This window comes from Vitis vinifera, chromosome 1, assembly GCF_030704535.1.
Source record: "Vitis vinifera cultivar Pinot Noir 40024 chromosome 1, ASM3070453v1".
In the NCBI taxonomy this organism is placed as follows: Eukaryota; Viridiplantae; Streptophyta; class Magnoliopsida; order Vitales; family Vitaceae; genus Vitis; species Vitis vinifera.
The window spans coordinates 24677888-24789161 of record NC_081805.1 but is presented as its reverse complement, the minus strand read 5'-3'; the positions used below and the strand labels follow the sequence as shown (position 1 = coordinate 24789161).

At 34.7% G+C, this 111274-nt stretch overlaps 13 protein-coding genes and 4 pseudogenes across 16 annotated transcripts; all 17 read right to left on the bottom strand.

Moving 5' to 3' along the window:
• Positions 1-9144: 9144 nt before the first annotated feature.
• On the bottom strand, positions 9145-9861 carry LOC100240864 (probable calcium-binding protein CML31). The gene has a single exon (XM_002264423.5). The coding sequence runs from the start codon at positions 9673-9675 to the stop codon at positions 9253-9255; it is 423 nt and encodes a 140-aa protein (XP_002264459.1). The 5' UTR covers positions 9676-9861; the 3' UTR covers positions 9145-9252.
• A 2742-nt stretch (positions 9862-12603) lies between these two features.
• LOC100263123 (probable calcium-binding protein CML31) lies at positions 12604-13263 on the bottom strand. Its single transcript, XM_002264465.5, has one exon. It carries the CDS (start codon positions 13128-13130, stop codon positions 12708-12710), a length of 423 nt encoding a protein of 140 aa, XP_002264501.1. The 5' UTR covers positions 13131-13263; the 3' UTR covers positions 12604-12707.
• A 1534-nt stretch (positions 13264-14797) lies between these two features.
• LOC100249487 (probable calcium-binding protein CML31) lies at positions 14798-15489 on the bottom strand. Its single transcript, XM_019221947.2, has one exon. It carries the CDS (start codon positions 15295-15297, stop codon positions 14875-14877), a length of 423 nt encoding a protein of 140 aa, XP_019077492.2. The 5' UTR covers positions 15298-15489; the 3' UTR covers positions 14798-14874.
• Positions 15490-20017: 4528 nt separating this feature from the next.
• Positions 20018-20610, bottom strand: LOC100252847 (probable calcium-binding protein CML31; annotated as a pseudogene).
• Positions 20611-21721: 1111 nt separating this feature from the next.
• LOC100247735 (probable calcium-binding protein CML31) lies at positions 21722-22295 on the bottom strand. Its single transcript, XM_002264604.4, has one exon. It carries the CDS (start codon positions 22176-22178, stop codon positions 21756-21758), a length of 423 nt encoding a protein of 140 aa, XP_002264640.1. The 5' UTR covers positions 22179-22295; the 3' UTR covers positions 21722-21755.
• A 4997-nt stretch (positions 22296-27292) lies between these two features.
• Positions 27293-27872, bottom strand: LOC132252671 (probable calcium-binding protein CML31). The gene has a single exon (XM_059733571.1). It carries the CDS (start codon positions 27781-27783, stop codon positions 27361-27363), a length of 423 nt encoding a protein of 140 aa, XP_059589554.1. The 5' UTR covers positions 27784-27872; the 3' UTR covers positions 27293-27360.
• A 1846-nt stretch (positions 27873-29718) lies between these two features.
• LOC100264879 (putative calcium-binding protein CML23) lies at positions 29719-30324 on the bottom strand. Its single transcript, XM_002264680.5, has one exon. It carries the CDS (start codon positions 30235-30237, stop codon positions 29815-29817), a length of 423 nt encoding a protein of 140 aa, XP_002264716.3. The 5' UTR covers positions 30238-30324; the 3' UTR covers positions 29719-29814.
• A 2443-nt stretch (positions 30325-32767) lies between these two features.
• LOC132253707 (probable calcium-binding protein CML31) lies at positions 32768-33330 on the bottom strand (annotated as a pseudogene).
• A 2255-nt stretch (positions 33331-35585) lies between these two features.
• LOC100254585 (probable calcium-binding protein CML31) lies at positions 35586-36378 on the bottom strand. The gene has a single exon (XM_002264749.4). It carries the CDS (start codon positions 36288-36290, stop codon positions 35868-35870), a length of 423 nt encoding a protein of 140 aa, XP_002264785.1. The 5' UTR covers positions 36291-36378; the 3' UTR covers positions 35586-35867.
• A 2264-nt stretch (positions 36379-38642) lies between these two features.
• Positions 38643-39582, bottom strand: LOC100249476 (probable calcium-binding protein CML31; annotated as a pseudogene).
• A 1595-nt stretch (positions 39583-41177) lies between these two features.
• LOC100244331 (probable calcium-binding protein CML31) lies at positions 41178-41909 on the bottom strand (annotated as a pseudogene).
• A 3754-nt stretch (positions 41910-45663) lies between these two features.
• On the bottom strand, positions 45664-46381 carry LOC100244321 (probable calcium-binding protein CML31). The gene has a single exon (XM_002264841.4). The coding sequence runs from the start codon at positions 46187-46189 to the stop codon at positions 45767-45769; it is 423 nt and encodes a 140-aa protein (XP_002264877.1). The 5' UTR covers positions 46190-46381; the 3' UTR covers positions 45664-45766.
• A 2371-nt stretch (positions 46382-48752) lies between these two features.
• LOC100266664 (probable calcium-binding protein CML31) lies at positions 48753-49385 on the bottom strand. The gene has a single exon (XM_002264141.4). It carries the CDS (start codon positions 49294-49296, stop codon positions 48874-48876), a length of 423 nt encoding a protein of 140 aa, XP_002264177.1. The 5' UTR covers positions 49297-49385; the 3' UTR covers positions 48753-48873.
• Positions 49386-51721: 2336 nt separating this feature from the next.
• On the bottom strand, positions 51722-52447 carry LOC100266653 (probable calcium-binding protein CML31). The gene has a single exon (XM_002264883.4). It carries the CDS (start codon positions 52286-52288, stop codon positions 51866-51868), a length of 423 nt encoding a protein of 140 aa, XP_002264919.1. The 5' UTR covers positions 52289-52447; the 3' UTR covers positions 51722-51865.
• Positions 52448-55275: 2828 nt separating this feature from the next.
• Positions 55276-89850, bottom strand: LOC100261447 (pre-mRNA-splicing factor ATP-dependent RNA helicase DEAH7). Of its 3 annotated transcripts, none has more exons than XM_010657213.2 (19): positions 89677-89850; positions 89349-89427; positions 87867-88147; positions 87624-87765; positions 86232-86453; positions 74389-74465; positions 73870-74125; positions 68583-68756; positions 68324-68469; positions 67836-67924; positions 66245-66353; positions 60162-60339; positions 59809-60038; positions 59527-59703; positions 58073-58144; positions 57808-57984; positions 57440-57501; positions 57160-57312; positions 55276-57071 (listed from the first exon to the last, which is right to left on the bottom strand). In XM_010657213.2, the coding sequence occupies exons 3-19, from the start codon at positions 87870-87872 to the stop codon at positions 55472-55474; spliced, it is 3870 nt and encodes a 1289-aa protein (XP_010655515.1). In that variant the 5' UTR covers positions 87873-88147; positions 89349-89427; positions 89677-89850; the 3' UTR covers positions 55276-55471. The 3 variants fall into 3 exon arrangements, with proteins under 3 accessions (XP_010655515.1, XP_010655522.1, XP_002264955.2); XM_010657220.2 differs by having other exon boundaries at positions 87867-88035; positions 89677-89847; XM_002264919.4 differs by lacking the exon at positions 89349-89427 and having other exon boundaries at positions 89677-89847.
• Positions 89851-91901: 2051 nt separating this feature from the next.
• On the bottom strand, positions 91902-97434 carry LOC100263011 (receptor protein kinase-like protein ZAR1). Its single transcript, XM_002265115.5, has 2 exons — positions 94318-97434; positions 91902-92883 (listed from the first exon to the last, which is right to left on the bottom strand). The coding sequence occupies exons 1-2, from the start codon at positions 95804-95806 to the stop codon at positions 92243-92245; spliced, it is 2130 nt and encodes a 709-aa protein (XP_002265151.2). The 5' UTR covers positions 95807-97434; the 3' UTR covers positions 91902-92242.
• A 2464-nt stretch (positions 97435-99898) lies between these two features.
• On the bottom strand, positions 99899-106912 carry LOC100261458 (proteasome subunit beta type-5). 2 transcript variants are annotated; one of them, XM_002264792.5, is made up of 8 exons: positions 106780-106912; positions 105754-105876; positions 105493-105622; positions 102661-102767; positions 101531-101665; positions 101343-101446; positions 100368-100468; positions 99899-100266 (listed from the first exon to the last, which is right to left on the bottom strand). In XM_002264792.5, exons 2-8 carry the CDS (start codon positions 105865-105867, stop codon positions 100139-100141), a joined length of 819 nt encoding a protein of 272 aa, XP_002264828.1. In that variant the 5' UTR covers positions 105868-105876; positions 106780-106912; the 3' UTR covers positions 99899-100138. The 2 variants fall into 2 exon arrangements, with proteins under 2 accessions (XP_002264828.1, XP_010655500.1); XM_010657198.2 differs by having other exon boundaries at positions 105754-105897; positions 106780-106890.
• Positions 106913-111274: the final 4362 nt, after the last annotated feature.

The following is a 111274-nucleotide window of genomic DNA, read 5'->3' as shown; positions in this document are numbered from 1 at the left end:
ATCCATATATGAGTGTTTTACCACACGTGCATGCATACTCCTGTAAGTTGACGCGATATGTTCGACCACCAGTTGAACTACTCTTAGTACCCCTATTACTCTTCACATGGAATTGTCCTTGGATGTGATCATATAAAACAATCTCATGAGATCCCGCCTTAACCACATTTGCCTTCATCTTAGCATCAACATATGGAGTGTATTCCTCACTTGAAGCAAGTCGATTAGCACCTTGTTCCCTTCTCACAACAAAGTAACTATTTAGCCGAAAAAATGTCAATTGAACCAAAGCAGTTACGGGTAAGCTACGAGCCCCTTTAAGCACACTATTGAACACCTCCGACATGTTTGTAGTCATGATGCCATACCTTCGACCTCCGTCATGAGAGAGTGCCCATTTCTCAAAAGGAATTGCTTCCAACCATTGTTGTGCGGCTGCATTAATCCTCCCAATTGTGTTCATATGTTTATTGAATTTTTCAATCTTGGTTGCTAAGGCTGCTCTGCACATCAGATTTTTCAATATTTTATCCTTGAATCGAGTCATAAAATTGCTAGCAAGATGACGCATACAAACCCTATGATATGCGTATGGCTCAGACCAACCAAGATGAACATTGCTCATTGCAGCCATAATGCCTGGATGTCGATCTGATATAACACAAAGTTTCCTCCTATTAGTGACTCTTGTTCTAATACATGCCAAAAACCATCCCCAACTATCAACATTCTCACCCTCTGTTAGGGCAAAAGCCAATGGGAATAACTTATTATTTCCATCACAACCCATAGCAATCATTAAAGTGCCTTTATACTTCCCATACAAATGTGTACCATCAATACTGAGTACAGGCCGACAATGCTTGAATCCTTCAATAGATGGCTGAAATGTCCAAAAAACTCGTTGAAATATTTCTGTATTCTCCATAATACCAGGAAATGTTTTTGAAACTACAACACATCCTGGATTTGCCTGCTCTAAGGCAATGAAAAAATGTGGCAGCTCTGCATATGACTTATAAAAATCACCAAATAAGTTTGTAAGAGCTTTAAGCTTCGCTTTAGATGCCTTCTTGTATGATATTTGGTATCCGAATTTCTCCACAATACTTGCTTGAATAGCAGCCACTGACAATGTGAATTGTGCCTTAATCATTCCTTGGATATGAGCAGCAATCAAGTTGGAATCTAATTGTTGATGATCCCGATTCAAGCAAGGATTTACACATTTGTGAGGACCATTGTATTTATTGATTGCAAATGAAGTTGTACCTTTTACAACCATAGCACGAAGTTTCCATGGACATTGTGATTGCTCAGCCTTCTTGCATCTTAGAACCAACAACTTTGTAGTTGACGAAACAACAACGTACTCTTGGTGTTGACTTAAAGAGTACAACTTCGCAGCATGTTGTAAATCTGCTTTTGAATTAAAAACTTGGCCAACCATGAACTCTCCACCTGAGTTTCCAATATTAGTGTTCCCCCATGGGGTCCAGTCACTTGAAACGGCGTTACCAATGTTTTCTACATTTTCAAACTGCAATGATGGTGCCGAGTGATACTGAACAGGGGAATACTCTACCGGAGACATATCTCCCTTGTTCACTTTCCATTGCTTCGTGAAGAGCTAAGAAAGATGAAACAACATTAACATTATTGTTTTCCTCATCAATAAATTCGAACACCCCATCGCCATCATGTTGAACATCTTCTGCTCTCTCACTTTGATCATCACCTTCTTGGGATTCACATTCTTCTTCATTTTCATCTGCTCTACACTCATAAGTCATTGCAACTGGGGCACTACTAGGTCCACAACCATACTCAAATTCCTCAACATTATCATTTTGTCCGAGTAATAATTGTGTGAAGTTACCCAAAAATTGCCCCCTCTCCCGTGGTTGTACTGGCACTTGTTCAATATACAATTCAATTTCGTCCATTCCAAATGTGTTAACCAATTTCAACATTTGAGATAAACTATTATCATCCCATATTGGACAAGGTTGAAACCTATTTTCCCTTTTCAAAGGATATCTACAGTTGAGGACTAATTGAAATTGTTTTTTGTCAATGCCAGTTCTCGAGTATATCATAGATAACAACTGTTCATAGGTTGAACCAACAGGCACATACAAAGGCACAATTACAGCTAGATCCCCAATATACTTTACATCTGTTTCTGTCCTCAACATTTTTCCTTTACAAAAGCAAATCACAGGAATAATAGATTCAGACATGATTTACCTACAAAAAATACAATATCAAATGGTTTAATAATCAATGAAAATAATAGCAAGAGAAATTGCATATAATATTTTAACATGTGAATACACAATTATATAATAAAACACATTTTTAGACATTAGGAGGAAAAATATAAATCACTTCATAATAATAATTTTTTTATTTAAATAGTTATCTATGATACAAATATAATCATAGATAAATGTTTTATAGAATTTTAATTTAAAACTTAGGTAGTGGGCTATAAATCAATAAATGTTGAGTTAAAAAATTACAATAACCTTAAAATTAAATAAAAAATAATCCACCAAAATTTTTTTATTATAAAATATCATATATTAAAATAAAATTGAATGTTATGAACTATTAAATAATATATAATTTAAAGAATTATGTTATTATTCATGAATCAATTGATATTTGATTAAAGCTAAAAGTCGAAAAAAAAAAATCAAAATCAAAATCAAATAAAAGTAACTGACCAAAAAAATATATATTAATAAAATATCAATTACACAATTATAAAAATTTGATATGTGTTTATTCTGTTTTTGGAAAGCTAGGTTCCTTCTTTTGACTAGTTTCATTGATCAGGAGCTGTCTAGATGAGAAATTGTGTGTGAAGATGAATCAATAACCTAGGATAAATCAACAATTTCATATGAATTACCAAATTGCAGATCTAAAACAGGGGACAACATGGGATATGGGAAGCATGACCTCAAAAAGATAGTAGAACCAAGGATGAGACATCAGTTTTCATGGATATATTGGCAGTTGGATTTTACGAATATACTAGGATATATCGGGAAATATCAGTGGAAATTTTGACAAATAAATCGAAGGAAGAAATTTTGAGGGAAAAAAAAAAGAAAAAACAAGAAATAATACGCATATTCAAGTTATTACTTTTATATTATATATATATATATATATATATTATTTCTAATATTTGATAATAAATTAATAATATATAGAACTTGAAAACACATTTTACATTGATATATCTAAAAGATACAAAAGAAATGATGATATATGTATGATTTTTAAAATATTTGTAATTTTTTTTTCTATTAAGTTTAATTAATAAAAAAAAATATGAACAAAGACTCATTAAAAAATTTATAATAATCATTTTTATATTTTTAATACTTAAATCAAATTTGGAAATAAGATAATTAAAATTAAATTATTTATTAGATGTTTATTTTAATATCTTATGTATGATAAAAATGTATTAAAAATATATTTGTCTCCAAAATTCCTTTATTTTTTTTATTAAAATGAGAAAAATAAAAATTTGTCTGTGTGTATATATATTTATTAACAATTGTAAAACCAAAAATCACATTAGTCCCACTGGTCATGAACTCTTTTGCCATGTATAAGAACAAGGGGGTATGAATCCCAATATGGTTTTCCCAAAATTTAAATTATTTATGTTGTCTACCATATGAAGTAACAACCATCTAGAGTGGCAACAAAAAGGTCAAGATCAGATTCTGATGGCTAGGATAAAGGCCTTGAACCCACTTTAATAATAGCAACCATTACTTTGTTTTCGTGTACACACTTTCCTCTCTAAATACAAGGCAAAAAAAAAAATTATGTAAATGAAGGGCTCTCATTTTTTCTTCTTCAAACTTGGCAACTTCCATACATATCAAGAAGAGAACTATTAGGCAAATCATAAGTGGAAGGAAATTAACAAAAGTTGAACTGTTACAAACTTATACTAGAGGCCTTCTACTCCAAGTGTACTTTTTCTCTTTTTCACATTAATTACTTTTCTGCATGGAAAATGAAAGCAAAAGAGAAAAACATGTCCCTTGACACTTTCCATACCAAACAATCCATGGTCAGCGTTTTTGTCTATTTTACTTGTAACTTTTATGCATTGCACCTCATTCACCATTTTTGTATTTCTCAAAAACTAGCTAGCTAGGTTCTGTTTGACAATCTTTAATTGGTAGGAATAAACTTCTTTTTGAGAACCCAAATATAGAAGTTTTTTTTTTTTTTTTTGCTCGAGATACTGTACACTTATGAAATAATACAAAATTTTCCAACTTATTCTCATTATTTTTAGATTAATTTTCAAAACACTCTACAAAAAAAATATGTGAAAATCCTTAAACTTATTCAAACAAACCACTCTATGTTTAGGATAAATTTTCAAAAGCTATTTCCAGTCTACAACTTACCAAACATTGAAAAACTATTGTTTGTTCTAAAAACAAAAACTTTTTTAGAAAATAGGCCCCCTAAAGGATCCATAAGCACAAGATGAATAGGGCAAAGATCAGGGAGATCAATAAAAAAGGATCACACAGTAAGATCTATTAACATAGTGCTCAATCTAAACAACCTTGTTCACAAAAAAAAAAAAAAAAAAAACAATGGGTCTAGTTTTTTCATGAGTTTTACAGTGGTATGTATTCAAATTTCCATGGAATGTTTTTGACAGTGAGAAACGTAAGATTCAACCCATAAGAAGGGAGAAAAACCAAGCTTTGAAGCTTACCTATCCACAAATACAGGAGAGCAACCTCAGAAGAAGAAGAAGAAGAAGAAGAAGAAGAAGAAGAAGAATATGCTTGTACTAAAGCTTTTGATTAAGGTTTAATTTGGAAGAGAAGGGCAAAGAGATTCTTGAGGTAAACCAAAACAGCAGCAGGAGAAGAAGAAGAAGCTGAAAGAATAACTAAAAAGGAAGTTGATCATGAGCCCTGCCCTTCATTCAATTCATCTGTTTCCCATGCAAATATATATGATGTAAGTCCGAATATTGGCTAAAAATCCAGAAACACAGATAATAAATTTAAAAATTATTTTTTACATTAAGGGTTTCAAGTAAAATTTTGAAAATAATTGACAGATAGTTTAAAAAATTATCCTCAAAAATTGTTTTTTATAACAATTTTAAAAAACAGTACTAGACAAGTTCTAATAATTTCTTATTGAGTGGGAGAATGAGAGAAAATACAAATAAAATAATTAAAAATCTCATATATACCAACTGATGAAGGATTGAATGTTCTAGTTTTGAACTTTTCATTAGTTCAATAAAATTACAATCAAAGGAATGAGAATTTCTGTAGATGCAAAGAAGAGAATAGATTTAACAATAAAAAATCCTTAAATTATGTTCAATCAGAATCTCACAGGAAGCTGAATGGAAAAAAAATCAAGTATCACCAAACTAAAGAACTATAAAAACAAATCTCAAGGTTCTAGGAAAAAACATTTGCGTAAATTTTGAGAATGGGTTTAAGATTCTTGCTCAAATATTTGAAGATATACCATCTGAGTGGTCCCCTCACTCTTGGTAACAAATATTTGAAGATATTTTCTATTTCTATAACAAAAATCACCGGAGTTTTTTTACAGTGGTCCCCTCCATTTTTGGCATCTTTAACAAAAAGAAATCCATACTGGTCCCCCATTCCATATCCGTTTTGTTTACCAAAAAAACCATTTTCTTTCTGCTAAGCTCAAATTCAAAATAAAATCAAACATGTCTTTACCAAACAGAAACCAAACAAATCTACAACAACAAACCAAACAGATTTACAAAAAAAAAAAAACATTAAAATTTACGATTAACTAAAAAATTCATAAATCTTACCTGACAACGACTTCCAAAATTTGAATTTGAACTATGGATGCAATGGGAAGGATGAAACCCTAAAGGGAAGAACGAAACCCTAAAGGGAAGAACAAAGCCCTAAAGAGAAGAAAGCCAATCGGGGAAATGGAGAAACCTAATGGGAAAGGGACAGAAAAGGAATTCAAAACCGTAGTTACCAACTACGGTTTTGACCAATTTAAAAAAATTCAAAACCGTAGTTACCAACTACGGTTTTATGATGTGGCGTTCCACGTGGCCCAGACGCACTAGATTGGGCATTATTTTCATATTCGGTTTAGTTTATGCATTTTTTTTTTTAAATACAGCATTTTGGGTCAAAGCAAAGCGAAGTTGCTATGCAGCGCTTGTCACATCAGCCCTACTTCTCAAATTGCGTAGGTTGACTCACATCATAGTAGCCTAGTAAACTATATATCCCCACAAATGCTAAGAGCTACTGCCAGCCATTGGAAAGGTGCTCTTAAGAGCTGAGAGCTGCAACTGCATCTACACTTCATGGACAGACGACAACGGTATGCCCTCGTTATTGAGAAGGCTTTTGTGTATTTTTTTTATTTTATTATTGAATTTCATTAATTACTTGTTGATTAGACACTCAAAAGTAATTTTATTTTCTTGACAGGAGCAAGAGCAAGGATTAAATTCCTTCATAGAGTAAGATCAAGGATCAAGTAAACCCCTTGAGATCTAAGTTTTTTTCGGCTACCTTTCAATATTAGGTGTCCTCCTTGCAGTGAAATATCAAGGCGTCAGCATTTCCCTATTTGAGGAACATAAAGGGATTATATATTTTTTTGTTATTGTTATTTCCATTTATGTTGGAACAATTATTGTTGGTAAAAAGCTCGGGCCCATTCGACTCCTCTCTGCCACAATTGCCCCAATCTTACTTTCTTCATTTTAGTTCCAGAATTAGGATGGCCGGCACTTGGTTTATGGGTCATCCTTGCAGCAAAAATGGCATGGGACTACTTACGGCAACTATATCATTATCTTCTTCACCAAGCAAGTCATGTATTCTCATTTGCCACACTCATAACTCGTAATTCCACATCTGAAGAGGAATCACAAGAGCCTCCGGTTTAGACTCCATTTCTCCTATTTGAATACCAGGTCTGATGCTCAAAACACTCCAAGAGATACTGATCAACAGCCTTGAGGAGATCTCTGGCGTTTTTTAAATCCATTAAAACAAAAATAGAAGATCAGTAAATAAAAAATGGTCACTGAGCAGAAAATTTTTTTGAAAGAGGAATTAGAAATCATCTGAGCTCATCATCAACTCCAACCGCTCTTCTTTCTCCTCAACAGAAACTATCCGTCTCAAAGATTTTTAACTTTATACTAAACAAAATAAAGGTAAGACAGATTTGCACATGAACACTAAACAACAGATGTGTCTTCAAATTAACAACTAAGCAGCAGAAATTTTCAAGCCTCTAAAAAGAGCATTATCAGCCTAAAACCCCCCCAAAAAACCATTGCAATATTCCAAAGAAACACAAGAACGTTTTTCATCACGCCTCCTACATTAGCAGCAGCTCCTCCCCCTATCGTCCCCACGCAGCGCCATACCTCCAAATGAGAGAGTTTTCCATCACCATCTTCTTGAAAATGCATCCAAAGACACTGCAGTTAACCATGGCTTGCGCAACACAAGAACGTTAGTGCAAATTAATGTGGATAACTCTTTGCAATAGGAAGTGAAGATGTGAAGATCCACTCTTTGTGAGTGAGCATATAATACGTACATAGCTTTTGTGGGGACGCGTAAAATGACTAGAGCTGTTGGATATGGTCATTTTTTAGAGTGAAGAATGAAGACTTGGACTAGGAAACGCGAGTGTTGGGAAAGTCAGGGAGTGCGTGTTTGAAAGGTTTGGTGGAATTTCAGTCTGTAACGGTCAAAACCCCCGTAAATGTACAGCGTTTGACTTTTACTTTCTCAATCCACGTGGACATGAGGTCGTTAAGTCACTGCTACGTGTGCAATGAGATCAAATGTATTCAATAATACATTCAGAAAACACCCACAGGAAGAGAAATTGTAGGCGCTCAACTCAGCCGCCTTGTCTTTTCTTTTCTTTATAGATGAAGCGATTCATTGAGTCATAGGTCTCAGTTGAAAACTAATGAACAAAATAACATGCTAACTCCATAACTACTTCTACACGCTTTCATTAACTCCTTAGCATCAATGAGAAAGATGCTTTAATTCCCTTGGTTGGCATATTAGACAAATATAGAATTGTTTAATAAATTAATTTAATATATGATTTAATCACTTAATTTAAGTTATTAAGACGTTAAAGCATCAACTTCCATTCAGAGTTAGTTGAGTTCTTTCTTAGAATCCTAGTCCCTTAATCAATAAAACTTGTCATCATCGTAGTATATAACAAAATTATTGCAGGTCCAAACATCCTTCAAGGTTTGTCCCAAACAATCATGTACAGAACATATATATATATATATATATATAAATGTTATTGTAGGTATAAAATGTCATGCAAAATTAGTAAAACAAATGGAAAAATAATACAAACAAAATATTTGTTGAAATTAAAAATATTGTGGGTACAATCTCAAATATAATATTCTTTACAAAATAATATTTTCCTTCGATTTTTTCGCTTTAACCATAACTTGAAGAATGACGATGACGTTTTCTTAATTTTGAAGATCAATCGAAGGTCACAAATGACTTATTCTCGAATGAATTTGTTGAATGAGGAAAAACCTATGTAGCAATTCTTTTGTCATTTATCAAACTTGTAGGAAGATTTGACAAAACTCTTTTTTTTTATGTAAATCCTCTTTTCTTGTACAAAGTTGCTTTTAGATTTTCTCCCTAAAATTTTCTTTTTAATTTTTCTTTATTTTTGAATTTTTCCCTCTTTTTCTTGAAATAAGTCACCACTATTTATACATGAAGATAGGGAATTTGAATTTTGAATTCTCCTATTTTAATTTTTTAATTCAAATGATTTAATTTCTTAATTTTAGCAACTTCTCCTCTTTGAAAGGTTTTACCAAAAAGATAATAATAATAATATATTTATTATTATTCTTATTATTATCCTTTTATAGTTGGTGATTATTATTATTATTATTATTTTTTATGAAACTTGTCCATAGGAGAATATCTATTTTGTTTTTGCTTATCCATTTATTTATCAATTTTTGAAGACTAAATTTGTGGTAATTTAATTTACTAAAATTTTTATATCATAGGCCGAAAAGAAGAAAAAAATCATATTCCTCTTACATGTAGAAAGAATCTTTAGTACAAATCACTCTTTATAAACCTAAAAAGGATACAAATTTCACATGGAAGGTATCAAACAAGATTAAAGCAACATGAGCTTGAACTCATCAAAGCTCAGAACCCCATCCCCATTTACATCAAACTGTGCGATCATAACACTGCACTCTTCCACACTTCTTGACTCTCCCAATCTACTCAGCATCCTCTTCAAGCTCTTTGGAGTAATATACCCACTCCCTTCCATCTCATACATCCTAAAGGCCTCTCTCAAATCCTCCATCTTTCTCTCTTCACCCTCTCTCTCCATCCACCCCACAAATTCCTCCAATCCCAGCAACCCATCTCCGTCCGAGTCCATCGACTCCACCACCTCCTGCGCCTCCTCCATCATCAGTTCCTCCCCTATCGTCCCCAAGCAGCGTCGGAGCTCCGAAGGAGAGAGTTTCCCATCACCATCTTCATCGAAGCGCTTGAAAATGTGTTCATACACATTGCAGTTGATCATGGCTGTCGCAACACAAGGATATTAATGAAAATTGATGTGAATAACACTTAATATGTGGTAAGATGTGAAGATGTGAGGATGAACACTTTGTGTGTGCATATATATAGCTGTTGTGAGGACGCGTAAAAGGAGTAGATGGAGCTGTTGGGTATAGAGATTTTGGGAGTGAAGAATTGATACTTTACTAGGAAGTTCCGGAGAATGAAGCGAAGCGAGTGTTGGAGACGTCACGGAGTGCGTATTGGCAGGTTTCGGAGGCAGAAAGTGAGAAATTGCTAGGCTTTGTGCTGGAATTCCACTGTACGAGGGTCAAACCCTCCTCGTAAATGAATACTTTTCTTCTGGCTTGTTTGCTTTTTCAATCCACTTGGACATGATGTGGAAATGATGCGACAGACGAGTAACACGATAGACTTCATGTTACAAAATTAAAAATAAAATAATAATAATAATAATAATTTGTTTTTTTTTTTTAAAATAGTGGTCTTCCGACAAGCAAACTTCTGAACTACTTCAAAGTTCAAACAACCTATCTACTTCTACACTATTCCAATAACTCGTCACCGTGGATGAACATATATATATATATATATATATATATATAACAAATATTTTTTTCATTTTGATTAAAAGATTTAGAAATATTTGATAAATTAATTATTTAATAATTTAATATGATTTAATTACTTAATTTAAATTATTAAACATGTTAAAATCCTCTTAAAAGAGTTTTCCATCAAAATTAGTATTGTTTGAAAAGAATTTTTAAATGTGGCCCACAACTTTCAATCTTATCCAAGTGTGCGTTCATACTACAAAAATAAAAAATATCAAAAAATAATTTTCTTATATTTGATTCTACTATAAAAAAAAATCAAATATAATTAAATTTAATTAAAAATTTATTATTTTAAAATTATTTAATCCTTATATAAAATAGTTAAATAAGTAAAATAAGTTTAAAGTAATATATAAAAATAATTTATTGATTTTAAATTTATTATCTATTTTTTTCTTCTAATTTTTCTATCTATTTTATTTCCCTCAAATTTTTCGAGAATTAAATATTACCTTAATAAAAATATTTCTTATTTTATGATAATCATGGTTTTAAAAACCGGACTAAACAGGCAGGTCCAATCGTCGGTTGGTCATGATTCTGGTCCGATCCGATCAATTAGACCGGAAATAGGTTGAACCAGGATCGGACCGACTGAATTGGTGATTCGATTGATGAACCGAACGAACGGGCCATTTCCCTTCAAACTAGACAGTTCGATTAAATTTTTTTTTTTAGCATCAAAACAACGTTGTTTTGGAAGATATAAAACCTCCTTCCAAACCCTCTCTCTCCAAACCATAGCAGTTGTCGCCCGCCCCTCACCCACCGCGACAAGCTCCCACTGTCGGTCATTTCACCATGCAAAATCTCCCTCCATCGGTCGTAAGACCGTTGCTTGAGTCACCTTTTCCCCATCGTGCCGTTGCAAGCCGGTAAGCCACCCCTTGCCGCTATAAACCTCCTTCGGCATGCTATAACCCCCCAATCCCCCTTCCCCTATTGTAAGCCCCCACTCCAGCGGCTATAAATCTCCCCCACCCTGGCGACACCCGTTGTAGATCACACACCCCCCTCCTCGGCCTGTGCAGTAGCTGCTCCAATGTTTGATTTTTATTTTTTAAATTTATTTTTTTGTTTTATTACTTTTATATTTATTATTTAATGTGTTATTTTTATTTGTTGATCAGAATTTTGATAGATATTGTAAAAATTTAGATAAAATATATTATTTTTTTGTAATTTTTAAAATTTTAATAATATATAAAATAATAAAATATAAATTTATGACGGTACCGGTTCGACCGCGGTTAGATCGTTGGTCCAACCAGTAAACTGTGAATCAATAACTTTTCCGGTTTAATGACTGATCCAATTCTAAAAACATTGATGATAATATAGATATAAAAAATTTGGTGCATGAAATTACCACTAAACTATTCTTCAAAATTGTAACTCCTTAATTCAAATGTGACACCTCATGAAATTTAAAAGTATTACAAAATAAAATTAAATCAAATCATTAAAGTTTAGGAGAGAATTAAAAATATATATTTTTTATTAACAAATTTCCTCAATAAAAAAAGACAAAATCAAAAGAAAATTGAAAATAAATATTCTCTTATTAACTAATTTCCTAAATAAATTAGACAAGTTGTTAACTTTAAGAAACCAAACTTCTTGAATTAAATAATCAAATCTTCAGTATTCCAAATTTAATTCTCTAATTTCACTTACAAATACTGATAACTTCAATGATAAAATTATGAAAAACAACTTCCCACTTAAAAAAAAAAAATAAGGTCCTTAATTGATCTTCAACTCCAATTCATTATCGTCCTATGGATTGTGCACCCCGATAATTATTTTAATGCAAAAATTTTATTCTAATATTTTTTCAACAGTTTTACTTTTTTTATAAGACTGCCAAAATTTGCGGGGATAGATATCATTCCAAAATATAAAATTCAATTACACCAATAATACTTATACTTCTACTTATTTATTATTAGGGCAAAAGTTAAACTCTATTTCAAATGGGGTCTAGGCATATTGGTAAATTAATTCTATATAATTTAAAGTTAAAATAATGCAAAACAATAACTTAGACTAAATAACTTTTTAAAAATATAAAATAATTTAATACTTCATTTTTTCCATGATATATATTTCATTATTATTTTATGTAATAATATTATGTATTTTTATAATATTTTTAATATGAATATTTTACAAACAGAGAGAGAAAATGATTTGAATTAACAATTTAATTTAAAAATCAACTTAAATTTTATCACACTTGCTCTTTGCCGTAAAAGGAATTTTTTTGCAAAATCAAATATAGAATAGGGAGTATTTTCTTCACCATGTGCACGAGGAAAGCAATGAGGAGTATCTTAATTTTTGAATACAAACCACTCTTCTTAAATCTAAAAAAAAAATACAACATTCAGATGAAAGATGTTAAACAAGATTAAAGCATCATGAGCTTGAACTCATCAAAGCTCAGAACCCCATCCCCATTTACATCAAACTGTCCGATCATAACACTGCACTCTTCCACACTTCTTGACTCCCCCAATCTACTCAGCATCCTCTTCAAGCTCTTTGCAGTTATACACCCACTCCCTTCCATCTCATACATCCTAAAGGCCTCTCTCAAATCCTCCATCTTTCTCTCTTCACCCTCTCTCTCCATCCACCCCACAAATTCCTCCAATCCCAGCAACCCATCTCCGTCCGAGTCCATCGACTCCACCAACTCTTGCGCCTCCTCCATCAGCAGCTCCTCCCCTATCGTCCCCAAGCAGCGTCGGAGCTCCGAAGGAGAGAGTTTCCCATCACCATCTTCATCGAAGCGCTTGAAAATGCGTTCATACACATTGCAGTTAATCATGGCTGTCGCAACACAAGAATGTTAATGAAAATTAATGTGAATAACACTTAATCTGTAGTAAGATGTGAAGATGTGAGGATGAACACTTTGTGTGTGCATATATATAGCTGTTGTGGGAACGCGTAAAAGGAGTAGATGGAGCTGTTGGGTATGGAGATTTTGAGAGTGAAGAATGGAGACTTTACTAGGAAGTTCTGGAGGAGACGTCACGGAGTGCGTATTGACTTTACTAAGAATCGAATACTTTTCTTCTAGCCTTTTGCTTTTTCAATCCACTCGGACATGAGGTGGACATGATGCGACAAACGAGAAACATGATTAGACTTGGTGTTTACAAAATTAAAACATTAAAAAAAAAAAAAAAAAAAAAAAAAAAACAAACAAACAAACAAAATAGTGGTCTTCTGTAGAACAAGCAGCTAACGTCAAAAGACTCAGAACTGGTCTTTCAGACTACCTATTAACTTCTTCACACTGCCACTGACTCCTCAGCGTGGATGAATGACACGACGTACAAGCTTTTTCCCAATTACATTTATTTTTAATACATTAGCAAATATTTTTTTTACATAAGATGGAAAAATAAATTGTTTATCATACTTAAAATATTAGAAAATTTTATAAGTGTTTGACAAATTAATTTATGTTATTAGGCATATTAAAGTTCCATCCTTTTTAAAATTAGTTTTTAAAAGTACAAAGATAGAATTTTCAAACATCAACCTCGCAACTTTCAACCTGATTTATGGATATTTTCAAACATCAAATATCATATTTTTCATTTTTTTAGATAAGTAAAATCGATTGATTCAAATGGAGTAATTAAATTTAAAAGGATTTTGTTAAAATGATCTCACATTTAATAAAAAAAATTCAATTAAATAAAAATAAATTCACCATTACTATCGGATGCAATTCATATATACTAACGTAGAGCTAGATTGAAAAGGATTACTATGAAAAATAATTTATTAGGATTCATTAAAATATTTTTTTTTATATAAAATTATAGGTATTGATAAAGTAAAACTATTTTTTTTTTTTTTAATTTTGAGGTAGAAAACCAATATTTTGTTTTGGCATTATTTATTATTAATTTTTTTAGTTTTAATTGTAATTTTTAATATTTTAAAATTTATTTTGTCATTGATAGTAACTAATTGGGTTTTTATTTAGTTTCAGTAATAATAATAGATAAGACGATGAATTGTTTTAATTAGAGGATTAAAGAGGAATCCTTTACTTAAGATGATCCACATTTTTTATAAAATAATTTAATATTATAATTTAAAGTTAATCTTAATTAGTTTTGTTATGTTTTGCTCAAAATGTTGGAGGTGGAGCTCGTTGATAATGTTTTTTAGAAAGTACAATAGCAATTAAGAAGGGTTTTTTTTTAGAGTTTTATCTTTATACTATTTCTCGTTTCTTTTTATAAGTAGTTTTTTAAGTATTGGTACATATCGTAAATATAAGGATTATATTGATAACTGAACCATGTTAAAATATTTTTATTTATTTGTTTTTTTGTGTATGATTTGGTTAGAAAAAAAAAAAATGTAAAACAATAAGTTAAATTAAACAATTTTATCAAAATCTAAGATAATGTCATATTTAATTGTTTTTATGGTAAATATTTTGTTGTTATTTTAAGTAATGATATAATCTGGAAAGAATCTCGAATACAATCCACTCTTTAATTCTAAAAAGAATACAACATTCACATACAAGATATCAAACAATATTAAAGCATCATGAGCTTGAACTCATCAAAGCTCAGAACCCCATCCCCGTTTACATCAAACTGTCCGATCATAACACCGCATTCTTCCACACTTCTTGACTCCCCCAATCTACTCAGCATCCTCTTCAAGCTCTTTGCAGTAATACACCCACTCCCTTCCATCTCATACATCCTAAAGGCCTCTCTCAACTCCTCCATCTTTCTCTCTTCACCCTCTCTTTCCATCCACCCCACAAACTCCTCCATCCCCAACAGCCCATCCCCGTCCGAGTCCATCGACTCCACCAACTCTTGCGCCTCCTCGATCAGCAGCTCCTCCCCTATCGTCTCCACACAGCGTCGAAGCTCCGAAGGAGAGAGTTTCCCATCTCCATCTTCATCAAAGCGCTTGAATATGCGTTCATATATGCTGCAGTCAATCATGGCTGTCGCAACACACAAGGATTTAATGAAAATTAATGTGAATAAAACTTAATTTGTAGTCAAATGTGAAGATATGTGGATGAACACTTTGTGTGTGCATATATATAGCAGTTGTGGGGATGCGTAAAAGGTGTAGATGGAGCTGTTAGGTATGGCGGTTTTGAGAGTGAAGAATCGAGACTTCACTAGAAAGTTCTGGAGGAGCCGGACATCACGGAGAAATTGCTAGGCATTGTGCTGGAATTTTTACTGTAGAACGGTCAAACCCACCTCGTGAATACATACTTTTCTTCTGGCCTTTGTTTTTTCAATCCGCCTGGACATGAGGTGGAAATGACGTAACAAACGAGTGACATGTTAGACTTAGGTGGTGTTTGTTTTTTTGACTTTTTGCTGAAAATCATTTAGTTTTAGAATTTAGGTTGTTTGGTTTTTTACTTTTTCATGACTTATTATAAACTTTTTACTAAATAGAAAAAGCTAAAATATGTGACTTTTTCTAAATAGAAAAAATAACACAATGGTTTTTTTTACCTTTTAATACTTAATAGAAATAAAATACTATAAAAACAAACAACCTAATATTTAATACTATTAAGTATTAAGGTTCCATTTAGAATTAAGTAAAAAAACAAACATCACCTTAGACTTGATGTTACAAAATTAAAAAAATTAAAAAAATTAAAAAAATAGTGGCCTTGGGTTGGAAACCAGCAGAATGACAAGCTAACTTCTGAACTCCTTCAAAACTCAGTCAACTTATCAACTTCTACGCACTTCCACTACTTTCTACCCACTTCCACACTTCCACACTTCCATGGATGAATAACATATGCAACTTATAAACTTTCCCAATTATATACATATTTTAAATATATTAGTAAATATATATTTTTTCATAACACCTTAGTTAATTTTTATTTAGTTAAATTTTTAATAAATATAATAGTTACATCATTATCTGGATATTGACTTTTTCATGTGTACTTTAATACAAAAGAAAATCAATTAGAATTAAAATAAATTAAAATTTTATATATTTTAAAATTATTTAATAATTTTGTAAAAAAGTTAACATAAATAAGATAATTTAAAATAATATATAAAAATAATTTATAGACTTTAATTTTTTAAAACATTTTTGTTTTTTACTTTTTCTTTCTTTCTAGTTTTTATCTTTATTTTTCTTCTCAAATTTACTAGAGCCAAAGATAGCCTTAATAAAAGCATTTCTTATTCTATGATATTATATACATTAAAAATTTTGATAGATTAAATTATCATTAAATCAGTCTTCAAAATTATGATTTTTTAACTTAAAAAAATTTGAGTTTGACAAGTAATGAGCCCTAGACATTAAAGACTTGACATGAAATTTAAAAGGGTCATTACAAAATAAAATCAAACCAAATAATTGAAATAAAGAGAGAATTAGAAATAAATATTCTTTTATTATAAGCTTCTATTTAAAGAAGCTCTTGTAACTAGTTTCCACAGTGTGAATAATAAGTCCTCTGTTTTTCTTCAATCCAAAATCCACTGTTTTCCTTTGTTTTCTTAAATCCTAATATGGTATCCGAGCTTTGAAATACCAGCAATAGAGAGCTTTTCAATTTCCACCATGGGTGGAGCCTCATCATCTGCTTCAAGGTTCATCCTTGTTTCCTTTAGTCACTTTGTTTCGGTTCGATTGGATAACAACAACTTCTTGCTTTGGCGAAAGCAGGTTCTTGTAGCAATTCGAGGGCACAAATTACAGAATTTTGTGTTTGGAACAAAACCCCCACCATTGAAGTTTCTTACGCTAAGAGATGAAGAAATGGACAATGTTAATCCAGAATTTCTTGATTGGGAACAACAAGATCAATTGTTGTTGTCTTGGCTTCTTTCTTCAATGTCTGAAGGGATTCTTACACATATGGTAAACTGTGAGAACTCTGCTCAGGTATGGCGAACTTAATTTGGAAAGATATTTTGCTGTTCAAATTCGAGCAAAAGTGTTTCAATTTAAAACACAATTGAGAAACACCAGAAAAGAGTTTCTGACTATGAATGAATATTTGTTAAAGATTAGAGGTTGTATTGATTTTCTAGGATTAGTTGGCCATTCAATGTCATATTTGAGGGTTTATCACCAGACTATGACAACTTTATTCTTTCAATTGAGTCACGCATAGACCCTTATATAGTTGATGATATAGAATCCTTGTTGTTGACTCAAGAAGCTAGGATAGAAAAAAAGAATAAGGAGTTAGATTCTGCATAACCTAGCTTAGCAAATATTGTTGTTACTGGTCAAAACTCTCAGCAAAGCATAAAAAGGTATATTAATGGTTTTGCATAAAATTCCAATTCCAACTTTGGTGCTCCAAACACCTTTAGTGGTCAGTTTTTTTTTTGGTAAAAAATGCAATTTTCAGAACAATGCTAGAGGAGGTTTTGGTTTTGCCAATCGAGGAAGAGGTCGTGGAGGCCACTTTAATGGTCAATTTGGTGGGAGAGGTTTTTGGTCTCAAAACAAACCTCAACGTCAACTTTGTGGAAAGATTGGGCATGTGGGGATGAACTATTATTATCATTTTGATAAGAGTTTCTTAGGACCATCTCAATTCTAGAATCAACAATCTTTCATTCAAAGCCAATTACAAGGTGCAGGAGGCCAAATGATAGCCATGTTTGCTACACCAAAAGTTGTTAATGATACCAATTGGTATCCTAACTCAGGAGCTTCCAATCATGTTACTTTTGATGCTACAAATTTGATGACTAAGGCCGAATATTATGGATCAGATCAAGTTCATATTGGAAATGGTATGGATTTATCCATTAAGCATGTTGGTCAATCTATCTTTTCCTCTCCTTATACTTCTAAAATTCTTTCTCTTAAGCAACTCTTACATGTCCCAACTATAACAAAAAATTTACTTAGTGTTTCGAAGTTCGCCCATGATAATGATGTTTTCTTTGAATTTCACTCACATTCCTGTTTTGTGAAAGATCAGACTTCTAAAACTGTGCTACTGGAGGGAAATCTTAAAAATGGATTTTATGTCTTTGACCACACTCAAATTCATCTCAACCAGCAGTTGCAGCCTCTATTGTCTTTCTCAATGGTCCCAATTCTAGCATCATCTGTTCAAATTCATCTTAACCAGCTATTGCAACCTTCATTGTCTTCCTCAAAGGTCCCAATTCCAGCACCATCTATCATTGCCTTTCATGTACCTATTCTCTCTCATTCCTGTTCATTGTATGATTTGTGGCATGATAGATTAGGCCACCCTTCTAAGAAAGTTCTAAAAGTTGTACTCACAAATTGCAAAATACCTCTTCTTGATTCAAATTCTCATTCTTTTTGTTTAGCTTGTTGCTTTGGTAAAATTCATACGTTTCCTTTTAGATTGTCAGATACAACCTACACAAAACCTTTACAATTGGTTCACTTTGACTTATGGGGACCTCTCCAATGTTGTCATCTAGTGGCTATAGATATTACATCAACTTTATAGATGCATTCTCTTGTTTCACTTGGATTTTTTTGTTAAAGCATAAGTCAGATGCTTTTCAAACTTTCTCAAATTTTGAAACACAAGTTGAGTTTTAGCTTGGTTATAAAATAAAGGCTATTCAAACTAATTGGGGAGGACAAGATAGAGCTTTTACTGATCTCTTAATGTCCCATGGTATAATTCATAGAAATTCTTGCCCTCATACTCATGAACAAAATGGGGTTGGGAAGAGAAAACATCGTCACATAGTATAAAATGGTCTCATTTTATTAGCTAAAGCTTCTATGCCTCTAAAATATTGGGATGAGGCCTTTAGAGTTGCTATTTTCCTAAACAACAGACCTTTAGAGTTGTTATTAAGCATATTAACGATATGCGTTAAAGCACCAACTTCCATTCACAGTCAATTGAGTTCTTCTTTCTTAGAATCCTAGTCCCCTGATTAGTAAAACTTGTCATCATCGTTGTATATAACAAGATTAGTGTAGGTCTAAACACCCTTCAGGGTTTGCCCCAAACAATCATGTAAAGTATATATATATATATACATATAAATGTTATTGTATGCTCAAATTTTGTAAAATTAGTAAAACAAATAGGAAAATAATGCAAACAAAATATTTATTGAAATTAAAAATATTGTGGGTACAATCTCAAATATAATATTCTTCACAAAAGAATATTTTCTCTCCGATTCTTTCGCTTTGTCCACAACTTGAAAAACAACGATGGCCTTTTTTTTTTATTTCGAAGATCAATTGAGGGCCACAAGTGGCTTATTCCTAAATGAACTCGTTTAATGGTGAAGAACACATGTAGTAGTCAAGGAGATTTGATGATTCTAAAATCGTCTTTGGATTTTCTCCTTAAGATTTTCCTTTTTAGATTTTTATTTTTTAATTTCTCCCTCTTTTTCTTGAAAGAAATCACTTCTATTTATACGTGAAGATAGAGAATTTGAATTTTGAATTCCCCAATTAATGGATTTAGTTTCTTGATTTTAGCAACTTCTAATAATGTACTAACATGATAATAATAATAATAATAATAATATATTTATTATTATCCTTTTTATAGTTGGAGATTAGTTTCTTTTTTAGAAAAGTTATCCATAAGAGGATATCTATTTTTATTTATCAATTTTTTAAGACCAAATTAGTGATAATTTAATCCACTAAAATTTTTATGTCTAGAGTTATAAACCGAAAGAAGAAAAAAATCATATTCCTCTTGTATGTAGAAAGAATCTTGAATACAAATCACTCTTATAAACCTAAAAATAATACAAAATTCACATGGAAGGTATCAAACAAGATTAAAGCAACATGAGCTTGAACTCATCAAAGCTCAGAACCCCATCCCCATTTACATCAAACTGTCCGATCGTAACACTGCACTCTTCCACACTTCTTGACTCCCCCAATCTACTCAGCATCCTCTTCAAGCTCTTTGCAGTAATACACCCACTCCCTTCCATCTCATACATTCTAAAGGCCTCTCTCAACTCCTTCATCTTTCTGTCTTCACCCTCTCTCTCCATCCACCCCACAAATTCCTCCTATCCCGGCAACCCATCTCCGTCCGAGTCCATCGACTCCACCACCTCCTGCGCCTCCTCCATCAGCAACTCCTCCCCTATCGTCCCCAAGCAGCGTCGGAGCTCCGAAGGAGAGAGTTTCCCATCACCATCCTCATCGAAGCGCTTGAAAATGCGTTCATACACATTGCAGTTAATCATGGCTGTCGCAACACAAGGATGTTAATGAAAATTAATGTGAATAAAACTTAATTTGTAGTAAGATGTGAAGATGTGAGGATGAACACCTTGTGTGTGCATATATATAGCTGTTGTGGGGACGCGTAAAAGGAGTAGATAGAGCTGTTGGGTATGGAGATTTTGAGAGTGAAGAATCGAACTTTACTAGGAAGTTCTGGAGGGGACGTCACGGAGTGCGTATTGACTTTACTAAGAATAGAATACTTTTCTTCTAGCCTTTTGCTTTTTCAATCCACCCGGACATGAGGTGGATATGACGCGACAAACGAGAAACATGTTTACAAAATTAAAACATAAAAAATAAAATAAAAAAAAATAAAAAAAATAGTGTTCTTCTGTAGAACAACAAGCTAACGTCAAAAGACTCAACTGGTTTTTCAGACAACCTATCAACTTCTTCACACTGCTACTGACTCCTCAGCATGGATGAATGACACAACTTACAAGCTTTTTCCCAATTACATTTATTTTTAATACATTAGCAAATATTTTTTACATAAGATTGAAAAATAAATTGTTTATCATACTTAAAATATTAGAAAATTTTATAAGCATTTGATAAATTAATTTATGTTATTAAGCATATTAAAGTTCCATCCTTTTTAAAATTAGATTTTAAAGGTACAAAGATGGAATTTTCAAACATCAAATATCATATTTTTCATTCTTTCAAATAAGTAAAATCGATTTATTCAAATAGAGTAATTAAATTTAAAAGGATTTTGTTATAATGATCTCGCATTTAAGAAAAAAAGATTTAATTAAATAAAAATAAATTCGGTATTATTATGGAAGCAATGCATATATACTAATGACCTAGAGTTAGATTGAAAAGGATCACTATGAAAATATTTAGGATCCATCAAAATATTTTTTTTATAAGAAATTATAGACATTGATAAAGTGACAAACTTTTAATAGAAAACTATTTTTTTTTTTAATTTTTTGGTAGAAAACCAATATTTTGTTTTGGCATTATTTATTATTGATTTTTTTTAGTTTTAATTGTATTTTTAATATTTTAAATTTTATTTTGTCATTGATAGTAACTAATAGGGTTTTTATTTAGTTTCAATAATAATAATAGATAAGACGATGAAGTGTTTTAATTAAGGCATAAATGTTATTCACCGGAAAAGGAAATAAAAATCATATATATAATCATTACAATATCAAAACATCATGAGCTTGAACTCATCAAAGCTCAGAACCCCATCGCCATTAACATCAAACTGCCTGATCATAACACTGCACTCCTCCACGCTTCTCGACTCCCCCAATCTACTCAGCATCCTCTTCAAGCTCTTTGGAGTAATACACCCACTCCCTTCCATCTCATACATCCTAAAAGCCTCTCTCAACTCCTCCATCTTTCTCTCTTCGCCCTCTCTCTTCATCCACCCCACAAATTCCTCCAACCCCACCAACCCATCCCCGTCTGAGTCCATCGACTCCACCACCTCCTGCGCCTCCTCCATCAGTAGCTCCTCCCCTATCGTCCCCACGCAACGTCGAAGCTCCGAAGGAGAGAGTTTCCCATCACCATCTTCATCAAAGCGCTTGAATATGCGTTCATATATGCTGCAGTTAATCATGGCTGCTTACCGCAAGAACTTGGATTCTTGGAGTGTTGTGAATAACAATTTGTGAGTCCATATATAGCTTTATGAGACGCGTAAAAGGATTGGAACTTGGAAGTTTTGAAGTTGAAGATGAGAAGAAGAAAGCATTGATCACGGTGTCAGGGAGTGCGTACGTAATTGATGGATTTTTTGGGGGAAGAAAGTGAGAAGCTGCCTGGATTAAATTGAGATAGAATTACATCTACAACGGTCAAAACACTCAACCGCCACAGAAAGCTAGTTGGTCTTTTTGGTCTCTTTCTCCCTTCTATCTGCCTAGACATGAGGTGGAAAAGATTTATCAGGTGTGGACTTTTTTATATTAGTAAATTAAATGTGGCTTTTTTATTATCTTTTTGAGATATTTACACCCATGGAAAATTATTTATTTATTTATTTTTAAACAGACCCTTGATTTGTTTAATAATAGGATAGATTTTATAAAATTATATGTGATATTTTATATAAAAAATAAAAATACTTTTAAGTTATATTTGGTGCACGAAAAGTATTAAGAAAAGAAAAAAATATCAAGAAAAATAATTTTCTTATATTTGATTGTTCTAGAAAGAATTTTCAAGAAAATTAAATATAATTAAAATTAATTAAGAACTTATATATTTTTAAATTTTAAATTTTTTAATCTTTATAATGATGAGTTAAAATAAATAAAATGAATTTAAAGTAGTAAATAAATATAATTTATCAATTTCAACTCTATTTTTTTTATTTTTCTTCACTTTTTTTTTCTTATTTATTTTCTTATCTATTTTCTTTCTCTCAAATTTTCTACGAACCAAACATAGCCTTAATGTTAATATTCACAAAAGTAAATCTCATCCAACTTTGGCTAGGTGCATATTTTGTGTTCTTTTTCTTTTACTATTGTAATTTACCAAATAAGTTTGTAGTCAACTTCTAGAGAGAGTTTACAATATGAGTCATGTATCGACTTCTCGATATGGTTACAATGAGATCAAATGTAATTTTATTGACAGTTAAGAAGGCACTTCTATGACTACTCAATAATGCATTCAGAAAACATCCACAATAAGAGAAATTGTAGGCTCCCAACTCAACCCCCTTTTCTTTTCTTTATAGATGAAGGGATTCATTGAACATAGTGACAATTAGTTGGAAATTAATTAACAAAATAAGATGTTAGATAACGAACCTCATCCAACTGTGTAGATATTATCAACTCTGAATCCAAAGGGGTCTTCACAATTTTAAAATGCGTTTATAGAATTAAGAGGAACCTCTACATATATAACGTCATAAACTTTCTCTCATATCCAATTTCTAGAGCGAAAAATATCTACATGGTTAGATACATGTCGTTATAAGTGATATTAGAACTAATCATCGATCTTGGTGTGGGGGTATATTTGGCCCTATAAGGATTGTTTATCTGTTTTACCCCATAATATCATGGAATACAACGAGAACGTTATATTTGCATAGAGGGTGTTTATGATACCCCATATTGAATATGAGAGAAAATTTATGATACTATATAAGTATAGATCTCTCTAAATCATGTAGATACATTTTAAAGCTGTAAGGGCCCTTTAGGACTTAGAGAGGATAATATCTATACAGTTAAGCGCGAGTTGTTATATGTTAACTTCACAATCCATACTTTCACTAATTCCTTAGCATGAATGAGAAAAATGCTATAATTCCCTTGGTTGGCATATTAAAAAGATATAGAATTGTTTAATAAATTAATTTAAGTTACTAAACATATTAACGCTATGTGTTAAAGCACCAACTTCCATTTAAAGTCAGTTGAGTTACCGTATATAACAAGACTAGTGCAGGGTTCCACACACCCTTGAGAGTTTAATTGGCCCAAACAATCATGTACAGAACATATATATATATATATATATATATATAAATGTTATAGAGTGGAAAGAAAAAAAAATCATATTCCTCTGTATATGTGGAAATAAGGGTCTCTAAAAAGCCCGCGGCCTGGCCTAGGCCCGGCCCGGCTCGAGCCCATTTTTGGATGGACCGAGCCATGGGCTCCAATTTAGGCCCGGTGGGCTGGCCCGCCCGTAGGCCCGCCACTTAAATATATATATATATATAAATATTCAAGAAATAGAAAATACTACATTAATAAAAATATTCATTGCTAACTATTTTATTCATTGAATGTATACGTTACATTTGAAAATGTGGGAAAAGTTTACATCACTACAAAATAAATACATCCCAACTAGGTTGGCACCTACTTATTTGTCAATCATTTGTACTTTTCAACTACAAAAATAAAAATAAAAATATGACATACATTTAGTAAAATATTTTAATCATTATCTCTTGGCGGTGTTGGCGAACTATCGCAAATCCATGAAGATCTTGATGATTTTAGTTTTTCCATATCGACAAGCATATTTTCTTCTTGAATAGAATCAAATATCCTTTTATCTACTATTGTCCAGTCTTTCACACATATATTTGCTTCAATAGAATCCGGCGCTAAGTTGCATCGTTTATCACTAACTACTCTTCCACCTACACTAAAAGCAGCTTCTGATGCAACTGTACTCACAAGAACTGTTAGTACATCACGAGCAATGATAGAAAGCACAGGATATTTGTGTTGTTGTGATTTCCACCATATTAAAATATCAAAATCTTCATCATCTTCAAATGAAATTAAATCAATATTAAGATATCTATCTAAATCAGTTGTGTTGTTTGGAGAACTATTTGTTATCTTCTTTCAACTTTTTAACATTTCTAGAGCTCCTTTATAAAAAGATGAAGAACTTGTAGATATAGGTGGTAATTTAATAGAACTAATATCATCACCATATTTTTCTTTATAATAGTTATATAAATTATATAATAATGAATTTATTTCATTTTTAATTTCTTCAATTTTTATTTGGTCATTAAAATAAATAATTGTTAACCATTCATCCAAAGTTTCAAATTTCAATCTAGGGTCCACAAAACCAAGATAAAAAATTAAAGGTATTTCTCCCCAATATTTTCTAAATTTTTCTATCATTGCAAATATTGCATCATTAAATATATCCAAATTTAAATATTTTTGAAGTACAATAAAAATATTAGTTATTTGCATGACAACTCGGTTTGAAGATGGATAATATACACCACAAAAATTTTTTGTTGAAGTATCAAATACTTCAAAAAGATCTCTTAAAAGATCTGCAATATGCCAATAATAATCATTTAATACATCAATATTTGTTTCACAATCATTGTTAATTAATTGTATTTCATATAGTTCTACTACTTTTCTATATTTTGTAATAGTTTGTAAAAGTTTATAAGTGGAATTCCATCTAGTGGGCATATCCAAATTTATATTTCTTTTTTTCATATTTAACATTTTGCAACAATAAAAAAATAATTCATGTTTTGCTTGAGAACTATTAAGACCCGCAGCAATGCCTCTAATTTTTTATAATGTATCATCAACGTGTTTTAATCCATCTTTTACAATGAAATTTAAAATATGTGCACAACAACGCACATGAAATATTTTACATTGATCTTCTTTTATTTGCCAATATCGTTTTAATCTAGATACTGCTGCATCATTATTAGAAGCATTATCTAATGTTATTGTAAATATTTTATCACGAATGCCAAAATCTATAATTTCATCATTTATTAAAGATGCTATATTTTTACCATTATATGGAGCATTTATTATTTTAAATGAAATAATTCTTTTATTTAATTTTCATTCATTATCAATATAATGAGCAGTTATATATAAAAAAACCACTATGAGTTAAAGATGTCCAAATATCAGATGTTAAACAAATTCTTTCTTCAAAATTTGCAAAAAAAAATTTTTAATTTTCTTTTTGTGTTTCAAAATTTTTTATAAGAATTCTTTTAACTGTATTTCCAGAGCAACCTTAAAACTGAGGATTAACAGCTCGTTGCATTGTTCCCGTAAAATCATGAGTTTCCATGAAATTGAAAGGTTGTTCTGCTCTTATTATATAACCAATCATTTCTTCACAACAATAAGATTCATCATAAGAAAATGTTTTTAAATTTCCACTTTCATCTTTACCTAATTGCATATAATTTCTAATATCTACATTATTTTTAGTTTTACAATTTTCATGATGCCTTTTTAAATGACTTGTACCTGCATTTGAGCCACCACTAAGAAGTTTGTTACAAATTTTACATTTTGCTTTTATTTCTTTTTTATTATTTTCTAAATTTATTTCTATTCTATCAAAAAAATTCCATATATTTGATGTAAATTTTTTGCTATCACATGTATTAGATGAAGAACAAGAACCACTTGCCATAATTATAATTATTGATAAAATATTATGCTAAAAATAATAAATGTAAAATTAAAATGTAACAAATAAATAAAAGTAAAGGTGAAGTATGTTACTAAATTAGAGAACCGAAGCAGAAATTCCTTCAAATTTGAACTTTTTGAACCACCAATGCTTGTTTTTCACCATCAATAATATTGAATAATTTGAGATAAAATGCAATAATCGGAAATATTGTGGAATGGGAGAGAGCTTAAGAGTTGAGAGAATAGAAAAAAATTGAGGGTATTTAATATTTATAGAGATTTAAATATTAGGATTTATTATTTCTTTTTTTTTTAATCAAGATCGTTCAACGGTCATAATATTGAATTGAGTGGCAGACATGTTCAACGGTCATGTGAGTCATGTGACCGTTGAACAGCCAACTCACTTTTATATTTTTTCAAAAATCATACAACATTTCTAATATATATATATATAACTAATGCAAAATAGTTACACAAAAGAGGACTAGCTCAGTTGGTGGCTAGCTCCCTTATGGATCCATAAGGGAAGGGGATTTCGAACCTCTTCCCTTCAAAACTAAAAACTATTTTAATTTTTTCCCCAGTCGGCCCGCCCAGCTTGAGGGCCCACAGGCTGGGCCACGGGCCTTAGATATACCAAGGGCCCGGCCCGGCCTGGCCCGTTGACTCAGTGGCCCGCCTCGAGCTGGGCCATGGGTCTTACTCCTCCGAGCCGGACGGCCCGGCCCGGCCCGTTGGAGACCCTTATGTAGAAAGAATCTTGAATACAAATCACTCTTTATAAATCTAAAAAGAATATAAAATTCATGTGGAAGGTATCAAACAATATTAAAGCATCATGAGCTTGAACTCATAAAAGCTCATAACCCCATCGCCATTAACATCAAACTGCCTGATCATAACACTGCACTCCTCCACGCTTCTCGACTCCCCCAATCTACTCAGCATCCTCTTCAAGCTCTTTGGAGTAATACACCCACTCCCTTCCATCTCATACATCCTAAAAGCCTCTCTCAACTCCTCCATCTTTCTCTTTTCGCCCTCTCTCTCCATGCACCCCACAAATTCCTCCAAACCCACCAACCCATCCCCGTCTGAGTCCATCGACTCCACCACCTCCTGCGCCTCCTCCATCAGCAGCTCCTCCCCTATCGTCCCCACGCAACTTCGAAGCTCCGAAGGAGAGAGTTTCCCATCACCATCTTCATCAAAGCGCTTGAATATGCGTTCATATATGCTGCAGTTAATCATGGCTGCTTACCGCAAGAACTTGGATGCTTGGAGTGTTGTGAATAACAATTTGTGAGTCTATATATAGCTTTATGAGACGCATAAAAGGATTGGAAACTTGGAAGTTTTGAAGTTGAAGATGAGAAGAAGAAAGCATGGATCACGGTGTCAGGGAGTGCGTAATTGATGGATTTTTTGGGGGAAGAAAGTGAGAAGCTGCCTGGATTAAATTGAGATAGAATTACATCTACAACGGTCAAAACACTCAACCGCCACAGAAAGCTAGTTTGTCTTTTTGGTCTCTTTCTCCCTTCTATCTGCCTAGACATGAGGTGGAAAAGATTTATCAGGTGTGGACTTTTTTATATTAGTAAATTAAATGTGGCTTTTTTATTATCTTTTTGAGATATTTATACCCATGGAAAATAATTTATTTTTAAACAGACCCTTGATTTGTTTAATAATAGGATAGTGATATTTTATATAAAAAATAAAAATACTTTTAAGTTATATTTGGTGCACGAAAAGTATTAAAAAAAATATTTAAAAAAATGATTTTCTTATATTTGATTGTTCTAGAAACAATTTTCAAGAAAATTAAATATAATTAAAATTAATTAAAAATTTATACATTTTTAAAATTTAAATTATTTAATCCTTATACTGATGAGTTAAAATAAATAAAATGAGTTTATAGTAGTAAATAAAAATAATTTATCGACTTCAACTTTATTTTTTATTTTTCTTAACTTTTTCTTTTTTTTTTATTTCGATTCTTACCTATTTTCTTTCTCTCAAATGTTCTATGAACCAAACATAGTGTTAATGTTAATATTCACAAAAGTAAATCTCATCCAACTTTGGGCTAGGTGCATATTTTGTGTTCTTTTTCTTTTACTATTGTAATTTACCAAATAAGTGTGTAGTCAACTTCTAGGGAGAGTTTACAATATGAGTCGTGTATCGACTTCTCGATATGGTTACAATGAGATCAAATGTAATTATATTTACATTTGTGAAGGCACTTCTATGACTATTCAAATGTGACACCTCATGAAATTTAGAAGTATTACAAAATAAAATTAAATCAAATCATTAAAGTTTAGGAGAGAATTAAAAATATATATTTTTTATTAACAAATTTCCTCAATAAAAAAAGACAAAATCAAAAGAAAATTGAAAATAAATATTCTCTTATTGACTAATTTCCTAAATAAATTAGACAAGTTGTTAACTTTAAGAAACCAAACTTCTTGAATTAAATAATCAAATCTTCGGTATTCCAAATTTAATTCTCTAACTTCACTTACAAATACAGATAACTTCCTTCAATGATAAAATTGTGAAAAACAACTTCCCACTTAAAAAAAAAAAAAAAAGGTCCTTAATTGATCTTGAACTCCAATTCATTATCGTCCTATGGATTGTGCACCCCGATAATTATTTTAATGCAAAATTTTTATTCTCATATTTTTTCAATAGTTTTACTTATTTTACAAGACTGCCTAAATTTGCGGGGATAGATATCATTCCAAAATATAAAATTCAATTACACTAATAATACTTATACTTCTACTTATTTATTATTAGGGCAAAAGTTAAACTCTATTTCAAATGGGGTCTAGGCTTATTGGTAAATTAATTCTATATAATTTAAAGTTAAAATAATGCAAAACAATAACTTAGACTAAATAACTTTTTAAAAATATAAAATAATTTAATACTTCATTTTTTCCATGATATATATTTCATTATTATTTTATGTAATAATATTATGTATTTTTATAATATTTTTAATATGAGTATTTTACAAACACAGAGAGAAAATGATTTGAACTAACAATTTAATTTAAAAATCAACTTAAATTTTATCACACTTGCTCTTTGCCGTAAAAGGAATTTTTATGCAAAATCAAATATAGAATAGGGAGTATTTTCTTCACCATGTGCACGAGGAAAGCAATGAGGAGAATCTTAATTTTTGAATACAAACCACTCTTCTTAAATCTAAAAAAAAAAATACAACATTCAGATAAAAGATGTTAAACAAGATTAAAGCATCATGCGCTTGAACTCATCAAAGCTCAGAACCCCATCCCCATTTACATCAAATTGTCCGATCATAACACTGCACTCTTCCACACTTCTTGACTCCCCCAATCTACTCAGCATCCTTTTCAAGCTCTTTGCAGTAATACACCCACTCCCTTCCATCTCATACATCCTAAAGGCCTCTCTCAAATCCTCCATCTTTCTCTCTTCACCCTCTCTCTCCATCCACCCCACAAATTCCTCCAATCCCAGCAACCCATCTCCGTCCGAGTCCATCGACTCCACCACCTCCTGCGCCTCCTCCATCGGCTGCTCCTCCCCTATCGTCCCCAAGCAGCATCGGAGCTCCGAAGGAGAGAGTTTCCCATCACCATCTTCATCGAAGCGCTTGAAAATGCGTTCATACACATCGCAGTTAATCATGGATGTGGCAACACAAGGATGTTAATGAAAATTAATGTAAATAACACTTAATTTGTAGTAAGATGTGAAGATGTGAGGATGAACACTTTGTGTGTGCATATATATAGCTGTTGTGGGGACGCGTAAAAGGAGTAGATGGAGCTGTTGGGTATAGAGATTTTGAGAGTGAAGAATCGAGACTTTACTAGGAAGTTCTGGAGAATGAAGCGAAGCGAGTGCTGGAGACGTCACGTAATGCGTATGTTCTAGATTATTGACTGTACAACGGTCAAAACCGCTTCGTAGACGAATACTTTGTTCTGGCCTTTTGCTTTTTCAATCCACTTGGACATGTGGTGGGAATGGTGCGACAAACGAGAAACATGTTTACAAAATTAAAACATAAAAAATAAAATAAAAAATAGTGGTCTTCTGTAGAACAACAAGCTAACGTCAGAACTAGTTTCAAAGTTCAAACAACCTATCTACTTCTACACACTGCCACCTACACCTCAGCATGGATGAATGACACAACTTCTAAACTTTTTCCCAATTACATTTATTTTTAATATATTATCAAATATTTTTTTTACATAAGATGGAAAAATAATTTCTTTATCATAATTAACACATTAGAAAATTTTAAAAATATTTGATAACTTAATTTAATAATTTAATCACTTAATTTAAATTATTAAACATATTAAAGTTCCATTTCTTTTAACATCAAATATCACGTGGATAGAATTTTCAAACATCAACTTGCTAACTTTTAATCAACCCGCTAACTTTTAACTTGATTTATGGATGTACTAAAAAAAAAAGGTAGGAAGAGTTGTGCATTTTTTTTAAAATACAATATCGGAAGTTAATTTTTATTTAACTATTTTTTTTAAATATCAATATAATTTCAAAATATAAAATTCAATTACACTAATAATATTTCTACTTATTTATTTTATATGGTGTAGATACCTCACGACTTTAAAAGTCACCCCCATGCAGACACAACGTTTTCGTTGTGTCTTACGGGATTATGGGGTTAAACAAACAAATACTCTTATAAGCTCAAACAAACCTCACACCGAGGTCAGGGATCGGTTTTGATATCGTTTGTAATGGTCTGCTCCCAACCGTGTAAATATTATCCGCTTTGGACCTAAAGAGACCCTCACAACTTTAAAACGTGTTTACAGGATTACGATGAGTCCATACCAAGAACTTTCCCCCCATATCTGATGTGGGATGTCACGTAAAGTGTTAGGTAGTGTTCAATTTTTTGACTTTATTCTAAATAGAATTTAAAACTAAAAGGTGTTTAATAGTGTTATGTATTAAATTGTTTGTTTTTTTAATTATTTTTATTAAGCATTAAAAAGTAAAAAAAAAAAAAATTACTTTAATTATGATAATGCACTTTTAGCATTAAAAAAAAGTTAAATATTTTAACTTTTTCATTTCAATAAAAAAAATAGAAATAAATAATAAATTAAAAAAATTATATTAAATCCAAAAACAAATTATTTTCAACAAAAATTTTAAAAAAATATCACCTTAGTCTTTAGTTATGAATTCTTTTGCTTAATTTTATTATCTAAATAATTTTGAAAGCCTAATTCATTATTATTATTATTATTATTATTATTATTATTTTAAGCTTAATTTTTTTAAATTAATACTTTTATTAATTTTCTTTCAATGCTAGGTCTTTTTATTTTTACATATTTTAAAACTTTATTTTGTGAAGTGATTATATGTTCTATAAATCATTTGAATTTTGTATATATATTATATTTACTTTAAATGGAAGAATAGATATCATATTCTCCATATAATTTCATCTCTTATAATTTTATTTTATCAACATTTTTATTTATTTTTACTTATTCATTCTTTCAAATAAGTTAAGTTGATTCATTCAAATAGAGTAATTAAAAATATTTGAAAAATATTTTTAACTTGTTTTAATAATTTTAAAAATAATTTTTACATTTAGTATTTTATTTTTAATCATTTTATATGTTTATATAATTATTTCTTAAAAAAACCTTCAAAAAAAAAAAAAAGCAAATGTAACAATAAAAAACAACTAAAAGATGGTTTTTGAAAACATCTTGATTTTTGTTCGAACAGAGAACAGAAAATAATTTTTGATTGATTTTCTATAATTTTTTTACTCTAGAGAACAGAAAACCATTATTAAAAATAGTTCCAAACCCTAGAGTTTTAGCTGTTCTAACCATGGAAAGGATAACTTTCTAATTTAAATTGATTTTAATTAATGCTCATGCTATATTAAGATTATAATTATTTTGTTATATATTTATTACAAAAAAAATGACCATCCTAGAAATTGAATTTGACTCCTCTTTACTTTGTAAGTAATTTACTTTTAACATTCACATGAAGTTCCATCTGTACTGGATGCAAAGCCAGCTGACCTTTCATATGACTTACAAAATTTGGTTCACAGTTCCAAACATCCTCTTAAAGATTGCCCCCAAACAATCATTCATTCACAAAACATAAACATTATTGACTCAAAAACAAAGAAAAAATCATATATAATCCTATGTATAGAAAGAATCTTGAATACAATCCACTGTTTTTAAATCTAAAAAGAATACAACATTCACATAAAAGATGATCCAACAATATTAAAGCATCATGAGCTTGAACTCATCAAAGCTCAGAACCCCATCCCCATTTACATCAAACTGTCGGATCATAACACTGCAGTCTTCCACACTTCTCGACTCCCCCAATCTACTCAGCATCCTCTTCAAGCTCTTTGGAGTAATACACTCACTCCCTTCCATCTCATACATCCTAAAAGCCTCTCTCAACTCCTCCATCTTTCTCTCTTCGCCCTCTCTCTCCATCCACCCCACAAATTCCTCCAACCCCACCAACCCATCCCCGTCTGAGTCCATCGACTCCACCACCTCCTGCGCCTCCTCCATCAGCAGCTCCTCCCCCTATCGTCTCCACACAGCGTCGAAGCTCCGAAGGAGAGAGTTTCCCATCTCCATCTTCATCAAAGCGCTTGAATATGCGTTCATATATGCTGCAGTTAATCATGGCTGCTTATCGCAAGAAATTGGATTCTTGGAGTGTTGTGAATAACAATTGAGTCTATATATATATAGCTTTATGAGACGCGTAAAAGGATTGGAACTTGGAAGTCTTGAAGTTGAAGATGAGAAGAAGAAAGTATTGATCATGGTGTCAGGGAGTGCGTAATTGATGGATTTTTTGGAGGAAGAAAGTGAGAAGCTGCCTGGATTAAATTGAGATAGAATTACATCTACAACGGTCAAAACACTCAACCGCCACAGAAAGCTAGTTAGTCTTTTTGGTCTCCTACTCCCTTCTATCTGCCTAAGACACGAGGTAGAAAAGATTCATCGTGTGTGGACTTTTTTATATTAGTAAATTAAATGTGGCTTTTTTATTACCATTTTGAGATATTTCCACCCATGGAAAATATATATATATTTTTGGAACAGACCCTTGATTTGTTTAGTAATTGGATAGGTTTTATAAAATTTTACGTGATATTTTATATAAAATAAGAATACTTTTTTAATGTTAATATTCACGAAAATAAATCTCATCCAACTTTCTTGATCACATGGGAAGGGGTTAGGTGCATATTTTTTGTTCTTTTTCTTCTGCTGTTGTAATTTACCAAATAAGTTTGTACTCGACTTCTACCGGGGGTTTACAATATAAGTTCTGTCTCGACTTCTCCATATGGTTATAAAAGGTTAGAGAGTCTCCAATTTTTCCATATGAAGGATCCCATTTATGTCTTTGCAATATGACATTAGAATAAGCTCCTCAAGCATCTTTAACTATCTCTAAGTTGTGCCAAGCAAATCAAAGTTGTTTCAACTCCTCCAAGCATCTCAATGATGCTCCAAATACCTCTGCCTACTTCAAAAGTTGCTCAAAGTACCTCTCTGCACTTCAACTATGTTTGGTTTTCAAAAAATACTAAGAACAGAAGAAAAAAAATTTGAGAAAAATGGTTTTCTTATATTTAATTTCACAATGAAAAATATGAAAATAAAAATTATAATTAGTTAAATATTTATGAATTTTAAAACTATTTAATCTTTGTATAATGTAGGAAAATAGGTCAAATAAATTTGAAGAAATATATAAAAAAATTTATTGACTTTAAATCTATTTTTATTGTTCTTTGATTTTTATTTCCTTCTACTTTTTCCTTCTATTTTCTTTCTCTCATATTTTCCTTCAAATATTTTAAGAACCAAACAAAACATAACCTTCAAGATTATAGATAATAGCAAAATAATAGATACCTCCAATGGAACCTTTGTATTAGTTGTGATGTATTGCCACAATGCTTTCCTCAACTGTCAATAAGCTCTACTCTTTTGGAAGTCTTTTTCATTTGATTAAATATTTTTTCCAAAGAAGAATTTCTAATTTTGAGTGATGTATTGGGCCATTTAGTAATTGGTTTCCCTTTTAGGTGCAAGTAGTTCTACTCATAGAAGACAATTCATCTTTCCAAACTTGCAAGGGTCAATGAACCCAAAAGGGTACATGAATTGTCACAATCCACTGTCAATAAATATAATTATTTTTAAGTCACAATTATTTTTGTTTCAAAATTGTTTAGGGGTGTTTTATACAAGGTTTTATGAGATTTTTTTATCTCTATTGTAGTGATAAGATTTATATTGCATTCTCCTGTAGGGAGATTCATTTAGATTAATCATCTAAAAAATTTGATCCAAAGTTTAGCTTATTAATTATTATTTAGGGATAATGGTAAAATATATGACAAGGTGTGAACACGAATTAATCCACAAGAGACATTAGATTATTTGATGATTGGTTCTTTCTCCGCCCCTACTTTTACCATCACAAAAGGTGATTTCTTTTTTGGCGTTTTGGTTTAGGATCAATCAATATTCTAATTATAATAATCCACACTTAATTATATAGATATCTTCCGCTTTGAACCTTAACTTTAATACTATTTGTAATGATTTGTATCAAATCATATTAATATTATCCGCTTTTGGTCAAAAGCGGATAATATTTATACAGCTGTGAGAAAATCATTACAAAGAGCTGATCTTCGACCTTAGTATGAGGGTTTGTTTACTCTTATAAGGGTGTTTATTTGTTTAACCTCGCAATTCCTTAGGATATAACAAGGATATTGTGTCTACATGAAAAGTGTTTATGACATTCCACATCAGATAGGGGGAAAAGTTCCTAATATTATGTAAATATTGATTCATTATAAACATGTTTTAAAGCTGTAAGGTCCCTTTGGACCCAAAATTGACAATATCTATGTGGTTGAGTGGGGATTGTTAGCCTAATTCATCTCAAATAAAAAATAATATATCATATTGTTGACCGAAAAGAAAGCCTTTAGAGCACGATCCCTTGAAGTAAGAAAATCCAGAATAGAGCAAGGTACGTTCTCCAATCACCCTTCATAGAGAGCCTCCCTAGCAAGCATAGAGACTCGTTAACTTCGCATAAAATGAATAAATGGGCATCGTATTCTATTTGTAGAAAGAATCTTGGTTTACAATATACTTTTGTTGAACTTATAAAGAATATCATATTCACTTTCAGACTCGGGAAGAATCGATCGATCACAGCATCATGAGCTTGAATTCATCAAAGCTAAGAACGCCATCGCCGTTTACATCAAACTGTCTGATCATGACACTGCAGTCTTCCACACTTCTCGACTCCCCCAATCTACTCAGCATCCTCTTCAAGCTCTTTGGAGTAATACACTCACTCCCTTCCATCTCATACATCCTAAAAGCCTCTCTCAACTCCTCCATCTTTCTCTCTTCACCCTCCCTCTCCATCCACCCCACAAATTCCTCCAATCCCAGCAGCCCATCTCCGTTCGAGTCCACCGACTCCACCACCTCCTGCGCCTCCTCCATGAGCAGCTCCTCCCCTATCGTCCCCACGCAGCGTCGAAGCTCTGAAGGAGAGAGTTTGCCGTCACCGTCTTCATCAAAACGCTTGAATATGCGTTCATATATGTTGCAGTTAATCATAGCTGCGCGACACAAGAATCAGAAGGACAGTGGGAATGGGATTGATAACACTTTGCAATAAGATGAGAACATGTGAACAACAATCTGTGAGTGATAGTATATATACAGCTTTTTATGGGACGCGTAAATGGACTGGAGCCTCGAGTATGAGAAGAATGGCGTGTTTGGTGTGATGGAGTGTTTGACAGGTTTATGGAGGAAGAAAGTCAGAAGTTGCGAGGTTCTGAGATGGAAATGCATTAATCTATCACGGTCACGGTCAAAAAGACTGTAGTTCATTTTGCCCTTTTTTTTTTTACTCCTCTTCCCTTATTCCATGTACAGGACCTGTAGTTCAATGTTGGAAAATAATGATAATTAATAACCTTCAATTCATCATTAATATTAATAGAAAATTTTCAAAGTGAGCGTTGGCCTAATAGGGGTTCCCCGCAAGAATTCAAATGAGATACTACTTCTCAGTAGCTTCATAATCAAGCAAGCTAGCCTAATTGGCAGGCACAGTCTAACAAGATTTTTGGTATCAGCAGCATCCTAGGCCATGTTTCTTTCCTGAGAAAATGTGAAGAAAATATGCACCTACATAAAATAAAGAGAAAAAATAAAAATTATTTTAAAAAATTAGGAATAAAAAATTTGTTACTAAGTTAAATTTTCAAATTGTTTATAATAATTTTTAAAGATATAAAATAAATTTATACTTTTATCGGTTAAAAGGTTTTCATTGATATCCATGCTTGTACAAATAACCTTCCTCCTTCTAAAATATGAAAGATGTCTACCTCAAACAAAAATACTCTCAAATAAATAGGATTTAAACCCTTGAAATTTAAAAACAAAAATTAGACGAGGAGAGAAGAAAAACGATTGCTCTCTCTCTCTCTCTCTCTCTCTCTCAAATCCACCATTTGTTCTTCTTCTCCCAACAACCATCACTCTTTTTTGAAACTTTGCATTTATCATTTCCTTCATCAAAAACACTTCTTTGTCTCCTCATAATCACCTATTAACATCTTACTTTGTCTTAAAACTATAACCCTAAACATAAATTCACTACAATTTGAATAGTTTCAATTCTATAGAATCAAGTCTAAGTTTCATTTTGATAAGATTTACATTCTCGCTTCTTTTTTTTCGTTCCTATATGTTTTCTTTTTGGATCAATTGAGAGAGGATGCACTTGATGTTGGGTTAAAAAAAATCATTTATGTTTGTATCTTACAAGATTTTCCTTCGTTTTCTATGATATATTGCATCATTTGTAATATTCTGATGGATTCTAGAATAATCATATGATCAACCTTTCCGTTCCATAATCTCGTGGATATATAGCTCCACATGTGATGTATAGATAGAAGGATCCTCTACTTCTGAGTTGGTTTCAGGCCACCTAGCTAATTGGCTCCTCGGTCATGATTAGCACCAGACGTACCCACAGGTCCCGGGATGGTATGAGACCCATGCTTTTCTAGAAATATATATTTGACTAGACATAAACCCCATAGAACACGATACGTAAAGGCATGTAGAAAAGTTATAAGCCGGTTAATAGGAATCCAAACCTTATAATATATTAAAAGTCAAGTTGGGTCCTTCATCGTACGTTGATCCGTTTGATGATTAGTTCCTCTCTCAGCTAGTTTTTAAAATGGGAGAATTGTGTTTTGGTCAAGTTGGACCCAAAAATTGGCCAAAGGAGAATTATGTTTTGGTCAAGTTGGACCCAAAAATTGACCAAAGATTCGTATAGCATATTATAAATAAGGATAAAAAAATTTCATATAAAATTTAATGGAGAATCAATGAATGAAATTTAAAATTTATTATTATTTTCATATAAAAAATAGTATTAAACAAGGTTTTCAATTTTTATTTTTAAAAATAGTTTTCATTTTTTAATTAAATGTTTTTTCAAAAAGAAAATTTAAAAAATATAAATCATATTACCATTTTTTTAGAAAGTATTTTTTAAAATAGTTTTTGAAAGTAATTTTTTTTATTTATAATTTAAAATAGAAAATAATGTTGATTTTCAATTATTTATAATTTTTTTTTAAAACAATGAAAAATCCAAATGATTAAAATAGAATTATTATGGTTGCATGAACAGTGCAATAAAGACCAATAAAATTTATGTAAAATGTCAACGAGTATTTTGGTTTTTTGATATCTTATATCCTTTCCATCAATTATATAAGTTATATGGACCAAACTTTAATTACATGGACCAAACCTTAATTTTTTGGCCGGCCCAAAACACAATTGTCCCTTTTAAAATTAATGCCATTCATAAGGAAAAGATAATGTTGTTGATTATCATTATGGCAATGTTGGCGCATTAGACTCACTAACTTTGCAAAAAATAAATGAATATATTCCTCTATTTTATACAGAAAGAATCTTGGTTTACAAGTTACTCTTGTTCAACTCTGGAAGCATCAGAGCATCATGAGCTTGAACTCATCAAAGCTAAGAACCCCATCCCCGTTTACATCAAAACTCCTCCACACTTCTTGACTCCCCCAATCTGCTCAGCATCCTCTTCAAGCTCTTTGGAGTAATACACCCACCCCCATCCATCTCGTACATCCCAATGGCCTCTCTAAACTCCTTCATCCTCTCCCTCCATCCACCCCACAAATTCCTCCAACCCCACCAACCCATCTCCGTCTTAGTCAATTGACTCCACCACTTCTCGGGCCTCCTCCATTAGCAGCTCCTCCCCTATCGACCCCACGCAGCGTTGAAGCTCCCAAGGAGAGAGTTTCCCATCACCATCTTCATCAAAACGCTTGACAAGACGTTCATACACATTGCAATTAATCATGACCGGGCCACACAAGAATGTTAGTACCGCAAATGTGGAATTGGATAACACTTGATAATAAGATGAGAAGATGAGAAGATGTGATAGCACTTTGTGTGTACATATAGTTTTGTGGGGACGCGTGAAAGGACTTGAGCTGCTGGGAAGACTCTACTAGGAAGCTCTGGGAGAATAAAGAGAAGAGAGTGTTGGGTTTGTCATGGAGTGCGTGTTTTGCAGGTTTTGTTAAGGAAAGGAAGAAGGAGAGAAGTTGCCAGTTTTAAGGTGGAATTGCAGTCTTCAACGGTCAAAAGATTCAAAAGCCGCCATTCATAGTCTTTTTGTCCTTTGCCCTTTTCCTCTACGTGCACACGTCCATTGGAAACATGGTTTGAAAAATTGGGAAATTTCACAGATATTTCGAGGAAACATAGGACATCCGAGGTCGCCGAAACGATGCCATAAAAATCGTCAAAAAAATTTGACAATAGACAAAATATGGAAAATTTTGCCTTTTTTTTTCTTTATCCTCATTTTTTAATTTATCTTCTATTTTAAATTTATATCATCCTTTTATTTTTAATTATTTTTCATATTTTTCTAATTAATCATATTTTAAACAATTACTATCCTTTAACTTTAATTTTTTTTATATTTATCCTTCTAATATAAAATGTTGGAAGAAGGCACATAGAATAATAATAAAAAACTTTACTATAAGTTATTGCTCAACTTCTAAAGAAAGTTTATTAGCAAGTCATCATGTAATGACATGAGAAAACTTTATTATAGAATTTCATTGTCTACATCTAGAAACACTTTAGAATACAAATCATTTCTCAACTTCTAGAGATGGTTATAAAAGGTTAGAGGTGTAATAACGTACATTAAATAATTTAATTTTAGTAAATAAGTTTGGGCTTGACTTCTAGAGAAAGTATACGGTATAAGTCATGTCTCAATTTCTTAATATGGTTATAAAAGATTAGCTGATCTTTAATTTTTAAATATTAGTGTTGTGACGGAAGCTTTGATGCAAACATATTAAAGAAGATGATGTGAAAGGCTATTGATGAAAGGGTTAAAATCAATATTTTAAAAATCGGACTGGACTGACCGATCCAACCGTTTGCAATTCCAATCCGATTTGCTCTATTGGACCATTTAAGAATTGCACCGATCACAAACAGCCTAAACCAACGGTCGAACCAATGACCCAATGGAACCGAACAGTTCTAATCAAACCAAACAGTTCCAATTGGACCACCATTTTAAAGGATCCTTGTATAAAAAGCTTCAGCAAAAGCCCCTAGGCCTTGTCTCATAATGACAAAGCCCATACCCCACTCAACCATATTATGGGCTAAGTCTTGAGCCCACCAGATGAGGTAAAGCATTGGCCCTCATAGCTTTTATAGGCATCCTTTGCATCATCATTTCTCTTACAATCGATGTGGGATTGCTAACCAACCTAATCAATGAAAAAAAAAATAGCAAGTCTCACCCAAGAAGATTTGAACCATGACCCCAGATTCTATAGTCATCCTAGAACACCACTCAACTACACAATTTTCGTTATCAAATATGCCAAACAAAATAATATATATTGGATTTTAAATTTTTTTGTAATATTAAAAAAATAATATAATATTTTTAAAAATTATAAAATTAGTTTAAATTTTCATTTTTAATATATTCACATTTAAATATTTTATATATTTCATTTAATAAAATTAAAAATATTAATATGATTTAATTTGATAACCGTGAACTGATAACTTTTTCGGTTTGATCACCGGTCCGGTTCTGAAAACATTGATTAAAGTACTTCAACAATAAATTATAAAATTGACCGAAAATTGGAATGGAGTGAAGGCATTGGAAACCAACCGGATATCATGTTAAAAGTGGGATTTCCAGCTCCTCCTGGGGGCGGGATTTGATTTCTCATATTGGGGGAGACCAGGGAGTCAAGTTGGGTCCTTTACATTTGATTATTTGATGATCGGTTTCATTCTCCACCCCAACTTTTATCATTACAAATATAATATTGTTTACTATCATTATTGCATGTTGCCTCATAAGAAAAGAGAGCCTAAACTATTCATATGTTCCTTCAAATAAGAAAATCCAGAATGGGGCAAGCTTCTCCAATCACCCTTCATAGAGAGCCTCCCTAGCAAGCATACAGACTCGTTAACTTCGCAAAAATAAATAAATGGGTATCATATCTATTTATAGAAAGACTCTTTTGTTCAACTTATAAAGAATATCATCTTCACTTTCAGACTCAGGAATTGTAAGCATCATAGCATCATGAGCTTGAATTCATCAAAGCTAAGAACCCCATCGCAATTTACATCAAACTGCCTGATCATAACACAGCACTCTTCCACACTTCTCGACTCCCCCAATCTGCTCAGCATCCTCTTCAAGCTCTTTGCAGTAATACACCCACTCCCTTCCATCTCGTACATCCCAAAAGCCTCTCTCAGCTCCTCCATCTTTCTCTCTTCACCCTCCCTCTCCATCCACCCCACAAATTCCTCCAATCCCAGCAACCCATCTCCGTCCGAGTCCATCGACTCCACCACCTCCTGCGCCTACTCCATGAGCAGCTCCTCCCCTATCGTCCCCACGCAGCGTCGAAGCTCCGAAGGAGAGAGTTTCCCATCACCATCTTCATCAAAACGCTTGAATATGCGTTCATATACGTTGCAGTTAATCATAGCTGCGTGACACAAGAATCAGAAGGACAGTGGGAATGGGATTAATAGCACTTTGCAATAAGATGAGAACATCTGAACAACAATTTGTGAGTGAGTATATATGCAGGCCATGTGGGGACGCGTAAATGGGCTGGAGCTCTTGAGTATGAGAAGAATGGCGTGTTTGGTGTGATGGAGTGCTTGACAGGTTTATGGAGGAAGAAAGTCAGAAGTTGCGAGGTTCTGAGATGGAAATGCATTAAATTAATCCATCACGGTCAAAAATACTGTAGTTCATTTTGCCTTTTTTTTTGGCTCCTCTTTTCTTACTCTTTGTACAGGACATGAAGCGGAAATGACAGGGGGAAAGTGTGGAAAATATTCTTTCTTCTGAATTTGGAATATGTTTGAGTGTGGAATAAATTACGAATTATATCTCAGAGACGTTATTCAAAATTTCTATTATTACATTCCTTTCTGTATACAAAATTATATCTACTCAAATCAGGTAATATCCATCTTGAAAAAACTAAGGGTCTCCAAAAAGCCCGCGACCCGCGGCCCGGCCCGGCTCGAGCCCATTTCTGGATGGGCCAGGCCATGGGCCCCAAATTAGGCCCGGCCCGTAGGCCCGCAACTTTAAAATATATATATATATTAAAAATATATATTCAAGAAATAGAAAATGTTACATTAATAAAAATATTCATTATTAACTATTTTTTCATTGAATGTATACATTACGTTTGAAAATGTGGGAAAAGTTTACATTACTACAAAATAAATACATCTCAACTAGGTTGACACCTACTTATTTGTCAATCATTTGAACTTTTCAACCATAAAAATAAAAATAAAAATATGACATACATTTAGTAAAATATTTTAATCATTATCTCTTGGCGGTGATGGCGAACTAGTGAAATTGAAAGGTTGTTCTGCTCTTATTATATAACTAATCATTTCTTCACGACAATAAAATTCATCATAAGAAAATGTTTTTAAATTTCCACTTTCATCTTTACCTAATTGCATATAATTTTTAATATCTACATTACTTTTAGTTTTACAACTTTCATGATATCTTTTTAAATGACTTGTACCTGTATTTGAGCCACCACTAAAAAGTTTGTTACAAATTTTATATTTTGCTTTTATTTCTTTTTTATTATTTTCTAAATTTATTTTTATTCTATCAAAAAAATTCCATATATTTGAAGTAAATTTTTTGTTATCACATGCATTAGATGAAGAACAAGAACCACTTGCCATAATTATAATTATTGATAAAATATTATGCTAAAAATAATAAATGTAAAATTAAAATGTAACAAATAAATAAAAGAAAAAGTGAAGTATGTTACTAAATTGGAAAACTAAAGCAGAAATTCTTTCAAATTTGAACTCTTTAAACCACCAATGCTTGTTTTTCACCGCCAATAATATTGAATAATTTTAGACAAAATGCAATAATCAGAAATATTGTAGAATGGGAGAGAGCTTAAGAGTTGAGAGAATAGAAAAAAAATTGAGGATATTTAATATTTATAGGGATTTAAATATTAGGATTTAATTTTTTTTTTTTTTTAATTTCAAGACCGTTCAACGGTCATATATTTGAAATTGAATTATGAGTGGCATATTCAATAGTCATGTAACCGTTGAATAGCCAACTCACTTTTATTTTTTTTCAAAAATCATACAACATTTCTAATATATATATAATTAATGCAAAATGGTTACACAAAAGAGGATCAGTTCAATTGGTGGCTAGCTCCCTTATGGTTCTATAAGGGAAGGGGACCCCTTCCCTTCAAAATTAAAAATTATTTTAATTTTTACCCCGGCCCGCCCGCCAGGCCTGCAAGTCCGGCCCGCTAAGCCCGCCCAGCTTGAGGGCCCACGGGCCTTAGATATATTAAGGGTCCGGCCCAGCCCGTTGGAGACCATTAGAAAAAACAAAAATCCAATAAAAAAAAATCAATGTAGGAAAATAATGATAATTAATGACCTACAGTTCATCATTAATATTAATAGAAAATTTCTTTTTAGCCTATTGGGATTGGGAGTTTCCGGCAAGAATCGCAATGAGATACTACTTCTCAGTAGCTTCATAATCAAGCATGCTAGCCTCATTGGCAGGCACAGTCAAATATGATTTTGGTATCAGCAACATCCTAGGCCATGTTTCTTTCCTGAGAAAATGTGAAGAAAATATGCACGCGAGGAAAAATAAAAAAAAAATCGTCACACAAAACTAACCTTCTTCTGAACCATGAAAGATGTCCACCTTACACAAAAATACCCTCAAATAAATAAGATTCAAACCCTTGAAATTTAAGAACAAAGATTAGAGGTGGAGAGAACAAAAGTTATTGCTCTGTCTCTCTCTCAAATCTGCCATTTGTTCTTCATCTACTCCCCACAAACATCACTTTGTTTTGAAACTTTGCATTCATCATTTAACACTTCTTTGTCTCCTCATAATCACCAATTAACGTCTTACTTTGTCTTAGAACTCTAACCCTAAACACAAATCCACTATAATTTGAGTAATTTCATTTTTATATAGTCAAATCTAAGCTCCACTTTGATAAGATTTACATTCTCGTTTTTTCTTTTTCTTTTTTCTAAATATTGTTTCTATATGTTTTCTTTCTGAATCAATTGAGGGAGGGTGCATTTCATATTGGATTAAAAAAGATCATTTATGTTAGATTATAGTGTTGGAAGATATTCTTAATTGGTGGATATATAAGAAGATTTGCTTACTATAATAATTTTTAAAATAAAAAGGCAAAAAATATTAAGGAAATATGAAAAATAAAATAAGTTGTTGGCGTCTTTAAATTTCTTTCCAAGGCCATTAATGAAGAATAGAGAAAAGAATAGTCATAAGTCAACTTTCTTCATCATAGAAGAATAAATGAAGAAAAAATACATAATCAAAAAGGGAAAAAAATGAGATGAAAATAAAAAGAAAAATCGTGCTATGATAGAAACAAAAGTAAAAGAGGTATTTTTGTTCAAGATGGGTTATTTTTCAAGTTCTGAAAATATCAAGTTATTTCCACAAATATGATAATCATTTAGACCCTTTTATTAAAAAAAGAAAAAACTGAATATATTACTACTATCTATTTTTCAAATTAAAAATGTATCCAAGGGACGTTTCTTTTTTTACATTTATATAAATAGTTAATAATTTGAACATATATAAGTTTTTAATTATATATTTTAATCGATTAATTCTTTTTACATTTTCATTTTATTGAAGAATTAAAATAGTTTTAGAAATAATTTTAAAAGTGTCATACTTTACTAAATATTTTTAAAAATTATTGTATCCTTTTCAGTGGTATGATTTATGAGACCAAAGGCCCAGTTAGAAATGTGCGGAGTTTGACTACACATAAAACCTTATAGAACACGAACCGTATAGACCACGAAGACAATGTTGCCTGTGCGTAGGAGGGTGAATAGGACAAGCCCATGTTTACTAGGGTAGAGGGTGCGTAAGATGTTGTGTGGCACTTATGGAGAGCAACTCATGTGGATGTGGTGTATGTAAAGGCATATAGAAAAGTCTTAAGCCAGTTACTAGGAATCCAAACCTGATGATATGTTAAAAGTGGGTTTCCCTGCTCCTCCTGAGGAGGCTGATCAATTTTGTGTCTCATGGAGAGACCAGCAAGTCAAGTTGGGTCCTGTGTCGTACGTTGATCCGTTTGATGAATGGTTCCTGTCTCGGCCAGTTTTTAACATCACTGTTATCATAAGGAAAGGATAATATTGTTGATTATCATTGTGGGATGTTGGCTCGTTAGACTCACTAACTTTGCAAAAATAAATAAATAAATGAATGAATATATTCCTCTATTTTTATAGAAAGAATCTTGGTTTACAAATCAATCTTTTTCTACCTAAAAAGACTTAACGCATTCACTTTTACTTATGAAGCATCACAGCATCATGAGCTTGAACTCATCAAAGCTAAGAACCCCATCCCCATTTACATCAAATTGCCTTAGCATAACACCGCACTCCTCCACACTTCTTGACTCCCCCAGTCTGCTCAGCATCCTCTTCAAGCTTTTGGGAGTAATACACCCACTCCCATCCATCTCGTACATCCCAAAGGCCTCTCTCAACTCCTTCATCTTTCTCTCTTCGTCCTCTCTCTCCATCCACCCCACAAATTCCTCCAACCCCACCAACCCATCTCCGTCTGAGTCCATTGACTCCACCACTTCTCGGGCCTCCTCCATTAGCAGCTCCTCCCCTATCGACCCCACGCAGCGTTGAAGCTCCCAAGGAGAGAGTTTCCCATCACCATCTTCATCAAAACGCTTGAAAATGAGTTCATACACATTGCAATTAATCATGGCCGGGCAACACAAGAATGTTAGTACTGCAAATGTGGAATTGGGTAACACTTGATAATAAGACGAGAAGATGAGAAGATGTGAAGATGTGCTAGCACTTTGTGTGTATAAGTAGTTTTGTGGGGACGCGTGAAAGGACTAGAGCTGTTTGGTATGGTGGCTTTGAGGGTGAAGAAGATCAATGAAGACTCTACTAGGAGGCTCTGGGAGAATAAAGACAAGAGAGTGTTGGGTTTGTCATGGAGTGCGTGTTTTTCAGGTTTTGGTGAAGGAAGGAAAGGAAGAAGGAGAGAAGTTGCCAGGTTTTGAGGTGGAATTGCAGTTTTCAACGGTCAAAAGATTCAAAAGCCGCCATTCATAGTCTTTTTGTCTTTGAAAAATCGGGAAATTTCACCGATATTTCGGCGAAAATGCACCTGACAGCACGAGCACGTGGGTCGCGAGAGGGCAAAAAAATCACTGATTTATTGACGATTTTTTCAAAAATCCCATTTTTTTTAATTTATCCCTGTTTTTTTTTAATTTCTTTTTCAATTTATCTTTCATTTTAAATTTATATCATCCTTTTATTTTATTATTTTTCATATTTATCTCCTTAATCCTATTTTTAAAAATTATTATCATTAAAGGTAATAAAACATGTTTTAATAATATTAGTTTTAATTTTTAAAATAAATTAATATAAATATATTAAAAGAATTTAAGTTTTTTATTTTAAATGAAAAATATTATATTTTATTATACTTATGTCAATCATATTTATAAAATAACGTTAATACGATGTATTCTTTCTTCTTTTATTGTTTTTTGAAGTTTTTCTCTATACATTTCTACGAATTTTTAATAATTTTTGTCCTATTGATATTTTTATCAAAATATCCACTAACATTTTACGGATATTTCCAATATATCCATAAAAATATATTTGTATTTATCGATATTTTCATCCATACATGGAAATGAACTAGCATCAAATTCTAAGAAATAATGCCTTTGATTTGATATTATGAACAATGAATTACAAACTTTCACTCTCATCAAATCTTGACTTGAGCTTTCCCCTTAACTAGTAGCAGTTTAAAAGATAATATTTCATGTTAACCACTTTGAACTAAAAATATTTTAATAGATTATTTTCATTTAATATGTTTCTTATTATTTCTTATAAAGTTTATTTTCCTCTCAACAATATGTTCAGAGAGTTAGAAAATTTTGTTCAATCCATAATCATTAATAATTGTTTCAAAATCATAATTTTCAAATTCTCTTATGATAATTTATAATACAAGTTATGATAAAACCCTTCTCATTTTAAAACAATTTAAAATTTAAAAAAAAAAATAAAAAGAAAAAGAAAAATTATTTTATGATTTAAAAATACAACCCAAATGTTATTATCAATTTTAGAAAAACATCTTACAAGTTAGCCTAACTCAAAGTATTGATGAAGTCACCCTAACTTAAGAGATTGCAAAAAACTTAATTAGGAATCAATAGGAAGAAAATGTTGGAAGCAGACACAGAATGATAATAGGAAACTTTACCATACAAGTTATTCTAAAGAAAGTTTATTATGCAAGTCATCATGTAATGACATGAGAAAACTTTACTATATAATTTCATTGTCAACATCTAGAAATACTTTAGAATACAAGTCATTTCTCACCTTCTAGAGACAGTTATAAAAGGTTAGAGGTGTAATAACCTACATTAAATAATTTAACTTCCGCAAATAAGTTTGTGCACAACTTCTAGAGAAAGTTTACGTTATAAGTCATGTCCCAACTTCTCAATATGGTTATAAAAGGTTAGCGGGTCTCCAATTTTAAGATAGGGCTATTGGATTAAAAAAGTTATTAAAAACCCAATTTTGGAACCTAATTAACTTTTCATCTTTTTTTATCTCATTTTGACAAAAATACATTATTATTTTCTTATAAAATATATTATACATACTTGAAATAGTTAAAAATATTTATGTAAAAAATAAATTATTTTTTAAATAAAAACATGGAAAGTGATAAATTTATAAATATGACGAATATTTCATCTATTTATACCAATTATTTCTTTAAGATATTAGTGTTGTGACAACCGAAGCTCCTATACATACATATTAAAGGAAGATGATGTGAAGGCTATTAGGCATAGAAATATTGGCATGGATTAATGGTCATAAGTTAATGTAATTAAACAATAAATTACAAAATTGACTGAAAATTGGAATGGAGTGAAGGCATTGGAAACCAACCGGATATCATGTTAAAAAGTGGGATTTCCAGCTCCTCCTGGGGGCGGGATCTGGTTTCTCATATTGGGAGACCAGGGGTCAAGTTGGGTCCTTTACATTTGATTATTTGATGATCGGTTTCTTTCTCCACCCCAACTTTTATCATCACAGATATAATATTGTTTACTATCATTATTGCATGTTGGTTCATAAGAAAAGAGAGCCCAAACTATTCATATGTTCCTTCAAATAAGAAAATCCAGAATGGGGCAAGCTTCTCCAATATTCACCCTTCATAGAGAGCCTCCCTAGCAAGCATACAGACTCGTTAACTTTGAAAAATAAATAAATGGGTATCATATTCTATTTATAGAAAGAATCTTGGTTTACAAGTTACTCTTGTTCAACTTATAAAGAATATCATCTTCACTTTCAGACTCAAGAATTATAAGCATCATAGCATCATGAGCTTGAATTCATCAAAGCTAAGAACCCCATCGCAATTTACATCAAACTGCCTGATCATAACACAGCACTCTTCCACACTTCTCGACTCCCCCAATCTGCTCAGCATCCTCTTCAAGCTCTTTGCAGTAATACACCCACTCCCTTCCATCTCGTACATCCCAAAAGCCTCTCTCAGCTCCTCCATCTTTCTTTCTTCACCCTCTCTCTCCATCCACCCCACAAATTCCTCCAATCCCAGCAACCCATCTCCGTCCGAGTCCATCGACTCCACCACCTCCTGCGCCTCCTCCATGAGCAGCTCCTCCCCTATCGTCCCCACGCAGCGTCGAAGCTCCGAAGGAGAGAGTTTGCCATCACCATCTTCATCGAAACGCTTGAATATGCGTTCATATACGTTGCAGTTAATCATAGCTGCGTGACACAAGAATCAGAAGGACAGTGGGAATGGGATTAATAACACTTTGCAATAAGATGAGAACATGTGAACAACAATTTGTGAGTGATGGTACATATATAGGTTTTGTGGGGACGCGTAAATGGACTGGAGCTCTTGAGTATGAGAAGAATGACGTGTTTGGTGTGATAAGTGCTTGACAGGGTTTTTGGAGGAAGAAAGTCAGAAGTTGCCAGGTTTTGAGATGGAAACGCATTAGTCTATAACGGTCAAAAAGACGATAGTTCATATTGCTTTCCTCTTTTCTTATTCCATGTACAGGATATGGAGTGGAAATGACGGGGAAATTGTGGAAAATATTCTGTCTTCTGAATTTGGAATATGTTTATATCTCAGAGACATGATTCAAAATTTCTATAATTACATTCATTCCTGTAGCTTCATAATCAAGCAAGCTAGCATCATTGGCAGGCACAGTCAAATATGATTTTTGGTATCAGCAGCATCCTAGGCCATGTTTCTTTCCTGAGAAAATGTGAAGAAAATATGCACCGATAGAAAATAAAGAGGAAAAATAAATAAATAAAAAATTGTTTGAAAGTAAATTTTTTCACATGTTTTTTTAAACTCGTTTAAGATAGTGTAATATTGAAACTTTGGATACATTCCTATTTATTTTTAAGATTAGAAAATAGTAGAACTTTTATATAAAATATACGAATTTTTACCCACTTAAAATTTAATAATTTTAAAATTATTTAAAAAGTTGAGATATCAAAAAGAAAATTACTAATTCAAATTTTAAAATTGCTTAAGGTGTAAAAATATAAAACAAATTTATAGTTTTTTTTTACAAAATGTTTTATTTTTTATATAGAAATTTTAAAATTGTTTAAAGTATAACAATAAAAGATAAATTTATATTTTTTAACAGAAGGTTCTACTTTTTATATAGAATTTTTTAAGGTTATTTGATTAGAAGGGTCTCAATAATAGCCATAACTATTTGCACAAATAATAACATTTTTCCTTCTAAAACATGAAAGATGATCTACTTGGCACAAAACTGGAACTTAAGTTTATAAAATACAAATTTCAAGCAACTATCTTAAAATACTTAATATTTTATGCGTTTTTTGATCAAATTAAGGTATTACCTTTAATCAGATACTACCTTTTAATGATATAAGTATTATTTTAATCATATTAGATACTATCTTTGATCTGTTAGTACATTAAATTTAAATTATTTTTAGAGAGTGCCTATTTTATAATTATTTTCATATAAGTGTGTTTACAAAATTTGTTACTACTATCTATTTTTTAAATAAAAATGTATCAAAGGGAAACTTATTTTTTACTTTTAGATAAAGATTAAATAATTTGAATGTATATAAATTTGAAATTATTTTTTTTTTTCCATGGTAAACCAAATATGAGAAAATAATTACTTTTTTTTGCAATTTTTTTCCTTCCCTTAATGAGCGCTTTTCAAGACCAAATATAACCTTAATCTTCATGACAAATTGATGAAGTGTAACTCTAAAGTAAGTGAGCAATAAGTAAGAAAACGAAACAAATGGGAAAGCAATCAGGCGAAATCACTTATTATTTCAAGATTGTTGACCAACAGGATTGAATGAGTCTGAGCTAAGTTAAATCCTCAAGATAAGAGTTGTCATAATCCTTGTACAAGTGCAACCTCTTAATGCTATTTGATACTATTGTTAAACATGTTACTGTGAATGGCTAACTTCAGTTTTATTATTCTATTTTTTCCAGCACCCACCATGCTTGAGTGGCACACAGAGGAATTCTTGACGGCTGAGTGACGCATGGTGATGTTTTTTGAGTTCTCTCGCTGTTTCCTTCCTCTTTTTAAGTCATCCACATGAGCCACAATCATGTCAACCTTTCCATTCCATAATCTCATGGATGTATAGCTCTACATCTCGAGATATATACATAGAAGGGCCCTGTGCTTGTTAGTTTCAAGCCACCTAATTGGCTCCTGGGTCATGATTAGTCCTAGACGTACCTACACGTCCCGGGATGGTATATATGAGACCCAATGCCTAGTTAGAAAAATGCGGAGTTTGACTAAGCATAAACCCCATAGAACACGATATGTAGAAAGGCATGTAGAAAAGTTTTAAGCCGGTTGATAGGAATCAAACCTGATGATATATTGAAAAAATCTTAAAATAAATTATAAAACGGAGTGAAGATTGGATTGATTGTACTTAAAAGTAGGTTTTCCTGCTCCTCCTGAGGAGGATGATCAATTTTGTGTCTCATGGAGAAACCAGCAAGTCAAGTTGGGTACTTTATCGTATGTTGATCCGTTTGATGATTAGTTCCTGTCTCAGCCAGTTTTTAACATCACTATCAGCATAAGGAAAAGATAATATTGTTGCTTATCATTGTGGGATGTTGGCTCTTTAGACTCATTAACTTCGCAAATATAAATAAATGAATGAATGAATGAATAGATTCCTCTGTTTTATGTAGAAAGAATCTTGGTTTACAAATCAATCTTTTTCTACCTAAAAAGAATAGCACATTCACTTTTTCTTAAGAAGCATCACAGCATCATGAGCTTGAACTCATCAAAGCCCAGAACCCCATCCCCATTTACATCAAATTGCCTGATCATAACACTGCACTCCTCCACACTTCGTGACTCCCCCAATCTGCTCAGCATCCTCTTCAAGCTCTTGGGAGTGATACACCCACTCCCATCCATCTCGTACATCCCAAAGGCCTCTCTCAACTCCTCCATCTTTCTCTCTTCATCCTCTCTCTCCATCCACCCCACAAATTCCTCCAATCCCAGCAACCCATCCCCGTCCGAATCCATCGACTCCACCACCTCCTGAGCCTCCTCCGTCAGTAGTTCCTCCCCTATCGTCCCCACGCAGCGTCGAAGCTCCGAAGGAGAGAGTTTCCCATCACCATCTTCATCAAAACGCTTGAATATGCGTTCATATACGTTGCAATTAATCATTGACAGGCAACACAAGAATGTTAGTACCGCAAATGTAGAATTGGATAGCACTTGATAATAAGATGATAAGATGTGATAACACTTTGTGTGTATATATAGTTTTGTGGGGACGCGTTAAAGGAGTAGAGTTGTTAGGTATGGTGTCTTTGAGGGTGAAGATCAATGAAGACTCTACTAGGAAGCTCATCGAGAATAAGAGAAGAGATTGTTGGGTTTGTCATGGACTGCGTGTTCTGCAGGTTTGTGAAGGGAAAGGAAGAAGGAGAGAAGTTACCAGGTTATGAGGAGGAATTGCAGTTTTCAACGGTCAAAAGACTCAAAAGCCGCCATGGATAGTCTTTTCGTCCTTTGCCCTTTTTTCCCACGTGCACATCACGTGAAAATGAATTACCATGAATCGGCACTACGTACTCGACAGAGAAAAAACAGATTCAACATAAATTCTAAAGTTTTAAACTAAAGTTTGATTAAAAAAAATACATGTGCTACTAAAATGGAACCAGTGCATGAACTAACATCTATCAGAATCAATCTCTTTTCTTTTATGTAAGATTAGTTTAAAAGATAAATAAGATCAGACAATATTCATTAAAGAATTTCTTGGTTATGATATTTTTCTTTTTTCTTTTTTTAATTTTTCTTTAGTCTTTTATTATTTTTATGCATTTAATAAATTGTATTCTAACTAAACTATTTGAAAATTAATAAGCGTCTAGGCAAGGAACGTTCTTTTTATTATTATTATTATTATTATTATTATTATTATTATTATTATTATTAAGATTTTTTTTCTTTTTTTCTTTTTTCTATTATTTTCATCCATTTAATGAATTTTAGTCTTACTAAATTATTTTAAAATTAATAACTACCTAGACAAGAAATGTTTTTTTTTCTCTTATAACAATATTTTTCACATTGGTTGACCAAAATATTCTATTATTTTCAACTATTTAAAATTTTTGTTTGTATCTTTTTTATATTGATCTTTTTTTGAAGGATGAATAATGCATAGATTTGTAAATAAGGTTTATTTCAATAATTTTATTTATGAATATTTTAGTTTAATTAGGATTTTTTTAATAATAATAAAATTTATACGGGTTATGGAGTCTTTTTTTTTTTCTTAAATAAAAGTTATTTAGGACATGTTTGGTAACAATTCTCAAAAACAGTTTTCAATTTTTTAAAACATAAAACACCTTTTCGTTTAAGTGAAAAAACACATTTGGCTCCAAAGTTTTCTAAAAACTATTTTTAAGAAATTCTTCCTAAAAGGTACCAACTATGAAAAAAAAAAAAAAAAAAGAACCCTTATGCAAAACCCTTTTCCTCTAAGAAAAAAAAAAACAAAAAAACAATCAAACAAACAGCGAAAATAAAAAATAAAGTGGCAGAGCTTGTCCAACTCCAAAACCCTGAGTTTGATGGTGAACAAAAGGTTCGAGACTGTTTTAGGATGCCTCCATTCTTGAACCATTTTGGAGTTGAAGCTACTGAGACGATCATGAAAATGAGTTTTACACACCCACGTGAATTCATCCTTCCCCTTGTGGATTTGCAGTAGATTTTTCAATGTTTTTATAATTGAACCGATCGTTAAATCGAAAAAATTACCGATTCACGGTTTACTAATTGGACTGTCGGTCAAACCGTAGTTGAATCAATGATGTCATTAATATATATTTTTATATATTATTAAAAAATTTTAAAAATTAATAAATAAAAATAATAAATTCTATCTAAATTTTGATAGTATTAATTATGTTTGTTGAATTTTTTCACAAAATTTTTTACCTATAGTTGTCAATCAACCCAATATTGTCAATAATTTCAATAAATTAAAATGTCAATGTACAATAAATAAAACAAAAATAAAAAATTAAATATTAAACATATCACAATAATTATAATCAATAAACATTATATGGATTTTTTTAAATCGTTGAAGAAGAATTTTCCTATCATACTACATAACTAAAACAAGTTTTATTTCTTAAGTTTTAATATTATTTAGAATTATTCTATAATTTATAATTTTTTAAATAATTATTTATATATTTGTTCATAATAGTCATGTTATAAGATATAAAAATATTTTGTAAATATTAAATATTATATTAAACAATACTATATATTGATACTATACTATATTATATCATGCATATAGTTTTTACTATCCAAATTCCTTTTTATTGAAGTAAATGATTATTTATTTATTTGTTGATAATGGTTAGGATATATATATATATATTATATAAAAAAATCTAACTTAAAGGAAAACATTTTATTAAAACAAATATTATTCAACTAAATGTTGGACATCCTGATAGTTTGGTGTCCAACCTAATTGGGCCAAATCATAGGCCCACAAAAAGTGGGTGTTTATTTATTTAAATTTTGAATGTGTAATCAAAATTGATGCAAAAATTTCATATAGATTTTGAATTGTTGAGTTCAAAAAAATAAAATTCTAATTTTTGGATTTTAAATGAGTATCTAAAATTCTTTAATAATATTAAAAAAAAATATTTAGTCAGTTATTTAATAATGAAGTTATAAGGATAAGGATATTAAAAAGATAACTAAATTCTTAAAGGATAAGGATAAATGTTTATACGCAAACATCATATACATTCTGAATTATTGAATAAAAGAAGAGAGTAAAATTTCTAATTTTAAGAGTTAAAATGAATATCTAAAATTCTTTAAAAATATTTAATCGTTGCCATTTTTTCCCTACGTGCACATCTACTCGGCGGAGAAAAGGAAAAAAGAAAGAAAGAAGAGATAAAATCTGATTAATTTTCCATGTTTGTAAAAAACAAACAAACTTTATATGACTTAAACATAATATAAATAAATTCATCTTTTTAAAGGACCGATTCATCATAAATTCTAAAGTTTTACACTCTTGGTGAATAACTAAAGTTTGATTAAAAAATGCATGTGCTACTAAAATGGGAACCGTAAAATTGGACAGGCACCGATGCATCAGAATCAATCTCTTTCTTTTATGTAAGAATCTTCTTTCCAACGAATTCACAGAAACAAGTAGCCGGCATTGCCAATATTTCACCTATGCCGCTTACTGTTCAAGATAAATTATCTCTCTTCAAAGTAACAAGTAACATAGCTATTTTTCTTTCCTAATCAGAAAATGTAGTACAGTTGAATAATGTACATTTACAAACCCATCTTCTTTGGCCTCAAGTAAGTAGATGACCCCTGGCGCAGGCCAGGCATCGAGACCTGTTGCTGCTGCTTCGCCCTCTTCTTCCTCTCCTTCTCCTTGCTTTTTCTCTCTGCCTCTTCTTGCTCCTTCCTCAAATTCTCCATCTCCTCCTCCATGGCAGACTTTTCTTCCTTCTGTCTCTTCTTGTGCTCTAGCATCGAAGTATCCGAGTCCTTCACTGAGAAGAACATGGGTCCAAGCTCGGCCAGCCACTGGGGCTCAACCGCTGTGGCACACTGCATGTACTCTTTGGCTGTCAATATCAGTTCATGATAAACCACATAATCTGGTGTGTAACCCAATCCATACAGTGCACTGCTCGGATGCAAGTGGCAGGGCATCCCATTTCTGCAATTAACATACTCCCCAACCCCCTTTAATCTCGCCGCGTTATGGAAGTATGCTGAACAGATAGCTTTTCTTACAACGTCCCAATCAGGCCCACAAGAGGTCAGAGGGATTTTCAGTGTTTTGAGAATATCCAGAAGCTGGGATCTCACCTCTCTAGCCTTACGTAGCCCTTTAACATGCAAGAAGTGGTCATTACACCAGTCTCCCCTGTACTGATTAGCTTTCCACTGCTGGTAAACATTGAGTAGTGTTAAGTGGTCAGATTCAGGAACAAAGAATTTTTCTCTGGCAGCATCACTCTCCTCTGCCCTATCCTTTGGCCGAAAGAATACCGACGGCACTGAAAGCATTGAGACAATGGTCAGAACCTCGTTTATGCATTCTAGCTGTTCCCCTATCAAGAGCATCTTAGCCAGTGGTGGATCCAATGGGAACTCCACCATTTTCCAGCCAAGTTCAGTTAGGCCCCCAACATTGTTAAGGGCACCTAAGACCCACAACTGGTACATGGAATTCAGGATGTTATCCTGCGGAGGTGGGTCCATGAAGTCGAAATCCAGCAAGTTCTCAATTTTAAGACTCTTGAGCAGCAAAACCACATTTCCAAGGTTGGTCCTTTGGATCTCCGGCACGGGACTGGCCAGCAGTTCATTGAGGTAAGCACTCTCTGTATAAAGCCGATAACAAGTCCCAGGCCCAGTTCTACCAGCACGCCCAGCGCGCTGGTCAGCAGCAGCACGGCTGACAGGGAACACTTGAAGCGCATCCATACCCATCCTGGGGTTGTATACTTTCATTTTACCATAACCCGTATCAATGACATAAAAAATTCCATCCACGGTCAAAGATGTCTCAGCAATATTGGTAGCAACAATGCACTTTCGGGCTCCATCTTCAGCTTTTTGGAATATTTTTGCTTGCAAATCTGCTGGCAGCTGGGAGTATATAGGGAGTATTGAGAGCTTAGGCACCCCTTTCTTGGTCGTGGATACGAGCTGTTCCATGCGCTCTGCAAGCGCATAACAAGTTGCCTCAATCTCATCTTGGCCAGTCATGAAGATGAGAATATCACCTGGAGGGCTGGTGATGTGGACAGTCATTGCCTGCTTCACTGCACCTTCGACATAATCTTCACAAGGAGTTTTGCTGTACAATATATTCACAGGGAAAGTTCTTCCAGGGATGTGGAATATTGGAACACTAGCAAAACCAGAAATTACTTAGGCTCAGATAATGTAATGACGGGAAATATGGCCTAATTTGACTAGAAAAAAACGACAATATTTACCTTCCAAAGAAGTTTGAGAATTTTTGTGCATTTAAAGTTGCAGATGTCACAATGAGCTTGAAATCACGACGCTGAGCAACCACTTTCTTCAGTATTCCAAAGAGCACATCCGTGTTGAGTGATCTCTCATGTGCTTCATCCATCACAACAACACTGCAAAAGTAACAATTTTGACCATCAAAAGCCATTTCAATTACAGGTTAAACAATGATAATGGAGGCTGAGCAGATAAAAAACCGAACTTGGTCCAATTTTAGGAACTAGAATGTGAAGTTCATACCGATACTTGTCAAGCTCAGAATCTTTCAATGTCTCACGCATAAGAACTCCATCAGTCATGTACTGCAGAATTGAAAATACAAATATTCAGTACATAACAATTCCACAAAAGAAAAAATGAGAACTAAGCCCCAAGCAATTAAAACAAGATATATAAGAAGTGGTCCAGCAACAAATCACGAGTGGAAAACGCATGTTGTGACATGATTACCAAATGTACTTATGCATCACTTACAAGAAAACCTCAGCACAAACAAATCTTAGCTTCTCAAGAAACAAAAATAATTCATAGTGCATGAAACTAAAGTGTAAAATATCTAAGGGCTTCCGACAAGTTCTTTTCTTTCACAGACCAAGAAAACTAGTTACCTTAATTTTGGTGTTCGGCCCAGTCACATCCTCAAAACGAATGGCATAGCCAACCTTATCCCCCAACTCAGTTTCCATCTCTTCGCTCACTCTTTTGGCAACACTCATGGCTGCGACACGCCTTGGTTGGGTGCAACCAACAATACCATTTGTAGTGTAGCCATCTTCATGCAGGTACTGTTCAAAATTCACAGATTAGATTCCAGTTGATTAGGGGCTTATCAAATAAAAATTATTGGTTGCATATTGGTTGCAATGAACAAACCTGCGTCAGTTGAGTAGTCTTTCCTGAACCCGTTTCTCCAACGACCACAACAACCTGGTTTTCCCGAATTACCTATTCCATGGAAATTTTAAATATAATTCAATCACAGCAGGAATTGAATAATAATAACAATAACACAGTAGGATCCAAAGAAGATAAACCAAAAATGCCAATAAGAGTATATTATAACTTCAACAAGTAAGCTTTTTGACACTGCCCCAATTTGTTACCATTGAAATGAAGAAAGACAACATGATTGGATGATCATTACTCTTTTGGACACTCCATCAATTTGTTACTATTCAAATAACAAGAATAAACCGATTTGTTTAATTTTTTTTTTTATAGGTAAATAAAGAGAGCATCATATAAAAAGGACCAAAAAGAGCACATCAAAGTACACAGGACATATATACAATGATCACTAAAAGGCGTCAACAGAAAGGAAAAGGGGCAACAAAAAACTACTTCCCTTTATAAGAACCCAACTAATCAACAAAGTAAAATAAGGATAGTGGGTCTTCACCAATATACAACTTGGTCCAAGACAAGAAATTACAAACCAACAAGCTTTTCAATCTTTGATCAGAAAGCTCCTTGTTTTCAAATGATCTTCTATTTCTCTCCTTCCAAATACTCCAAAAGAGGCAAAAAGAATAAATCAATTTATTTCACCCATTAAATTCGTCAAGTTTAGAAAGAGCTCTCCTACAGATAAGAGTAACTGAATGGTGTCTCAGCAAGATGATGAGTATGTTTTCTCCAACTGAATATTTTTTATGAGCTTTTTTTTTTTTTTTTTTTTTTTTGATAGGCATCAATTAATTAAGTATACCTAAAAAACAAGTTTTACAAAACAATCCACTTTGATACAAAAGTTAAAATATATTATAGGACAACATAAAAACTTCTAACAAACATGGAACTAACATAATCATAATTATATATAAACAAAAAAAATTAATATTAATATAATTAAGGTTTTCTATCATGTTTATATTTACCATAAAAGTACATTTTGCTTTATAGTTGATATCATATGCCTCATTTTTATTAAGTCATGCATTGCATGTGATAGAAGTAAAGGTACTATAGAGCTACAATTAGTAAAAATATCAAATATTACAGATAATTTATCACAACTTGCAAATTTTCTTCTTTTTTATTTTTATTTTTTGATAAGTAGTTTTCATATTTTTTATTTTGATTTACAAAAACATTAACATAAGTAAATAAAAAATACCATATTAATATAAAATATGCATAAAACAATAACATCTACATGTTTATCATAGCTTCAGGTCGACCTGAGATCAGGTTAAGAATTCTCAATTCAAACTTGTGCTCTCAAGTTAGGTTTGGACTGGGTCAGCTCAACCCACCCATGTTGCACACTATTTCCAACACAAATTTTAAACCAAAATAAATTGTAGAGTGATGATCAGTCGTCAAACCTGCAATAACTCCTCACGTACAGAATATATGGGTAGATACTGCCGTTGCTCTGCTAATGTTTTTGACTTTGCAAACTCACTCACAGCTTCATCCTTCTTCAAGTGCTGTGCAAACTTTGCATCTTCCTTAAAATCAACTTCTCCCTCTTCACCCACTACAGCAGTATCTGCGTCAATCTAGCATTAAAAATATAAATGAGAGTTTTAGACCCACGCATCCTATTACCAGAAAACAGGCAAGGAAAAATATTTCAGTTTCCTTCAAATTTTAAAGCACCACACCTGTTCTGCTGTCTTCTCAACACCAAGAATATCACCAAGTTTTGAGCCTGCAAGCTCCCAAAATCTTTGGCGTGATTTGTTCATACTTTGCTTTTCATGAACTTCCCTAACCAAAGCAGATCCTTTGCGTGATATTATGGCCATGTCTGATGTCGGATCTTTTAATGGCATTATTGGCTCTGCTTGCTTAGTAAAAACAACCCTACCATCTAAGAAAGGAGGTTTTGTATCTGGGACAAGAGAAAATAATGAAATTTTTGGGTTAACAAAATAGCACTTATTTATGTGGGTGGAATACACAACACCATCATTTCCACCAACTAAGTGAGAGGGCTTATCAAAAAGTTTCTTACCATGGACAAGAAGAATAACCTTGCGCTCTTCCTCGTCATCAAACTCAGTCTGCACCTCAGTACCTCTAACAGCTCCAGATCTCAACAGTTGCCGGTCTTCCCACTGAGCATTGTCGGCTGTTAGCTGCGATAACTTTTTGCTCTGAGCAAGGGTCATTTTAGTTCCATCTCGCCGAACCTGTAAAATAGGTAGCAATGTGTTTAACAGGGTGTTCATGGCAGCATACTATGACCAACTAATCAAGTAAATACCATAAGCAGTTCATAAATTTTTAAGGCTGTCATGAAGATTAATTTATGTCAGAACCAAAACAGGTACCCACAAATGTGCAAACATGTCTATATATATATATATATATAGAGAGAGAGAGAGAGAGAGAGAGAGACTGCTACCTGGGCAAGTTTTTGACATGATGGTTTTTTGATCTTCACATAATATCAAATTCCAGTTTCCATTTCAATACAACATGTATGAAGATTGCAACACAATAGTCAACCTTTTACTGGCCCTCGCTCATTTTAAAAACCAGCATCACTAAAATGAAAAGTGCCTTGGAAAATTCATCTTTATAAGGGAGAGTTCTGAAGTAAATATCAAAACATAGACATTACCTTCTAGGCCAAAGTTTTTTATTGGAGTATGAAGTTTTGACATAGACCACTATCCATTCCCTGCTTCATACAGTTTTATGATGTGGCCATCAGTGAAATCAGGAGTTCACTTGCACAATATTTAGGCTTGGTCATTTCAAGAACACCTTTGGACCCATTGGGAACAGAACTAAACAATATCACAAACAAAAACATATTAATATATATATATATATATATATATATATATATATATATGTATGTATATATATAGAAAAAACAAATCATCTCCAACCCAGTTTTGTTGCAATTTAAAATAAGCCTGCTTCTATAATTGTTTGTTTACATTTTTTTTTGATAAGTAAACAAGATTGCATTAAAAAAGGCTAGACGCCACAAAGCATACAGGGAGTATACAAGATGGATACAGCCTCAAAAAAGAAAAGGACCAGAAAGAACTACCTCCCCTCAAGTGGAAGCTATCCACTCCAAAAAGCCTATAAGGGAGAAAGCCTCCTCACCTAAATACACTTTGGCCCAATTCCATAGATTACAAACAAAAGAATTCTTTAACCTCTGAACATTCACCACACCCCCCCTAAAAGCTAACCTATTTCTCTCCTTCCAAACCGTCCAAAAAATACACAACGGAATGGATTTCCATATCTGTTTCCTTTTCTTCCCAACAAAAGAGCCCCTCCAGGAGGTTAAAGCCTCCTTAACCGTTTCTGGGAAAACCCACTTAATATCTAACAACCCAAAAATAATATCCCAAAGGGCTCTAGCCACTATACAATGTAAAAGAATATGATTTACATTCTCTTCTGCACAACCACACAAAAAACAACAGTTTGGAAGTTGCACCCCTCTTATCTGAAGCTTATCCAGAGTGAGCACCTTCCCCCAAGTAGCCTCCCAAGCAAAAAAACTGACTTTCGTTGGAACCCTATCCACCCATATTCCCCTTGCGGGAAACAAGGAGGCATTAGATTTATCCAACAACCTGTAGGCTTCTTTGACCCTGAAAGAAACATTCCTTCCTTGCCTCCATTTGATTGAGTCATCCTCCAGGGAAGGCCTATGGCCCCTCAAAGTACGGAGCAAATCACCAACCATATTCAGCTCCCAATCATTGAAATCCCTCTCAAAAATCAGATTCCAATCTCCTTGACCCGAATGATGGTCCCACATCTCCTCAATCGAGGCATCTCTATGCACGGCAAGGACAAAGAGATGGTTGAAACATTGGGACAATGGAGTATCAGTGCACCATCTGTCTTTCCAAAATTTGATTTTGGAGCCCTTCCCAACCAGAAAAGACAAATTTTCCCAGCACCAATCAGATTCTTTCATAATCTCCTTCCAGACCCCAACTCCAGCCGCCCCACTAACCTTCTTAGCCCTCCACCCATAATCCTCTTGCCCGTATTTGGTAGAGATCACTTGTTTCCAAAGGTTATCCCTTTCACATGCAAACCTCCAAATCCACTTGCCCAACAAGGCTCTATTCAGAGTGGCTATTCTCCTTAATCCTAGCCCTCCATTGCGTTTTTCTGTACAGACCACATCCCATTTTACTAGATGAGTTTTACCTCCCAAATTTCCACCCCCCCAAAGGAAATCTCTTTGGATTTTCTCCACCCTTCTAGCAACGGACTTAGGCATACGGAAGATAGACATTTGGTAGATTGGCATACTGGCCAGGGCACTTTTTATGAGAGTGATCCGCCCCCCTTTGGAAATGTACTGTCTTTTCCAAAGCGCAAGTCTCCGCCTGACCCTCTCTTCCACTCCATCCCACATAGAAGAAGCCCTATTTGGTACCCCTAGAGGGAGACCCAAATAATGGGAGGGCAAGGACCCCACCCTACACCCTAACTCAGCAGCCAACTCCTGAATCTCCTCCACTTCTCCAACTGGGATTATTTCGCTTTTGGCTAGATTCATACGAAGACCCGAGGCTGCTTCAAACCAAAAGAGAATCCAGCTAAGATGAGAGACTTGATCTTTGTTTGCCTCACAAAACACAATCGTGTCATCAGCAAAAAACAAATGGGAAATATGCAATGAAGTACTACTACCATCCCGAATGTTGCATCCTGAAAGATACCCCCCCTCCACTGCTCTCCTGATGAGGACGTCCAAAATCTCCATTCCCATAACAAAAAGGTAAGGGGATAGAGGATCTCCTTGACGGAGCCCTCTAGAGCTAGGGAAAAACCCAGCTGGCACTCCATTAACAAGAATAGAGAATTTAGCAGAAGATACACAGCTCCACATCCATCCCACCCACTTGTTCCCAAAGCCCATTTTTTGGAGGACCTTCATTAAAAAGTTCCAATTAATGCTATCATAGGCTTTTTCTATATCCAATTTGCAGATAAGGCCCTTTTCTTTTCTCTTCTGCCACGAATCTATCACCTCATTAGCAATTAGAGACGCGTCCAGAATTTGTCTCCCCATTACAAAGGCATTTTGCGCACTAGATACCACCTTACCAATCACCCTTTTGAGCCTGTTAGCTAAGACTTTAGCCAAAAGTTTATATAGGCCCCCCAACAGACTGATGGGTCTAAAGTCTCCCAAATCCTCCGCCCCACTTTTCTTAGGAATCAATACCAGAAAAGTATTATTGAGGCTCCTAACAAAGGTACTATGCTCGTGAAATTCCTTAAACATCTCCATGATCTCCTCTTTGGCAAAGGCCCATGCGTTTTGCCAGAATGCAACAGAAAAACCATCCGGGCCAGGGGCTTTGTCCCCATTCATCTCCATCAACGCCGAGTGAATCTCATTTTCTACAAATGGGACTTCTATACACTCTGCATCTAGCTGGCTGATACACCCCACCTGAATATTACCAATATCTGCCTACCAAGCCATGTCTTCAGTAAGCAACTGCTGAAACGAGTTCACAATGCCTTCTTTCACCTCCTGTTCCTCTACCAGCCACTCCCCATTAACCTTAATACTGCCCATAGCGTTGTTTCTTCGATGCGCACTCGCCATTCTATGAAAAAACCCCGTATTTCTATCCCCCTCCCTTAGCCAAATCTCTCTAGAATGCTGTCTCCAATGGGCTTCCTCCAACAGGACCCATTTCTTAAAGGATTCCTTGGCTGCCTTTTTTGACTCAGCCTCCTCCACAGTCAAAATTCTATCACTTTCCACCCGATCCCAAAAGACAACTTGTTCTAGGGCTGTGGCTTTATTGGTTTCCAACCTCCCAAAAACCTCTTTGTTCCACACTTTCAACCTTTTCTTAATTTCCTTCATTTTAGTAGCCAATCTGTAGCTAGCGCTGCCCCTGACATCAATCCCCTGCCACCATGCTCTCACAACATCTTGAAACCCCTCAGCCTTCAGCCACATATTTTCGAATCTAAACGGTGTTGGACCTCTTCTAATTCCGCCCCCCTCTAACACGATTGGGAAGTGATCTGAGATTGGCCGAGACAATCTGATCTGAGTGGCACCATTAAACATCTCTAGCCAGGTAGGGGAAACTAAAAATCTGTCTAGTCTCGCCCAAACCTGATTGTTGAGCCCCCCATTCCAGGTGAATTCTCCCCCCTGAAGAGGCATATCCACCAACTCTAACTCGTCCACAGTCTCTGCAAATCTCCTCATGGCTGAGGTGATTCTTCTATGACTACTCCTTTCTTGTTGGGACAGGGTAATGTTGAAATCCCCACCAAGACACCAGGGATCGTCCCAAAGCCCTCTTAACGCCCCCAATTCCTCCCACATACCCTCCCTTTCCATTTTAGTAAAGGGCCCATACACTCCCGTGAAAACCCAAGTAGCCCCATTTTCCATAATCTTGAATCTACAAGACAAAGTAAAATGACCCTCCTCCCACTCCAAGATATCCAAAACCCTCTTATCCCAACATATCAGAATGCCACCCGCAGCCCCTTCCGCATTTAGAGCTCTCCAATCTAAAAATCTCCCAGTGCCCAGGCTTCTCACTATACCCTCCGACATCTCCTGAATCTTGGTCTCCTGAATACACATTAGATCCACCCTCTGGCTCCTTATATAGTTCTTAATAATTTTCCTCTTAGAGCTATCATTAGCTCCCCTCACATTCCAACTTATAATCTTCAGCTTCATTGGACAACTATCAATTGGTTCCCTTTGCCCTGTGAGAGAGCTTTCTGCTTATTCCCCCCCTCATAATTGACAGAACATTCCAGCCTCTTCAGTTCCCTTTCAAACTTGGTCTTCTCCAATAATTCTTTACTGTGAATCTTTTCCCTTCTCTTCCTAATTTTAGTCAGGAAGTTCACTATCTCCTTTTCTATCCCCTCCGTAGAAAATCCCAGGACTTGGCTAAATTTCGCCAAGCTACACTCCTCCCATAATTCCCCTTTCACATTTTCCGAGGCTTGAATCCCTGAGGCATCAACACTCCCCTCATAGACTGTTAGCCAAGTTGATTTGTCCCCCCCTAATTCCTCCTCTAATTCCCCTGAACGATCGAAAGACTCCCCCTCCGGAGCCTGATCAAAATTAGAAGAGAGAAGAAAAGACGTCCCCATAGCCTGATTTCCTTTAGTATAGGAAGGCAGGGCGTACCTCTTAGCTTCTTCTTGGAGCGCACAGTCAGTCGTGGAGAGACCATCAACCCTCTGTTCCCTCCTGCTCTCCTCTGGCACCCAGCACGTCAAAACGTCCTCTGGAAAGGGTCTTTTTCTGGAGAGTGAACAGCCCAATAAACCAGCCTTCTCCTGGACATCCTTAGGGCCCTCCCTTTCCAATCCGTCCGTCACAGCAGAGGAGAGGCAGCCCATTCCAGAAGCCCAACAATTGTTTGTTTACATTTCTTAATGCCTGAATTAGTTGCAGCTTAAAAGTAGATCCTTCACCAAGTATAAATTAAAATTTTCTGTTTTCCATCTTATTGGAATGCATACATAAGCAATGTCTCATGAATAACCATGAGAAGATCAAAGCGAACACCTTGATAGAGATAAAGAACAATCAACTAAATCAATTAATTGGGTAGTTAGCCTGGTTGATTCAACAATCAAACAAAAGTTTGCCTGCGGTTCAAATCTCCGATCATCTAGAAGGGAGTGGAAACATTTTGTTGGAATTCAAAAGTAGACCACTGAGTCCAAACATAGTTGCTGTATTAACTCTTGTCACCCTGAGCTGATCATGTTTTGAAAATTGGAAATCCTTTGACCACAGCCACATTAGAGGACCAATATTATTATACTCTTTCCATAGCTAGATGTATGGAAGGTTTTAGAGTTTCCAAAAAAATATCAAAATCTTGATGCTACACCTGATGATGTCAAAACAACATGGTAATTTGACTTGATGACGACAGTTCAATTTGATTAGTGGCAAAGCAATAGGTCAATGCAAGGCAGCATGGCTTATTATCACCAATAATAGTTATGCCAAACTAACACACATCAAGCATAAATATGTAAACTTACTTCAGAAAATAAACAACTTGACAGGCATATTGCACTTACAAGTTTCTTGGCCAACTCTGCCTCTTTTTTTTGGAAAGAAGCCTCATCCCCAAGAAAAAATGATGAGGTGCCCCCATCAAACATGGTGTTGCCTTCTTCTCTATCATACCTATACAATGAGAATCATAGGAGTTAGAATAAGAGATCACAATTATATATTTCATGATACGAAATTGTTGTAAAGGTCATGTACTGATGAAAAGAACAATGCACTAGAAGAGCTAATAAACTAAGGGTATGATCAAGAGGTACTTAAATAACCACTATTTCAGCCAAAAAAAGGGCAAAACATCACATTTCGAGAGGGGCCAACAATATAATACAGGAGTTAAAAAACATCATCAAATAATTGGCCGCTTTCCCATGAAAATTGGAAATTTTATTGACACAATTTTGATTTCAGTAAGAAATCACAAGGTGTTATTTTCTACCAAAATCTCTCCAGAAAAAAAAAATGAAGATTTTTTTTCCCAGTTTTTTTGGTAATAAAAATCGGTTAATAATCCAACCATTGCTTTTCATTCTACACAGTATTTTGTATTCTCTGCTTAATTCACGTCCTGAGATATTAGGAATGCATGGTTTCTAATAAAAAGAAAAAAAAAACTAAAAATTGTAAAGATGCATGCCTAAAACTAAGGAAAATAATCCACTTTATGATGACCTCAACAAGCAATAAAATAAATAACAAATATTTTCATTCTTACAATTTCTATGATAACTTTAAATTTTAATTAAATTATTAAAACAATTTTAATATCTTTTAATAAAATAAATTGCTGAAATTATTAAATTTTCTAATAAAAAATAACATGAGATCTTCTTTAAAAAAAAATTTCCTATTCAATTTTAAAAATAACTGAAATTACTAAGACATTTATCATATTTATTGTGAAATAATTATGATACAATTTAAAATTAGTTGTACTAAAATTGTTCAGTATTTTTATTATTTGTAGTTCATTCCCCTTTGAATTTAATTCCCAACTCAGTTACTGCTTTGAACCACAGTGATCATTATTTTAGTATTAAATGTAATGTAATATATTTTCAAAGATTGACATTCAATTTTTATCTAGACATTAGTATTCGATATTTTTCTTAATTTCATATTTGTTATCAACCCACATTATATTATTGAGCTGTATCACTAATTTTATCATACATATATTACTTTTTTTTTGTTAAAAAACTAGTTTAATATGTGCATTATTGATTGTTTGATCATTGCTCAAAGTTTCATCCAGATTTCCACATTATTTTATCAATTTCCATGATTTTTTTTTTAATTTTTACCAAAATTCCATCAATGTCACCCATATTTCCATAAAATGGACTTAATGATATTTTCATCAATATAGATATTTTGATCATTAGGTAGGAGACACCGAGTTGGATCCAATCATAAAAGGTGTACAACTCCCAACTCCCAATCACACAACGTCCTACAGAACCCCAAACTCAAGTGCCTCTTGTGGAAGCAATACCAACCATCCTTGAAAGGGCATAACATACTAATGCCAAGAATTTTTAGCAAATCAATTATTAACAAGTTTCAGTTTATGTGAACTAAAAGAATTGGATATATTACCATGCTCGGTCAGAATTGTATTCCATCTCTAAACGCATACTTTCTGTAATCTCTTGATTGGCCAAATAACTCTTATCATCTTCCTTATCCTGTTAATGTAAAAAATAAATAAGGGACAAAGACGTGAAGTTAACATTGGCACATAGTTAGAAGGAAAATTTACAACATCAACATTCAAGGTAAGGAGCATAGGGATTGTTTGGTAACAGAATCCATTTCAAAAAAAAAAAAAAACAAAAAAGAAAGAAAAAATGAACTTGTCCAAAAAGTTTTCATTCGTTAAAGTGTTCACATTTTTTAAATGTGGAAAATAATATTTCAACATTTACCCAAAACAACCTATTTTCAGGAAATAGTTCCAAAAACAGTTGTTTGTCTTATTTTTTATGTTTTTAACAGTTCTAATTTTCACTACCAAACTAGTCCATAACTTCAACAAAAAGCATTCAGAAGAAATCTAATTTCAAATACACTGAAACACACAATACCTCAAATGATTGCAAATTTTCCACAGAAAAATTAAGTTGATGGGATCTTCCACTGTGTTTAGAACTTGAAGATCTAACTGAGGCTCCAGAAGCACGTATTGGAACGGGAGAGGGAGAGATAGTGTCCCAGGGAGAAGCGGCAGACCCTGTACCAGGTTGAGTTAAAGTTATTTCGCCCAAACTAATATGAGAATGCTATTAGAGCCAGTTTCAATTTTGCAAGCATGTAATGCAATATTTTGGGAGAGATTAAACATACCAGTGGTGTGAGGTGTCTGGCCACCAAACCATGGAGAAACAAGTCGGGCATCAGGTGAGGACCCAACTAACATTGGGGATGGTGAAGGTTGATGGCGCCTACTGGTATTTGAATGACCATCTCGTTGTGGTGTCTCCTCCCATTCCCATCTGCCATCGTCCCAATCAGATCTGCCTGCAAAATTTGCACTATTAGAATGTTCAGAGTTATTATAATTCTAAAAGATGAAAATAGAACAGTATTACTGAAGACATGACTAGACATGCAGTACAAGGTATGGCCCCAACTAGCTTTACTTTACACCAGGCAAGGCATCTTTAGTCAGAAGCACAGTCAGGAACAAAGGCAGGCACCTTTTGTAGAAGAGCAAAGCAAAAAAAGGCTTGTCTTTTCAATATTTTATATAATTTATCAGTTTAGATTTTTCATGAAACATGGATTGAGGATTATGCCTAAGTTTGTATTTTCCCATTAGATATCACCTCCCGATATCATGCTATATACCACACAGAATCCTTTTTCCTAAAATACTTTGTTCTCTAAGCCTAGGTTTGACAGCGGATAAGAAAGCTCTTGGCAAGTTCTCTAGTCACTTTTTGGTGGGTCCAGCAACACTGCATTTAATAACTTCGATAAGACCTAATCTAGTCACGTAGACTATTAAGTTTACTTCAAATCTGCATATCTCCAGATTTTTTTCTTGAGAAGTTAGATGTCCTTCCAAACTTCATTTGCATATATGAATAACTGGTTACAACTTTTTACATTTTGATATTTTCCTGTTCATAAATGCATACATAAATATTTGAATTCAGTTTGTTGTTTGAACTTGAAAGTTTCACCCCCTTTTTCTCATATGCAAAAGCCAAACTTAGATTACAAAAGCATCAAATGAGACAATCTAGGCACACGATAAGTATACAAGTCGCATCCAAAGAAGAAGCAAGCAAAAAAAAATGAAAAGCATACGGCTATCCACCCTTGGGACAAAAAAAGCCAAACTATCAATCCTCTAAAACCAAATTTATAGCATTTTTGTGTTTTTAATACCTGCCTCTGATTTCTTTTCTTGGTTTTTCTTCCAAGTATATTTATTATATATTCATGTAGACCGTGCACCTTACTCTACTAAGGCATACACCTTACGTCAAGGCTCCAGGAGATTGCAGTGCCTCAATTGCACCTGGAACCTTTAATATTCACATGCATACCTAATTAAAAAGTAGTCCCACCAAAATAAATGAATAAATAACATTCGATTTAAAGGCTTATGTGATTAATTTCAAAAAGCAATTTTGCAGAACATTTGATAGTTTTCAACATTTTAAGAGAAACACAACAAGGAAAATAAAAGAATATACTGTTCCCATGTTTTCATCCAGAAACTTTCAGAATGATGACTTGAGCTACAAATTTATCACCCACTCAAAAATGGATTCTTTTCAGAAAACAAGTCATCTAAAGCTACAGGAACAGACTTTCGACATGTTCTGCATTCCATTTCTTTTTTTCTGTATCCATTAAAAATGAGAGAAAATAAACAATGAAAGAATACTTTGCTCAACAAAACTCTTAGAAGGCAGATTTAGTATGTCTGCAGGAAACTAAAGTCCAGGAAATGACTAACGGGATTGTGCGAAGCTTAGGGATGGGAAGATGTTTAGAATGGGGGGTTGTGAACTCGAGAGGGGCAGCGGGAGGGGTAGTGGTGTTTTGGGACAATAGGGTGCTACAGCTGCTGGAGTTGGAGGAGGGGAACTTTTCAGTTTCTTGTCGTTTTAAGAACTGTGAGGACAGTTTTTGCTGGAGCTTTACAGGGGTTCATGGTCCCACACTGAAAGTGGAGAGGGAAGGTTTCTAGAGTGAGTTGGGGGCTGTTAGAGGATTGTGGAGTGACCCATGGTGCGTGGCAGGCGATTTCAACATGATCAGATTCCTCTCGATGCGTAGCAGAGAATGTAGATTGTCTTCAATCATGAGAAGATTTTCAGAGGTAATTGAGGACTTAGAGTTAAGGGACGCAGCCCCTTCAGGGAAGTCTTTTCACTTGGAGTGGCAGTTTAAATAATCTATACAAATCGCGAATTGATCGTTTCCTCATTTCTGAAGATTGGGAATTTCATTTTTTGAGGATCGTTCAGTCTGTTCTCGTTGGGCCGATGTCAGACCACTTCCCAATTCTTCTTGAGGGGGTAAGGTTGAGGAGAGGTCCCACGTCTTTCAAGTTTGAAAACATGTGACTATAGGAGGAGGGCTTTAAGACTGTCTTGAGATCGTGGTGGGAGGGGCTTAAATTTAGTGGGTCTGCTAGTTTCATCCAAACCAAGAAATTGAAAGCTCTGAAGCCTGTTCTGAGAAGCTGGAACAAGGAAGTTTTGGTAAGGTTAAAGTTCATAAGGAACTAGCTTTGAACCAGGTGGATTTTCGGGATGGAGTTTTCTTGTCATCTATCTTTGGAAGAGGAGGAGTCTAGGAAAGATGCTAGAGAGAATTATAAAAAGTGGGTCCTTTTTGAAGAAATGTCTTGGAAGCAGAAATCGAGAGAAATTTGGTTGAAAGAGGGGGATAGAAACACAAGCTTCTTTCATAAAATGGACAATGCTCATAGGAGGAGAAACCAAATGGCCAAAATCAAAATTAATGGGTCATGGATCACAGAGGACTGTGAAATTAAAGAGGAAGTACATAGAGCTTTTCAACTCCTGCTTTCTACCTCGGGTGACTGGCAACCTAGTAAGGGTTGGAGAAGCCTTTTTCGGAGGAGAAGGTGTTTGGGGCACCATTGGGTTTTAATGGGGATAAGGCTCCAGGCCCAAACAGGTTCTCCATGGCCTTCTAGCAGTTTTGGTAGGAGTTTGTGAAGAGTGAGGTGATGAATTTTTTCAAGGAATTTCACGAGTCGGGTCATTTTGTGCAGAGTTTGAACACTACTTTTCTAGTTCTGATCCCAAAAAAAGGGGAAGCAAAGGACTTGAGGGATTTCAAATCAATAAGCTTGGTGGAGGGGTTGTACAAATGGTTGGCCAAGGTTGGCCAATAGGTTGAAGAGGGTGTTAGCTAAGGTGATCTCTAAGGCCCAAAACACTTTTGTGGAGGGTAGACAAATATTAGATGTAGTGCTCATTGTGAATGAAGTAATAGACTTGATTTTGAAAAACAATGGAAGCGTGATTCTTTGTATGCTGGACATTGAAAAAGCCTATGATTATGTGGAGTGGTTGTTTTTTGCTTACAGTTATGGAGAAAATGGGATTTGGGGAGAAGTGGTTAAAGTGGATCAAGTGGTGTTTATTCACAACTAGTTTTTCGTTTTGGTCAACGAAACACCTTCACGTTTTTTTCAAATCTCTAGGGGTCTAAGGCAAGGAGATCCACTCTCGCCTTACCTTTTTGTGATAGCAATGGAGGCCCTTAGCTATCTTTTAAAGAGAGCAATCTATGGTGGATTTTTATCGGCTTGTCAAGTGCGAGGTAGAGAAAGTGAAGGGGTTGAGGTCTCCCACCTGTTGTTTACTTATGACACACTGATTTTTTGTGAGGCAGGGGAGGAGCAAATGACGTTTTTGTGCTGGTTGTTGATATGATTTGAGGTAATCTCTGGGTTGAAGGTTAATTTGGATAAAAGTAAGCTAATCCTGGTGGGAAGGGTGGAGAACGTGGATGATTTGGCTTGTGAGTTGGGCTGCAAGATGGGAAGTTTACCGTTTACTTACTCAGGGATGCCATTGGGGGCTTCTTTTAACTCCATGGCAGCTTGGGATGGTATTGAGGAAAGATTCCACAAAAGGTTGGCTATGTGGAAGTGGCAATATATCTCTAAGGATGGGAGAATTACGCTGATTCATAGTTCCTTGTCCAGTTTGCCTATTTATTTTATGTCCATCCTCCATTTGCTAAGAGTGGTTAGAATGAAATTGGATATGATTCAAAAGGACTTTTTGTGGGGAGGTGGGGCTCTTGAGCAAAAACCTCATTTAGTGAGGTGGTCGACAATTTGTTTAGATAAAAGAAAAAGGGGACTGGGGGTTCAGAGCCTTGCTACACTCAACAAGGCTCTCCTTGGCAAATTGACATGGGGTTTTGCAAATGAAGGAGAGGCTTTTTAGAAGTAGGTCATTTGGGGGAAATATGGGGGGGATCAAGATGGGTGGTGTTCCTATGAGGTTAGGGAGGGGCATGGAGTAAGGTTGTGGAAAGCAATTAGGAAACTTTGACATCTTGTTAGCTCTAGAATATCTTTTGCGGTAAGTAATGGTCAAAGGGTAAGCTTTTGAAAAGACAAGCGGTGTGGAACCTCATCGTTGTGCGATTCTTTCCCCTTCATATTTGTTTTAGCTGCATTCAAAGAGGCTTGGGTGAGTGATTTATGGACTGGTTCAGCAAGTGGGGAGAAGGGGGGGGGGGGGGGGGGGGGGGGGGGGAGTTGGAACCCTCGTTTCACTAGGCTTTTCAATGCTTGGAAGTTAGATGAGGTGGAGAACCTGCTGGGGCGATTGTGTGGAGAAAGAGTGATGTTGGATGAGGAGGATGGGGTGAGGTGATTGGAGTCCAAAGATGGCAACTTTTGGGTAAAGTCCCTTTACAAAGTCTTAGAGCCGGAATCATCAGTTTGCTTTCCAATGAAGATAATCTGGAATTCTTTGGTGCAGCCAAAAATTAGTTTCTTTGCTTGGGAAGCTTCATAGGGAAAAACTCTAACTATGGACAAAATTCAGAAAAGAGGATGAGCCTTAGCAAATAGATGCTTTTTGTGCCAAGTTCATGAGGAGTTTATTGACCATCTTCTCCTCCATTGCGAAAATACAAGAGAGATGTGGAAACTGTTTTTTACCCTGTTCAGTGCGTGTTGGGTGTTCCCTTCTTCAGTAAGGGTCACCCTTTTGGGCTAGGATGGAGCTTGGGTGGGCAAAAAGCGCAAAACAGTGAGGAAAGTGGGCCTTTTGTGCTTGTTTTGGTCAGTTTGGAAGGCTAGAATTGGAATTGCCTTTGAAGATGGGGTGCTATCCTTGCAAAGGCTAAAAGCTTCTTTTATTTTTTTACTTTAGTCAAAGACCAAACTGTCTATAAAAGATGGCCCTTCGACGTTGATAGATTTTATTGATTGGGTGGGGTTCCCGTTGAGGGAGGGACTGTTCTTGTATATCTTGTTTGGACAGTTTTCTTTTAGGTTACAGTTGTAAGGGGGTGAGTTTCTTGTTCTTGTACATTTTGGCACTATTTTAGTGCCTCTTATTAATACAATACCTTTGCTCACTTATTAAAAAAAAATAAGAAAAATATCACATACCAGGAGTCCTCCTAGAGACTTCATATTTACTTCGTTTTCTTCCATACTGCCCATTATACTCCTGCGCATACCGACCACGTGCTTCCCCTTCACGATTCTGCTCTCTATCATCATAATCATATCTGTGTCTTACCCTCCTGTTTTCACTTCTAGTGTCATCCTTGTAATCTCTCCTCTCACTATTGCGATTATCCCTTTCATACCTAGAACTCCTAGACCAAGAACTGCGGGAACTTCCAGAAGAAGTAGCTGGACTCTTCAGTTGAAAAGCAACATCATGAATACATCAGTGATAATTTATAACTATAAATTACAGCCATATGCAACATATAGAATTACTTCTACTACCATACTACAATTACTAATAATAATAATGATTTTAGTAATAATTATAATGATGATGAAAAACCATTATCAGTATAATTATAACTAAATTATTATTACTACATATCATTATAACTAAAATTGACAATGATAACTATAATAACAATACAAAGAACTATGATAAGGAAAACTTACTTCAGAAGGCATGCGTTCATTTGAGCGATGAGTTTCAAATGTGTCACTGACTGCTCCTTCTTGAGTCACATTACTTTCTGCATTGCAGAGATAAAAGAAAAACAATTACAAAGGAGAAAACTTTGCTTTGGGGAGAAAGATAGAATCGAATAGAAAAATTTTTACCCATATGTAATAAACCCTCAACAAGAAAGTAAAAGGCACATGCAATTGTGTGGAATGCATCAATATAAGAGAACTCATGATAGGGATGAATCTCCAAGATCTACACAAGAATTGAATGAAAGGAAATAAAGGAATCTTAAATTATTCTATCAAAGGCATTTAGGTATTTTGCAGTCTTTTAGGTCCTTATTATTGCTATTTGAGTTACACTTAGAATTTGGGAAGTTTTTTTCTTAGAAATTTCTCCTAAAAAGAAGTCTTGTATTTCTAGACTTTCTATTTTCTATAATAATTTTTTTTAAAGTCTTCATTAGTCTTTCTTAAAATCTTTTTTTGATAGATAAACGCACAAGGATATATTAGATAGAGTGTTTGAAAGGCGACCCAGAGCATACAGGGAGTATACAAGCGTCACCTAAAAACAAAAAGGGACAAGCACTCACCGGCCCTCAACAAGAACCCAACCAGTCCACAAAGGTAAACAAAGTTAAAGGGCCTACAACTATAGAAGATTTAGCCCAGGAAAAGATATTACAAACAAATGAATTTTTCAATCTTTGAATCGACAGGACCTCATTATCAAAAACTATCATATTTCTTTCCTTCCAAACCGTCCAAAATAAGCAAAGAGGAATTGTCCGCCAAACCTTTCTATGCTTCTTGTCCTTAAAGGAAGCATACCAACCTAAAAGAGTGTCTCTAACCGTAAACGGAAGGACCCAATTAATACCAAATAAAGAAAACACGAGATCCCACAAAACCTTCGCCTTAGAACAATGAACAAGAATGTGATTTATCGTCTCCTCTTCAGCACAACACAAGGAACATCTGTTAGCTAAAATCCAGCCCCTCCTCGAGTAAGAACCCTCCCCCATGAAGCTTCCCAAGCAAAAAAACTCACTTTTGTAGGAACATACGGACTTCAAGTAATGTTCCACGGAAACGGGACTGCACAACTATGATCAAGAGAATTATAAAGGGACTTTACAATGAAAATCTCATTTTTTGTCTCTTTCCACACCATCCTATCCTCCACATCAGCATTCAGCCTCTTTCCTTGAATGGTCGAAAGGAATCTCTCCACCTCCTCCACCTCCCAATCATTGAAAGGTCTAAGGAAGCGAGGAGTCCACCCTCCCTCTTCCCCCATTGAATCCCAACAGTCCGCTACCCACGCATCTTTAGAAACCGCTAAATCAAACAAGGAGGGAAAGGCCTCGCAAAGGGAAATGTTCCCGCACCAAATATCTTTCCAAATCCTCACCCTTTTGCTATCCCCCACCGAGAATGAAACATTGTTGAGCAGCAACAAACCTTCCTTATTGATTTCCTTCCAAAGCCCCACCCCATAGCCCTCCCTAACCCCGCGAGTACTCCACCATCCTCTTTCAACCCCAAACTTCTTACTAATTATAAGCTTCCAATAGGAATCCCTTTCAACCGCAAAATGTCAACTCCATTTGCACAAAAGGGCCCTATTGAGAGTAGAAAGATTTCTAATCCCCAATCCACCCTTCTTTTTATGAGAGCAAACAACAACCCACTTTACAAGATGGGGCCTCTTCTCCAACGTTCCCCCTCCCCAAAGAAAATCCCTTTGAATTTTCTCAAGTCTTAATTTAACCACTCTTGGCATACATAATAAGGACATAAGGTAGGTTGGCATGCTCGCCAAAGTGCTTCGAATGAGAGTGATTCTTCCACCCTTAGAAATGAACTGCCTCTTCCACAAGGCAAGTCTCTTCTGCATCCTCTCTTCCACTCCGTCCCAAACCATCATTGACTTATGCGAAGCACCCAAAGGGAGCCCCAAATAAGTGGAAGGGAGAGATCCCACTTTGCAGCCAAGCTCAACAGCCAATAACTCAGCATTCTCCACTCTACCCACTGGCAAAATTTCACTTTTGTTCAAATTAATATGCAGACCAAAAGTGGCTTCAAACCACAGTAATAACCAACTTAAAAAAGCCAATTGCTCTTGGGAATCCTCACAAAAGACCAGCATATCATTAGCGAACAGCAGGTGCGAAACTTGGATCCCAACGCCTTCCCTTCCCCTTATCCTACAGCCTGATAGAAAACCCCCTCTCACTGCTCTGTTAATGAGGCTACTTAAAGCTTCCATTCCTAAAACAAAAAGGTAAGGGGAGAGGGGATCTCCTTGCCTTAACCCCCTAGTGCTCCGGAAAAAACCGGTTGGAGAACCGTTAACCAGAACAGAAAACGAGGCAGTGGATATGCACCATCTAATCCACCTAGCCCATTTCTCCCCAAAACCCATTTTTTGCATCACTGACAAGAAAAAATCTCAATTAATACGATCGTAGGCCTTCTCTAAATCCAATTTACACAATACCCCACTTTCCTTTCTTTTCAGCAAGGAGCCTATGACCTCATTGGCTATTAACGCAGCATCAAGAATTTGCCTACCTTCAATAAAGGCATTTTGGGTTGAAGACACCACCTTTCTCGCTACCTTTTTCAATCTATTGGCTAAGACCTTTGCAAGCAGCTTGTAAAGACCTCCCACCAAACTGATGGGTCTAAAATCGCTCAAATCTTCAGCCTCGCCCTTTTTTGGGATTAAAACTAGGAAGGTGGTGTTCAGGCTTCTGACGAGTTTTCCCCTCTCAAAAAAATCTTTGAAAAAACTCATAATCTCATCTTTGACGAAATCCCAACAAAATTGCCAGAATGCAAGGGAAAACCCATCCGGACCAAGGGCCTTATCCCCATTCAGTTCTGAAAGAGCCGAAGACACCTCTTCCACAGAAAACATCTCCTCCAACCTGGCTGCCTCCTCAACCCCAATACTGTCAAACTCAAGACTGTTCAAACAAGGGCACCAACCACCTGGATCCGATAATAGATTCTGAAAGGCCCTCACCACTCCCCTTTGAATATCATGATCTTCTGACAGCCAAGTGCCATTGACTTTAATTTTTTTCAAGCAATTCCTCCTTCTATTAGAATTTGCCATCTTGTGAAAAAATCCCGTGTTTTTATCGTCTTCCTTCAACCAAGTTTCTCTTGATTTTTGTCTCCACAAAATCTCCTCCATAAGCGCCCATTTCTTGAAATCCTCCCTAGCCTCCTTTCTCGCCTCTAACTCCTGCTCGTTTAAAACTCTTAGTCGCTCCTGATTATCCCAGTAAGACACTTGGTCCAAAGCCCTTTCTTAAAATCTAAAGAATACTTAAACTCTATAAAAACTTCTTGTAATAAGAATTTCTAATAAAGAACACTTTTAGACTTTCTTAAAATCTAAAAGTGTTCTTTATTAGAAATTCTTATTACAAGAAGTTTTTGTAGAGTTTAAGTATTCTTTAGGCTTTCTTAATACAATTGCTTTCACTTATCCAAAAAAAAAGAAGTTTCTAATTCTAAACAAGAAAGTTTCTATTTTCCTTTTTAATTCCATTACTTGGAAGATTTAGGAGTTCTATGAAAAAAAATAAGAGTCCTAATAAGTTACCATATAAGTCAGGTACCATTTTTAGATTTTAGAGTTTTCTAACATCATCAATTGATGTACAATGACATTAATGCTTAATAATGAATGATATTAAATTTTTTACACACCTCGTAATTTTCAATAATGAGACTCCATTACTTTCCCTTTAGAAGTGCCTTAGTAAGACTAAGGTTTCCTTTTTTTTTTTTCTTAATAGGTAAATAAAGGGCTTGCATTAGAAGTGCCAAAAGATGGCGACTAAGGTTTCTTATTTGCCTGTTGCTAGAATTTATTTCTTGTTTCCCTCCTTAAATCCTAAAAAATTGAAGCTCTAGTCCACCTATTTGATTTTTTTTTTTAATAGACAAAGAAAAATATATTCATCAAATGAGACAATGCCTAACAATACATGATGTATACAAGGGTACCAAAAGGCCCCACATAGTCACAGTAAACGGGGAAAAGAAAAGAAAAAGAAAAAAAAAACCAGCTACCACCCACTACCTAGAGGCTAGAGCTCAACCAATCAACAAAGTGTAAGATGGACAAAGGGCAATCTTCTACATACACCTTCACCCATTCCTAAAAATTAAACATAAAATATTGTTTGATAGTTTCCTGCGCTTTTTCAATATTCTTTTTTGATAGATAAAGGAAATTCATTAAAAGCCAAAAGGCTAAAGAGAGTATACACGAAGTATACCAAGATACAAAGGATCAAGAAACAAAAGGTTCTGACCCTTACTTGGTGGCTAACCAGTTTACAAAATCAAACAACGATAAAGTATGATCCTTAATATATACCCTAGCCCAATTCACAAAAGTGTACAAAAAAATGGATTTGATATCTTGATCGTTTCTTTCCACATCATCGAAGGCTCTTCTATTCCTTTCTTTCCAAATAGTCCACATTAGGCAAAGGGGGGCAGTTTTCCATGCTTTCTCCCTTTTCTTGCCCACAAAAGATCCATACCATCCCAGGAGATTCCTTTTCACAGAGGAGTGCATCACCCATTGCACCCCAAAAAGGGAGAAGGTTAGATACCATAACATTCTGGCCTTCTCACAAAACAGGAGAAGGTGATCAATAGACTCCTCCTCATTTTTACACAAGAAGCACCTGTTGGGGATGTTCCAACCAAATCTCTTTAGGCGATCAGTGGTGAGTAGTCTGTTCCAAGCCGCCTCCCAACCAAAGAAACTAGCCCTGGTTGGAGCCCAGGACGTCCAGATAGTACTGACTGGGAAGGGGTGGTTGATGCCCATTGAGAGTGAGCTATAAAAACACTTAACAGAGAAGGTCCCATTCTTATTTGCTTTCCACCTGAGCGAGTCATCCACACCTCTTCTAATAGCCAAAGGATGAAGCTTGCTTAATAAGTTTTTCACTTCTCCCACCTCCCAATCATTGAGGTGTCTGTTGAAACGAGGTCCCCAGCTACCCCCAGCTCCGTCCTCCTCCCAGGCCTCAGCAACCAAGCCTTCTTTGTTGACTGAGAGATTAAATAAGATGGGAAAAGCTTCTTCCAGAGATTGATTTTCACACCACAAGTCCTTCCAAAACTTCACTCTGGTGCCATCCCCTACAAGAAAGCGGGAGTGAGATCGAAAGTCTTCCCAACCGTTTCTGATGGCCTTCCAAACACCCACCCCATAGCGATCTCTACCACCTTTTGAGCACCATCCCCCATCTTGAAGGTCATATTTACTAGAGATAATTTGCTTCCAAAGGGAGTCGTTCTCATTGGCAAATCTCCACAACCACTTACCAAGAAGGGCCTTATTAAAAATAGCTAGGTTGCGTATGCCCAAGCCTCCATCCTTTTTAGCGGCACAAATAACCTTCCAACACACCAAGTGAGGTTTGTTTTCTAAAGCGCCCCCTCCCCATAAGAAATCCCTTTGGATTTTTTCGAGTCTTGCACAAACTCTCTTCGGGATCACAAAGAGAGAGAGAAAGTAGGTTGGGAGGCTAGAGAGGGTGCTTTTTAATAAGGTTAGACGGCCACCTTTGGAAAGGTATTGCCTTTTCCAGAGAGACAATCTTTTCCTGAATCTTTCTTCCACTGCATCCCACGCACTAGTGGATTTGTAGAGGGCTCCAAGGGGAAGACCCAGGTAGGAAGTAGGTAAACATCCAATCTTACATCCCAAAATTGAGACGAGGGACTCCATGGGGGGGCACTCCCCCACTAGGATGGCCTCAGACTTGCTCAAATTGACTTTTAGCCCTGAAATCGCCTCAAACCACATGAAGGTCCAGCTAAGGTATTGCAACTGAACTGCATCGGCGTCGCAGAAGATTAAGGTATCATCGGCGAATAGGAGATGGGAAACGATCAGCCCCTCTCTGCCTCTTCCTCCCACTTTGAAGCCAGAAAAAAAGCCCTCATTTCTTGCACGTGACAGCAGCTGGCTAAGAGCTTCCATGGCAAAAAGAAAGAGGTAGGGGGAGAGAGGGTCGCCTTGCCTCAATCCCCTAGAACTACGGAAGAAGCCCGTGGGGCACCCATTGATGAGGATCGAGAATGAGGCCGTGGACCAACACCATTTCATCCAATTGATCCATTTGTGCCCAAATCCCATTCTAGACATCACATCTATGAGGAAGTTCCAATTTACATGGTCAAAAGCCTTCTCAATGTCCAATTTAAGGAGGAGGCCCGGCACGTTGTCTTTTAATCTAGAATCAAGGGCTTCGTTGGCGATAAGAACAGCGTCTAGAATCTGTCTCCCATGGACGAAAGCTTGCTGCGAATCAGATATCACCTCTCCCATCACTGATTTCAGCCTATTAGCAAGGACTTTGGCTAGTAGTTTGTATACACTCCCTACCAAGCTGATTGGTCTGAATTCTCTTAGGTCTTCAGCCCCTTCCTTTTTGGGAATGAGCAAAAGAAACGTGGAGTTCAAACTTCTCTGGAAGGTCCCATGGAGGTGAAACTCTCTGAAGAGCTCCAAAATTTCTGATTTGACAACATCCCAGCAAAACAACCAAAAGGCCATTGTAAAACCGTCCGGGCCTGGAGCTTTGTTGCCACAGCAGCTGCTTAGGGCTGCATAGATTTCCTCCTCAGAAAACTCAACTTCTAGGCTTCTGGCCAAGCCTTCTCCCAGCTCCTTGAAGTTAAGGCCATTGATATTAGGCCTCCAATCCCCTGGTTCTGAGAGGAGGGATTTATAGGCCCTACAAACGCCTTCTTTTAAGTCATCACTAGAAGAGAGAGTGACCTCATTTATTCTAATTTTAGACATGAAGTTCTTCCTTGCCCTAGCATTGGCCATTTTGTGGAAGTATTTGGTGTTCTTGTCGCCTTCTTTTAGCCAAATTTCTCTTGACTTCTGTCTCCAAGAAGTTTCTTCCAACAGAGCCCATTTCTTGTAGTCCTCAAGAGCTTGATTTTTAGCCTCTACTTCGCTAGCAGTGAGGGGGCCGTCATTCTCCCTGGACTCCCAACGCTGCAGGCGAGAGAAGGCTTCTGCTCTATTGAGAGAGACATTGCCTATCACCTCCTTGTTCCAGTTCTTCAAGTCCTTCTTGAGCGCCTTGAGCTTCTCGGCAATGCAGTGGCTACTAGAACCATCAACAGAATACCCATTCCACCAGCTTCGGACTAGGTCTTGGAAACCATCAATTTTTAGCCACATATTTTCAAACCGGAAAGGGCTTTTGCCTGAGGAGAATCCTCCAGCTTGAAGGACTATAGGACTATGGTCAAAAATCAAACGAGGGAGAGCAGCTTGGGTGATGGCGGAGAAGTGGTCTTCCCACTGGTCCGAAAACAGAAAACGGTCCAGTCTAGAGGCAGCTTGAGAGTTCAAACCCCCTATCCAAGTGTAAGGGCCTCCAGCCAGAGGAAGCTCCTTTAGCCCCAATTCCCCTATAACCTCTGAGAATCTTCTCATTTCAGTTGTGAGCCTAAGGGAGTTCCTTCTTTCCTCTGGGAATCTAACAGCATTGAAGTCCCCTCCTAAGCACCAGGGGTCCTCCCAGAGGCCACGGAAGGCACTAAGTTCCTCCCAAAAATCCTCCTTTTCACTGCTAATCACCGGCCCATATACCCCAGAAAAAATCCAAGTGAAACCATCGACACAGTTTCTGAAACGGATAGAGATAGAGTACCCCCCTCTTTCTACCTCCAAGTTCTCCAATACTCTGTTGTCCCAGAGGAGCAGGAGACCTCCTGCCGCACCCCTAGCATCTACAGAGGCCCAATTAAGAAATCTTCCAATGCCCACACTGTTGACCATTTGCTGAGACATCTCTTTCACCTTCGTCTCCAAAAGGCAAACCAAATCTGGTTTTTGGTTCCTTACCACGCCCTTGATCAACTTTCTTTTCTCTGAGTCATTAAGCCCACGAACATTCCAACAGAGAATTTTAATTCTCATTAGTCAACTGGAACCAAATCCCAGGAATTGTGGCCGGACTTTTTGGCTAACCCTGAAGTCTCCCCATAACTAACAGAGCATTCCAACCTTTTTAACTCTCTTTCGAAACGGGTGGTGCAAGATTTTTTCTTCTTTCGTCGCTTGCAAAGGGTGCTATTTCCCGTCCTCAGCTTCAATTTCTCAAGTAAATTCAGAATTTCAACCTCGTGTCCTTCGACAGGCATTCCCAAGACTTTGCTAAAATGGAAGAGATTGGAAATCTCCTCCTCTGACCAAACTTCTTCGCGCGGGGAGATATCCATGTGGTCCTTCTGCTTCGCCGCAAAATCGGGCCTCAGGACCACTGTCGACCCATCTCTAAGCATCAAGGACAGAGGAATCGGCGTCTCTTCAGTCTCTCTTGACGTCGGATCCGACTGTCCAGAGCATCCCCTTTCCCTCTCGGATCCCGTAACCAAGAATGGAGTAGAAGAAGGAGAAGAAGGCATCCCATTCAAGGGGGGTGGAGGGGGCAAGAGCATACCTTGAAGATTGCGGCCTTCGGCAGTGGGAGGGAGGTCATTTGCCGACGTTACTTCCAAATGGGACGGCGCTTCCAACTGGGGGCTCTCAGCGGAGAGTCCTCTCCTCCGGCGCGGGGAGCGGGAAGGGGTTCCCAGCCCTAAGTCACTGGAAGAAATTGGGCCAAGGGGTATATAAGTGTTTCCCAGAGACTGGGCCTTCCCTAGCCCAGGCCCAATGGGGCAGGCCAGGTTCGGGTGGGCCGAGGAGTCCAGACCAAGGCCCAAATCCAAATCGCAGGCAAGGGCCTGGTGGGCAGTTGACATTGACTTGTCTGAGGCGTCGTCTCTCCCCAAAGCCGGCGGAGACAGCTTTATAGGCTGCGGAGGCAGCTTTTCAGGCTGCGGGGGCGGCTTTTCAGGCTGCGAAGGGGCTGAGGAAGAGGGCGGAAAGCCCACGCTCCCCTCGGCGCGTGAGTGGGACCCTTCGTCATCCTTGCGCTTCCAAACACCAGACCCCTGGGAAGGGAGCACAGTGGAGATGCGGGGTTCTTCTTCCCACCAGAGCTGCAGAGCGAAACAAGAGGAGTCGGCGACCACTTGCAGAGAACTTGGGTGATGCCAGTCTCTGGTTTCGATGAGGATCCTGGCCCACTTGAGATTCCGACGTTCGGCTGTGTTTTCATCCACAGCCACAAATCTTCCACAAGAGTCCCCAAACCTCTTGAATAGGCTTCTTCCCCATAGGTGCAGGGGGAGACCTAAAATTTTGACCCATACAAGGCGCGAATCCCCGTTGTCTTCCTTAAGGCAGCCCACTGAAGGCTTCCATTTTTCAAGGTGGAAGCTTCTTCCTCTAAAGCTTTTCTCCCCTAAATTAAGCACCCTCTCAGCTTCGTCCGCAAACTCAAATTCCAAAAACAATAGGTTTTCCCTCATGTTAGACAGCCAGAGGTTCCCTTCTAGGAGCCAGGTATTTTTCGCCCAAGCCCCGAAGGAAACGGGATCAGGGAGGCGGTCCGAGTCTCCCTTCCAAAGGCCTATCAGACACCTATCCAGCATTTCCTCATTTCTCACGAGAGATTCTTTATCAGCTTCTAACCAGACAGCATCGCGGGGCGCGGGACAAACCCGAAGGGGGATGGAGGCTCTGTCCACTCCTCTGTTAGGCAGAGCTTGAGGTAGAGCACCTTTCCATTGAAAGGGAGAGACACCCAAGCTTTTCAGTTTACTGACGAGCAGATTCCAGCCTCCAACGAGCCCCCCACCTTCTGGAAAAGCCAAGGAGAACCTTTTGTTCTCCACATCCCTTACAACGCAAAACAGGAATCTCCCTGCTTTGTTGCTTCGCAGTTCCAGGCTATAGTTTCTATCCCCTTCCGACCAAAACTTCTTGAAAGGAGTTCTTTCCTGTAGCACACAGCAAGTCTCAACCCCTTCAAGCAACAAAGATAGACTTTTCCCTCCAAATCTTATCCATGAAGAAGACTTAGGGCCTCTCTCACAGATTTTCCCACGCACTCTCCCTTTCTGCTCTTCTATGTTAATCTCAAAAGTTTTCTTCTCAACACCAAACCAGCATCTACCTCCAGGTTTCATGGTTCACTCACTACTTCCCCTATTCTTTCTGTGCGCTTTTTCAATATTCTCAATCGTCCTCCCATTTTTCTCTTTCCATATGGTCCAAAAAAGGCATAAAAGAGCAACTTTCCAACTTTCTACGTCTTTTTCCCCACAAAGGAGCCATGTTTGTCCAACAATGCTTTCCATACAAAGGATTGCATGATCTCTATTCCAAAGAGAGCATAAATCAATTACCACAAAATGACTGCTTTTGAACAGTGAAAGAGAATATAGTTAATTGTTTCTTCTCCTCCTTTGCACATGTAGGCTAGTTGCATCTATTTGGCATCTTCCACCCCCTTCTATTGAATTGATCCAGTGTCAAAATCCTTCACCATACAACTTCCCAAGCAAAAAACCTAACTCTCCATGGGATCTAGCCATCTAGGGGTTCCATACAAGACAAGAGGGGGAAGTCCCCATTCTACCGCTGGACAAAGAAGAGTAATGAGATTTTACTGAAAATACCACCCTTCAAGTTCAACCAAACCATTTTATCCTCTACATCTTTGCAAATTATCTACTCTTGAAGCTTCCAAAAGAGATCCTCCATCCCACCTAGCTCCCAATCACAGAGCCATCTTGAAAAATGAGGGTTCCATAAACCACCATACCTCTCTTACTCCCACACATCAGCTACCCAAGCATCCTTGGCAATAGCTATGGAATACAATGTAGGAGAAACCTCTTCAAGGGGTAAGTCGTTGCACCACTTATCCTCCTAAAATTTCACCCTCCTCCCATTTCCCACCCTGAAACTGATTTTGCTGTTAAAAATCTCTCATCTGCTCCTGATTGCCTTCCACACCCCCACTCCATGTCTTTCCCTAACTGTGAAAAATCATGTCCAGCATTCACATATGAAAAACAAAATCCTGCATATTCTGTTCCATGATATGGAGAATGTCACCCCTCAAATACATCCTTCAGGAATCAAGTTATGTTGATCAGACAACAATTACTATTCCAGAGCATAGCACCCCCAAAGTCCCCGGTTGTGGATAGTTTTACCCCACTATGATTTTCAGTAAGCAAATAATGGGTCAATGGCTTGTAATACCCTTGTGAGAGTGATTTTAGGCATCTCTATATCCCACTTGCAATTTCCAAAGTGTTCTTTTTTTTTTCCGTTTTTTTTTCTTTTTCTTTTTTTGCAGCCATATTTAGTGTATTAGCTTTTTGGTATCCAGTGTATATACTTCTTTAAATCTAAACATAGTTTTTCATAAAATAGAATGTAAACAAAATTCCAGATAAGCCTTCATAAAAAGATAACTACTACTTGTGGATTGGCTAGCATTTAATGATGCTCATAACTGTCCTTTCATTATAAACAGTTTGCAGATGATCTCAGGATGGAGAAATATATTTTAGAAAGACAAAATTTTGGTACATCATGACCACATGGGCATTATCTCCTTAGTCTGTGAGGGCCTAAACTTCCAGAATATGTGAACTTATGCAATTCATTATTTGAATAATATCCATAAGAGTTCTGATCAAAAAATAATATCCATAAGAGTCCAATGAGCATATTGACTTCCAACAGAATGAAAATCATAGTTATTATTTGATTAAAATCTAGCCTTTTAAGGTGACTGATAACATAAACTGAATTGCCAATATGATTAACAATCATCAAGTCAGAATAGCTAACAGCAGTTACCAGAAGCCAAAAATTCTTTTAAAATGTTTTTAAGAAAAGGTACCTAAATGAGATGCCTCGCTTGCAGCTGTTTCACGATATCGCCTGCCAGAACCATTACGCACACCACTAATCACAGTACTTATTTCTTCGTCTATTCCAGAGGACAAGGAACTCTCCTCTTCATCCATAGAAGCCACAACAGAAGCACCTTTTTCTCTTGGAACCTTGAATGCGCCATCAGCCTTAGATCCTCCTCTTTTTGCATCAGCAAGGACATCTAACCCTGTTTCAATAGCCACATACTGATTGTCAAGTAATAAAATAAATATAAAATAATTTTCATACATTATGCTTGTAAGATTTGCAAGCAAAGGGACAGAGGGGCCTTAGTTTACTAACTTTTACAATGAAATCTTAAACAAAGGGGAAAGAATCTCAGGAGGCACACAAGGACAAATTATTCAAAACTGTTGCTCCATTCAATCTGAAGTTCTAAGTCTTGCAACACATTTTGCAAGTCCTTAAAGCACCAGCAGTTGAAGGGGGCAAGTTGACTAAGATGGTTAGAGACTAGGTAAAAGAGACCATTAACTCCAAAATTAACAAGGAACAAGATGCATCAAGTTCCAGACACTGCAATGACTAGAGAGGGAGGCCAAAAGGCATAATCATTAATATAGAGAGAGGACCTGGCAACCTACAATTCACTCTAGAAGCCTATTATTAAATATTAAAAATAAAAATAAATAAAAAACCCATAAAGGGTGGAAATGATTTTCTCCTCAACAAATGCATGAGAAACTTCCTTTCCCAATATTTGGGCTTCCCAAGTGCTTGACCTCTCATTATCAAATGGGCTTGGTTGTTTAGCCAATTAATTTTACATTTCATTTTACATATCAGTAAGCTTACCTATAAAAAAAAATTCAAAAAATATATATCAGGAAGCAAATAATCAAAATACTTATTAATGAAACAACTTCCTATGTATTTCAACTGGAACGGAACCAACCAAGTTTTTTAAACTAGGTTTGGTTTGGCTCAGTTCTACTGTTCAACAAACTGTATGTTTTATGAGGATAAGAAATTATACTTGTATTGATTAAAAGAATAATCTACAAAGAAAGATGAGAGGACCTTTAAAAACAATAAAATGTACAGGAACACAAGAAGAAAGGGAGAAATGAACGAGCACCCACAATCCCTCAGCCTAGTTCCAATCCAATGCATAGATAAAAGTATAAGTTCTCCAACAAAGTCAACAAAAGACATGGGACTAGAAAATAAAGAAACATGGGGAAGCATTTGCCTCTCATGCTGGAAAAAAAAAGATACAATTTTCCAACAAGAAAGCCAACAAGGCAATACTAGGTTTAATTTATTTCTTTTCTCAATTTCAAAAAGAAGGGGGTTTCACTTCCTAAGAGAGAGACATCTCAATTTTATAAAATACCTAATAGTGATTTCCTCTGAGGAGGTCTGAAAACTACTCTATCCTTCCCAGGAACATGTAATCCCCCACCTCCGCCCTGATCCGGTTCAAAGGTCACTGTAGCCTGGTCCAGGTCAATAGGTCCAGCATCAACTCCTCGTTTCTGAATATAGATACCAAACCCAGAGAAAATAAATAAGTAAACAATCTATCATTTTGGACTAAGCAAAAGCAATAGCATAGACTAGGGAATTCAATACTGACCTCCATGTCAATGTAGAGCTTTGGATTCTTCTCTTCCAATCCTTTATTTATAGTGCCTCCACAATCCAGAAACCCAACAACTCTGATTTTTGCTTTTAAAAAAATACAAAAAATTTACCTTTCTTTACTTTTCTTTTCAATTACATGCTAGACATTGGTTGTGTTCTAGCTTCCATGAGACAATGTGGCAATAGCAGCAGCAACAGCATGAGATGAAGAAAGCAGAAGTTCAGGTTAGAGTTAGAGAGGATTAGTCTTGTCAAAGGAGAAAGGCATTCCACCTGAGGCAACAGGCAACAGGCTGAGTGAAAACAAGATTCTAAAAATTAAACTAGTTCTTAAAAATTACTAGTATATTTACCAAAGCTAGAATTATATAAACAACATCATCATCATATAAGATTTTTCAACCAATCACCATAACCATGAGCATGATAATCATACAAATGAAACAAAAAGAATTAATTCTCCTGTTACCGTGTAATAGACTTGCTAAGGTTGATTTTTTAGATCCCAATTCAAAACTTTTCAAATTAACAATAACTCAAATCAAACATAAAAATTCAGAAGATTGAAGAGAACAGCATAAAGAAATCACAATTTTGTCATGTATTATATGCACCTGAATGTTATCTGAAAATCAAAAACTGAGATGCATTATTAAGTTGAACACCTAAAAAAGTTAGGACAGATAGAACCTTATCCTAAAATTCTGAAAACCAAAACAACCAAGACCATACAAACAAGTAAAGAAAATAAACAGAAACTTCATTCAGCAGCATAATCAGAGCAATATGAAACCTCATTCAGCAGCATAGTGCCCTCACTTTATTACCCATTTGAAACCTCACTCAACAGCATAGCCTCCCTCACTTTATTTTTATTTTCCATTGGAACAAAAAAAAAAATGTTAATACGATTTTAAATTTCTAAAACCCCAGAAACAAACCCATTTGAGAAAAGAAAACTATCACACTATGCAACCAAAAAAGACCAAAATCACACTACTGAATTATATTTATTTTTAAAAACCCAAATAAATCCAAGAACTGCGTTGAGCACATAACCAAAAAAAAGATTTCTAGGCCGATGGTTTCTATTTCTCAAAACCCGAAATATAATTCTTGGAAAATTTTCATTACATAACTAGGTAAAAATCAGCACATCCAGATTCGGTGTCAAAGCTAAAAGGATTGAAACCCTTAAAAAATAAAATAAAAAACACACCCTTCAAAAAAGTCTCCTAAAATTAGATCAATTATCTAAGAACCGAATTCCTCAAACTAACATTTTGAGGAAACAAGAAGCAAAAATAAAGGGTTACATCGGTTTCAAGGAAGTTCAATTCTTGAAACTTTTTCACACAATAACTAGTACAAAACCATCTCTATCCATGCTTGATAAGACCAGTTAAAGCGAATCCCAGAAAATTAAAAATAATGACAACAAAATATAACCCCATCCAAAATCGAAATCAAATACCTAGAAATCAAATCCAGCGCCCAATTCGGCCCAACTTCTCCACATCCACGAGACTAATCTCGTTCGGTTCCGAGAAACCCTAGCAGATTCAAGGGAAGGACAGAAAAAAAAAAAAAAAGACAATTACAATAAAGGGATTGTTGGAGGTGATAATGGGTCTAAATTCCGAGAAACCCTAGCAGATTCAAGGGAAGGACAGAAAAAAAAAAAAAAAAAGGACAATTACAATATAGGGTTGTTGGAGGTGATAATGGGTCTAAATTCCTTATATTTTGCATAAAGCTTTATGATTAAAAAAGCTACAAAGGAATTTCGAAGTGTCTGTCACCTGAACTTTCCTTGATGATTGGACCAGTTCTGAAAGATTTTGGTAAAGACCATTAAGCACTAGGAATTGCAAGCATTGCAGGAAGCCATATCGAACAAATCGTATAAGTTTTCTGCCATAACTAGCAAGTTTCTACATCTGCTAAAAGGATAGCATATTTTCTGAGTCAAAAATGCCCAAATACTTTATTAGGGTTTTAAAAGAATTACCCTGGAGATTGATGACGTGGAAATTATTTAATGTGGAAATTATTTAATGGAAAGGAAAGCAAAATATATGAAACATCCGGTTTACACCTCAAAATTTAAAATAATTTTTTTTTACTTCTATAAATTTTAAAAAAATTTAGTATTAAGATTTTTTAAACAAATTTTTTCTTTTTAAAAATGGGAGGTAATAATAATTTTTATAAATTTAAAAATAAAAATTAATATATAAAAAATATAGGGTTGTTTATATCTTTAAAAATTCTTTCAAAAAATTTAAAATATGAGATCAAAAAAAAAAAATTAATACCTAATTTTTTAAATATATTTTAGAATTATTACTTTTTTAATGTAAACCTATGAAAGTTATTATTATTTTCGGTTTTCAAATTAAATATTTTTATTTTTCAATCTATTTTTAAAATATTTTACAAATCAAATGAAAGATAAAAAATTAAATTTATCATTTTTTACTTTTCATTTTAATTTTATCTTTAAAAATAACAATCCATTGTTATATTATATTATTATTGGATTTTTTAAACTATGAAAACAAAATTTAATGGTTGTTTTTTTATTGTCATTTATTAAAATATTTGAAATTTTTTTTACAGGGAAAAAAGCAAGTTATAAAGAAACATTCAAAATGACTCACAAGAGACTATCTTATACACTTTTTGTGCGTTGTATAGTTGGTGTAATTGCTTTGTATACTGTTCAAAATCCACATTATTATTCTTAGATATATACATCAATATGTTAATCATATTTCTAATGGTTTGATATAAAAAATTCCTATATCAATTGCTTTGGAGAGAACCAGTGGGGTTCCTTGTGCATTTAATGGGGATAGGGATTTGAAACTCAAATGTATGGGTGCACACATTATATGATTGTGTGTGATGTATCAATATGTTTCTTGGAAGTGAGCAACTCTTGAACGAGAGAAAGAAGTAAGAAAGTTGATTGGAAATACTCAAATTCCTTTTGAATGAGTTGTTTGGTATGCTCTTGAACAATTAGTTCACTGGCCTTATATAGTTAGTGTAACTGGTCTCTAAAATTATTCAAAATTTATGTTTATATTCTCGGATATGTGCACAAGTATATTAATCATATTTCTAGTGGTTTGATAAGAGGAATCCATAAATTGGTTACTTCTAAAGAAGAATCCCTATACATTTAATTGGGATAAGATTCAAAACAATAATTTATGGGTGCACAACAAGCATGCATTTGATGAATGTGTAACGTGTCAACACGTTTCTTAGAATTGGACAACCCTTATGTGAGGAAAAGAAGTATGAAAGTTGATATTGATAAAAATTTACATAATATAATTAATTATTTTTTAACAACTTTTAAGTTATAAGAATATCCGCAATGCTTTATTTGAGTCGAGAAGTATAATCCACACTAACTTCAACTCCTAATTGTCAACTTATAACATCCGATGTCTATAAGAGATCACTAAAGTCATATTTTGCTTATTAGTTGTTGAAAGGGTAATATTGTCATTTGTTTGTTGTCAAGTGAATGTATATGTTATCCTAAAAATTGTAATCATGAACTTTATAACGCATTTGGTGTTATCCATTAATTTTTATTCGCAATGTTTTATTAAATCGAGTGCTAATATCAATACTTATGATGTTCATTCGTTTTAGTGTTGATTATGTAAACATGTAATTTCTACAATTTGTTTGTGGGTCATTGTTTTGTTATGCTTACCAATTAATTATAATGAATTATGTACATATATTTTTATAGATGAAAATTTTTGTCAAATATTATAAATAGGCAAAATGCTGCTAAAATTTTGATCAGCTTATTGATTGCTTGTTTATGAGGCAAGCCAAATTAAACCAAGATTCCCACCCTATAAGTGTTGTAATTTTGATACAAGTTTGGATTCATCAAAAGTTTCAATACATGGCGAGACAGGAAAAAGACTATACATGGCAACTAGTAAGCCTTGCAAAGTGAGACACAAAACCAAGAGCAAAAGAAGAGAAGAAGAGAAGAAAAAAATATACCAGTTTTATTTGGAGCACATACTTGAGGGCATGAGGCATTGATACAGATATTTAAATTACAAATTTAGCTACTTGACCAACAGAAGGAAAAGAAAGAAAATAAACAATTAATGTGTAATCCATCCAATGATGTTCCCAAAATTTGCTGAAACATGGAGAAAATTTCTGTGTTCTGGGGATGTTGGATTTGAAGGTGAAGGCCAAGGAGGATTCTGCATTGCTGTCATAAAGCTTAAAGCTTACAAAATTCACCATCACTGCAAAATCAGGGAAATTTGATATTCCTTGATAACCATGTTGATTGAAGACCATATGGGTTTTTTCTTATGATCCAATTCTTTCTAGGTTTTCTGAGAGAGTCTTCATCCTAGGCCGAAGTTCTGGGTCTCCCTCAGTGCAGGCAAGGGCCACATGAAACACTGCTAGCACCTCCTTCTTGGCTTGCACTTCTTGGAGCAACAAGGGGTCTACCATATCTGAAAGGGGATTCTCCTCTTCAAATCCTTTCCTCACCCACTTCACTAGATCTGGGACTTCTGTGGATGTTGATGTGGTTGGAGAGGAGAGCTCTGGGGATTTTCCGGTCAGCAGTTCAAGTAATACAACCCCAAATGAGTAGACATCCCATTTTTGTGTAGGGCGGCTGTTGGCAACCCGAGCCTCTGGGGCTTTGTAATTGTTGGGTCGTTCTGGTTGGACTGATTTTAGATAGGGGAGGGCTCCACCAATGAAGCCACCGGATGAGGCAGGGTTGTTGCCTGTGATTGTAATTAGTCTGTTGAGGCCAAAATCAGAGATATAGGGCTGGAATTCGTTGTCAAGGAGGATGTTGGAGGGTTTTATGTCTCCATGGACAAACTTTCTTGGACTGCATTCATGCAGGTAGGCCAAGCCCCGGGCTGTTCCCTTGGCAATTTTCAGCCTGGTTGACCATGAGAGGCTCGATGATGGCTGTCCACTTCTCCCTGTAAAATTAAAAATATTGTATGATCAGTTGCGATGCCTAAGCATATACTAAGTTCCCAATAGATGGATCATAAGGCTACTACTGGATCATCCATGTTAACTGAATAAGATGCAATTAATACTAATAAAATCCTATCAAAATTGACCATCCTTCATTTTTAAAACCTTGAATGCAAATGCCTGAGTGGGAGAGTGGTTGATAAGATAAGGCCAAGATGGCGCATGCATTCACATGAGAGCCATAAAGAACTCCTAGGTCAGTACTGAACTGACCATTGAAAATTAATTCTTATTGAGGTCAATCAAGGCATATGGACTTTCAGAATCTTAAACTCCGTAGATGACCCTTTTAAATCAATATGCACATGTATCTCAACAACTTCTCTCTCTTTTCTCTGTATGTGGTTTCACAGTTACTAATTTTCTTTGAGATCAATTCTGGTCAAAGAAAAAGGAAAGTGAGAGCAACGGTACCAGGTGAGACATAACTATGAGTGCAGTAACAAGAAGGAAAGACCAAGGGACCCACTATACCAAGAAGTCATAAAAGGAGATGAGCTGTGTTGCAAGGGAGAAGGGAGATGATCAACCTGGCTGATATTGAAAGCAAACAGGTGCACTGGAAAGAAAGTCTACCCTTTTTCAGGAAAAAGGAAGAGGAAAAGGAGAAATCCAAAGCTCACTTCTTTCCAGAAAATTTTCTCTCACTAAAGTGGAAGAAAAAGACCAAGAGGAACCTTTAGAGGACGCTTTAATTAGTACTCAAGAAATCCAAATCAGGCACCAGCAAATCTCAAAACATACTCAAAACACCCTCTTGGATCCCAATAATCAACATGATTACAAGGCGGGGAGATTAGCCCATGCGGGGCTGTAGCTTTCGTTACACAAAAAAGCTAACCTACTATTGAAAAATTATGGAATGCCATCCATCTTGGCCCACTGCTGCGTGATTGAGCTATCAAAATTCTAACCCCTTGCATCATGGGCACCCCATCATCCTTGCTGGCATTGGCTTTGATGATGCTCAATCATGGTCAAGGGAACTCCCTTACGTTGGATCTCCTAACTGTGCCAGGACCGATACTCCAAAACCTCGCTATCATTCACCATGTTTCTTAATTGTGTATCCTAAAGTTGACCCTTTAATTCTTGATCCAACATACACACACACCATGCATAAAAGGTAAAAACATAAACTTTAGACATTTCTGGCTTTTGCCAGTTTTGCTTCAAACTTCAATCCAAAAGCTCAACATCCCAAGAAGGGAACAGGATTCATTCAGGATCCAAGGTTGAACAGAGCTCATGTAAGGATAAGTAATTGAAATGATAAATAATATTTAAGGAACTACACATTCTAAAATTGGTAATTAGGAAAACGCAGAAAAAATTGTGAATTCACACGTGAAGGAAAAATTTAGGAAGGTTACCTCGGAGAGCATTAGCCAAGTTGCCATTGGAGATGAAATCCGAAATCAGGAGCTTCTCATCAGGAGCCCAATAGTAAGCTCTCAACTTGACAACGTTGGGGTGCTTCACTCTCCCAATAGCCTGAACCTCAGCCACAAATTCCTTGTACCTCTGCTCCCCACCCTCCCCCAACCGCCTCACCGCCACTGGAACTCCATTTCCGAGCACCACCTTGTACACAATCCCCAAACCACTCTTTCCTAACACGTAGGCTGATGCCCTTAAAAGCTCATCCAGTTCAAAACTGAAGCCTTTGTCAATGGCTACAAGATCACCCTCTGCTCCTTTGCCTCCTCTTTCCTTATCTGATTCCATTTCGGAGTCATTATTCTGAAAACTGTGGGCAGAAAGGCACGAACACAAAGCGGATCTTCCGGTACTGCCGAGTTTTTCTTTGCCGGTGCAGCTGCAGCCCTGTGAATCCCTGTTTTTCCAGTATATGTACACTATGATCAAGCCAATGAAAGCCACTCCGGCGGCGTCAGCGACGGATATTAGGATGATCAAACCTGGGCTCAGGCCTTTTCTTGCATTGGTGCCAGATTCTGGGGATGAGCTCTGACCCTCCGGAGAACTCCGGGATGGGTTCCGGCAGGATTTCTGGAGGGGGAAGCCGCAGAGGTCGGGGTTGTTGAGGAATGCGGTGGGGCCTTGGTTGGCAAACGCGCCGGTCTGGGGGATTTCGCCGGAGAGATTGTTGCTCCGGAGGTCGAAACTCACCGTCTCCGGCAGGTTCCCGAGCGATTTTGGAATCTTTCCTGTGAAATGGTTGTGAGAGAGGTTCAGAGTTCCGGAGAGCGACTTCAGCTCACCGATATCATCAGGAATCGATCCGTTGAACTCATTCGACGACAGATCGAGCTGAACCAAATTCTCCATCTCCGGCCAAATCCCCTCCGGAATTTCGCCGGAAAATTGATTCCGGGTGACGACCAACCTCTGCAACTGTTTACACTTCTTCAAACCCTCCGGAATCGATCCCGACAGCGAATTATTGGAAAAATCGACATTCTGCAACCTGGGCAGCTGACACATCGCCGGCGGGAGAGTACCGGAGAGATTATTCCCATACAAAAAAATACTATGCAAAGACGAAGCATTAAACAACTGAACCGGAATTGACCCGTAAAAGTTATTCCCATGAAGATTGAGCCGCCGGAGATAGAAAAGATTCCCCAATTCAGACGGAATATACCCACGGAGATTCCTACCGGAGATCGCAATTCCGACGACGCGGGGGTCGGAGAAGCCGGAGACATTCATGCAGGAAATGCCGGTCCAGCGGCAGGGGTTGGGGTCGTCCTCGTTCCAGTCGGAGAAGGCGGAGGCGGCGTCGTCAACGGCGGACTTGAGGGAGAGTAAGGAGAGGCCATCAGAAGAAAGTGAGAGAGAGGGAGTAGGATTGAGAAGGAAGAAGAAGAGGAAGAAGGAGAGGGAGAAGAGCTGCATGGTGTTGATGATGAAACGACGTCGTTTTGGATGGAGAGAAAGAAAAAGAGATTACAGAGTAGAGAGTGGAGAGTGCAGAGTGCAGACTAGGGGGGCAAAGGTTGAAGAGAAGAGGGATTGGGTGGTTGGTGATTTAATAGGAAAGAGAGAGAGAGAGAGAGAGAGAGAGACGTGAGAGGGAGGAGAGTGTGGTTTTGAGTGGTGGGGCCTCCCGCCAAAAGAGAAGACTTCCTAACGGAAGGGAAGAGATAGCAAGGGAGTAGAAGAAACGCAATGCCCTCCTCCCTCATTTCCTCTCCATTTTGCTTATGTTTTTTGGTCATTTTTCTTCTTACCAAAAAATATTATCTACTTACATTTTTATTTTTCAAAAATAAATTGTAGAATACAATTTTTATTTTTATTTTTTTTAAAATTGGGTTTGAAAGAAATATAAAAATCTATTTGGGAATGATTTGAAAAACAATTCTATTATATTTATTAGAATAAAATGTTTAGATTCAAATATATATTTTTTTAAAAAAGAAATTATCCCTAATATTTTATTTTTAATCATTTTATTTAAATTATTATTTTTTAAAATATTTCAAAAAACAGCTAAAAATAATTAAAATATATTTTTAAATAAAACCCCATTTTTAAAACAAGTTTTAAAAATTTATTTTTTCTCAAAAGATTCCCAACCCTATTTTTAAATTTAAAAAAAAAAAACAAAACACATTTCCAATCAAATTCTAAGTCTTCTTTTTCTTTTTCAAACATGGAGCTCCATCTATCCATCCAAATATCATAGATATATATTTTTAAAAATTAAATAAATTAAGGGTATGGGTTTGAAAGGAAACTCCAAATTGGGTGCACCCATGCTTCACGGATGTGCACATGCATGCATAATAGCCAACAACTATTCACAGCAGATTGGGGGTAGGCCTCTAAGATCAGAGTCATCAGACCCCCAAGTAACTCATCATTAGCTCTGCAGGAGTGCACTGTCACCAATAGTTAGCCCTCCAAACATAAACTTTTTGGATACCCAATACAAATATTTTACCAATTCATCATCAATACATGAGCTACATACAGTTGGGCCAATATTCAAGTGTGTCAAGGTGATATGAGATATCAAAATCATATTAATACAACATGGATGTTGGATATTTATTTGATCCATCTTAGTGTCTTAACTACTCATAAGATATTTCACCAATTAATTATCAATAAATGAGATATTTATTCAAGCATATGATATCTTCAATGCTCAAACTATTTAGTGGGCCCTCCAAATGGCAATTTTAGTATTTTCTTATTATTATTGAATTTTTGTAATCAATATAGTATGTTTGAACACTAATCTTTCTGTTCTTTTCTATTCATATGTTCTCTTTTTAATTTCTCATAAATCATTATAGAGTAAATTAATTACCAAATCCCTCGTACGTTCTGTCCTCTTTTTCTAATACAAACTTATACTAAATTAATTATTTAATGATATTCCAGTTTCGAAAACCAATAAATAAATTTAAAATTTCATATAAAATCCGAAGCAGGAGGGGGGCTTTCCATTTATTTTTATTAACATAGAATTAAATTTAAATCTTTAATCTTATTTATCCCCACCCATCAAAAAAAAAAACCCCTAACTTATGATCATGAACAAACTTAATTAAATCAAAGAAAGTTAAATGCAAACCTTAATAGAAAGTAAATGAGTCCCATTACAAGACACAAATCCATAAATGTTACCGTAAATGAAAACAACAATAATTTGTAATAATTAGAGTCTAGTTGTCCCAAGGAAAGAAAGAAGGAATCAATGAAAGGTATGGTTGGGTGGCAGAGAGAGTAGGGAAGCCCTACAGAGGAGAAAGATTATAATAACTTTCTAATAAAAACCCATCACTTTCCTCTAACCAACACCACCAATACACCAATGATAGGACACTCTCTCATCTCATGTCTCAACCACACTTTTACATGTACACACACCCCACTACTTCCCTTTACTTAACATTTTTCATTGCCTTTAAAATTTTATTTCTCAAGTGTTTAGTGGAGAGCTGCATCATGATTTTATCTACAATACCAATCATGAAACTAAGCTTCAAAGCTAACAAAGCCAAGAAGAGAGAGGGAGAGGGAGAGAGAGAGAGGGAGAGAGAGAGAGGGAGAGAGAGAGAGATGCTGTTTCCAGCTTGTATGGTCGTTTTGTTATAAATGTTTGCTTGTGATTTGTTTTAGGGTAGTTAAGGGTATAGGATTGCATTTATTATACATAGTATGTGTATGAGGGAGAATAGCATGTGATGCTATAGTATGATTTTATATGGTAATATAATTTATTGAAGTTGTGGTATGTTTAGTCTCTGGAGCCATCTCATCACTTTTCATGTTTCCACTTATTTTTTTAAATAGAGAAAATAAATTAAAATATGCTTTAAAGTAGCCTATCCATCAAGCCCACTTGCATTTATATTTTGAAAAAAAAAAAAATTTATCTTTCATTAATTTTTTTTTTTTTTCAGGATTCATTTTATATCCCTAAAAGAAATATCCTACATGCCTATTTTAAATTTTGAAGCATGTTATAGTGCCTACACAAAAGTATAAAACTCTTAATTTTGGGAAAAATAATCTATAAAATAAAAAAAAAAAATCTTTCTTGAAGTGCTTGAAGAAATGATCAATACAATACCCTCCAACAACAATCATGAGCATTTTGACAATTGAAAAGCTATATCAAAATAAAGGCACATGTTATTGATGTATTGCTAAAGCAAAAAATATTCATGCTCAGGACCTATTTAAAAAGACAATTCAACAAACTGTTAAAACAAACACACAAACCTACTCCTTTTATCATTGTCAGAATTGGGAAGAAAAAATGGGGTAAATAGAAATTTGCATTTTCTCATTCTTGTCAGAAAAGGGGAAAAAAAGGGGAAAAAAACAAAATGCATGATCCTCCAAAGGGGATCAAAAACTTCTATTTCTAATTCTTGACTCCCACTTCATCTTCTCTTTTCTCAATTCTAAATTCATAGCATGTAACGATCACTTTGTCTTTTTCTAACAAAAGGCAGGTGAAAAGAGGCTCGTTCATGAGAAGTCATATTCTCATGACAAATGGAAAGAACTAGAAGGATTATAAAAAAAATTGCATTGCTTTGTACTCAAGGGATGGGACATGACTTCGTACCAAGCCAATCAAACATGGGTTATTCTCATCCTCATGACATGACAGCATGTGTCCCATTTTGACTTACCACGAGAGAATTTGGTTTAAAATCCGAACCCCTCTTCTGTTCATTCTATCTTGCTTAGATATCACACTCACGAGGGTATGATAGATAGGGTGAAAGACCTTAAACAACATTCTCCTAATTATTTCAGTGTTTGAAAGACCAGCATAAGGTTGGTAAAAAGGGGAGGAAAAGAAAAGAACAAGCAGAACCCAACTCACAAAGTCACAACCTACACAAGAAGACACTATCAATTCATTCAGTCAAAAAAGGACAATGGATAGCTCATCAGTTTTCTTCATACACAAAAAATGTACAGATGCTCCTGTCATTAACACAATCCAGACCATGCCTGCAAGCCAATAATTCAAGCTGCTCCCTTGGGTTTCATCCGAATTTGCACGTTAAACCAACTACCAGTAAGTGCCAGGACCTGATCATTTGACAGACTGCATTGCTTTGCAGAGCAATCAAAATGATTCATGAATTCAATCATTTCATCCCAGTAACCATTCTAAAATAATTCTTTAAACAAAAGTGTCTACAGTTCATAGAAACTGAACAAAATAAATGGGTGACATCATTTAATCAATTTGATTCTTTCTAATGCTACTTTCTTAATGGGACCAATCCAATTACGAGGCTTGGTCCTTTAAATTGATTGTGCTTCTGAGAGGTGCCCAAATGTAATAATTGGAGGATCTCAGATTGCAGATTAGATATATTCATTGTCCATTGGTTCTTTCACAAAAATGGAGTGATTGTTGGTGGATAAGGTCCTGTTAGAGGCATTGAATTTTTCAGTGGCACATCAGGATACTGCAAAGAGATTGAAATTAAAGTTCATGACACATGCAGCAAAGAACTGAGAATAAAACTAAATTGCCAGGACAAAAGGATCATAATAGTAAAGGTTCTTATGACAATAACTGAAACCCGGGTCTGTTAATGAGTTGTTTGGGATCAAACCAAAGTACATGTATTCAAGGATTTTTGGGTTCATCAGAACATAGGCGAATCCATCCCTTCATGTCATGTATTAAGAACGAGAACATCTCAAACCTGGTCTAAGTTGTTCCAAGGCATCTTTCTCTCAAGCTCCTGCTACTTCAACCATTTCCTGTTCCACTGTGCTTGGCATAACCGGGTAGTATTTGTAGTGGAGTTCTCCGACATCATCACCAGACAGCTTCTTCCACCCATTTGGCCCCACATAATAAACTAACAAAAAATACATGTTTAAACCGTAAACACAACTACATACATTTGTATGTATCCACATGGGAGAGAGAGAGAGAGAGAGAGAGAGAGAGAGTAAGTACCGCTTGCAACTCCACCACTAGCTCCATCACGGAATGTCGCATGATAAATAGATCGTCTAGCCAATTCAGCAGCTTCCTCAACAGACATATCATAACGGTATCTGCCATGAGTGACAACAACAAGAAAAATAACATATAAGAATAATATGATTTAAAGAACAGAACACTCAGAATACATGAGATCTGACCATGCAAAAACACCGAAAGGAATGTCAACTGAATTTTCAAAAGATCTTTGTTTGAATGAAGCAAGAAATTTAGAAGCATACTCTTTGAAGGGACAGAATAACATTATGATGTAATACAAGTCTAATATAACCCCTAATTCTCTAGAAAGTGGCATATCAACAATGAAGCACACTTCCCATCATTCCACAGACTTAGCAACAAAATAGCGTTCCATCCTCAAGTCCATGACCCTACCATTTCCAGGATCTAGCTTTCCCTAACATCAATGGAACTTTCATGGGGTGAGGCAGTTGGCATCACATGGAAAGGAACTGGTGAGGAAGCATGAGAATGCCAAGTTTTCAACAAATTTAAGGCATCTCAAAATGTTTTGTGGCATCGTCTAAGAGCTCTTTGTTCTTCCCCTTTTTGAGGGATATGCAAAATAGGATAAATATATTCATGATCGTGTGAAGGAAAAAAAGAGGTGCAACCCATGTACAGACGAAGTATACAAACAGTACACAAACCAAAAAAGAAAATATAAATACAACAAGAACACTAACTAGTTAATCAATCCCCATACTATCAACAAGATCCAACAATGGCAAAATAGCTAGATCCAGAAGATGTTTTATAAAACATGTGTACCACCTGCTTTTATCCCAGTTTATGGTTTAGTGCAATATTTCTCTAATTTTCCAAGGAATTTCCATTAGATATTTGGAAATGAAATATCCACTGATATAGCTCAAACATGCAAAGAGCAACAGATAACAGGAATAAAGGGGCAAAAAAAGCACATACCCATTATCCAGTACACCATAAGCATAAGGCGAACCAGATCCAACAGAGAATCGTGTTCCTTTCAGCCTGCCCCCTTCACTGTCCACATAATACAGTCCAGGACCCTACATACCCCACAAAGTAGACAGATTAAGATCATGAAATTAAGATAGGCAAAAGATCATTTCATAATATTCAAATCTCATTACCGTTTCATCCCACCCAGCAATCATGGTCCCAACAGATAGACCCATTCCACGGTAAGAATATAGAATGTTTGCCAGCAGTTTTGAAGCCCCTGTAACTGAAATCCTTCGCTTGTTTGCAAGTTCATGCAGTCGGCACTGGAATATTGCAAGCAAATATACATCAGTTCATATCTGTGGGTAATTGGGTCAACCTAAGAGCAAGGCCATTGGGTCAACTCATAAGTATTCCATACATGCCTAAGCTCATTTCATGAGAAACAGTTATCCAGTCTACCAAGTGTCTAAGATAAAGACTTTACACGATATATGCTTATTAATTTAATTTATGTAAGATTAGGGAAAAATAAGTATTGATGATCTCTCTCACCCCAGCTAAGCCTCAAGGGCCAGTTCAATGTTTGTGTTAAATAAAGCTTAAAGTTTATGTATGTGTAATTAGACTTTATATATGAATAATGGCTACAAATAGAAAGAATATATGCCTTCACCCAACCCATGCCTCAAGGGCTAATTCAGTGTTTTTGTTAAATAAAGCTTAAATCTCATGTATGTATAATTAGAATTTTATGGATTAATAACAGAACAACAAATAAAAAGAAATAAGGCATGTTATAGTGATTGCGGAAGAGCCAAGGCAAGAGCATGTTCACAAATTACAAGTGCAATTCAGGAGAAGGTTCAAATTTATATGATGGACAGAATCTTGATATCAAAACAAATAATCATTAGGGTCTTTCTTAATCAAGTTTTCAGTATATAATAGGGGAAGCACGAAGATTCATCAAAAGAATACAGGAACTCCATATTTGGATTTAGCAAGAAAAGCTGACTATCACAGCTGTGGTCTCTCAGCAGTCAGCAAGGAGAACGAAGACATGACTCCATTCTTTTACCAACGGCATAGGTGGACTACAAAATTAAGACGTTGCTTAAGGAAGAAGCCCTTGAACACAATCAGTAATAAATTGTCTACATTTACCAGCTGAGTGCACAAAGAATAAAACAATCCAGAGTGCTAAAGATACTTGTTTACAGTAGCAGAACCAGTACTATCAAATCATTCCATAATTATTGTAGATCACAGGCCTGAAAAAGAGTGCAAATTAGAGAAAACAACAAAAATACATTACCTTAATGCCCAAATTTCTGTGCCAAAACTGGCAATCAGCAGCTCCTCCAGCCATTGTGCCAAGCATGTAGGGATTAATTTCAATAATTTTCTTCACAGATTGTGATGCTGCAAAAATAAGGAAGGAAGACAATGAAAACAAATAGGCAATGCATCCAAAGTCCAAAAGATCTCCCTATTTCATGGTTCAAAGTTTTGATCAGATGAGTTTAGTTTAATAAAAAATGGGAAATGTTGTGAAAACGCAATAAGAGGGAGGCAAAATTTTAAAATAAGTCCTGAAACATTTAAAGTTGCTTGAAATTGAATAATAGAATTTATTCAACTGAGAAAATAAGATGAAAATACAACATATTCAATTTATCGTACGATTTTTCTTTTCTTTTTTGATAGGAAAAGATCAAATATATTAAAAGTGTCTAATAAAAGGGCATGCAAAAGACATACATGGTGTACACAAAGGAGTCAAAAGGCTAGATAAAGTGGAGCAAGATACAAAAACCAACTCCCTCTCCCTACTTAGAGCTAAGTCAAATAATGTAGTTCACCATGGACATTGAGGAATATCCTTGTACACTCTAACCCACTCCAAAAAATTATACATAGAGCATTATTTGATTGTTTGATCCACATTTTCAGTATTTTCAAATACTCTCCTATTTTTCACCTTCCAAATGATCCAAAATAAATGCTAAAAAGCCGCTCTCCAAGCTTTCTTCCTCTCCTTCCAAACAAAGGACCCATGCCAACTCAAAAGGGTACTTCTTACTAAGGAGTGATTAAGGTGTAAATTAGTTGCCTTGTCAACAAAAGCTAAAGGACTTCCATTTGTTCATTTTAGAAGCTTAGGCCCTGTATGGTAACTATTTTTGAAAATAATTTTCTGTTCACTAGAATATATACATATATACATATATATATATATAAAAGAAAAAAAGAAAAAAAGAAAAAAAGAAAAAAGAAAAAAACACACACATTTGACAAAAGGAAACAAAAAAACAGTTTTATGTTCTAAAAAAAAAACAATTTTCTATTCTTTACAACATACAATAGTTTTCTAACTTAGAAAACAAGTTTAGTAGACTTTGAGATAAAATAGTTCTTTTTAGAATTTTTTTTCTAAAAACAGGTTATTTTTTAGAACAAATTTGAGGTGGTTTTAGTTGTTTTTTCATAGTATATTCCTGAACAATAATTGAAAATATGGAGAATACTTTAAGAACATTTGAATTATATGTAAGTACACAGTACTTTCATGGAGAATAAGGCAAGAAAATTGTTTTTTATACTTGAGTTCCTAAACAAAATTTTGTTATTGAAAACAATTAAGAACTGTTTTTAAGAACTATTTTCAAAAACTATTTTCAAAAACTATTTTTAAAAACATTGTCAAACAAGCCATTAATCTCTTTTTTATTTTGTAACAATTTTTCCCTCCCTTGTAAGTTTTTCTACAAAAGCGTCTCACCCTTAACTTCAGTGAAAGAGCTTCTAGCCTTAAACATCTCCTATAAAATGTTAGTGTGTTATCAAACACATTTTAAGCTCTCCGACAAATATTAAAAGCTTTTAGATTGCTGAAAGGTCATGCCAAACAAGGCCTCAAATCTCAAGGCACTGAAAACACCCTATTAGAAAATATTTTCCTTGGTGTATATTAGTTTTGCCTATATAAGGAAGAACCTCAATTTTCTCTTTCCCTCATAGAGGAAATGAGATAATTAGAGGTATAAGTATATATCTTATAACTACTTAACAACCTACAAATTCTGTTATAATTTCCAATTAGATGATCCTTTAATCCAATTGGTGAAGGATTATAAATGGACAATTTCCTTTTCCTTTTATTTTAAGAAGAGATTAAAAATAGATGCACTTTCTATAAGACTCATTTAACTAATGGGATCTATCACCACTTTGGCTGCTTTAGTGGCTTGGCTAGTTACTCAAGATTCCCAATTATTCCAATTCATGATGCTTCTACCAATGTACAGTGGTCAAATAGGATCATCTTATCCTCAGGTCCTTATACAATTTTTTTTTTTTCATCATGTGGGGGGGAGAGAAATGTTGTATGCTCAGCTACAAAGTTTTATTTCATACACTGCAAGAGGTTCCATTTTTTCCCTTACCGGAAGTTCTGTGTATAGGTTTATATAGTTCCAACTAACCATATAACACACACACATATATCAAGGAAAATAGATGAGAAATTGCATCCATATGGACCATACTCACGACATATAGATGCTAAAGGTTCCAGTGGTCGCACAGAATCATATTATCCTCAGGTCCTTTAGGGGGAGAGAGAGAGAGAGATAGTGTATGCTCAGCTACAAAGTTTTATTTCGTACATGCAAGAGGTTACTGGAAGTTCTGTGTGTAGGTATGTGTGGTTCCAACTAACCATATAATACACAAACATACATATATCAAGGAAAAATAGATGAGAAATTGCATCCATATGGACCATACTCATGACATATAGATGCTAAAGGACGAAAAAAACTTCTCAAGCATAACCTATACTGCTTTTTTGTAGGGGTGTTTAAAATCATATTATCTTGATGAATGCAGATCTACAGAACCCCCTAAAACATGATATCAGATATAAGTTGCCACATTTTATTTAAATTCAATATGCTTGTATTTCACTGTATATTAATATTGAAGCAACTATTGCAGAATCACTAGTGTTTTAAGTCACCCATTTTTCTTCCTGAATTGAACTTGTTCATGAACAGGTTTATATGGTCCACTAATCCTAACTAATCTAAACAGTATAAATATATCTTCCTCAAAATGAACCAAGTAAGAACAAAAAAAAACTTACAGATATATCCTCCCATGCTAGCACGAGAATCAGCAGCAACCATTACACCCTCCTTAAAAATGAAGGCAAGAGTTGTTGTTCCCTTTGCTGGCTTCACCATTTGAATAGCATCTTTCTGAAACCCATCAAACTGAAAAAGGGAAAACATTTTCAGTCCCTACTGATTCTAATTTCTACTAAAGGAAAGTGTGACATCACATTCCAAATTGAGCCTTTTTTTCATTGATAGGAAGATTCTAAATCAAATGTATCAGAACTCACATCAGTAGTGTTTGGAAGCTCAAATGAAGGAGCAGCTGAAAACCCACCAAGAAGCTCGCTATTAGCCCCGAAGAGCGGTACAGTTGACTCAAGACCACTAGTGTCAAGCTTCATGCTTATAGCCTAGACAAAGAGAAGAAACCCCTAAAAAATTAGTGAATATTAATTCAATCCAAATAATTTTTCATGCTACAATTGTGCAAGATTGTGTTCCCATATAGTTAAATTTATAAAAATTCCAACTTTAGCTGTAGTCCAGAAAGAAATCTTCGAATTCAAAAGTTTTCAGCCATAGCATTGACAAGTTAGAAGTCATTCAAAAAGAAAACTGTTTGGTTACCAGGAAAATAGAGAACAATAAAAGAAAAGATTTTCATTCGTAAGTTATCTCTCATATTCTGCTTCCCCGCACGCCCCAAAACCCGCCACCCCACCCACCACTCTCACACAAAAGTGGCAATTTTCTGTATTCGACTGTGGTGAAAATTTCTGAATTCAAAATTTGAATTCATTGTCTCATTTCTCCTCAGCGTCAAAACTAGATCGCTTTTTACACGAGAAAAGATTTCCAGATAGAAAAAGACCGTGAATCTAACAAAAATTTATCCAAACTTGCAATAGTTATACGGCCATTCCAAGAGAAAACCCTAGAATTCAAAGCTTCCAGCAATAGCATTCCCAATTAATAAAGCACTCAGAATGATATCCAAGCCCTCTGCTTGGTTACCAAGAAAATGATGAAAAACAAAAGCAACATTTTGATTCCTATGCTATTATCTCTCTCACTTTCTTTGCTGCCAAAAACGAAAAACAAAAAAACAAAAACCAAAAGCTCCGATCAAAAAATCCAAAGTTTCGTATAAATTTAGGTGAGTGTCATTTTTTGTATTCTCGAACCCTAACTGGTGAAAAAAAAAAATTACGATTCAAATTTTTCTTTGGTTTTCTCATAGTTTCTAAGCATCCAAACGATTGTATAAACTAGAAGTCGATCGAATGAATTGAGAATAGAGATTAGAGGAGTACCTAGAACTCACAGATCGATCGAAACGCAGCGTTTGGAGAAGAACTGATTGAATACTTTCTGAGTAAATAAAGATCGGGTCTTCTTGTGCTGCAAGCAAACCTTAAAGGCGATGCATAATGCTATACTGTGACAATCCCGTGACTTTAGCATTACTGGCCTGGGCCTGGTCTGGCCCAAATTTTGCTTCGATTGGACCGTAAGTGGGCTGATTTCTGATCCTAAAAGCCTCTGGATAAAAATGCCTAGGCAACTATAAGCTCAACTCAATCAGGTTATATAAATAATTAATTTTTTTTCAAATTTATATAAATTCTAGAACATAATGTATCTATGAGAATATACAAATTAATTTATAAAATAGCCTAAAAATAAGGATAAAATACGAATGAGAAATATCAAAATATAAATTTAACATTTTTGACCGTGATAAAAAAAAAATTAAGTATTAAAAAAAATCAAAAGCGTCTTCTATAATTACTGTTAAATGAGCTCTTAATAGTGAGGGTAAAAGAATTATTTTATACTCAATAAAAAATGCTTCTTTCAATGCGGTTTTGTTAAATTCTTTTTTTATCTCATATGCGTCTTATACATAATTTTTCGGGTAATAAAAATGGAGACACAAATAATGTATATATTAATTTTTTTAAATAATGGTTTTTCTTAATTGATTCTATTATTAATTTGTATTTAAATTTTTGGGTTACATTTTGGTATATAAATTTATAAAATTATTAAAAATAAGGAGGAGAGAGAAAATAAGGAGGTGAGAATTAGAAGGAAATGGAGAGGTGGAAAGACCATCATCATAATCATTGGATACTAATTAGTAATTTCCAACGGGCAAGGCAAACTATACGTGAAAGGGGCGTGGGCTCCCACTTGAAGAGCAGTCTGGGCTCCATTTAAGCAACAATCTTGGCCCAAACCAAATTGGCTATTTGGGCAACATTTATTTTTTAATTTTGGGACTAAAATTTGAGGAAAACCCTTGTGCAATATTTGGTTTAGGATAGCATTAAAAAAATGTTAAAAAAATAATTTTCTTATATTTGATTTTATTATGAAAATATAAAAGAAAATAAAATATGATTAAAATTGATAAAAAAATTTACATATATTTTAAATTATTTAATTTTTACATAAAAAAAGATAAAATAATTGAAATGAGTTTAAAATAATATATAAAAATAATTTTTTTATTATTAAAAAAAATAGAAAGAGAAAAATAATTAAAGAAAAACATTAGAAAAGGTGATGCAACCTTTCAACATCCCTTGTACCATATCATTAAGCTCATGTGATACGACCATTCAATTAAACGAACTTACCTTTGACGAAGAAAAAAAGAGTCAAACATTTAAAAAAAGAAATTAAGGGCCCTTAGTCATCGTAAATTTTGTCTCTTTCTTAATTTCTTTGACATAATAATCAAACTATAACATATATACATTTTAAATCTTATTACTCTCAGATACGATTTCATTACTTTGTATTTAGATTTCGTATCCTTGTATTCTTATTCAAGACTTAAATTTCATTATGTATTTTTAATAATTAAAATTACGTTATCAGATCATATTTTATATATATATATATATATATATATATCCAAGTTTGATTTCATTACTTTGTATCTCGGTCTCATATATATATATATCCATGACTAGAATTTCATACGCCATAAATTTTCAATTTGATACCAAGTGAAGTGGGCTCCTACCTCCAAACAAAAGCAAAAAGGCAAAATGCTGTGGGGAAGCAAAACTTAAATGTGGAAGGCACTTGGAAGTCGATGATTGGAGAAGGGAGTCATCAGAGTTGAACAAGTAGTTTTCATGCAGAGAACGTGGACACTACCAACCTCCAACTCCAAGGTTCAACCTTCTATAACATCACATGCATTGGGTGAGTCCACATTATTAGGCGGTAAATAAAGACGACACATTAAACCCTAATTTTCGTCTTTATATATGTTAGTTTGGAATTTGGACCCACCATCATGATTCATATGTGTAAATCAATTTTATAAGATCCACACGTTAAATATTGTACATTCCAAACCCACATCGACCTTTTACACCACATTTTCAAAATTTTAACCATCATTACATGTCTTACACCATCATTAATTTCTACTGTTTTAAGTTATTTGATGTGATTAAAATTTATATTTCAATACTTTTTCTTGGTACTTTTTTTTTGGTGGGGGTAGAAGTGTCCTAATAGCAAATTTGTTGAAGATGGTTGTTTTGAAATAATTTCATAAAAAGGATGGATTTAGTTTCTTTATGTAAATAAGACAGTCACAGCAGCTTCTTCTTCTTTCTTTTTTTTTTTCTCCTTTTTAAAATTTTTAATTTTTAATTTTTTATTTGTTTTTTTAAAGAATTTATTAGAAAAAATTTCCAACCCTTTTTAGATAGAATTACTCCTGATCACTAACATAAGAAAAGAAAAAATGGGGAAATTTTTTTAATGAATTTTTATCATATAATTCTAAAAATAAAATTTAAAAAAAAAGTTATTTCTCATCTCTTTTTTAAAATTATATACGTTTTTAAATAATTTTATTATATTCAATTTTTATTTGTATTTTTCAAAGTAAATCAAGGGAAGAAACTTCTTTTAGAGTATTTTCGATAATATTTATATTTAAAGTGTTTTTTTTTGTTAATATTTTTAGAATGATCACTTATCGAGTATTTCTTTATAAAACATTACAAGTTTTAAATACTATAAATGATTTTTCATAGTGTTTTATAAATTTTTTCAATCCCTTAATTTTTTTTAAAAATACACTTCTTATAATTACTATCAAATAAGCTTTTAGAGCACATTTGAAGAAAATGTTTTTACTTGAAGTATTTTTTATGAAAGTATTTTTAGGAGAATCACCTATAAGTGTTTTTCCAAAAAATTACAAGTAATTTTCAACACTATAAGAACCCGTTTTGCTGTAATTCTAAAAAAAGCTTTTAATATTTTTAACATTTAAAATTTTTTATCACTCAAATATTAAAAATACTATAAATATTTTCTAAAATTAATACCAAACACATTCTAAATAATTTTTCAAAATTTTAAAAATGTTTTCTAAATTTTATCAAATATATATGTATATATATTTAAAAAAACACTTTTTAAAATCTCCCACCAAGAGACTCTTAAAGCCATTCTTATTGTATTTTCTTTTCCTCTATCTTCTATTATCCACATCTAACATAATAATTTTTTAGGATGAAATTAATAGTTTAACATAATACAAAATGAATTTTGTTCTTCATCACTTAAATATGATGGATGGAATTTAAAATATAATTTCAAACAAGGTATAATCACACAAATATCACGAAGAGTTCAAACATTTTTTTAAATACAATGAATCTTTTTTCATAATATATATATAACTTTTGATATGAACCATCGTTGATATGAACCGTCAAGTAAAATTCAAATTATCAAACAAAGGTATAAAAAAATAAAGCTTAATATCAAACAAATTGAACCTTAATACGAATAGATGAAACTAGTGCCAAAATCCAAATATGTTTTTGATGGGTCATCAATTTCTTATAAAGAAAGTTCAACCCTTTTTATGTTTGGCTTAAGGAAAGTATAAGGAATGAAAAAATATTAAAAAAAAAGTTATATTTAATTTTATTATGAAAAATGCATAAATAAAAATCAAATATAATTAAAACTATTTAAAATCTTAAGAAAAATTGAATTTTCATTTATATAAAAATAATCATAAAATAAAAATAATTTTAAAAATAATTCAAATTTCATACATAAAAGGTAATACTTAGAATGGTCAGATAACACATATAGTACTTTTGGTTAAAAAGAAATATATGAAATATTAATTATTTTTATTTAACAATTTAAAATCTATATTTTATAAATTGGAGCTCTTATTTTATGATTTTTTTTATATAAGTAAATAAAAATACACTTTTCCCTAAATCTTACATATTTTCAGATTTTTTTTTATAAAAAAGTTAAAATAATTAAATTTAAATTTATTTTTAATTATTATTATTATTATTTTACCTTTTCCTATTTATTTTCTTTCCCTCAAGTTTTCCTCAAATTTTTTCCCATTTCAAGAAAACCAAGGACACCCACCTCAAGCATGAATGGGCCTTCACAAACATGTACACACCATCATAATCACATAGGACCCAAAAAAAAAAAAAAAAAAAAAGGTTGGGAAGGAAGAAGAAGGCAAGAGAGAAAGGTGGTCAATTTAAGGAGGAAGAGAACATGTAGGGACAGTGGTAGCTACCAAATGATGCTCGACCACAAATGCATGAGCTGTGTGTGTGAGTGATGATAGCTAGCCTGTCTCTGATCATCTTCTTCCCTTTCTTTTTTTACTTTGTAGTTGTTACTATCATAAGACAATATGATGGTAATAAATGTAGCCTTCACATGATCCCACTGCCCCTTTTTTCTCTTCTTTCTAACTTTCCCATCTTTCATGGGATT

Coding starts and splice junctions, on each gene's coding strand:
- LOC100240864 (XM_002264423.5), bottom strand. CDS start 9,675: ATGATCAACTGCAATGTGTATGAACACATTTTCAAGCGCTTCGATGAA.
- LOC100263123 (XM_002264465.5), bottom strand. CDS start 13,130: ATGATTAACTGCAATGTGTATGAACGCATTTTCAAGCGCTTCGATGAA.
- LOC100249487 (XM_019221947.2), bottom strand. CDS start 15,297: ATGATTGACTGCAGCATATATGAACGCATATTCAAGCGCTTTGATGAA.
- LOC100247735 (XM_002264604.4), bottom strand. CDS start 22,178: ATGATTAACTGCAGCATATATGAACGCATATTCAAGCGCTTTGATGAA.
- LOC132252671 (XM_059733571.1), bottom strand. CDS start 27,783: ATGATTAACTGCAGCATATATGAACGCATATTCAAGCGCTTTGATGAA.
- LOC100264879 (XM_002264680.5), bottom strand. CDS start 30,237: ATGATTAACTGCGATGTGTATGAACGCATTTTCAAGCGCTTCGATGAA.
- LOC100254585 (XM_002264749.4), bottom strand. CDS start 36,290: ATGATTAACTGCAACATATATGAACGCATATTCAAGCGTTTTGATGAA.
- LOC100244321 (XM_002264841.4), bottom strand. CDS start 46,189: ATGATTAATTGCAATGTGTATGAACTCATTTTCAAGCGTTTTGATGAA.
- LOC100266664 (XM_002264141.4), bottom strand. CDS start 49,296: ATGATTAACTGCAACGTATATGAACGCATATTCAAGCGTTTCGATGAA.
- LOC100266653 (XM_002264883.4), bottom strand. CDS start 52,288: ATGATTAATTGCAACGTATATGAACGCATATTCAAGCGTTTTGATGAA.
- LOC100261447 (XM_010657213.2), bottom strand. Junction 68,757..73,869: donor AGTCTCTAGGAGGACTCCTG/GTATGTGATATT, acceptor CAAATTTTGCAG/GCAGATCTGATTGGGACGAT. Junction 60,340..66,244: donor CAGAGTTGGCCAAGAAACTT/GTAAGTGCAATA, acceptor CCTATTTTACAG/GTTCGGCGAGATGGAACTAA.
- LOC100263011 (XM_002265115.5), bottom strand. CDS start 95,806: ATGCAGCTCTTCTCCCTCTCCTTCTTCCTCTTCTTCTTCCTTCTCAAT. Junction 92,884..94,317: donor CTTGGCTAATGCTCTCCGAG/GTAACCTTCCTA, acceptor TTAATTTTACAG/GGAGAAGTGGACAGCCATCA.
- LOC100261458 (XM_002264792.5), bottom strand. CDS start 105,867: ATGAAGCTTGACACTAGTGGTCTTGAGTCAACTGTACCGCTCTTCGGG. Junction 100,469..101,342: donor TATGGTGTACTGGATAATGG/GTATGTGCTTTT, acceptor CACTCATGGCAG/ATACCGTTATGATATGTCTG. Junction 100,267..100,367: donor TAGTGGTGGAGTTGCAAGCG/GTACTTACTCTC, acceptor ATTTTTTGTTAG/TTTATTATGTGGGGCCAAAT.